Here is a 143,798-nt window from a genome sequence, read left to right as displayed (position 1 = left end):
CTGTAACAACTAACACCCAAAAAGACTCAATCAAAAAAAAATAAAAAATATAAAGAAAAAAAGGGCCAATTAAGGCCAAAGAAGTCAATAAATTAGAAAGATAGAAAAACCCAAAGGTAGAAAATTTGGAGATACCCAATTAAGAAAAGCAACAAACACCTTGTCAAAAAAGAAAAAAAAAAAAAGAAAAAATAATTCACTTAATCCCACTTAAACTTTCATTACTTTTACAATCTCCACCTAAAAAAAAGTTTCAAAACTCTCAATTTGATATATTGAACTTTCAATCTTTTGCAATCTCATTCCTCCTATTAGTGCGCTTGTTCGTTGCTTGTTTATTAGCACAACGGCTTTCGCGCTAGTACTTTGGCGTTAAATCAAACGGTCAAAGGGTAAAATGACTCTTATATTATTGTAAAATTCATAAAATTACCCTTGAATTGCAATTTTTTTTATTAAAAAAAAAAAAAAAAAGTATTTTGAGAATTTCTCACCTTTCCTTTAAGATTTAACGGAAAATCGTAATGGGGTGGTGAAATTGCAAATTTTTTAAAGTTCGATACATTATATCGAGAATTTTTGAACTTTTGAAGGAAATTACAAAAACAATGAAAGTTCAAGGGATTAAAATGAAGTCTTCCAAAAAAAACAAAAAAAAAAAAAAAATGCATAACAACATTATTAAAGCCATTGATTTAAATTTGGAAGCTACTAATGAGCAACTTATTGCAGGGAGGCTAAGTTCCAATACACAGCAGACTGGGGAGATCTTGGTAAACGGACGAAAGGAAACACTTGCTTTTGGAACTTCGGTATGAAAATATATATATATATATATATATATTGTATGTTCGGATAAATTAAATATATAATATGCTTGATCCATCGAAACATTAACAGATAATTGTTTCTCTTATTTTGCATGAACGTACTAGGCGTATGTGACTCAGGATGACAGCTTAATGACAACGCTAACAGTAAGGGAAGCTGTATACTACTCGGCACAGCTCCAACTGCCTGACTCAATGTCAAGATCCGAGAAGAAGGAAAGGGCAGAGATGACTATAAGGGAGATGGGTCTGCAAAACTCCATGGATACAAGAATAGGAGGCTTGAGCGTGAAAGGTTTGAGTGGTGGGCAAAAGAGGAGGGTGAGCATTTGCATTGAAATCTTGACGCGCCCGAAGCTCCTTTTCCTTGACGAGCCTACAAGTGGGCTGGACAGCGCAGCATCTTTCCATGTCATGAGCCGCATCACCAAGCTAGCTCATCAGGATGGAAGAACTGTTATCGCATCAATCCATCAACCGAGCAGTGAAGTTTTTGAGCTCTTTAGCAACCTCTGCCTCCTTTCCACTGGCATGACAGTCTATTTCGGTCCCGTTTCAATGGCAGAAGAGGTACGTACGTACTAGAATTTCTTTTACCATGCATGCATGTTAAAAAAAGGGAAATAATGTTTCTTCTGCAACTCTTATACAATTCTTATTAAGATCAACCATAGAAGGAAAAAGTTTGGTGCACAACCACTTACATGAGTGGGACTCATCTGAGTGGGTGGGTCCCCCATGTGAGTAGGTTGTGCACGTGTTGTGCACAACCTATTGTGCAAATATCAGCTCCCACCATTGAATATTTAGGGCTTAGGAAAACAAATTCAATGATTGATCATAAAAAAAAAAAGTAGTTAGAGTTGCGCAAAAGTCGTGTAAGAGTTGTACAACAAACATTACTCAAAACAGGCCTCAGTACTTTTGCAATGTAATTAATGTGTCAGGTTCTTGTTTTTATTTTTATCTTTTATTTTTCTAGGCTTCTCGTATATTAAAATTTTGTAATGTGACATTAGCGGAAAATTTTTCAAAATACCACTTTTAAAAAAATTAATTAATTAAGGGGATTTTTGTATTTTTATTATTTTTACCGGGGCATTAGGGATATTTCATCTTTTTACCGTTTGATTTAACCCTAAAAGTGCTAGCAGTAATTTTCTTAAATTTCATTCAATTTCTTAACGGTAGGAAAAACACTCTTAAAAAAAAAAAAAAACCATTCAATCAGATTCTCTTATTGCTATTTAAACCAAAAGTTGTACCCTAAATCTAGGGAAACAAAATTGGTTCCCTTAAAATTATTTTAATATAAAAAATAAAAATAAAATCTTTTCTCTTTTATTTTTCTAACATTTATTTGAAACAATATTTAAATCATTTCTCTTTTCTCTCTCTTTCTTATACCATTTAAATTAAAAGATATTTAAATAATATGGAAAAATGATTATAAGGCAAGCTATTGTGGAGTATATTTAAATAGTGAAGTAAAAAGTTATTTAATTTCCTAAATTGAGGAAAATTTTAAAAGAAACTATCGCTATTGTTCTAAACCCTAACAATAAGGGTGACATTCAACCTTACATATTTTTAATCTTTAAGAATATAATTACAAAAGTACCAAAACATCAAGAGTAGTTAAAGTTTCTCCATGTAAAAATCAGCGTCATCTCCCTTAATTTAACTTATCTTTCATTGGAAAAAAAATTAAATAATTTTGAATGGATTCATCAAAATGAAATCTAGTTAGCATCAAAGGAATTGTTTTGAATGGATTCATGAATTGTAAATATATTCGTACATTTTTTTTTTTAATTTTTTTTTTATGCAGTTTTTTGCTTCAAAAGGCTTCCCATGCCCAACTCTGAGAAACCCATCTGATCACTACCTTAGAACTATCAACAAGGACTTCGATGCAGTAAGTACATATGTATATATATACCTTTCTCGTTACCTTAATTAATTCCCCTATTCTTGAAAGAAATCACCATGCATGCATGGAAGAACTCACGTGATCAGCGATTGGTTAATTATCAACACTATAGGATATCGAAATAGGTTCTAATGGCATGACAAGCACTGAGGAAGTCATAAATATTCTCGTCAAGTCATACAAGTCATCTGGAACATTCCAACAAGTTCAGCAGGTGTTGTCTAAGATATGCCAACAGGTACACATATACAAGTTCACAGTGATTAATGATATATAGTACTTACTAAAAAATCAATCATTCTCTTAATTCTCAAAAAAAAAATAATAATAATAATAATAATAATTAATTAATTTAGTGTTTTTATTTTTATTTTTTTATTTTTAATTTCAACTATATGTTAGAATTTTCAGTTAAATCCTTAAGGAGATGTGTCAAAATTCTTAAAATACCACTCATTTTTTTTTTTTTAGGAAAAAAGAAAAGAAAAAAATTTGTAAGAATTTATGCATTGGTCAGGATTCAACGGAATTTGCAAAAATATCCATGCCTGAAACTTTGAAGTTTTTTTAACATATATATATATATATATATATATTAAAAATTTTGACGGGATTTAATGGAAAATGTTAACCGGATGAAATTGAAAAAAATAAAAATAAATTGAAAGATGGTTGGATATACTAAATTGACAATTTTTAAAGTTTAAGGGTATGACTGCAAAAGTAATGAAAGATCGTAGATATATAATAAGTGAAGTTTTCTGAAAAAAAGAAAAGCAGATTACTAAGGAATATATATTAATAATGAGGCAAGTTTCTTTGTTGTACGCATACAGAAACAAGGAAGTTTGGAGAATAAGGGAAGCCAAGCAAGCTTCATTACCCAGTGCCAAGTTCTGACAAGGAGATCGTTTGTGAACATGTATCGTGATCTAGGCTATTATTGGCTTCGCCTTGCAATCTATATTGCTCTGTGTTTATGTGTTGGGACTATTTACTATGACATTGGCTTCACTTTTGGCTCAATCCAGGTAATTAACTGATGATATGAAATTATATATATCCATTTCATGAAACAGAAAACCTCCAAGTTAATTAATTGATCATTTGTAACTTGTAAATTTGTAGGCTAGAGGTTCAATGTTGATGTTTGTTGCGGCCTTTCTCACTTTTATGGCAATCGGTGGATTCCCTTCTTTTGTTGAGGATATGAAGGTTAGTCATTTTGTTACTTAAATCTCGAATGATTGTATATTTCATTTCAGGAGAAAATCAGGCATAAGGTTTGAAGATTATGTTTTGAATAAGATCAACACAAGAATGGAAATAAAAATACAAAAATAACGTACCTTAAAATTGGAGACAACGCAAAATACTTGTACATAAAGTAAAATATACTGACGTCGAGTTGAAGATTGTTTTGACAGCGTATGATAATAGCATAAACTAAGAATTGAAAATTAAGAATTGAAAATTGAAAAGGGAATTCATGAAGTGAGAAAATAACAAATACGGAAGAGAAAGACCCTAGCTAGTTGCATGCCTCAAATAAACAAACAAATAAATAACTCTAAAATATTTGAAATTTAACTGATACTTCAAAACTTTATCCCAAAAAATACAAACTTACCTTTATATAGGCAAAGTGGAATACTTTCCAAGTATAATACTTAGAGAACAAGAAAGAAATAAAAAACACAAGAATAACCCTATATAAACTTGGAGACAAACAAAAAGTAAATTATATTATTCTAAAAATAATTTTCAAATATTTTGTATGATTTTTTTTCATTCTTGTGCTGATCTTATTCAAAAAATAATCTTTAAATCTTATGCCTAATTTTCTATGTTGTTTATAGCAATTGGATGTGTTTTTGACCCTTAATTCTTCAACTATATCAGATATTTGGGGGAGAAAGATTAAATGGGCACTACGGTGTTGGCGCGTATGTGATTGGAAACACATTATCTTCTATTCCTTACTTGCTCATCATCTCTTTAGCTCCTGGAGCATTAGCTTATTACCTTGTTGGCCTTCAAAAGAGCTTCCAACACTTTGCCTGCTTCGCATTGCTACTCTTTGCGTGCATGATGTTGGTCGAAAGCCTAATGATGATCGTCGCGAGTATAGTGCCAGATTTTCTCATGGGTATCATCACCGGTGCCGGAATACAAGGTGTGATGATGTTGAATGGAGGTTTCTTCCGGCTGCCGGACGATCTTCCTAAGCCTTTCTGGAGATACCCAATGTACTATATTGCGTTCCATAAGTATGCAAACCAAGGATTCTACAAGAATGAGTTTGAAGGATTAACGTTCCCTAATAACCAAGTAGGAGGGCCTCCCACCATCACTGGCAACTATATCTTGAGAAATACTTGGCAGGTGGAGATGGGCTACTCCAAGTGGATTGATCTTGCTGTTTTGCTGGGAATGGTGATAATATATAGGCTCATGTTTTGGGGAATTATAAAGACTGTCGAAAAGGTTAAGCCGATTTTTAAAGCTCTTGGAGCTAGGCCTCCAAATTATTCACAATAGAGCATCGACAACTCTTGATATAATAATGCTCTAGCTTGAAGTGTGTAAGAAGTGCTCTAGTCGTTTTGAGTGAATCAATAATTAATACTTTGTTCTTCTGATCCTTCTTCAATAAAGATGTTTGTACTCTGCTTGAATTGCAGTTCAAGTGCAATTACCCGTACATATATAGTAGTTGTTAAGGATAATATTGAGCAATATTCTCAGTGTTTATAGTCATCTGCAGTCTCATTATATATCCTAAATAGTATTATGTTACTTCTTCTTTTCTTTTTTTATTTTTTTGAGAAAAAATATGTTTTACCCTCAAAGTTTCACAACTTTTTCAATTTTATCTCTAATGTATAAAAGTTGGCAATGTACCACAACCAAGTTTTAAAAATTTTCAATGTCGCCCTTCCGTTATTTAAGTCCGTCTTCTTTGACTAAAATTAACCCACCTGCGATGCACGTGGGTTTTTAAGAACAAATCTCCCCAAAATATCCCTAAAAAAACAATTAAAAAAAAAAAGTTGGGGGTCACCAAAGCCACCCCATTTGGCCAAGGGAGTGCCCCTATCGAACTGGCCAAGAAATGGCTCAGCCACCCCAATGGCTAAATGGTAATGGTTTGGCCACCACTCCCATTTCAGCCATATGGGGTGGCTCGACCACCCTATTGGCCAACAAATAGCTTATGGGGTGGTTTCAGCCACCTCTAAGTCTTTTTCCTTTTTTTTTTAATATCTAAAAAATTGGTTTAATTGGTTTTTTATGGGTAATTTTAGGACTGGTAATTTTGACACAACCCAATAACCCGACATGAACACGACACGAAATTAGCAGGTTTGGGTCATAAACGGGTTGACCCATTTAACTCAGTCCTGGCGGGTCGAGTGGCTGGTCACCCGCTGCCAGACACAATTATCTTTTTTCTTTTTCTTTTTCTTTTTTTCTTTTTTTGAATTAAAAAAAAAAAAAAAAAAAAAGGTGGGGGTGGGTGGGGGGGAATTGGGAATAGCAGCAAATGGGCCATAGCCGAATACTATTTTCTAATATAGCCGAAAATTCGAAAACACAAACTCACAAAGTGACAAAACATTCAAAAATCAAAAGAATCAAAACTAAAAAGTAAAAACCCTAACTTTTTCCTTCAGCAGAATCAGCTCCGCCCGAGACCCCGAGTCCGCCGCCCTTCTCTTCTTCTTCCATTTTCTTCATCTTCAGCTCCGCGCCGCACCACACCGTCGCCACCCCTTCTTCTTCCTCCCTCAGTCCCGCTGGACGCCTGGAGGCTAGACCCGCTCCAGGCCGCTCGAGTCTACGCTCTCTCTCTCTCTCTCTCTCAGCCTCTCTAGTCTCTACTCTCCACTTGGCGCTTGCTGCCAACTGCCATCACTCTCCCCGTCTCTCTGCCGCTCTCTCTCTCTCTTCCATCGATGTCGGTATTGCCAGTATGTTAATAGTTGGATTTCCATTTTTATAGCATTTTGACATGAAATGATTTGATTATTTGATTTTATAGTAATTTTCTTTTCTAATTAAGTGATCTCATTTTTATTATTTTTTTTATGTATAGAACAGAAAAAAGAAAAGAAAAAGAAAAAGAAAAAAAAAAAAAGTGAATGCCATTTTAATCTATGAAATGGTTTGTATAAACTGTAAAGAGAGACTGTGAGAGAGAGAGAGAGTGATTTTCTCACCATTAAAAAAAGAAAAAGAAAAAAGAAGCACTTTTTGATCTAAACGGGTCGTGTTGACCCGATTCGACCCATTATGTTAAACGGGTTTCACGGGTTGTGTCGAGTGACCCGTGAAATTATCGAGTTCGTGTCGTGTCTGAAGCTCCGACCCGTTAACATAAACGGGTTGTGTTTGCGTCTAGCGTAAACGGGTCATGTCAGGTACCCGTTTTAAGCCCTAGGTAATTTGCAAACATTTATCCCTAAAAACTTATGCACATAGGTCTATTTCAGTTAGAAAAAACATACTTGAGTAACAGATTGGCAACATTAAAAATTTTCAAAACTTGATTGGGGATACATTGTTAGCTTTTGAACATTGAATGTAAAATTGAAAAAGTGATAAAACTTTGGGAAATAAAATTAAATCTTTTTCCCTGATAATAGGGAAAGGGAAGGCCAGGGGAAAACAAGATTAAAAGTAAGAGTTTAACCTAGAGTACAACTTCGAAGTACAAGGTATATAACCAAAAACGTTATGAGAGGTAGCTCATTTGGCTGCAAGATAGCCCTTCGATCGATTGACTTTGGAAGCATATAGTATCTTTGATGATAGATTCAATCATCCATTCTTTAATAAGATCTAGACAGATCGATCAATGGTTGCACTATAACGAGAGAGCTAGTCACCTTCTAAAAATAGAGGCTTAAAGTCGAGTAAGTATACTAGTCTGTAAGCTAGCGACGTAGCAAAGGCTTCTTCATTCACTTCAATGGTATTAAGCTTTGAAGTACAAACTGCTAGAACTTTGCCTTTCTCTTCAATAACTACAGTTGAATCCACAGAAAAATTAGATCTAACTGCTACATCAAAGTTAGCTTTTAAAGAGCCATCAGGAGGAGGAATCATAAATCACCTTTAAGAGATTTGCTTTCGCAAGTCTCTATGTGTAACACTCTCAAAACTACTTAACTGATAATTAATTAATTTGGTGTGTTTACCTGAACTTATTTACCTAAGAAATAAGTCAAAATGGTACTAAGACCCCCTGATCAGGATGCTAACAGCCACGGGTGGAGCCAGCCTCCCCAACTTGGGGGGAGGGGGGGTAAATTGAAAAAAAAAAAAAAAAAAAAAAAAAAAGGGTAAAATATAATTTTTTTTTTTCAAATTTTTTTTTTTTTGGGAGGAGGAGAACATTGGGGCTTGGGGGGCTCCTTAGTAGCTCTGCCACTACTAATAGCGGAAGACAAAGTCACTAACATCATAAAGATAACTATAACTAATTCTTAACACAGAGTAGCAATAGTAGAAACTAAAATATGATAATATAACTTAGTAAAGGAAAAACATCAAGTGTGGATCGAAGACCGGTCTGAAAGTCAAATATCAAAATATAACCCAAGTCTAAATTTCATAAAAACATTGAATATAAAAAAATAAAAAATAAATAAAATAAGTCCTTCAGCTCAATTTGGGTTAGAAAATAGTTGATAATAATGCCATAAAAACCCTAGGAACTTATTATGAAGAGGGTAACAATGATCATGCCACAAATCACCATTAAAAAGCAGATCTAACTCCTTAAAAGCTAGCGAGGTTGTCCAACGACCTCTTTCTGTTTCGATCCCCAACCTTCATAGTCCAAGCAAAAGTCCGTTGATGTTTTACTGATAGAAAAAATAAAACGTTCGATCGTTATTGAGAATGTTTGATCGTTCTTTGCAATGTTCAATTCTTGCTTGGGTCGTTCGATTGCTCTTTGGGCATAAACTCTAAAACTCCAAAAAGGTCTCACCTTTAATCTATCGAGCAAGTTCCAAGGCCCAAACATATTTCATAATTCCATTCTAAGCACAAACCATACCTCAAGACAGGAAGGTAACACCAAAGTTCAAATATTTTTCACTAAAAATCCAACATTTCTTCTAAAACACAAATGTTCTTTAAAAATAAACTCCAAAATACAAGGATTTACATGATAACACCTTCAAACAGTAAGAATAAGAGATACATAGTAAGGTAAACGAAATGGTACGAATCTCCTCAAAGACTCCAACTTTCTAAACGATATCGTAATTTGTCCCACTATAAATCAAGCTATGATACTTTTTCGTTTTCATTTTTTACACAACATATCAATCTCGGACATAAAACGTAATATTGCTAGAACATATATGAAATTTATGGGCTCATATCATGTTATAAAAACTCACTATTTTATGCATACTAAAATATCCATTTTAATTGCAAATTTTATCATGTAATAACGACATATTATTTCAAAGAATTCTAAAATATCAAATTTAATTTCAAATTTATCATGTAATATTATAATACATTAATATTTCATATAAATATTGAGATGTTATGTATCAATATCTATCAGACTATCACTTGTATCAACTCTCTTAGTATTTACCATATGTTAAGGTATTTAAAAGTGATATTGCTTTCTTTAAAAATAAATAAATAAATAAATAAAGTGATATTGCTTATATGACAAACATTTTACTATTTAATTTAAAACTTATAATTAAATTTGAGAAAAATTACAGTAAAAACACTTAAAGCGATAAAGAACTTGGTCTGGAATGGTAAGAGCATCCTCATATATATGGTTAACCAACTGTTATTTTGGCTAGAATGATGCTAAAATGTGAGGAAAATAATTGCACTCGACTCATCAATTTGGAGAAATATTTGCTAAAATGGGAGCAAAACCAAATATAAAAATAAAATATTTTTTAATTTATAATATTTTCTCTCCTCCCATAAAGAGAGATTAAAGAAATGATTAAGAATGAATATTTATATGGAATAATCAAAGTGAACAAAGAATAAAGAATATTTTCTCCCATCCCAATAAAGAATAAAGAAAGATTAAAGAAATTCTTAAGAATAAATATTTAAGGAAAAAAATATACATATACTCTTCAAACTACCATCATATTGTTAATGTTTCTCAAACTACCAATTGTGTAATTTGTGTCAATCTCCCCCCCCCCCCCCCTCCCCCCGAAACTACCAAAACAATGTTAATGTCTCCCAATGACCAAAATATCCTTCATGAAATTATAACGAAAAACTAAAACTAAAAAATATCAAATTTTTTTAAAAAAAAACCATGACAATTAATTTTTGTTTTTAAAATTTTTATCTTTTTTTAATTTTTTTTTTCTTTCTAAAACTGAAAATTATTATTATTTTTAAAAAAATAACAAAATAAAAAATAAAAACGAAATAAATAAAAAAACCAAGGGAATCATTTTGTTTTTATTTTTATTGTTTTTATTTTTTAAGATCATAATTTTTTTTTGTTATTATTTTTTTTAAAAAAAAATTAAGCCAATGTAAGATCTTTGAAATAATTAATAGTTCAAATAAAAAAAAAAATTGTGATTTCTTTTTGTTTTATTTGGGGTACTAAAACGTGGAGCAAATTTACTAAGCCGAAGCACGATAATTTATATTGAGTCTTCAAGGGGTAGCTCATTCGGCTGGGGACCACGCCTCATGAAGCGGAGGTCACTAGTTTGAATTCCTCTTCCTCTTTTCATGTGGACATGTCAAAAAAAATAATAATAATAATTTACATTGATTAAAATAAGAACGACGTCGTTTCCACCAATTTGTTCCCAAACCGAACGCCAAATCCTTTTGGAAGTAAAACCACGCCCCTATATACATATCCAGCAAGAAACAAGGTGCCGTTTTTTCTAGAAACCCGCGAGAGCGATATGGAGGAAGAGGAGCACGAGGTGTACGGAGGAGAAATCCCAGACGAGGTAGAGATGGAGGGAGATATGGACTCTCACCACGCCGACGTCGACATGTCCGCCGCTGACGACGTTGCCGTTAAGGTATTCCCCTTTCTTTTGTTTTCCGATCTTCTGTTGCCTGGTTCTGGATTTTATCGAAAACCCCTAGCGATTGGTTCGACTCTCGGTGCATCAAAGTCGTCAGAACGCTAAGTTATTCGATTATGCGATGTGTGTGTGTGATGTTGCAGGAGCTGGACGAGATGAAGAAGCGGTTGAAGGAGATGGAGGAGGAAGCCGCCGCTCTCCGCGAAATGCAGGCCAAGGTCGAGAAGGAAATGGGTGCGGTTCAAGGTTCGAATTTATTTCTTTGCAGTTTTCCTTTTGCCGAGATTCGGATCGAGTTTTCTGTTTTTTCTATGGTTGTTTGCTGAGAAACGGTAGGAAAATATGAGCTAGTAAGATATACACTTGAATTCCGATGATTTAAAATAGTGGCGTTGTATATTGGTAGCAGTGTTTGAGATTGAGCTATATCTTGAAATTTTTCTTTTTAAGCTGTTTAGGTTGAAGATTGATGAAATGTGGTAAGTGAGATTCTTTGGTAAAAACAAAAAAAATTGCGCGTGATTACTATGTAGGTGGTGATCTAGTGTTATCTAGGAGGAGTTAGAGTGACCACAGTCTAAATGTTTCAATTTTGAAGCTGATCTTATGTGGTACCATGTTCTATTGTTATTAAGATAAGATATTAGTGTGCATCTTGAAGCATGAACATATATTGGTGCTTAAGATAGATTTATATCGGTGGTTATGTTCTAATGTTGTTAAGATAAGAGATTTTTATTTCCTTTGAGGCGGCCTTTTTCGTGTGGTCGGCGGCTTTAGGCAAAATCCTTACTTTGGATGATCTTAGGAAACGACATGTTATTGTAATAGAGAGATGTTCCATGTGTAAGAGAGATGGAGAGTCCGTGGACCATCTTCTTCTTCATTGTGATGTGCCTTTTGCTTTGTGGAGTGTTCGCTTTAACCGTTTTGGGATGTCTTGGGTTATGCTTAGATGGGTTATTGACCTGTTTGCATGTTGGTGCTCCTTTGGAAGGCCAATGGGTGCTGCGGTGTAGAAAATGGTGCCAAGTTGCCTATTTTGGACTCTTTGGAGGGAGAGGAACAATAGGAGTTTTGAGGATTTGGAGAGGTCTTTGGAGGATATTCTATCATCTTTCTTTCATACTTTGTACCTTTGGACTGCGGCCTTCTAGGATTAGTTATGCATAGACGGGTTATTGACTTGATTGCATGTTGGTGGTCATTTGGAAGGCTGATGAGTGATGCGGTGTGGAAAATGGCGCCCACTTGCCCATTTTGGACTCTTTGGAGGGAGATGAATAATAGGAGTTTTAAGGATTTGAAGAGGTCTTTGGAGGATATTCTATCATCTTTCTTTCATACTTTGCCCTTTGGACTGCGGCCTTCTAGGATTAGTTATGCCTAGACGGGTTATTGACTTGACTGCATGTTAGTGGTCATTTGGAAGGCCGATGAGTGATGCGGTGTGGAAAATGGTGCCCACTTGCCTATTTTGGACTCTTTGGAGGAAGAAGAACTATAGGAGCTTTGAGGATTTTGAGAGGTCCTTGGAGGATATTCTATCATCTTTCTTCCATACTTTGTACCTTTGGACTGCGGCCTTCTATTGATTAGTTTTGATTTTCTTGTTCGTTTTTCTATTTCTAGTTAAGTTTTTACTTTTTGCATACTCCTGGTATACTTAATGACGCCTTACGTTTTTAATAAGATTGGTTTATTACTTGTTAAAAAAAAAAAAGATAGAAGATTTTTATTATGTGATGCTATTTGTATAATTTTCTTCCTTTTGTTTTCTCCTTTGATGTTTTGAACTTATGTAGTTATGTGTCTGATTTTGCGCAGACCCTGCTAGCGCAGCTGCTTCTCAAGCAGGCAGGGAGGAGACAGATGCACGATCGGTGTTTGTTGGCAATGTGAGAGACATTTTTCTTTCTATTTGACTCTTGGCTTCTTAAATCTTCTATTCATTTACATTGCCCAGTTAGATGTCGTATCCACAATGATCTTGTGGGGTTACATGATGTGACCTTGGTTTTTCTCCTCTGCAACTTCAAATACTTATTCTGGAATTGCCTTCAAGGAAACATCTATGTAGTCTTGTGATGGCTAAGTTTGATCTCATTTTAGTTATTGTTGTTGTTGTTATGATTGTTATTGCTGTCATTATTTTGTGAATTTTTTTCATAAAAATGCGCATTCACTTGCCCCCAAATGTTAATTTATGTGTCGATATGGCTTTAACCAATCCTAGAAATGTGTCACAATTGAGATTTGTGCATAAGTGGCCTATGATATATTGTAGAAATATGTTGTTGCTTTTATTGCTCTAAATTACTTATCCAAAAAAAAAAAAAGTTGCTCTAAATTGGTCACTTATTGGTTGGAGTTACTTTATACCAGCATAAACGGCTTATTTGCATGGTAAATATAGTATCATTACTTATCCAAAAAAAATGTAGTATCATTATATTCTTAGATGCAGCATGGTTTTCTGGGTTGTTTCTGGCTCTTATTTTTCTTCATAGCATCTGTCTATCACCCAGGAGAAGTACATCTTACTCATGATTTGGAGGAATCCTTTACTACTGTTGCTCCTATAAGATCGATTAGGATTTGCATTTAGCCAAAAAAAGGAAAAGGGATATGTATTAATTTGGATCGAATTTGTGTTTGGACGAGCATGTTTTGAGGATGGGATCATGTTCGAAGAGTTCGATCTGACTGCGTCACATATATTAGATTTATACTTTACCAACAGAATAACAAACATAACCTATATTGGATTCTCTGTTACTAAACAAATTATTAACATTAATGATCTACATTGGAGGAGCTATTTTGTGTTGCAATGGTGAAAGTCTTTGGCTATCAAGCTCAAGTGCCCACAACTTCATCACCATGAAATACCTAAGGATTGGACTGTAATCTGAACTTTCCCCCGTGAACTCTACTTTAGTGGGACCAACTTTTTGATAATGGTCTTTTAGCGATTGCTAGTGATTGCCAATGTGGAACCCCTTCCCATATGCTGTGTAGACAATTTTTATGAAGTAGGTCTCCCTTTTTTCTGCTTCTCATATTGTCTATAATATAGGATTTTAAGGAGTAAAGACATCTACTTTCAACAAGTTTGATGATTACTATATTCCACATGTTGTGGATATGGGTCTCAAGCTATAATAAATGGATTTATCGAGTCTTAGAAGACCTTGTTTATGATGAAAACTTCTATCTTTATCTCTATTAAGATATGAAAGTCAAAAGGATATCGTTCGTTAAAGTAGAAGTTTATAATTAAACCTTAGAACAAATTGCACTTCTCGGCCCTCAAAACCTTTATTTTATCTTTTGTTTCTGATACCTTGTTTATATTGGAAACCTCTAATTTTTATTTCGTTTTTGGTGTGGATGTGGATACTTCCCTAGTTCAGAGACATGGTTTGACTTATGTCTCGCTATGATCGCAGGATGGTTTCACCATATTTTAGCGCTGGATGGTTTCACTGTATTTTGTGGGTGGGCCAAAGTTATTCTGCTGTTATTTAGCTTGCATTAGAAGGGAGGCTGATTGTCTCATGAATGTTCAAAATATGTAAGAGAATAACCAAAAAAACAAAAGTTGAAAAATTCTCAGGAACTTCTGAAAAAGAAAAAAAGAAAAGAAAAAAGAAATCAAAGAACATGTTGAAAAAAAGAAAAAAGAAGAAAAAAAAGAAGAAAAAAGAAGCAACAAAAAAAGAAGGAAAAGAAAGAAAAGAAATGGTGAGGTATAAAAACAATACGAGTGAAGGTTCTATATGAACCAAATTCATGTAGAAAGGAAGAAGTGGAGTGGAAATATCTGATCTTGTCCATGGGAAGGCTGGAATGGGAGAAAGTATATGATGAATTAAAGATGCTTCAACTTCAAAACACAAGGGGACAGCTTTAAATTCTTTGGACTGCTGCTGGCATTGATGGTCTGCGGTGCCTCAAAAATGTGTCATTTGAAGATGGTGTGAGGGGTATAAGATTGCTGCTTCCCTGTGGCCTTATTTGCATAATTTTTTTCATCTGAATGAAAAATGACAGTTATAATTTTACTTTTTTCTTTTTCTTTTTTAATTTTTTATGTATATAGGATGTTTCTGCAAATTCTCTGAACATTTGCAAACTCTTTCATGGTTTACTAAGATTATATGAGACTAGAGCGTCTCTATTTTTCAAAGAGAGCTCCCCAACTTTCCTAGAGCTGGCTATTCAAATAGTTATCAAAGTGATATTTTAGTCAGTGTATCATATACGTTGGTAGCTTGATCATGCTGTCAATTATATTAACTGGGCCAAGTTTGATAGCTCCCCTACTTTCCTTGAGCTGGCTATTCAAATAGTTATCAAAGTGATATTTTAGTCAGTGTATCATATACGTTGGTAGCTTGATCATGCTGTCAATTATATTAACTGGGCCAAGTTTGATTTCAAAATGATATAATAGGTTGCTTCTAGTACTACATATACCAGTACAATAAGTAGGTTGAAGGTCTAATATAGAAATGATAAAATTTTAATGTTCTGTTTTAAAAATGAAATTTCTTCCTTGGTTCAGTCAAGTACATTGCTTTTTTTATTGGTAAAATGTAACTTATGCCATATGGCCTCTCTCTATTCCCTCCCCTACTCACTTCTCCACAAAGATAATATTTTCTACTTAGATCTGGTAGTTACTCTAATGAATTACTTGATCCAGCTATCTTAGTAGTTTTTAATGTTGATCTTAGTATTATGCTGCAAATTTCCCCGATTCTTATGCTTTTTATTTACAGAGTGGTTTGAGCATCTACATGGTGGATATTTAAGATTTTCACTTGATCTTGTTGTGTCTTTTCTTTAAGTTGCCTGCAAGGTCTTTTTCCTTTCTTCCTTTTTGATATGTAGGAGTTTGAAACAATGTTCGTTTGCTTAGTCATAAATTTGATTTACCTTCAAATTCTCTTTTAGGTCCTATTCGTATTGTTTCTTTTGGTCCCCTTTGGAAAAACTTCTCCTTGAAACTGCATTCAACTTTGTCATTTTGCAATAGTTTTGGATGCCTTCCATTTTGGAGAACTAAACATGTTTTCATGTTTGTACTGGGTTGAGACCAAGTATCAAGTCTAGGTGAATAGATGCCATTCATATGTTGTTGTTAATTAATCATATGAACAGGAGAATTTTGCATTATTGTCCATTGTGAAAGTGAAGGAAAACTAGTTTTCTTTGTGGATTCAAAATGTTGTATTAACATGAAGCATGTTTCTGAGACTATTGCTGTTTCCCTGAGGAGAAAAGCGGCAAGTAAGAAATCAGTAAAAGACTTCTCTTTTTAGATTGAAATAAGCCAAATCAGAAATTTAAGATTCAGGAGGATGGCTTGAGAATCAATGTGTGATGGGTGGTCTGAATCGGGTGGTTGGGTCATTTCTCTAGATCATATTGTGCTTGTGAGTATTCACGAGTTTTTTGGTGGTAGTGGTGGAAAGGGGAAGAGATGTTGTAGTACGACTAGATTTCTGATGCGGTAATCTGACTTGATTTTACGGGTTGAATTTTCAAACATGGATCTCAGCTGTGAATTCAACACTGTTTGGGAGAAATATTGTTTATTAACTTTGAAACAGTTTCAAAAGGGGCTTCATTTGGATTTTGAAATGTTTACTAGATGATATTCTTGGAAAATAAGGAGTAAAGGTTGAAATTGCTTTTGGTTTGTGTGTGTGTGTTTTTTGGGAGTTCACTGAAAGTTTCGAAACATCAATTAGATGATTTCTGTTGATAATTTTATATGTAACTTTGTGGCCTAAATGCTTTCTTTTGGATTTTCTAATTATTTAAATCAATTGATTGGCAATCAACTTCATTTTCGTGTATACTTATAAAAAAAACACTTCTTTTTTTGCATTATTTGGTAAAGGTTGTTAAAACAGAATTTAAAATTACTGTTGTCTAAAGAAATATAAATGTAATATAAACATAGGAAAGATTATGCAACAATTTATGTTGTGATCTTAATATAAATGAGAATCATTAATTTGGTGCATGCTGCACTGATCTCTCCCAGTATGGTGGGTGTTTCATTATGTTGTTCCATTGCAGAAAATTGAGTTTTGCATCTGTTTTCACTTTCTGACTCCTAAACTGGGTATGGTTTACGGTGTATTTGTCTCACTCAACCTTGGCTTGAAAATTCTTGGGTTGAATATTGTTTTGCAGGTCGATTATGCATGCACGCCTGAAGAAGTGCAGCAACACTTCCAATCATGTGGCACTGTAAACAGGGTGACTATTCTCACAGATAAATTTGGCCAGCCAAAAGGTTTTGCTTATGTGGAATTTCTTGAGACAGAAGGTGTTCAAGAGGCTCTTCTTCTGACTGAATCTGAATTACATGGTCGTCAACTGAAGGTAACTTTTGTTGGCTTTTGATGCGAGCCTAGATGCATAAGTAAACACCATTCTGAGAGCTCTTTCATTGGCATGATATCCATTTGCTTCTAATCTGTGGTTTTTGATTGTTTGATATATGTTTCAGGTTTTGCCTAAAAGGACCAATGTTCCTGGGATGAAACAGTATCGTCCGAGGCGTTACAATCCTTACATGGGGTTCCGGTTCAGGAGGCCATATGTTCCTCCTTATTTCTACTCTCCTTATGGATATGGGTATGTCACTCAACAGTCTCTCATTTATATTTATTTGCACGATCTCAAATGTGCTGATTGATCTTGCTTGCTTTCTTTCATTCCTACTTCAAATATACTGCAGGAAGGTTCCTAGGTTCAGAAGGTCGGCGCGATACATGCCATACTACTAGGAGAGCTCATTTGCATCTTACGACTATTATGTTGGACAGACGCAGACATATTTAGGCTCAGAAGGCCAATGCAATGCACCTTATCATTAGAAGGTCATTAGCATCTTTAGACTTCATGTTTGATATCTTCTTTTTTCTTTCTTCTTTCGCATGATATCTAGATAACATAAAGCGCAGATGTTGGAGAGTAATAACTGTGCATTATTTCTGATATTATTGTGTTATTAACTTTATGAGAAAGATGAAAGTTGAATTTTCGGTGACATTGGAGAGTAATCACTCGTCTGTAGTGTTCCATATCTAGTAGTTTCTAGCTGTTCAGTAGTTTGGGGTCAATTTCGTTGCTAGAAATTGTGAGAATTGTTTTAACGTAAGTGGTGCCAGCGTTGCCTATATTCTATTCTCTTCTTGTTTCTGTTCTGCCTTATGGCAACATACTGTCTATATGATGACTTATCGGATCCTAACAGTACGACCCGATTAATAATCGGGTAACCCGAACACGACCCGACAAACACGACTAATAATCGTGTCACCCGTTTACCTGACCCGACCCGGCTAATAATTGTGGGCTGTGGAGCGTTCCTTTGATTCTATTCAGTTATTTCAATATAGTTACTGTATTGAGTGTATTCTATTCAATCCATCTCTATTCTATAATCATTTCGATATACACTATCCATTTGAGCAGAAATTACAGGTAAAGAGAAAGTTCTTTACAAACACCTCACAGTGCTGACAATGACAAACATAACTAAAATTAATTTAATCTAACAAAAATTAGTTTTTCAAGGGCTAAAATTAGTTTAATCTAGAAAGTAAAACTGAAAACATACCGGTTGTGGCGTCGTCGGTCGTTCGGTGGTGTGGCCGGGATTCGGGAATATGGTGGTGGGTAAGAGAGGGGGGAGGAAAAAGTTTGGCGCAAAGAGAGGGGGAAAACTAGAAAAGGCTGGATGGTTGGCATGTGGGCTACTGGGCAGTGGGCTAGCCGGCTAGGGTTCACTGTTTGCAAAATCACAGTTTCAGAAAAATGGGCAATTGGGCATTTCGTGTTTCGCAGTTTCGGTTAGGGTTCTACTCTTTTCTCCCTTTTTTTTTAAAAAAAAAAAAAAAAAAAAAAATCAGGTCATAATCGGGTTGACCCAATTTCAACCCGAACCCGATTATATAAAACCCAAATCTTATTTTCTCGTGTCAAATTCGTGGGTCATGTCAAAAATTGCCAACCCTAACAGTAATATGCTAAAAAGAGAAAAAAGGTCGGAATCCTCCCACTTCCCTCCATTTCTCTTGTACCATCCAAACACTGTTGTGTACTTCTGAGAGTTGATTGGACCAATGTTTGGAACATGCAGAAATATCTGTCCCTTTTTGGAAAGAGAAATACTATTTGTATTCTTTTTTCATCCTTTTTTCTTACGTAAAAAAGCGAGACACATTACTTGTATTTTTTTTTCTCTTTCGTCTTATTTGCTGATGTGGTATTGTCAATTCATTTTAAATAATTTTTTTAATTTAAAAGAAAAAAAAAATGGTGAATTGATAGTGCAACAGGAAAAATGAGAGAATGATAAAAGAAAATGAAGTAATATTTTTCAAAAAAACAAAAAACAAAAATCAATAGTAGATCGACAATGTTATGTCAGCGGAGAAAGACAAGGAAATAAGAAATGAGAAATGTTGGGTTTCTCAAATTTCATCCCAAAATTTAAGTTCCCAAATGATGCTATTTCTAGCTAATGTTTTTCTTGTACCATGGATGCGGAGATGTCACGTGCTAATACTACAAGGACAAATTCTCTTAAAATTGGGTTGAATAAATTTCTTTCAAACCAGTTTATGAAAGTGTTATATATGTTTCTTTAATATGTAAAAAACAAAGGCTTTTTAACAGTTTATATAGACAATTTTTTTTTTTCAAATTTGGTTAGAGGAATTTTTTCCAACACAGTCTATAAAACTGTCGTGTGTTAAACACATGCTTTTTTGATAGTTTTATTAAAAAAAAAAAATACATGCTTCTCATATGGTAGTTTTATACAACTGAGATGATGTGACTGAAAAAATCAACCATTAGTTTTAATTATTTATTTACGAGTATCGATTCAATAACTAGTTTTCACTGTCCCATTTTATTTTACAAAAGAGATTCTCGTTCGTCCATCTACAGTTCCACCTAAGAAAATCAAATCCGGCATTGATTGTCCGATAGCCACGTGGTGAACCTAAGTTTCAACTTCCCCAATTATTGGCCTCTGTTTCATCTACCAACTGCACTGCGCATTTCTTCAACTACATCAATCATGAATTTAATTATTATTATTATTATTTTAAAAAAATTCATTTTTAATTTTTAATTTTTTATTATTTTTGAAAAAAAAAATCAATTTAAAATATTTATCTTTTAATTCATTTTTATTTTTTTCAATTTTAACCTTCCGTTAAAATTTTTTTTATAAAATTCATATGTAATTTAACATATATTTATGAAGATGCAGTTGATCGAATAGTTCACTCGTGCAACAGACACCTGCAAGGAGTAGGATTAGTTGGAGACTTGGCGAAGGTGCAGACGGAAAAGATTAATGGTAAAACTTGAATGGTACGTTGTGTCTACTTGAAATGATCGAGTATTAATTTTGCTTTTCTTATGGGTGGGGGTGGTGATTGATGGAACATGCCTCCGTCCCATCATGGTGTTGAATTAAGGCCCTGACAAGGGGTAGAGTCGAGCTACTACTTACTAGTAGGTCGTAGCTGTGACACGACGATGTGTTGTACTTCACACGCGTTGATGGTTAGGATAAGACTAGGGGTAGCTATTTCACGGGCTCATACAATCATTGAGTTGGCTCATATGAAGCATATGTTTTTTTACATGAAAAAAGCATTTTTGTCCAAGTTCCTATGCGAGGCGTACGTGAATTGAATTCAGTGCTAGCTAGTAATATATGTATATATATCTCACTCCTTTACTCCTTGCCGTTTTGACTCTATCGTTATCTCTCAGGGAACCATGCATCCCAAGCACGTGACATTTGAGAGCAACAATTTTATATTGTCGGTGTTCCATGTGGCCATTAATGACCATTTAAAATAATAATTAAAAAGAAAAGAAAAAAGAAGCAGTAATAAAACGTCACAACTAGATAAACTCTCACCCAGAAAAAAACAAAATTATGGCAGGTATAGCCCATCATGGAGGACTTTGAAGGCTTGAAGAGCCATATATATATATATATATATATATATATATTTGTAAGTTGAAGAACTGTCTGTACTTTCGTTGCAACTTCGTAGGTTTTGCCATGCACTTTCTCGCCTTTAAGCCATCAAAACAGAAACAAAAGTCAATCTTCTTTGCCATCAACCAGGACCGCGTTTGGCATTTGGAAATGGAATGTTGTATTTGAGCACTTTCTTTTGTGGACTCTTATTTTAGAGTAAGTGATTATATATGTTTCTTCAGTTGTTCTGGTTTTGGAGTATTAAGTAGGGTTGTTACAATGGACAATGAACATCCATGGCTGGCCCATGAATTTAAGTAGGCTGAGTTCCTGTTCTTGAATATAGACGGTCAGAACATTTTCAAGCATTAAATGGGGTTGAGCTAAAAATGGCCAGTTTTAATTTTGTACCATCCATATTCAATAATAAAAGGGATGCAACTCCATATCAATTTGAGCCGAGCCGCCTAACCGTAATAGGAATACATATATAGCGATCCAACTTGGAGATTTCATGAATTTTTGTATATCGAGTAATGTTTATTCTTCACACCCATTTTATATCGGCTAATGTGACGTGTTATAAGTGGCTGATATGAAAAATCACTTTAAAATACTCTACGTCAACCGATATGAAATGAGCGTAAAAAATAGCATTCTCTTGCACATTTACACCAACAGATTTCATGCATAATGATATTTGTCCTCTGCTTTATTTCTTTCTTTCAAGAATCTCAAATGATCACTTGGGGATAGATACTACATCCACACATAAATACTCAAACGCAAATACTAAAATAAATGAGAAAATTCTACAAGGCCGCTCCCCAACACCTTGGTTTTGCAGCTTCCAAACAAGAAATTAAATCCTTCACAACTAAAATGAGCTTGTGAATAATATCCTAGTTTTTTCAGCAGACTCCACAATTTCCAGGATTTTGGAAGTTGCTCTTAATTGTAGGAGACCATCAATTTGCTAGCATTGCAATAGGTGGCCCCTGCAACACAAGGTTAATTCGGTGGATGACACAAGCCACATTTATTCACTACCAGATACATCAAGATTGCCAATCGTAAAGAAATTGATGGGGTGCTTTAAAGCTTTCTAAAGGCTTAAAGAAGCCAGACGTTCGGTCCCGATCCTTCTCTTTCTAAGTCGCTCTGCAACGATGAAGGCTAGCTCAAGAGACTGAGAAGCGTTGAGCCTTGGGTCACAGTGTGTGTGATAACGTGAGCTCAGATCGTCGAAAGTCACTGTCCGAGACCCTCCAATGCACTCTGTCACATTCTGGCCTGTCATCTCCAGATGAACTCCACCAGGGTGGCTCCCTTCTTGCTCATGCACGTCGAAGAATGCTCGCACCTCAGCCTACCAAGAAATATGACATTATGGCCATGATTTGGAAGAGAAATACAAAAATAGAGAGAGAGAGGGCCTCTCATTTCCACCAACATGTTTACCTGGGATAATTTTCTACAAAAAGTAAGAGAAAACGTGTTGTTTGGACTATTTAAATTAAAATGGGAGCTAAATGATGGAGACAAAATTCGAATTCATGACTTTTACTCTGATACCATGTCAAATCACTTCTTATTAAAAAAACTTAAGCTGATATGAAGAGGTAAATTTAATCATTTAACTAATATTCTAACAACAACTACCACAAAGACTATTAGATGGCCACATATTGATTAAACCTTGTTCAGTGGAACCCTTTATAGATGGTTGGCTTTGATTTGGACTGTTCACCAACCAACTCCCATTGGTTGGTAGCATGAGAATTGAGATTAACCAATGGGCTAACCACTTTAGGATTGTGAAACATCCTCCATTCAGTTTTTGTCAAAGAATGATAATGACTTGGATTGTTCACCTAGCAACGATTAGTTATTACAAATATGACATTTAAGCTACGGATTAGCAACTAGAGGTTATATTGATATCCACAAATAGTACGGGTCTTTTTGGGAGGACAGATATTTGGCTGTATTACTTCTAACTATATCAAGGTTAACTAAAAAAGAAAGCTAATGACCGTATTCTACTCTTTTGACATTAAACCCACCTAGCAACTACAAAGACAGACAGGCATAATGCTATCATAAAAATCAAGAACTATGTTGACCAATTTGATGCCAAACCATAAGAATAAGCTGGGAAAGAAATAGTACCAAAATTGCATCAAAGGGACGTGTTTTAAGTCCACATGGTGCCTTTATGGTGTTTCCATGCATTGGATCACAAACCCAGGTCACAATTTGCCCGGCCCGGCGGACACCCCTGATCAAATGGGGAAGCTTAACTCGCATGTTCTCAGCACCCATTCTTGCAATTATTGTTATTCTTCCTGGCTTGTTGTGGGGATTCAGGATCTCAATGAGTTTAACTAGATCATTTGGATCCATTTTGTTGCTCACCTGCATAAAAAGGATTCACCTTTAGCCATCTAATTTTTCTGGCAGCAACAAAATTATAGGCAGTACCAGGTAACCAGGCATCACATAGACAAGAATATTTTCATTTATGGACAAGCGCAACAAAATATAGGCTCAACAACTTAAATGTAGGCTGTAACTGTAAGTCTAGGATTAGGATGACCATATTCAACAAAAATCGTTGACGTCATGGATGGCTATAAACATTTTGCTAATCAGCACATTGGTAGCTGATCTAACAAAAGTAACAGTAATGAAGTAGGTAGCAATCAAAAATACAATTACTCAATATTTTGCAATTATTGTTTTGCAGAAGACCAAGCTAGTCTGCACTGAAGTTAGCCCGAATTCTACCAAAAATGATGATAATAATTAATAAAGCTAGATAAGATTAAACAGAGCACATGCCACAAAAGCTTCATTCCCTTTTCCCAGGAGGATGTTTGAAGTTTAGAAACACACTTGGTCATTGTAGAAATTATCAAATAGATTTTAGAACTTTGCCAATAATCCAAGATATTCCTTAAAAAGAAATTTACATCTTGTAGTAGTATGGTATAGAACAAACAATTTATATTTATCCCATCTGATCTAAGAGATGACTAGTGGATGTGATAATATAGTAGGCAATAACAACTAGAACTATCAAAAGTTCAATAAAACATCCGTTACACATACCTTGATGCCAAGGGGATTGGCAATTCCTCTTAGGAACTCTACATGGCCACCATCCAGTTGCCGGGTACGCTCCCCAACCCAAACCATGTGAGCAGAGCAATCATAATACAGGCCGGAAGTTGAATCCTTCCTAGTGAGTGATTGCTCATAAGGCAAATGCAAACACTCATGGGAGGTCCAGAATTCAGTTGTTCTCATTACAGGGTGGTCAACTGTAAGTCCGGCGGCAGCCATGAATCCTAGGGCCTCGTCAACCCGGTTAGCGAGTTCCTGGTACCTGTTCAATTAACCATCCCAACAACAAACGTGTTAAAACTTGAATGGATCTTGAATCACCAAACCTCCAATCAATAGCTTAATTTGATTATTCTCAGGTGCATTTTCTAGCCTATGCTTCAAATTGTCACATAATCAAGCCTCATTGATTACAAACTAAATGCTAAACATTACAAGTGTGTTTTTTCAATGGATACATGAAACCAAGAGAGGTTTTAACATAGGATTACCTATCTCCCTGCTCGCTGTGCTCCGCGAAATCAAGATTCCACTCACTAATCCTCTGGATTGCAGCATATCCTCCGGTGGCAAAGGCCCTAAGAAGGTTGAGAGTCGCCGCGGATTGACAATAAGCCCTTATCAATCTCTCAGGGTCCGGAATCCTTGATTTCTCAGTAAACTCGTCACCATTTATGTTGTCCCCTTTGTAACTGGGCAGCTTCACTCCATCCTTCTCCTCTAATGAATCAGATCTTGGCTTCGCAAACTGACCCGCCATTCTCCCAACCTAAACCAAACCAAACCCGCAGTTCTCAATCAAAACCCAAATCTTAAAAATCATATATAATCAGAAAAAAAAAAGAAAAAAAAAAAAAAAGAGAGAAACTTTATAGATCCCACAAAAAACTATCAAACACCAACAATTCAAAACTTCAACATCCTACTACACAACCAACCAAAAACACACGCACAAGCACACCAAAATAGAAAGACTTAAAAGCCCGAGAACAGCAATACCGACCCTAATGACAGGCACTTGACCACCGAACATAAGAACAGCACCCATCTGAAGAAGCACTCTGAAGGTGTCCCTTATGTTGTTCGCATTGAACTCCTTGAAGCTCTCGGCGCAGTCCCCTCCTTGCAGGAGAAAGGCGTTGCCAATGGCGGCCTCTGCCAGCTTCTCCTCCAGGTGCCTGGCCTCGCCGGCGAACACCAGCGGCGGGAAGGCCTCGATGGTCTTCAGCACCGTCTCCAGCTCCTGCTGGTTCGGGTACTCCGGAAGCTGCAGTGTCGGCTTGGACTTCCAGCTCTCCACCGTCCATTTGGAAGGCGACGCCGCAGCGGACGGCTTGGTGGATGGCTCGGCTGCGTGGACGGCCGAGATGCGAGTGACAAGCTTGCCGCTGTTCGTTTTGGTGGTGGTGGTGGGGACGACAGAGAAAGTGGGTTGGTGGTGTGACAGAGTCTGGGTGTTGCTGTACAATGACTTTGACGAGAGGGTTGCTGTGTTTGAGAGAGCCATTGTTCACCAAAAAACTCTCTTTCTCTTTCTCTTTCTCTCTTTCTCTCTTTCTCTTTCTCTTTCTCTTTCTCTTTCCTTCCTTCTTTTCTGAGTGAGAGAGATCGAGAGAGAGATTTGTGTTTCTGTGCGTGTGTTGAGGATTTGTGAGGGGGTTTTATAGGGGGTTTTACAGAGGGAGAGACACGGTGGGTGGGAGGGGACGCTTGGCTTCAAGCCTTCGACGGTCAAAGGAAGCGGGTAGTTAGGAATTGGTGTGCAGGGGCATTATGGTAATTTCAAGAGGGGACGCTCAATACGCACATGGAGAGTGGTGTTTTGGTAAATAAGCAGAAATCTGAAGGAGAAATCATGTTCATAAGGGGTTCGTTGGTAAATTAGGTGGGATAGTTATAGTATATGGTAAGGATCATGTCATGTCGTGCACTTCAATAGCCACCCACCCCGTGGTACAACATTTTATTCTTTAATTTTTTATTTTTTATTTTTTACTGGGAAAATGCCGCCACATTTGATTCATTACCTACCAAACAATATTTCGGCACATGGGATTTCTAGGTGTCAATGTCAATGTCACACTATGTGCTCATCAATCATCATGGTTGTAGATATAAGATATTGTTGGTACGAGTATATACACCACACTAATATTTTATTAGTGTTAACGTGACTGTGTCAATCTATTGTTTAATTGTTTATATTTTAACTCGGACCGATCTAATGGTGGATTAATCCATTTAACATTAGCCGGCATAGGAAGCATTTAAAACACGTCCTATCAATTAATGCAAAACGAGTGTTAAAAATAGTATTACTCATATGAAAATAATCGAATATTTATGACTTTGCCACGGGACAAGCATCTAAGACCATATTCTAAAGTCTCTCTTTAAAAGATGCAACTCTCTTGAAAAATGAGGTATCACCATCACTCTCTACCAAAAATCTTTCTAGTAATTTTTTTCTCTCAATAATTTTACTGATTTAAACATCAGAGTGTTTCGGTTCCCTTAGAGATCGTCCGACGATTTTCCAATAACCATTTTCTTGGTTTTGCGGAATCCTGTTGTCCAAAAATCTACTTCAACAGATATATACAAGGTTTTTCGTTATTGGTGGAATTGAAAGAATTTATTTTGCGATTAAGATTTTGTTTTGACGCATCTGATGGTGTAAATGATGCTACGTAATTTAAAATTTTAAAGGACGTGGCAATATATTCACCATATGACAATAAAAGTACCATTAGATCTATAAAACTCAAACTATACTTTTTTGAAATTGGAAGTTGATCCATTTTATTGTATTTAATGGTGTCCATAAAAGACGCGGCTTCTCCGATTAAGCTAATTAATTAATTATGGCAATAATTTAATTAGTAAGTAAGAGTATGATGAGACTAGCAGAAGGACTTTGCATATTTGTTGAGGAATGTTCGTTGGAACCACAAGATTTTCAAGTTTTTATAATCAGCAAAATTGCTCCCATTAGGTAATAAATTAAGAGACAAGTGAGAATACCGTTGGAGAATCTTCTAATCGCATTAGTTTCTCGATTTCGCATCTCTTAATAAATGTTTAGCCTCCTTTTAAGAATAAATAAAATTTAAATATTTAATAGATTAAAATTCTCCCAAATTATTTGTTCGAATTTGAGAGAATCTTGACAATTGATTGTGAGATATTATTTATAAAACCCATTTGACCGGATAAGTGGTTTGGTAGCCCAATTTTTATTTGATCAAACAAATTTCATAAGTGATTTTTTATAATTATCTATTCAAATTCTCTTAAATTTAAATAAATAATTAGAGAATATCTTGGTCCACATTCCCCATCATATTGGCAGAAAACCCACAAATTGGAGAAAGCCATTACTAAATTGTGAAGAAATTAATTAATTAAGTTTTGAAGTTGAACCGTACCAACCAAAAAGAGAAAATTGGGCCATGGGAATCAATAACTATACTCATGGAATCAGTCAATCGGATATTCACTCAAAAGATGCTCAACTTTTAATCATGAGAGGCGACCCTTTATTCAGCCAGTAGTTGTACTACTACTCTACTCTTTTTCCAGAGGTTTCGAGAAGAGGGATTAAGACATGGGAGTGGTTGGTGGACTTACAGTGTATAACATGTGCCCTACACCAAAGACACACCGGAGTGAGGCTTTTGTTGAAAACGAATCTTTTTTATTTTAAGATTCGTTGTAAAATAAGGAGTACAATTATTAAAAAAATTAAAATGATAATTTTGTTCCTCGATTTATAAGGTCCTACTTCTCTCTATTTCAACTGAAATAGAGAGGATTTGTTTCCTAATTTGTTTGGGTAGGTCTTTAATTTTATTATTATTATTATTTTTTGGACAGTTTAATTTTATTATTATTATTTTTTGAACTGTTTGAGCATCTATTCAAACAAATGAGATACCATTCAGTTTTCACATAAATATGCACAAGATCTTTATTTCAAGAACCGTATTTTTCCAAAAAGATTCGACCTATATATTGGAAATTTTGGCTTTTTGTCTAGTACGTTACCAAGTCTATCGAGCTTAGGGGTTGAAAAGACTCGTTTTGTCGAAATATTCTTATAATACACATGTCACGTGTCATATTCAATTAATATATATATATATATATATTAAAAAAAATTAAAACAAAAAAAAAAAAAAACAAAAAATATGAAGGGGTGGCTCCCTTTAGGCCAAATTTTGGGCAATGGGGGTGGCCAACCACCCCCGTGGCCCTTGGGGTGGTTCGGCCACCCCACAAGGCTAAAGAGAGAGAGAGAGAAAAAAAAAAAAAAAAAGTTTAGGATTTGGCCTTTGGGGGGTTGATTTGGGAGTGGCCGAACCACCCCCATAGCCGATAAGCCGAAAAGGAGAGTAAAGGCATCGAATCTTCGATGGGTTGTCGCCTGCGAAACAGGGATCGAATTTCTAGTGGGTTGACAGAGGAGACGCGATTTTCGGTTAAGCAGAGCCGATTTTCCGATAAGGATTGCCAAACTACATGGTATGGTTCCACAATACTACAAGATTTGGTAGTTCTCCTCCAATGAATTTGTACTCTGATTGCTTTGTTTGGAGAACATGGATTTGGGTTTTTTTCTTTTTTCTTTTTTTCTGATTGTTCTCCCAGTTAGATTTTGTGGATTTTGTGTGTATGATTAAGGTGGTTATTTGTTTGTTTGGTAAGAAAGTGAAGGAAAATAGCAACAAGTTTCTCAGTCATTTGGCTGTGGTGTTGGAAAATCGTTTCCGGCAGACCCATCTTCCGAACGCAAGAAGGGGGAAGGAGAGAGGAGAGAGCCGTTTTTTTTTTTATTATTAAAATGATGGGTTGGGAAGCACTATTGCTTCCTAACAAAAAAATGTAAATTTAGGGTATCTGCTGGGGGTTAGTTTTTGGTGTTCTTATGGGAGTGCTCTTAGAACCAACATGATCAGTGCCTATAATTCCTCAAATCACTATTAAAACATGTGCTGGCCGGGTTTTGTTTACATCAAACTTCTTGAATCAATTTCTTAAAATATAATGTAGGACATTTATCTTGGGATGTCACAATGACATCCAATTATCGTCTCTGGCCGATGTTAAAATATAAGACATCTAATTTTGGTATACCATCCCATTCATTTGTCTATGATTAACTTAATTCTTATTCATTTCTATCATTTAATCAATATTTTAACATATCTCTAATTTTTTTGTTCTTTTTTCTAAGCATTACAAAGGGGAAGAATACTTCATTTTTTCTTTTTTCTTTTTTTGAAAGGGTTTCTTAAGGTGTATTTGGGATTACGATTTCGTAGACAAAAAGTGCAATTTTAAACCAAATCGCAAAGTCTCCAAGAGGTAACCTAATCGGCTGGGGACCATGCCTCATGAAGCGGAGGTCTCTAGTTCAAATCCCCCCTCTTGAAAACCAAATCGCAAAAAATGAACCGTTTGAAAATTACGTTTTTAAAAAATTACGATTTGAAAACGCAAAAAACTGCTTTTTCAAATCACAAGGAAGGTTTTTTTTTTTTAAGAAAAAAAAAATGCACATAATTTTAAAAGCTAACCTGCGGTTTTAAAGATCAAACTGTGATTTTGTCAAATATTTAACTACATTTTTAAAAATTATTTTTTTAAATTGTATATTTTTAAATTACACTTTTTAAAATTATAAACCCAAACGGACTTTAATCCTGATAAATGATAAATAAGCTAACAGAAGAGATGTATTGGTTGTTGACCAAAAGTTGGAGACCGATAGATCGATAAACAAAAGACATGATGGAAACGGGAAAGCATTCCAAACTCGCCAAACTATCTACAATCTTACCTAGGGATCGTCAAAATTGACTTTGCTCTAAAAACTGAGACTTGGCTGACTGACAGACCGACCGACCGGCCGACCGACCGACCGGGACGTAGGACGTTCGTTCGTTGTATGTCTAATGTCCATGTGTTCGATCGATCTGCATGCTCTTTCTTTAACAAATTTATCCACTTAAAAAGATCGATCGCCTACATTGCATGGGGGCTTCGTTACAACTTACTTGGAGGTGTCTTAATTAAAATCTTTAACTAAAATGGAGTAAGGAGACTCTTATACACAAGAGAAGCAATTGTAACATCACAGTCTTACAGTCCTCCATTAAGAAGCTAAGGTATATGGTATGGGGAATGGTTATTAAATCTATTAGAAAAAAGAATAATTTTTATTAAGAATCAAAAAATATGGAATGAAGTAGTTTTGTAGTAGTCATTATTATTGCTCATTAATGAGAATGGCTATTCTTTTTTATTATATACTCTAACAGCAAGCTAGGCTAGCTATTCAATTTCACCTTCTTCTATTCCTAATAAAAGCACGCTATTTATTTTTTTTAATAGAATAGTCATTCTGCGTACCAACTGTAACCGTTTCATATTAGTTATTTAGAGAGCTTCAATTGCAACGTACTTAACTAGTTTTTTTTGGAATTATAGTAAATGTAGATGTGATTAATGTTTTCTTTGAACCGTTTCAAAACCACTCAATAACGTACACCATGCGGTTTTCGCATGACGTGACTCTAACGAGGACATCCGATTGTAACTTGGCCAATTGGATCTGGTCTTTCATGTTGAGCAACCAAACAACATGCATGGAGGCCAGGCCTATTTCTGGTGGCATATACGGTTTTTTGTTTCAATTATTTAATCGATAAGCAGCTTCTCGATCTATTTGCAATTTTTTTCCTCCCAATAAATAACTCCAACTCCCTAATTAATTCCCACGTTTTGTCTCCAGCATCCAACTAAATTTCAACTGCAACTAATTGCCTTCATAGAATCTTTTTTGTTGCATATGTATATAGGAATCTGTTGTTCAATGATGATGCATGCAGGAGATCACCAGTTACAGTCTAGAATATTATTCCATGCATCACCAACTGGTTTGAAAATTTTATTTCTTTACATATATAATCCATGGGTTTCGATTATCTTAGCTAGGGATGATAAATGATACTAGTGAGATAGAGGCAACAAGGAGATTGCTACGGCTTAGGCCAATAAATAAGCTAGTAAAAAAAAAAAAAGAGAAAAATTAAATAATAATTTGTTTTTCTTTTATTGATCACTGTTAAAATATTTTAATACTATGATTAAATATATTCATGGCTTCTCATATTAGAAAACTAAATATGCTCATTATGGCCAACGCAGACATTATATATATTCTGATTCAGGGGGATGATGTTATTAAATATTGACTATTTAATAATTTGAAGGCTACTGTAGTTTTAATGAATTTTCCTATATATATATATTCAATGACCTTTTTTTTTCCCTGATGATAAACTGAGATTTGCTTCCCTTCTAATTGAGTTCTTTCGGTTGCTTAGAACCTTCTTTATTTCTTTCTTTCTTTATCGAACTCCGTATGCTTAATTAATTTGGATAATTAACTTGTCGATCATTAATTTATTTGTTGCAAGTGAATATGCCAAAAGTTGGCAATATTCTTAATCATGTATTAATATTTAATTTAATAAAGACAACCTAATAAATTAGCATAAAATAAGGAAATGATACAAGCTAGGTTGGAATGGTACATATCATGTGTACGTTCTTCGATCTTGACTTCCAACCAGATTTCTTTTTCTTCGTAACTTCCATGCCCGTGCAACAAGATGTCAACCTGTAAGAGTATTGATCGATCTCCCTTTCAACAATTTGATTGTCCGGCGCAGGGCCATTTATAGGAGTTTATAGTTTTTTTTTTTTTATTATTATGAGAAGTATATAATATTAAATATGAAATATTCTCATTCTTTATTATTATATATTCTCTGTTATTAATAATAATAATAATAATAATAAAATGGTCTCATCCAATAAATTACTCCAAAAATTGATCGTACATTAGCATCAAAAAATGTGCTGAAACCTAAGCTAAAAATTTCCACCTGCCTGGTCGTGTCCAACTTCGATTCATCGATTGCCTCAATACCATTAGTTAGACATAAGTTAATTAATTTTCGCATGTCATAATTCTTAATACGTAAAAAGAGAAGTATTTTTAATTAATTAGGTTAAAAAACTAATATCTATATTAAATTGAAATTGAAGTTGGCAAAACAAGAAAAAAGAAAAAAATGAAGGTAAATGACCGACACAGAAAGACAAATGCAAAATCAAAGGTATTAATTGTAGGTTACAGTCAAAATAAACAGCACAAAGCCACAAAGTACTAACTTGTAAGATGTACCCAACATTCCTAGAAAACCCTAGGTTTCCTATTAGTTGTCTATTAAATTGATATATATATATATATATATATATATATATATATATATATATATATATAGGTTTAAAATGTATCTTGCAGGACCAAAAAATTCAAGCAAGGCCTCATATGTGACCCAAACACACATCTTAGAAATTCCGGTGGATGGATATACTAATTATTCAAGGGAATGGAGGGACTCCTATATGACCCAAATATTACCTACTTAAGAAAGAGGACTCAGCCCACCAAAGAAGGCCTAGCCGACCTATGAGTCAACGGGCATAAGACCATTAAAGCAACTATAACGACCTAGGAAAAAGTATTAGCTACATTTGTGTTATCACCCTAAAATGATTAGTCAACTTGGAGCTTCCCTAAAATCCATTATAAAGTCCAATTTCACCTAATAACTAAGCAATGTAAAACTTAGCACTGATGACTATCTTTATCAATCACCTACCCTATGTGGGCTACTTATCTCTTTCCAATATGAGATCGAAGTACTATTACAAACTCATCCCTTAAACCACTGACATCCTCGTAAAGGCCACGTCATGCGGTGCTACAGTAACACATGGCCTGCGTTACTAAGTGGCTCCGATACTATTTGTAACGACATAAGGAAAAACGTTAGCCACATCTACGATATTATCCCTAAAATGACTAGTGAATTTTGAGCTTCTCTAAAATCTCTTATAAAGTCCAGTTTTGCCTATTAATTAAGCAATGTGAGATTTAACACTCATGACTATCTTTATAAACCACACATTCTATGTGAGCTACTTATCTCTTCCCAATATCAGACCGGTGCATTATAGCAACCTAGGTACATCCGCGCTATCATCCCTAAGTCTCCCATGGCCTGCGTTACTAAGTGGCTCCAATACCATTTGTAACGACATAGGAAAAAATGATAGTCACATCTGCGCTATTATCCCTAAAATGATTAGTCAATTTGGAACTTCTCTAAAATTCCTTATAAAGTCCAATTTTACCTATTAACTAAGCAATGTGAGACTTAACACTTATGACTATCTTTATAAACTACCAATTTTATGTGGGCTACTTATCTCTTCCCAATATGAGATCGGTGTGTTACAGCAACCTAGGTACAGGTATGAGCTAACAAGCAGAAGATTCCTCGCCCTGATGATAGCTCACGTAACAAAATCCTCCCCATGCTCTAATGGCTTTCATCAACAAGGTGGACACATCATGAAACAGCGTTAAGTGAGAACCTTCCCACCTAACCCCAAAAAACCCTAAAAATCTCCCATCTGTATAATTAAGGGCCAGAGGCGAGACCTCAGGTATCTTTTCCATTCTACATATTATATCAATAATACTCTCTCTTTACCAGAGAGCTCTCCCTCTCTCCTCCTACTGACTTAGGCGTCGAAATCCCTCTAGCCCTCTAGGGCTAGTGAGCTTCTGACTTCTTGTACATCTTTTGCAGATGGAGCTCCTCCCTGGAAGGCGGCATGAAGTCACTCTGGTGATTCGTACACCAACAGATCTAATTTTTGTATACATTTTAAACACATAACAATTTAGTAAACTAGGTGGGTTGAATGTGAGATAACTTTATCCAAAAGTTAAAACCTTCTTATGAAAATCCTTGTGGCATAATATGGTACCTATCAAGATTTACTTGTTAACCTAATGGGTTAACATTTTGGTTTTCTAAATGAAGATCATAAGATTGTGTTACAATCATAAATTTCTCACACGACTTTAGTTCATTAATCTTAACTATATGTATATGATGTCTTGGACACTCTCCCCTTATAATCGATTTTCAAGAATGAGTTAAATCTAAAGTTTATCATTCGCTATCATAGTCAAGCACCACATCATAGGTTTGAATCACGGAAGAGACAACCTATAAAGTGAATCACCATAGACATCAAATTGATTTAGAAGCTTACATGTGACAGTATTAAACCAAATAAACCTTTGCCATTTATTGTCCTTAGATGACCTTAAACCAGGAAGCAAGACCAAGAAGTTTAAGCATTTGATATTTAGATTATATGGGGCCATGCTCATAAATTACTTGAACAAAATATATATATATATATATATATATATATATATATATATATATATATATATATATATATATATATATATATATTGTATCATCATCATATGATCTTCAAACTGAGAACCTTGCGTTATTACTGCTTGTGATTTATAAACCTTTTGATAACCAATTGAGTGCACTGCATAAATAATGTTTAATTCATGTGCATTCTTACTCACTAAGTCGTCGATATACGCTTGTACCTTTCCACCTGTAAAGCATGCGTTGCTTTAAAGTTGAGCCTTTTGAGGATGAAGAAAATGGTAGTGGAGGAGCCATTTTTCTTGGTGGTTATGGACAATTTGGCCCAACTCATTTTTGGGGAGTTTGACCTCGAACTGTCAGAGATTATAATGGATGAGCATTTACGGGAAAGAGAAGTTGGCTTTTATCTCATTGTGTGTATGGAGTAAAGCTCCTCAAGTTGATTGTGAAGTTGTTGTTGGTCTTATTTGAGATTGCAATATGACTAATGAAAACCTTGATGAGCTTAACTTTTGGTCTACCTGAACTTGTTTAAGCTTTTGTGCTTTTAGATTTGATTTGTAACGCCTACACCAAAAAGGGCCTAGTCTGTTTGCCTTAAAGCCTCAGAGGCGTAAGGTTATTTATTAGGACGCCAGAGCACTTGTAAACTACTACCATACATGCCATGAAAAAAAATTATTTTTGCGGAAGCATAAGTTCTTAGCATAAAGAGTACATAATAACACAACTTAATAAGTTAAGTGATCCTTCTTCTTCTTCTTTTCATCTATGCCCGATGCACTTGCTAATATAAAACATAGTTTGACATAATATAAATGCAATAAAAGTAACATAGTGGATGATATGATGACCTCCAAAAGCCTACGCAATTCGGTCACCTACCAATCTGCCTCAAAACTTGAAAAATGGGAGAAAGTAAGGGGTGAGCGAAAGGCTCAGTAAGTAATACTTCCCAACCGAATTAAAACGATTGGTTGAGGGAAGACAAATAGCAACATAAGTGAAAAATAGTCGCCGTAAGAAAAATGTGTAACACTGAAATAAGGTGTAAATTTCTTAATAATTTAAATACCATAACCTTTGTAGTTTTTTTTCCCATCTGGCCTTGCTTACAATTACACTTCGCATGCATGGGGTTGTATGATCCAACTTTTGAGGATCATGCAACACCGTGGCCGCGGATATGCCTTGGCTAACTGATTAACTTATTGGTGCACTCAGCATGTCAACTTAATGATGGCCACACATTTACATAACCGTAACTTCAATGCGGTGCACTCCATCCTGGTTCGGTACCGTACTATTAACTTTTCCTTAGACCAAACGTCTTAAAACCTTCATTTACACAATGTGGTTCCATCTTACACATGCTTATTATTTGCTTCCTTAAACTTTCAATAATCATATAACTTAGCATGTGAAAAGGGTACAACTTCTTTACATAAAACTTTCCTTATTGGTATGGAAACTTTCCTTATTTAGAAACTTGTCTTCATTTGAGAAAAATTACTAAAATAGAAGCTTTTCTCATTTGAAATTATCATTTTGATACTGAGCATTTGTACCCACTTTTGAGTGACAACATAGTTATAAAATCCTTATGATATTATAAACTTTTAAATCATATATATGATTACATTTAAAAAGGGGACATCTTTCACCGACAAATTGTGAGAAATGTCATAACAAGTACATGTCATTAAAATATTTAAGGTAATAATGAAACATTACTTTGCAGGGTAATTAAACTTTGAAAGTAATCTATCATAATATGTATAATACGAAAGTGATAATTCTTAGAATTAAAATGCATTTGAAATGGGTAAGGAGTACCACTTACCACCTCGCTATTACGATAAAGGTAGGCGAGGATCTACTAAGACCTAAACAATAAGGTTCATCTAGGTTTGCCCAGAGCTAGATACTCAAAGACCGTAATCAAGAGTCTGTCCTCCCTTATACAACCTTTCTGACCTTTTTCCCATATTAAAAGAGATTTTCTTTTTCTTTTTCTTTCTTTGTTTCTTTTTTTTTTTTACTAGGTCCGAAATTAAGTTATTATTTACAAAAATATATTTCATTTTAATCTCACTTATTTTACTAGTATTTTTGTGTTCTTTGAATAATGGAACTCAAGTGGAGTTAGTTTTGGAATTTCACTTAAAAAATTTATAAATCTTTTTATTTCAAAAAAATCTCAAAATTGTTTTTATGAGGGCTTAGGTCAATAATGACCCATTTGGACATTCTCCCAACTAAGTTAAGCACTAAGGCCCATAACTCATTAAATGGATCTAAACTAGTACTTTTTACTTAACCTACTTGGCCCATTGGTCCAAAACACATCTAAAGCTATTGACTTAATAAGTTTTTGGATCAAACACCCACTCAAACATGCCATGGAAATAATTTTTCAAATTTAAATCAAAGCATTTCTTGATCCCCGTATATGAGAAATAACATACTTTCTTAAAATAGTTTTACCATCACTTTAAGTGTTAACGTTTAGAAATATTTTATCACTCAAAAGAAATATACTTAATACTTTTTGGTTATAAAAGATTATGACCTAATTTAAAACCTATACTCACTACTCATTCTTGAAATCACTTTTCACATCATTATACAACTAATGAACTTTTAGTATGAGATCTTAAGTCATTTCCATGAAGAACATTATTAAAGGGTCATTATGAAGTTTTCATTTTATTTTATTTTTATTTTTATTGGGAAAAGTATTTTCTACAAAAAGATAAAAATTTTGTAAACATAAAACTTAAGTAATTTTTAGGTTATAAAACTCTTATCTTACAAAATCACGTGTTTTGGTTACTAAATGGCTTCATAAATTCTTATTAAAAAAAAAATGGTGGGGTTTATGAACACTTTCTTTTGGGAACCTAACAAAATATATGGTCATTTAATAAAATCATCATAGTCATATTTTCATGGTTTAAACAAGGATTTATACTACTTAAACAAAATTTCTCATCTAGGTTTAAGCATGACATTACAAGGTTTTAAATACCAAAGTAAAATATGACAAATATGACATACAAATTAAAGTATAACATAAATTATAACTTGAAAAAGGAGATGATGGATTACTTACAAAGTTAAGGTAAATCACACTAGAACTCAAAGGGCTTCTCTAATGAAAAATGAGTAGGATGAGCTATTGGAAATGGATGAGAGTGTATGAAAATGAAAGAGTAGATAAGATGAAAATGGAAGGGGTGGGTCGTGTGAAATGGGGAATTGAAGGGTAAAGAACAAGCTTCTTTACTTTGAGGAAATCAAAAAGAAGTTATGCTCTTCAAAATATAGAAAAGTTTCTCCTATTAACTAATCCAACCCATGCAAAATTTACTTTTCTTTTTACCAAGATGGTCATATGTATGGAGTGATTTGTGATACCAAGGAAATGTAATTAACAACTATTATCTTTAATTAAACATAATTGAATGTTGTTAAATTTAATTAACAAGGGTTATGTTTTAATTATAGGTTAAATATTATTTATCCCCCTAAACTAACAACCATTTTTTATTAAGCACCACGAGCTGACAAGTGTCATGATTTGGCCCTTCAAACTGTCAATCCGTTATTATTTAGCTACATCCGTTAGTGTTGGTCGTTATGTTGGATGAAAAATCAAGTTTAACCAAGTTTCAAAAATATATTTATTTTGTCCATTGAAAAACCAAAATTACTCTTTGTATCTATTAATTAGTAGAAAAATACTACTTTTTTTTTTTTAAAAAAAAAAAAAGAAAAAAGAAAAAGAAAAATAGTCTTTAAATTTGTTACAAATAGAATAAGGACAGATTTTTAAGAAATTTCATACAACCCACATATAAAATTGACATGTGTCATTTAAGCATGCGAGAAACACATTTTTTTTATTAATGCTATTAAAAAAGCACGTAAGAAACACATGTTATTAAAACAACACGTGATTCTCACATGCCAAGGGACACATGTCAATCTTATATGTGGGTTCTATGAAATTTCTTACAAATTGATTTGTAAAAAATTTATGTCCATAGAATAATTAGTTTTTTTATTTTTTGGCCCCTGAAAAGTTTTTTCGTTTTTATACCATCTGACCCCTTAAAGTTGAATTTTTAGTTCCCTGACCCCTGCCAACATCTATTTATTCCCAACTGTTTCTGCTTTTTTGGCCTTTCGGGTAAGATGAAGATCGCTTTCAATCGTTAACTGAGCTGAGTAAAACTAACCTGCCCGGATAGGGCCCCGCGCGCAAAGCAGCAAGCCATCGAATCCATCGCCAGAGCTCCTCTCTCTGTGTAAACCTGACCATGTTCCTCTCGCCCTCCAACTCCACCGCAACACTAACCCTCTGAAACACCCGCTCAGCCACAGTCCCAGCAAAAATGTCACTCACACTCCAAAACCTCTTCACGAACTCATCCTCTCGTTTCACCCTCTACTTCCCTCCCAAAACCTCTTATCGCTCTCGCCGCCTCCCAACAACCCCCCTACATTCCCACAACTCAACCCACAAACCCCAACGCCTTTACACTCTCACTTCCTCCAAGACCCACCACCGAACTCGTCTCCGAGCTTACGAATCCGATGCTACCTTACGCAACAGAAACGACATCGTCGGGGTAGGTTTCGATTTCGATTCGTTTCTTTCGATCGCCGAATTGCTCTGTCTCGTTTCGTCGGCGGTGGCCGTTTCCGTCGGTGTCGCGGCGAGTCTGGGCTGGAAGAAGGCGGTTCTGGTGGAAATGGGGAACAGGGTTTCGGTGTGGGGGGTCGTACTGTTGGCCGGTGGGGTTGCAATCGGCGCGTGGATTCGGAAGCGGCAGTGGAGGCGCGTGTGCCGGGAGACGGTGAAGGGTGGGGTGGAGGTGAACATGCTGGAGAGGGTTGAAAAATTGGAGGAGGACCTGCGGAGCTCCGCGACGATCATTCGGGTCTTGTCGAGGCAGCTTGAGAAGCTGGGGATAAGGTTTCGGGTCACGCGCAAGACTCTCAAGGATCCCATTGCTGAGGTAATTGAAGCATTATGATTCATGAGGTGCTCTTAGTGTCGTTAAATTTTCTTTTTACTTGTTGAAAATTTGTTTCAATTTTCATCCAACAAGGCAATTGAAAAATTTCCGCTCGATGATGGGATCGAATGCTTCTTTGCTAGGAGGCGATTCAATGAAGAAAAGAAAAAAGAAGAATAAAAAAGGAAAAAAGAAAAAAGAATACCCAAGTACTTAATATAGTTGTGTATTTTAAGACCAGTCGAATTATATGATCGCATGGAAGTATGTCCAAGTTGGGAAGATGTTGAGAAAAATTTTAAAAATTAATCTTGGGGAGTAACAAATGTAAGCTAGAGATAATAAAAGAAACAATAGAAGAAAAATGAATCAATGATTGAGGACCTTCATTCACATCGAGTTTGACTAGTGGAGTATTATAGGAGAAGATATATATAAATCAGTTTGGAATTGCACTTTTCAAGATCAGGAACTATTGTGATGGATTTCTTGATAAGGGTGTTTTGTGTTATTGGTTTGTTTATTTATCGAGGTATTGTTTGTGCTGCTTTTGTTAGTAGAGTCTGGCTATGCCCAATTCAACTAAAAGCTGTTTAACACTCTATATATGTCTCAGTCATACAATGATTGCTTAATTGTATACATGACAACCTTGCTCCAGTATTAGGACGGAATGGCTTTCAAAACTCAGACCAAACACATTGATATTGGATCTAATTGCTTACATATGGAACCATAGACAGTTGTGAACGTTTTTACCCATTAATTCCAACAATTAGTATAATTAAATTTGTATCAAGCTGGCACGTACAAGTCAGTGGGTTCAAGTCTTGATTGTATAAACCCCTCCTAAACCCCTTGCTTTTGCAGGACCAGCACCAGGTAGTAATCTTTTTATGACTAACGTCAATGTCTTTAAATTGCACAGTTGTGCCTGATTGTTTGTAATCTTAAACCATTCTGTGGTCAAAATGGAAGCTTAATTCTTGAATTACATTCAGGGCGACCTTGCCTTGCTTCTGTGCATAGGCGAGAACACTTGATGCACATTATAATGCACTTCAACTCAAAAAAAAATGATTATTCTGCTCCTCAGTATCAGCATGTTACTTTTGTTAATGCATATGTGGATTTCAGTTATGGATCGATGCACTATCTATAATTTTGCCTACCCTTGTCCTAAGTTCTATGTCTTGACATGGTTTGTAGCTCAAAGTCTGTTTTGATCCTTTTCTATCTAATCCTTTTGAAGATTGTAGAGCTAAGTAGCGGGTGAAAATTGAGTCCAAGCATAGGAATATCTTAGCTCCAACATTATTTTTGGTACTGAAGAAGGCAATATATATATGCAGACTTGCAGAATTATATTTGCAAACATAGGGCATCTAATAAGTTATCTTAAGTGATTCATATTCAAGGTAAGCTGCTTTTGTGCATGCTAGGTTGTAGTATCTTGGTTTTTGGATGACGACGTAGAGGAGTAGATGTGTGATTGGATTGTGTATGGCTATGTTGGACTCTAGGAATTTCAAAATAAGTTAAAATAAGATGGATGCTTGGCATGTACTTTTAAGTAAAAGTTAGCGGGCTATGAATGCATAGGGAGATAATTAGAGGGGGAGAGTAGATATGTTGAATAGGACTATCACTCGTTGGCTTGTGTGGTTATATCCACTGGGGCCAATTTCATTGACATTGCTCTCCCGATCAGACTAGTGGCATAGTTTAATAAAATTACCAGTATGATCACATGTGCATTCTCAGTAAAGGTTTGACCACCAAGAAATGACAGATTCATGAAATTAGGGTCATAGGGAGAGGATATTAAGGTAATGAGTGTAGAAGGATGAAATAATAATATTAGATGAGTCTTGAAGTGGTGTTTGTTTGGGAGCTACCGCTTGTTTGGAACTTCGGGCACTAGAATGTATGTTTGCTGTCAACGGTGTTAAACAACAAATTGGCATGGCTTATTCTAATTTCACAAATCAAAAGTGCGATTTTAAACTAAATCACAGAAAATGTCTCGTTTGGGAGTACGTTTTAAAAAAATTGCCATTTGAAAACATAGAAAAATCTGCGTTTGAAATCGCAATTCCAAACGGACCCTTAGAAACACTAGTGGTAGCTCCAAATAGTGATCAAATACTAGATCATTAATTTGGATGGTTTTGGTGTATTTTGAAAGGCGACAGTACTGAGCCTAGGAGGATATGTGAATTTTTGTGAGTTGATGGTGAAGCATTCGTGGAGTTTAAGAAGACAGATAAGATCTTAGCCTTTTGTACAAGGCCTGGCTCTTTTCTATAGGTTGATTTGGTTAGTATCCCTTCTTCTAACCCGGATAATTGGTGTGAGGAATGGTGGATAATGATAAAAAGATTATATATCACCTTGTTTGTTGGTAACTAGTTTAACTAATTCAATTTTCCAGATTCTCAGTTGTTATAACTTCTAACTCGACTCAACTCAACTCCTATGCCTTAATCTCAACTCAACTCAACTCATCCTAACCGTTTGTTTAAAAATCTTATAGACTGCAGCTTTGGCTCGAAAGAATTCGGAGGCCACTCGAGCATTAGCAGTGCAAGAAGACATTCTGGAAAAGGAACTCGGTGAAATTCAAAAGATGCTGCTGTTAATGCAGGTACATTTAACAATATGCATACTAACTCTGAGGACTATGATATTTGTTTAATAGTTTAATGAGTTATGTGAAGTTGACTCTTAGATATCTGGGTTATTAAAAATAGTATAGACTGCTGATATTATTTTCTGCAAGATTTTTTTGTATATTTGAGCAGTAGCTTATGTTTCTTTTTGCTCATTTTGGCTAGATGCTCCATTTTGTATATTTTTTGTGTACCTAGGGGCGTCTTATGCTTTTAATGGTATGTGTTGATTACTTATCAATAAAAATATTATTTTCTGCAAGATTTGATCTCTAGATTGCAGGTTTGTCTCCGTAATTAATTTCATTTTCCCTTTTTTTTTTTTTTTTTTTTTTGTCTGCACGAGTACTTTTATCTCTGTTTGCAAGTGTATTCCTCTGATTTCTAGATGTATTTACTATGGTGCTTTGGGATTGCGTATCAATATCATTGGTGGTGAGAACTATGTATTGGTGCCATAACATGCATTATTTCTTGAACATAATTTTTAGGCGCTAAAATGCTTTCAATCTGACTCTAGTTTCTTGATTGGGTGTTATCTGTAGGAGCAGCAGCAAAAGCAACTTGAGCTGATTCTTGCCATTAGCAAGGGGAAGTTATGGGAAAGAAAACAGGAACAAAATCGAGAACAAGATACGACTGAAACACTCAATTCAGCTGAAGAGGGGTTAAAACAGAAGCAAACCCACCAAATTTAAGCTTTGGTACAAACAAGGAAGACAAACTTATCATTATAAAGCAACAAATTCTGAAGGAATTTTTCTAATGTTGTTCTTGCAACACGGGATCAAATTACAGGGCCTATTCTCGTCTGAGGCAGTTGGACTTGCTGGTTTCCCTCATAGCTATCTCATGGGGGGCATTGCATTTTCAGCCTGGGGAATTTTCCTGGTCTTTTTTAATCACCATTTTGGAGCTTGAAGGAAAAACCACAGAGGAAGAATAAAATGGAGATGTACTTACTTTTTGTTAACATATATAGCATTGTACCCAATGAGATCCAGGTCCTGCTCGCTCTTGAATCTGTTATTGCAGGTTGCAGGGTGATAGAATTCATTTTCATTTTGATGTTGCGGGCATTGTTTGATTTCCTTGTAATCATATTGTGAACGAACTCCATTTCTTTTAAGCTGACTTTGCTATGGAGTTCCTCCTATTGTTAGCTAATATTTATCAGTTATTTAGTTGGTCGGAATGCAAGAAATTTTTTTCATAGTGTCACTGACATCTAAGTCTTTGCATTTTGATTATCCGAGTCCCATTGTGTCAATGCCTTGGTTTTTTAAATAATTCAGGCCACCCACACATAGAGAGCTGTGAGGCTTACCTAGTTACCTGTCTCGAGCAGTTTGAGGTTCGGGCTGCGGCCCTCTTCTCTGCTATTCAAGCACCCCAATTGCAGGGTCGGAGATCCTGCTCCGAAACTTATAGTCCTTTGTCTTTCCAAGTAAGATTGGGCTATAATTTAATTTTAATCCTGCTGAAAATATAGTAGTACCAACTCGATCTTATCTCCTCTTTATCAAATCACGTGGATCCAAATTTAAACGAGTAACATTAAAAATATTATTTTACTTGAGTGGCGTAACAGTGTTAATCAGTTCTTAATTATTTTTTATTTAATTATTTTTTTTTTTTTCAGTCAAGAGCTGATCCAAAACTTAATGTATAGATAGAGAAAAATGTGATTTATATCTTAAGGCAATTTAACTACATGGCCACCACCACACACACACAAAAAATAAATAAATTTTGGTAATTTGTGAATTGTGACGGATAAAACGACGTCGTGGTTAGCTATGCCTGTTAAGAGTGTTTGCCATTTTTAGCACGTATGCACGCAGACATACGGAGAGAGAGAGAGAGAGAGAGAGAGAGTACCGGTGAGGAAAAATGGAAGAACTTAAAAAGCTAGAGCAAGTACAGAGGACGCTAGGGTTCATGGAGTCTCGTGGCATGGCGACCTCATCCGATCTCGAATCTAATCGCTTCCTCGCCAATCTCATCGTCCTCTTGGTAATCTCTGCCACACTCCTACCAACTTCTATGATCACCTACACTGGACATTTAGACATGGATTTGTCCCTAGTCAAGTTTTATCGACGCAATTTTTTCCTAAATTCGTTTCGGGGAAACAATTTTGAACCAATCATTAGTCAGATATTTCTTACTACTGATATGGTTTTATTCTTTGAAAAATAATACGCTCAAGATACAACCGTGTGGAGAGCTGGGCTTGGAGAAGAAGTGCAGTTTGGTCTCAGAACATATGCCAAAGGTGACTGATTTCCTACATCTCACCATCATTAGGGTGCAATGGCTAATGCTTATAATGTTAATTTCTTGTTTTGTAGATTTCAGCTGCGTTTCTTGAGGAAGCGTCGCTCTTGCTTAGTCGGGAAGGCATAAGCGAAGTGGAAGACAAGCATAATGGTTGTTGTATGCCAGCCATGATCAGTATACTTCTTCTTTTTGATTTGTCCGAGTATTAATTAAATAATTAAATTGATGCAGTCTAAGAATACCCCCCTATTTTCAATTAAAGTCTTTCACATGTTAACTCGTGTGGTCTCACACGTAAAAAGAATGTTAGAATATTAATGAAATGATTAAATTTATTATTTTCTATGAGTTTACACTTTTGGGATAAGCAGTAATTTAACATGTTTTTGTGATGTGGATATCCTTTGTTTGAATGCTTTATTACTTGCCATGTGCATATCCGATGCTCAATTCAAAAATCCTTGAGTGTTACAATGGAGGAAATAGAAAAAAACGTTATACTATGTGGGTTAGCTTTATCCCTTCTTTTGGTTCTTAGAAGAAAATGAAGGGAAAATTAATGCCATTTTCAATCACAAACATTCCACCAGAAATGTGAGATTTTTTGACCTTGGAATATTGGCTTAGATGTTTAAGATAATGATCAATTTCAATGTTTTATTTAAATCATTTTGCCTGTTTCTTGTTTCCCAAAAGATTGTATATCTTTGTGACAAAGGCTTCACAAAAATTCTGAGCAGTATTTTAATTAAGATTTGCAATGTCTTCACAGGCTGTTTTCGAAATTTTGTTGATAATTCTTTGCAACTTGATTGTGACAATAAGAAGGATGCTGGTTTGTTACAAACTAATTTTGAAGACATGGCTATGGTTGGGTTTGATGCAATGCAACGAGCAAATTCTACTCTTGAGGATTTTGTAAGTTCCTGTTTTTTACTTCGTATAGGGCTAAGGTTATCAAGGATTACTTTGTCATCCTTCATCTACTTCCCGGCCTTCTTGAAACATTTTTCAAATACAACAAGAGTTCAGTCTCTTCCCATGAATTAGTAAATTAGGCAGGATTTTTTTTTAACATATTAACAAACTATGTCATCCTTAGCCGGTTCGGTCTGTATTGGGTGATGCCTTCTCGGGTGATAGACTTATTTGCCTGTTGGTGGTCGGGGGGACGGTCTCGAAGTGCGGTCGTGTGGAAAATGGCTCCTTGTTGTCTTATGTGGTGCCTGTGGACGGAACGCAACGATAGACAGTTTGAGGACAAAGAAAGAACCATAGAGGAGCTCATTTCCTTTTTTCTTCATTCTTTGTACTCCTGGACGGCTGCGTATCTAGCACCTCTAGAGATTAGTTATAACGATTTCCTTGTATTGCTTTCTTCTTCTTCTTAATTGTCTTTCTTGTATACCCCCTGTATACTTGATTGCGCTTTGCATTTTTCTAATAAAATTCTCTACTTACTTATCAAAAAAAACATATTAACAAACAACGGGTCAATAATTTTCATATATTTCATCGTAAATGTGAAAGACTTAAATAGACAAATAAAAATGTCGGAGAAATAAAAAAGATGCAGGGTTGTTTGTCTTATTGGCTCGTCAAACATGGGCAAGTTCATAGCTCTTTGGGATTTGATTACCAAGGAATAGAGTCTTTACACATAAAGCCTGAGGATTGGCATTCCATGACTGTCATTTTATATGTATATATGGTTACAATTATCTACGTTCCCAATATGCCTATGATGTAGCACCAGGCTGATTGTTAGCTAGTGTGTATGTTTACCATTTAAGTTTCCTTGGTGATCAGTTGGGCAAATGAGAGATACTTGCATACTAATAATTAACTGCATAATGTGTTGGAGTATTGGAGAAAACATACTTGGTTTCTTCTTTATATCATTTTCTGTAGTCACACAACTTGTTTTTCCTTTTTTCTTTTTTGGTTTTTGTTGAATCAACTATCACAGGTGGAACCCTAGTCTTTGTTTGTTGGTTATTTGGACTTCATAGAAAATATTGTTCTTATAATTTTTATCGTCCCTATTTGTTTGTTGTTGTTAGTAATGTAGAATCAAATGCAAAATCTCATGGTTATAGATTCTCCGTGTCTTGCTTCTTTTATTTATAAGGTAATGCATTTTGATTTAGCAGTGCAGATCGTATTTTATGTTCCACGGAATGGACGTAAACAGGCCGCAATTGTTATTCAAATATTTGCCTGTGCTTTCATTCACAGAAAGTTTTATTTATCAGGTAACAATCTGGGAGAAATATTATGTTCACTTATCTTTTTTATTGACGAGGAGAACATTCATTAAATTTTGATTACCTCTGTTAAACTGGTAAATGGGGCATCTAAAACAATATCTTTCTATTGAAAATACTTGCGCTAGGAGACAATTAGATTGTTCTTTTTCCAAGGGAATGAATCTTGTCATCTTGTGTTTCTTTATCTACTTGCCAATAGAAAAAAAAAGGGAGCTTGTGGAGTAATGAAATTATCTTAGGACATTGTTCAAGTGTAGTTGAATTGCAGAGTGATTGCAGTATCGTTATAAGTTAATCTTTAAGTTTCAGCTACCATCTATTTGCTTTGTTTTGTCCTCAACATTCATTGTTTTGTTGATGCAGCTGGATAGTTTGAATGAGAAGATACTGCATCTACCAACCGGTGGAATCACTGTTTCAGAAAGAGGATGCAAGGTGATAATACAAATGTTATTTTGGGGCCTCACTACTAATGTCTTCTAACTTGCTAATCAACTTTCGCTTGGCCGATATAATTCCATTTGACATACAGGAAGGAAACCAGAGGTTGATTACCAAGTTCACAGATGCATTTAAAAGCAATCCGTTTGTACCACTTGAGGGTCTACTTGAATGCCGTGGTCTTCTGACTGAAAGGCACAAATTCTTGCTTCCTTTCTACATTATTTTATTGAAACAAATGAAGAACTTTATGTTTTGAGTTAAGCTCTCTTTTGCTTGATGGGTTTAGGATAAGAGAAGAATTTAGGCATGGAGAAGAGTATTGGGCTTTAGAAAGAAAGCTCTGTTGTGCACTGATGAGCAAAGAGAAGGTATGTGTTCATCACACAGTATGTTGCTTTTGTGTTATCCTAAAAATGTTTTTGGAAATTGACAGACATTTTAATGAGAATGAAATTTCTATGTTCTTTTAATAACTTGGGGTTAGTCATTTGCAAATAGAATGGACTGCTAGTTATTATTTGAGTTTATGAAGTCCATCAGTTCTGTAATTTAGCAATACTAGTAAATTTATTATTATTACTTTTTGATATCATACTTTTAGATAAAATAAGGTATATATTACAAAACTCAAGGGGCTCTAGAGTTACAATCAATTTTTTTAAGTCTCCTCTAGATGTGAGGAAGTTTTTGAGAACCCTGACCTACATAGGCTCCATCAGCCAATTTAGCCTCCTTTTGAATACATGTACCAATGAGGCTGTCTTGCATCAGCAGTGTTGAATCAATTTGCCTTTGTGTCTCTAAATTATTTATGACCAAACACCTCTCAATATGGCTTACATGCTTAATTCCTTTTTTTTTTTTCCCCTTTTGAAAATATATACAAAATAAAAAAGGAAAAGAAAAAGTTTTTGATTCTGTTATCTTCATTTTAGCATATTGGTGTGGGGGCATCACCTTATGCGTATGAAACTTGCATTATCTTTTACCAATCAATTCTATGCATGATGTGCATGCCTTAAATGAGGAGTTTGCAGGTTCAGTATAGGGAGAACAAGAAGCCATTTTTGATAAAGGAATCATTACACTTCTAATAAATAGTGATTAGCAATAAGATATAAAGTAAAGCTTCAAATAAGTGGGGGAACTAGCTGAAAGAAAGTCAGCATTGAAATGGAAAGGCCCAAAGGAGAAATCTTAGTTATTGACAAGTGACAACTAATAAGTCAATAAGTTGACAGCAACATAGAACGTGTAGAAATTCAACAAGCAGGCATGATTATATATATGTGTGTTTGCACGTGTGTATATAAGGGAATTAGTGAAATGTTTTCTTTTACTTTTGTGAGCTGATGGAAGGAGCCTTAGTTTGTAGGGAAGAATTTAAATTGCATACTATTTCTGAAGTTTCATTCAGTGTTCAATTTTAATTTCGTACTTTAACAGTAATTCAATTTATTGCTGAGCACCTACTGAACAAAAGAGATTTGTTTGGGACACATAAAAGTGAATAGCAGATTGCTATTCATATCAATTTTATGAAGTTGAACAAGATATGCCAGGTGTTCAAATCAATGTAGGAATGGTTTTAGAGAATGGAAAATTAAATTGGACAATATTTTGAGAACTTTGTGATTAGTGAATTGTGATCTTTCATGAAATAAAAGAAATATGGTTTCGAGTATGTCTTTGCATCAGTGACATTGAGATCTGGTGCATTTAATGCAAGGGGAAATTTTATTTGAGTAAAGAGTCCATGTATACTGTGAATGTACTACATTTTGTTTGTCTGGATTTATTATATTTTATCTTAGTTCCTGCATGAAAGGAAGCTGTCATGCCATTTCCCCCAATTTATATTGTCACTTTAGTGTAAGGCATGCAGAGTATAATACTTCTAAATTTTTTAACTTAGGAAATGCTTTCTTTGAATTCTTTCTATAATTTAAAATAATTACTTTTCAGTGGGGAATAGGTATGACCATATTATTCTTAGATTTTGATTGAACTTTTGCTACTCAGATCTCTGTTGAAGATGTGTTGAGGGCAATTCATCTAAAATCGTTTGATTATCGAGTTCTAAATCTTCTTCTATATCAGCTGAGAGGAGAAAAGGTAAATTCCTCTTGCTTGTTCATATACTTCTGCCTTTGTTAAAATTTATGAACTTAATTAGTATACTTTTACTGCTTCCTAAGATGTAAGTTGAGAGAGCACTTTGTTTATCCTTCCATACCTACATTGAATAAAGTAGCAACAATATTATGTCAAGATATAATTACCGCTTTTGTCCTTCCTTAGATGTAAGTTCAGAGCAGGGTTTCTCTTATTTTGTTTTTTCGGTTCTTTTTCAGCCTTATATGGAATACAGTGAGAATGGCATGATGTCAAGAACTAATAACCAAGTTTTCTCAGGTCTTGTGAAATCACAACCTGACTTGTTGTGTTCACAGTTACTCAATTACTGGAATATTTTCCAAAATGCTTAAAGCAATATGGTTACTCTTCACTGTGCACCAACATTCATACTAAAATTCTAAGCTTAACAGTATGATATTATCCTGTAATTGTTATAGTCCAATATGGCGATGCAGTTTATACTTTTGATGTAATATGTCTTTCCATTGTTCTTCAAGTCCTTGGGACAAGCATATTTAATTAGGTTAAATATATGTTTTCTTTGAAGCTGTTGTGAAGGTCAATAATTTGCATATGGAGTTTCTCTCTGTCTCAGAATTCCTAGTGGAGGTATCTGATGATCTGTAAGTACTTCTCTTTTTGTGTCTTTCCATGCTTTGTTTAATTCTACGTGAAAAGTTTTAGTGGTCAATGGTTTACTTTATATTTTTTATAAACTCTTCTCTATTTTAAATGATCTGCTTGAGATTTGGGAACCTTTGCTTGGATGCCTACATGTGGAGCTGCACATGTTCTCAATCTATGAAGGTTGCTCAAGTAGTGCAAAGTACTCAAAATGGTTGGCTGCTTTTGGGAAAATGCTAATTTATTATGTTGTTAGTGTGATGACTAATGCTATTATTTTTCCATGTTGAAATTATTGTGGCAAGTACGAAGCCAGTTTTACTCAATTCAGAGTTGACACAAAATGTGTAGGTTTGACTATGAGGTTAGTTCATTATCGTTTTCATGATTTCCAACTACTATCTGTACGTTTTCATCTATCCAACTCTTTCTCAATACACAATTGCTTTCCATGCAGGATGATGTAATAGAGAATAGTTTCAATGTTTTGCGCATGTTTGTCAGAATATATGGAGCTTCAAAAGCCCCAACTGCGCTGGTGAGTGTGCCATGCAGCTCATTTAGGTACTCTATTGCCACATAAAGCATCAATTGGTTGTCCATAATTCGTTTTGAATCTTTTTTTATTTATTTATCTTTTCCAATAACAACAAACCCAAAAAACCCAAAACACACAGGGTTACAACAAACATAAATCGCTTTGAATCTATTCCAAGCAATTGTGATGCTCAAACTATATAGGGATTATTTGTCAGTCATCAACTTTGATTTTTTATTTACAGTGTTTATTTTCGAAACAATACTAGGTTGTTTTGAGGTGATCAATTTATTTGGATTTTCTTGTTTTTGTTTTAGCAATAAAATACCCCCCCCCCCCTTTTTTCGGCTTCAAAAGTAATCAGATACAAAATAAAAAATAAAAAAGTCTGTTTCTTTTGTTTTCAGGCAAATCTAAATCTGCGTCTTAATTAATTTGTTGCGGTGGGTTTTAAAACAATTACCGGAATTCAGTGATGTGCTTCAAAACACACAGCATTATTTGCTGAAAAGGATGGCCCTAGTTACGATCTTCTTTTCTATCTATTATTTTTTTAATACAATTACAAGTGTCTACGCATAGCTTGGGTAGTATGCCGTACGCTGATTTTTTACTTTCTTTACTTTTTTTTTTTTTTTTTTTTTTTTTTTTTTTTTGTTCTTGTTCATTTCTATCCTCTAATTGGGGGCACATCTGTATACTTCCTGTGTACTAGGGTTGCGCCCTTCTGCGCTTTTTAATGAATTCTTACTTATCAAAAAAAAAAAAAAAAAATACAATTACAACTCAAGCATCCCTACAAGATTGAAGCCATGAACGATCATGGCAGTGGGTTGCTGCGCTAGCTCCCTTTAGGGGATTAGTCTCACCGAAGGTGGGGACACCCCTGTTATCAAAACAAAAAAAAAAAAAAGATTGAAGCCATGACCGAATCCTCCATTGTTTATGGGACAAGGAGATGCCATTTGGTCTAACTATCAAAAAATTATATCCATGACTCTTCGTAGGTGGCCCTAGCAGTGATACTAGATGCCTGGACCCATCAGTAGTTTTGCCCTTTACTTGTTGAAACCCTTTATTATCAGTCAATTAATTCAATGGAATGATTCTAGCTGGTTAATTCACAGGATCTTTATGGTAAACTTTCAATTTTTTTTCTCCCCCCAGGCAAAATACATTGCTGAGGCTGAACAGAAGTACGAGAGTTTACTGAAAACCTTGGATCCCCAGCTATCTTTGAATTACCAGAAAAGATGTGAAGAAGCCACCAAAGAAGGTAATTTGCTACTCTGAAGGGTTTGATATTATGATATCAAGCCTCTTCCTTCTGTCAACATTAATTCTCTGTTCTTGAAATTTTTTAGGAGGGAAGATATCTGGACATCGACTCGGAACATGGAGTATACCACCTGTGATTGGAGATGAGGATTTATATCGATCCAACTTCCCAGATTCTAAATGAACAGAGGCATCTGGATTAACATTTAGTTGATGAAGTGGGTTGAAATCTCTAGACTTTTACAATCTGATTCATGCAGCATGCTTTTAAAACCCTTCTGTGTCCACAAAAGTTTACTGATTTTATTTCTACTCTGATGTTACAGATGTCTTGAACGGGCGATCTGGGTATCATTGTAGAACCCAACTCCACATAAACGACAGAATGAGCAGCAAGACTAAAATGTTTTTGAAGAGACATAAAACAGTTTGTGCAAAACACATAGTCCTTGAGCTCCTTCCGTTTCAACTAATGGATGATTTTTAATTATTAAACGAGAGAAAACTGATATATAACTGTGTTCAGGGAAAAAAGAATGCCCACTTGGAAGAGCAAGAATTCTACATTAGTTAAAACTGATATATTGCAGAAGACTGTAGTGTTTGGAGCAACAGCTCAAACAAAAACACCGACAACCACTTACATTCTTTACCCTTTAAAACACATTTCAGCTTTGCATTGACTTTGCTCCCTGAATAGACTTCCCATCACCTACTGTGAATGTGATAAAATTCTTTATTGTTTATGTAATTTTAGAATCTTCCTCTAACTCTAGGTACAATTAAGAGGGATTTTATTCTGCCAATTAAATATTTTTTCCTTTTAAGAGATTCTCCATAGCCCAAGCAACAAAAAAAAAAAAAAAAAAAAACTAGTCTTTGTGAATAAATTCCAAATGTGTCTCATAATGGCTACCTTGTTCCACTCCTCTATCCTTTTGAGTTCCAAACCCCTTCTTTTTTAGGTACACATCGATTCCCAAGCCACTTTTGCTCTAGAATTTGTATTCTCATTCCTTGTCCACAGAAATTGATTCAATTTATGTTCAGTGATTCTAATAACCTTTTTTGGAAGAATGAAAATGCTAGACCAGCATACTTTTGGATGTTGTACAGGACAAAAGAAAGAAGTTGCAATCTTCCTGATCGAAAACGGCGATTTCTTTGATAACCAAGAATTGATCCTTGCTATAATCTTTTCCATTAATAATGAGCAATCATAAACTGTTAACTTCCTCGTAATCAAAGGTATCCCCAAATATCTAACATGAAGAGATCCTTCTTTCACTTGTTAGCAATCGAGAATTTGTTGTTTGAGGACGAGAGGGATTCCACTGCAGCAGACAGTACTCTTGCACGGAAGGGTGCATGTGCACCATTTGTTTGATGAAAGTTCCAAGAGTTAAGTATCTTGATTGGGTCTTGAAAAAATCAATTATGTTGATTTTCTTAGGGTTGAAGATGCGCGATTTTAACGGATGGAGGTGAGGTGAGGTTTGATGCGTTGAACCAGCTGCTCACCACTTGATTGTTAAACTTCAAATCTATCTATTAAATCTATCTCACGTGGAGGAGGAAGATGAATTTGTTGAGGGGGATTCTTCAGTAGATTGAGACTCTTCACCGATCTATGACATCTATCATTACAAAGAGGAATCTATTGAAGAAGGTAAGTTTTTCGATTGATACCATAAAAATTGTTGAAGAGAATAATGTACACCATGTGTTTGATCAAAGTTTAACGAGTGAAGTATCTGGATTGGGTCTAAAAAAATCAATTATGTTAATTTTGTTGGAGCTGAAAATTTTATGTTAGTTTTTTCTAATCAAAATTTTGATTTTGATTTTGGCATGTTGGGGAAAAAAAAAATTGAGCTAAAGAAAATAAGTAAAAGGCATGTGAAGATTAATTTATCTCGAGTTGGTGCGAAGAGTTTTAGATATATTATTGAGCGTTATATTGTGGTTGGTTGCAAGTTGTTTCTCTTATGGCATCAAGTTTTTTAGTTATTGTGGACATGACGGAAGGGATTGATTGGACATCCAAAATATCGAAGCAAAACAATTTGAATTCGAGGGCGAGTTCCCTCCAACCCAAGGAGGATGATGCATGCTAATTTACAAAATGACCGGTCATAGTAAAACGACCAAATCTTGTGATACTAATATCGGATGAAGACAATCACTGCGGCGTTACAAAGCTTATTCATATGGGTACAAAGTCATATTAAATGGAAAGTTTCTAATTTCAACATTTTCTACATCAAAATGGATTGTCAGCGTAAGTTTCAAATTCCAATGTTTGAGAAGTTCGATCGATAATTCGGTCAATCAAAGAGATAAGGACCATTCATATCTCAAGAGCTGTGGTCAATTAAAGTTGTTCATTGTTCTGTCTCATTCGATTGAGTTGTGATATGGTACTTTTGTAATTTATTTAAGCTTAGTAAGGATGAACCGTTTGGGTGTTGAATTAGAATATTATTCTAATTTACTGTGCGAATTACGAGGTTTAACTTTGTGAGATAAAATTTGAAAAAGTTGAATAAAATATGATTTATTTTTTTTAAAAAAAGTAGAATATTATTCTACATTTTATTCAAACCAAACACACTTACTTGCCCGACTTCAATATTTTTCTTAGTTTCTCGGTAAGATACACTCATGAATTTTATTTTATTTTATTTATTTTTTTTCAGTAATTCAATTTCCTTGGATTTGCAGAAGAGTTGTGAATTATTATGCTTGTAGATTCAGCGACCCACTATGTTACGGTCCATCAAAATTGCAGCCAAGATTTACAATTGTTTGAACATCTGCTTGGACAAATAAGATAAGCCCCATAAGATCCCTCAATCATTCAAGGGTTTAGCATGCAACAATTTAATCAACGAATTGAGCTAATCTCAATCAAGCAAACTACCAAGCTGCATGTGTGCTGCCATTTAAATTCAGAAACAGGAGGAGAGAAAAGAGAAAATTAGTGAAGGTCGCAGTGGGCAAGGGCAACTGTACGCAACACAATCAACGTATGGACAAAAAGGAATAATATATATATATATATATATATATATATATATATATATATATATATATCACATATAAATGGGAGTCAATAATTAATAAGTCAGGCATTATTTACAACCACAAGAATTTTTATTTTATTTTTTTTAAAAAAAAAATAGAGAAAAAAAGAAAAAGTCAGGCATTAGGGTGTCGTCCTATTACTGGCTGAGTCTCAAGCAGTCCTCCAGTGAAGTTATTTTTTATTTGTTGGTTTCGTCCACTTCAAGTCTTCTATCTGTACACAACTGGGGTTGGCTGTGCCTGTCATCACATCACCACCGTTGAAACCCTGGAATATTAGTTGTCAAGATTTGTACCATATGATTCTTAGACGTAACCTCTCCATCAACCTGAGAAAGTAGTACACTAAAAGTTACAACCATGCATGCAGTATTTAGAAGAAGAAGAAGAAGAACAAGAAGAAGAGAGAGAAAGGTTTTGGAAGCGGCGCAGAAGTCCCTCTCATCAGTACCAACCATTTTGCTCTCAGAATAGTAAGCGATAGAGTCACTGATAGTCATAGATGAAAACTTGTAAAGGGATCGAAAACCATCTTTTACTCTCTTTGATGATAATCACTTGTAAAAGAAAAAAAGAAAAAAAACCAAAAGCTAAACCTCAAACAGTGAAAAATAAAATGCCTTCTCTTTTTCCATTCTGGGTTCACTGGAAAAAAAAACCAGAAGAGAGAAGAAACAAGAAAAAAGGTCACGTTTGGGTTACTTTTTACTGTCACCAGTACACTCTGATCGAAATCTCATTTTCAATCTGTTGGCAGCTTTGACTAATTTGAGAGATGCGTAAAAATCTCTGCCACAAATCAGGAAATACGGAAATGGCAAGTAAAAACAAACAAAGGAATGCTGTGAATACCCGTAAAGCTTGATTAGGTATTCTGGCAGAGAGAGACCAGTTTTATTCATTAGGTTTTTTATTTTTATTCTGCTTGAATTGTGATTAATAATTTAGTTTAAATTTATTTATTTATTTGTTGTATTACATGAAAATAGTCGCTGCTCTTTCCCAATGGTTTGTCTCATTTGAGTGGCATCCCAGAAAAGGAAAGACGATTTCAATATTTATATTCCAATGACCTTCAATATTTTTATATATAATATTGTCGTATCTACGAGTGTTTATGATGATATATCATTTTAATTTTTTAGTTTAATGTTTAATGTGTTTTAAGACAGTGAGGTGTATTTATAAAATCGGATTAAACAAGTGACTTACAAGTTAGAACAATAATTTAATTAATAGACTATAAACATCCATGTGCTTTACTTGTTCGAGCATGTGCTCGGACAGTCTAAGCCCAACATATTCGAATTGTCAGAACAAGTTTATTGCACATATTCCGGTCCCAATATGTCAATCTATAGTAGTTGTAGATAAAAGATGATATTAAAGTTTTTGACAAAACATAAATATATGTACTTAGTCTCACTATATATCTATACGAATGTCATGTAATTGAAATGATGTAGTAGTGAAAATCAATCATTAATTTTTTTATTTTTTTTATGAAGTTCTTATAATCTAACTAATATTACTTTTAAAAAGGCTCTCGATCAAGCGTCGTCTCTCTCAAACCCTTCTCTGACCAGATCTTCAGCCAAAACACCATGTGAGGAGCGTTCCCTCCTCCCCCTCCATCCTTTTTTTCAAAATCTTCTCTTCCCCACCTCCTCTCTTCCCTGTCAACTTTCGCCGCTTTTGAGGCCCCTATCTTACTAGAGTTTACTCTAGCACTACTTGCCTCCATGGAGGTTATTATCTTTACGTTTTCTACCAACACTACAACCCTCGCCGACCTTCCCTCTCCTCCACCATGTCCACAACCGAGTTTGGATGGGAATTTGGGCATAGATTTTCAAACATACATATGCGATTCTCAGCCGAATTCAACATAACATGCGCCTCTCCTTCGTGCTCCATGCCATCTTCCGTCTTCGTCGACACTAGCCGCACTCCCTCCGGATCTCCCCTCAATGAAGCGTGGATAGCAAGCGCCAACGAGTGCATCTCACTCGTCAACACGTGGAGAACACGTTCCTCCACCCTTCCTTCCCTTACCACTGTTGTTGGTGGTTTCTAGCAGTCTATGGCATCCTCAGCAGGAGAGAGGTCTTCACGCGCTAGCGCCGGCGACTCCCAACTGGCCAGTGCTGTATTGTGTTGTGTTGTTGGTTTTACCACTTTTGTATTTTATGTATCCTCTTTGTTCTCTCTGTAATAGTTACACAACCGGTATTTGAGTGCTTTAGACTTTTTGTACACCTTTTACACATTAATTAGTGGGGAATCTTGCATTAGCATCCGTGCGAAGACTCATTAAGATCGTATTTTCGCAAACATTGCTTCTGCGTACTTTCATTCTTAGTATTTAATTACTTGGTTACCAAGCCCTAATTTGTTGTAATTTTTTTTTATGTATTTATAAAAAGAAAATAAAGAAAATTAATAATAATATTATTTTTTTTATTTGTTTTATTCTGACCTTTTTTCATACCTATACGGGATTGAAAGCCAACTTTTTATTTTATTTTATTTTATATTTTTATATTTTGTATTCATTTATAACCACTTTCTGGGGCACAATCATATGGTAGGTGTAGTAAATGTTGTCTACGTATTTTCTCTTTCTTATTTATTAAAACGAGTCGCAGTCAAACCGGAAATGTTCTGAATTCTGAACACTGAAAAAAAAGTGAGCCTGCCAATATTCAATGCTCATTTTAACTACTCCCCCCACTTTTTATTTGTTTTTACCCACAAATGTGATAAGCCACCCTTTCGCTTTCCTTCCAGCTACACTCACCGAAAAGACAGCCTTCAAATCAAAAGAAATAGTAGAGCTGTTGTTTTTTTTTACATCTTTTTATATTTACATGACATTCAGTTTTTAATAAAATAAAAAAAAAATAAAATTACAGTTTGGTTTATTTTTCTTGTTTTTACTACAAAAAGGAAAAATAAAAATAAAAATGATATGTCAGTATAAAAGGACCCAAAAAAATACTAGAAGGAGCTATAACATATCTTAATAATAATAAAGAAAAACATTAAAAAATAATGTTGAAATGAACTTTTGACCATCTCATCATAAAAATTAATTGGAGAGTTAAACTCTTTTATAACATTCGAAATCGCATTCAGAAAGACATATTTTTAGAGCCGTCCACGTGAGCAGATCTCTCCCGCGACTCAAACCCATGACCCCTTGCTTTGATATGATTTGTTGGATTGGACCTTTGATCATCTCGTATGAAAATCAATTGGTGTCTACTGAGAGAAGTCAAAGCCTTTTATAGCATTTGAAATCGCACGCTGTAATGCATGTTTTAAGAGTCGTTCGAGTGAGTAGAATGACGCCGTTTCGCGGTTGCACCCAAACAAATAATATTGAGATAAATAATTTGTATTGAAAAGTTGGTAAATAAAATAAAATAAAGGATTAAATACATACTTGCCCCTTGTGGTTTGAAAACTTTATTTTTTACTTCTTCAGTTTTACTTTTTATCATAGGTGGTACCTGTGCTATGAGAAAAGATGCAAATGGTACCTCCATCTATTTTTCCATCTAAAACTAGCAGAAATCCACGTTAGCGCCACGTGGTACCATTCAAAATACGACATGTGGCCATAATATATTTTATAATTTTTTTTTTAAAAAAATTTTAAGGCTTTTTTTTTTATTTAAAATAATAATAATTTTTGGGGTGGCCCTTTTGGGCCACATGGGGGTGGTTCGGCCACTCCTAGACCGGCCGATTTAGGGGTGGCTGAATCACCCTCGTGGCTGATGGGCGTGGTTCGGCCACCCTCAAAGGTAAAACGGGAAACAAAAAAATTTGAGGGTTTTGCCTTGGGGGTGGCCGAACCACCCCCATAGGCCACGGGGTGGTTCGGCCACTCTCAAACCGGCCGATCTGGTGTTGGCCAAACCACCCCCGTGGCCCATGGGGGTGGTTCGGCCACTTCTCAAGGGCAAAACGAGAAGCAAAAAAATTTGATGGTTTTACCTTGGGGTTGGCCGAACCACCCCAAGGCCAAATGGGTGACTGGCCACCCTCTTGTGGCCCAAAAGCCACCCTTACAATATTTTTTTTTTTTTTTTTTAAAAGCCTTAAAATTAAAAAAAAAAAAAAAAAACGTAGCCAAGTGTCGCATTTTGAATGATGCCACATGGCGTTGACGTGAATTTCTGTTAGTTTTGGATGAAAAAATAGACGAATGTACTATTTGTATATTTTCTCATAGCGCAGTACTATCAATAATAAAAAGTAAAACTCATAGGGACAAAAAATAAAGTTTACAAACCACGGGGACAATTTTGCATTTAACCCTAAAATAAAATAAGAAATTTTGTATCTTGAGCAGTTAAAAGCATCCTGGTGAAGATGCTCTTACAGAAATGTGACCAAGGAGTCCTCCAACCTCTGATGTGGACTGTCCCTATTTGTTTCTCTCTTCCGTATTGTTCCTTTCATTGTTCTGCTGCCATCTGCGCCTTGTGATCCCCAATTTATGCACCTCCTTCCTTCTCTCTATTCAAGACCATAAAAATATTTAACCAAAAACTCTGTTTCACTCTGTCTTGATCCGGTTGCTTCTGGTAGAAATTAGTTTTTTTTTTCTTTCTTCTTGTTTTTACTTCGTTTCTTTGACTTCATGGTGACATGATTTTCTTTGATGACCGTGATGAATTCAATTAATTCATATCTTCTTCGCACGGCTACATTAGTTATTGTGGTTCTATATCTTATCTCCCCAGCCTCTGGCTTTAACCAGCAACAGCAGCCTCCAAGTTCATCTCATCGGGTAAAAGCTATAAGCCTGTCTTGGTGCTCTGTCTCTGAATAATTTCATGGGTGTCTTTCTTTATTTCATTACAATGGAACTGGGTGTTTTGTAAATGTGCAGGGCTTGTTATTTGAGGAGAAAAGCAGGCTTGGGTCGACCCCCCCGAGCTGCCATAACAAGTGCAACGAGTGCCACCCATGCATGGCGGTCCAGGTGCCGACCATGCCAAGTCAGCCGGGTTTGAGTCGTTTGGCGCAAACCGCTCCGACGGAGTTCTTCGACCAATCGCCTCGAGGTAACAGGTACTCCAATTACAAGCCATTGGGTTGGAAATGCCGTTGCCAAGATCGCCTTTTCAACCCCTAGAAGAACAGAGTTCATGACAAAATGGTGTTGGGTCTGTAAACTGCCATCGATTTATCTGTAATTTTGTGGTTATTTTTAATTTTAGATTTTGTTGAAGAGGTCCCCGTAATTTCTTTTCTTAAGAAATAGGACGGACATGTCAATGGTGCCACCGGCCCACCATTATATGTATACTCTGAAATTCTATACAATGTACAGAAATCGCAACAGACCTTCCCCCTCCAACTTCATTGTTTCTCATTTTCTTTCTGTTTTTAATTAATCCCTGTTTTAGGACCTTTCATTTTAATTAATGGGATTTTTTATTTTTTATTTTTTGCTTAGATTTCTTGTCTTGCCTTATCTTCTTGGGATTTACATGGCCCATCACCGCTGTCACTGTCTCTGTCTCTCTCTCACTCTCATATCTTTGCAGTAGCAAGCAATCTCCATCAAATTGTCAAAAATACCTCAGCATATGAACTGCTGACGTCGAACAGTTCTTGGTTATTTTGGTGATATATATTATATATATATATATATATATATATAATAGAGTTCTTTTTCGATGGCTGGTTAATTAAATGCTTTCCTTAATAATATCCCAGCACTTGCATCGTACTACCAGTTTGAACTCTCTGGTTTTGTCTTGAAAGATTCCAACCTCTAAATTATTACGTCTGTGTTAGAATCCTGAGATTGTTTTAACAGTATATCCTGGAAAACGTGTTGCTTTTGTGTCTTTTGGGTTTCACTAATGGGTTCGTTGGTTCAAACTGAGTTGATCAGCTGACTTATTTAATAGATCGATCCGATACTCGTTACAAAGAAGTTGGCAGTCTGTTGGCACACAGAGGAGACGTGTAACATGTAAGAGTTCTGTGCTTTTTTTCTGAAGAAAAGAAGAAGAAGAAGAAGAAGACAACATTTGTAACTGTGGCAATCAATATTGGCCATGCCCAGACAGCCAAGAGTTGTGCAGTATGGTACACCTGTCTGTGGATGAGGCAAAAGTCGCTCCCGACAGTTTCCAAAATATCTTTATTGGGCTTGAACAATATTATCACCAAGGACAATTCCTTGGTTATAATATATGGAAACAACTCCTCACATGAAGGTGGACCCTACACACTGGGGCCCGCCTTCATATGAGGGGTTGTTGTGTGATTGTTGTGATGGTGTTGTGTATGAATCAAATCCCATAATATATATATTCATTCAAAATCTACGCCACTTAAAATAACATCTGAAAAATGTCACGTATATATATGGAATATGGTCAAAGTTTTTGAAAAGTGAATATGTGATTTTGTATTTTGTTTGGGAAATGATGACCGTCCCCAGCACCCCATTAATAATAAAAAAATATATTTTTTAAGAAAAAGAGGGTGACGGAGGACGGTCATCCGTCCCTGTTTAGTGGGGCTCATTTTATTTTGAGACGAGTTTTTAAATAAGTGAAAAGTGAAATTTGAAAAATATTTTCTATGGGTGGGATTTATACATAAAAATTCTTTAGTAAAACTTTTGAAAAGTGTGTTTTATATTTCTAAAAAAAAAAAAAAAAAAAAAAAAAATCATGGGTGATTGTGTAGTTGAAGGGTCACCCCTCTCCTCTGTTGAGGCAGTTTTATAACCATCTCTACTTTATTGGGATGACTAAACTACACTACCACTCTCTATTGGAGTTGTTTGTATGGCCATCCCTTCTCCTTCCTTGGAGGTGACTATACAACCATCCTTCTTCTATTTGGGTAGCCACCCAAAGCCACCCTTTTATTTTTTAACAAGTAAACAAGTTAGTCTTTATATTTGAAAAATAAGCATGTAATTTTTCAAAAGTGTTTTGTGTTTTATTTTTTGAAAAGTGTTTAGATTGATAATTTTTTTTTTTTTTTTTAAAAAAAGAAAAAGAAAAAGAAGTGTATTTGAAAAGAAGAAAAGACTTTTCAAACACATTCACTATACAACCTAGCCCTCAGGTTAGCTGGAGCCTTAGGTGGATTAAGCGGCCACCTAAGGCCCCCAATTAAAAAAAAAATCTTAAAAAAAAGGCCTTAATTACCATCAATACACTCTAATAAGGCCCCAAAATTATGGTAAAAATAAATTTAAGAAATGAATTAAAATTAAAAAATGCTAAAAAGATATGGAAAATCTCAAAAGTAATGAAAGCATTAATTACTAAAATTGAAGGCCTTAAGTTAAATCCAACGTTCAAAGACAAAATAAAATGAAAAAAAAATGCTAAAAAGATATTGAAAGTCTCAAATGTATGACTTTTGAGGCCTTAATTACAAAAATTGAAGGCTTTAAGTTAAGTCTAACGTTCAAAGACAAAATAGAATGAAAAAAAAAATAAAATGCTAAAAAGATATGGAAAGTCTCAAAAGTCTGACTTTTGAGGCCTTAATTACAAAAATTGAAGACCTTAAGTTAAGTCCAAGTTCAAAGACAAAATAGAATAAAAATAATAATAAATAAATGCTAAGAAGATATAAAAAATCTCAAAAGTTTGACTTTTGATGCTTTAATTACTAAAATTGGAAGCCTTAAGTTAAGTCCAACGTTCAAAGACAACATAGAATGAAATAAATAAATGCTAAGAATATATGAAAAGTCTCAAAAATCATGAATGCCTTAATTACCAAAATTGAATGCCTTAAGTTAAGTTCAACGCTAAAAAACAAATAGAATGAAAAAAATAAAAAAAAATAAATGCTAAGAAGATATGAAAAGTCTAAAAAGTCATGAAGGCCTTAAGTTAAGTCCAACGTTCAAAAACAAAATAGAATGAAAAAAAAAAAAAAATGCTAAAAAGATATGGAGAGTCTAAAAAGTCATGAAGACCTTAACTACCAAAATTGAAAGACTTAAGTTAAGTCTAACATTCAAAGACAAAATAGAAAGAAAAAATAAAATAAAATAAATGCTTAGAAGATATGGTAAGTCTCAGCCTTAATTACCAAAATTGAAGGTCTTAAGTTAAGTCCAACATTTAAAGACAAAATACAATGAAAAAAGAAAAAAGAAAAAAAAAGGCTAAAAAAATGGAAAGTCTCTCGGTTTCCATTTCAAATCATACTCTTTATAGGATCCTATAAAAAAAATCATACTCTTTATAAGTTTCCATTTTTTTATCTCAATTTTCCTATTCAAGTCTTATTTGAATTTGAATTTCTCTCTTCTTCTCCATTTTCATCATTTTTCAATAACTTACTATTCAATTCCTTAAAATTATTCCATAAATTTTTATTTTCAGAACTAAAAGTTTTAACAGAAATTTTACAAATAGAAGAGAAAGTGCTTCAATTGACACATTAAATTATATAAAAAAACTTGAGGTAAATATATATATATATATATATATATATATATATATATATATATATATATATATATATATATATATATATATATATATATATATATATATATAAAGACTTCATTCTTTTCCTAATGCAAGTATCGCTTATAGAATTTTATTAACAATTCCTATTACAGTTGCTTCTGCATAGAGAAGTTTTTTAAAAGTAAAATTAATAAAATCCTACCTAAGATCAATAATGCCACAAGAAAGATTAAATAGATTAGTCATATTATCAATTAAAAAGGAAATATTCCTATTAAAAAAAAAGAGTTAAAAATTAAAAAGAAAATGTTAAAAAAATTGAAATATTAAAACTTAATAAGTAATTTAGCATCCCAAAAAGCGAGAAGAATGAATTTTAAATAAAAATGTAATTTTAAATTAATTATTATTTAATTTTAAATAAAATGCTTCTATTAAACTTCTCGTCTAAGGCCCCAAAATACATCGAGCCGGCCATGCCTAGCCCAACAGACTTTCTCAAACACATTTTGGTGGATCCATTCCCATTTTCCACTCTACTTCTTCTTTGTAATTCAATAGACAACAGAAAAAGCCCACCTTTACCTAACAAACAACATTTTTGGATCCATAATTCCCATTTTCCACTCCTCTTCATCTGTGACTCAATAGAAAACAGAAAAGGCCCACCTTGACCCTGCAATTGTACTGCATAATTTCCCAACCCCAAAAAAGGAAAATGATGAAAATACAAAATAGTAAGCCTCATTGGAAAAAAAAAGTCCATGTCCATGCAACATGATATTTAAATAATTATATATTTTTATGCTTATTTTCAGTGACATCATCCTTTTGAATTAAAATTGACATATGTAACATCCCGCCGAACATGTAGCAATCGAAAATAAATTTAAAAAGTTTTATCAAATAGAAGAAGCGAGATTAGGGTAAGAAAATGTGTAGGGCTGATGTTTTAGGAAGGATTAGGTGCGATGTGATTGGAACGGAAGGGATCAGAATTTAAAATGCTTAGGAAAATTCAAATCATGTGCTATGTTCAAACAATTAGATCAGTATTTGCCATTTGGACGAGATAACCCATTTGAATTATAGGGTTATACCAGAAGTCCTACAAGATGCGCAAATCTCACCGTAAAAAAGATAGGGAGTCAACGTTAGACTTCGAACAAGAAGATCAAAAGGAGGTAGATGCGACTTCTTGAGCTGTTAGGACCATTCATGTTCATAACTTTTGAGGACCTAGTGTGATTTTATCATATTAATATTTCGGTGAGGTGTTTACAAAATTGTAATTTTGGAGGCATGTAATGTAATTAACTAAATGACAATTTGGATCTCGATCAGTATGTGTTGATGATTGGTTTATCAAGTATTGTTATGTTAATTAAGATAGTAATTCAATGGTATTTATTTAGAGGGTTTGGTTACTATGTATTTTATGTTATTAATTGACAAAAGAAAACTAGCCTAATCAGCCAAATAATATTTTACTTTATTATTTTTGTCGTGAAAATAAATTTGAGTGTTTTGTGATAAAAAAAAGAAAAGAAAAAGAAGCAAACCATATTTAAAGGTTCGTAACGGTCGGTCGTTAAATCCGTTAAAACAACAGGCAGTGCCCAAAGCCACACAGCCAATCGGCCATGGCGTGCACGATAAGGCTCTCTTCTGCCCCAAACTTTCTTGCTCCTCCTCCTAACCCTCTCCGCCACGTCACCAATTTTCGCTTCCGAACCGTCCGAAGAAGACCCTTCGCCTCCGAGAAACCGCTCTCGGTTTCGGTTTCGGTTTCGGCCTCGGCTTCTTCGAAAGGTCTGGAAGTTCTGGTATTCGACTGCGACGGCGTGATCCTGGAGTCCGAGCACTTGCACCGCCAGGCCTACAACGACGCCTTCGCTCACTTCAATGTCCGCTGCGCTTCGTCACCACAGCCTCTCAATTGGGGCTCAGACTTCTACGACGTGCTCCAGAATCGAATCGGAGGCGGCAAGCCCAAAATGCGATGGTTCTCCCAACTTGTTCTTTTTTGTTAAATATTCTTGTCGATTCCTTTTGTTGATTGGTTGGGGTTTGGGGATTGTGAAGGTACTTTGGGGAGCACGGGTGGCCGTCGTCGACGATATTCGAGAAGCCGCCGGAGGCCGATGAGGACCGAGCCAAGTTGATCGATACTCTTCAGGTTTTGTCTTTTTTACTTGGTTTTATTTTTTAAAATTGTTCTATTTCGTGTTTGGATGCTGAGAAAATGTGAGGCTACTATAGGCGTGTGATTTTGAGATGGCTAATGAGAGAAGGTATAACTGATTGGAAACAAATCCTTTTGGAAGATTTACTCTTAAACACACACACTGACACATATCTTAAGAAAAGTACAGAGAGAATGTGGGAGTTCTTTATTCGTTTACTTCATTTTCTCTGAGAAATTGAATGGAGAATAGCTGAATAAGCGTTATACTTCATTTTCCTGACTGCTGTATTTGTCACTGGAATTGGAGGCCTCAAATTCCAAATCTTTTCGCATGAGGTGTCAACCGATTCCAAAGCATACATTTTTCCATTGAATGGTATTCTTTATCTTGATAACTACAGAATATGGACATAGAAGCTCTAGATTTTGAAATAGTCCGTTGGTTCTGATCATTTACAAACACATGCTGTAAATAAGTTACCATTATTTCTTAATTATTAGGTTTTTTTTTTTTTTTTTTTTTTTTTTTTTTTTTTTTTTTTTTTTTTTTTTTTTTTTTTTTTCCATTGTATTGAATTTTATTTAAATCTAGACTCGTAATTGATCCTTTTGTGGTGTTGTAGGATTGGAAGACTGAAAGGTACAAAGAAATAATCAAATCTGGAACTGTAAGGAGAACTTGATATTTCTTATGCTCTAATTTTTCTGTTGCTTTTGTTTATATTATCAATTAAGTTGATGGGCAACTAGAAATACGGACTGATACTGTTTTCACCAGGTGGAACCTAGACCTGGGGTTTTGAGATTGATGGATGAGGCCAAGGCTGCTGTAAGATAAAATTTACTGTTAAAATACAATTATATTTTCATGGTATATCAAACTCACTTATTGCACATGCAATTTCTTGATTGATAATGGGTTCTTAGACCATCTGTTTGCATTTTATGCATATAGGTTTAATTGCTTAGTACCTTCTCTTCTAGATTTACTCTTTTGCATTTGCTTCTTCTTTAATATTGGCGGCATTTGTCTCTTAGGAATGTGTATATGTGCTAGCTGATGGTGATACCTTTTTCTGTTCATTGTTGTAGGGAAAAAAATTAGCTGTTTGCTCTGCAGCAACTAAAAGTTCGGTTATACTCTGTCTTGAAAACCTTATAGGAATTGTAAGTTATTTTTTTGGTCTATTTTTATTATAGCATATACTTTTCTGTTCTTCTGCAATAAATATTCATTTGTCTGTTTTTGTTTTCCTCGTCTTAGGAGCGCTTTCAAAGTCTTGATTGCTTCCTTGCCGGTATGTTGACCACTTTTGAAATGGGATATTCTGTGTGTTTCACCCATATTATGTCTGAGAGTCTTGTGGACTATCTGCATTTGCATGTGCCATATGTTTATAGGAACATCTACATATGCACTTGGGATCATTCACTGTTTTGTTGTTTCTCTTTGTTATATTAAAGTTATTCTGCACGCCGGAAAAACTCTATCACTCCATTCTGTTTGTTCAAGCATAGTTGCAAACCACGTCATTTTCCCGCCATTTCGATTTGGTCATAGTTCTAAACCATTTACATAGTTTCAGTAATATAACGTTGTTGATGTTGGCACCCATTCCAAATTGTTCATTTTTCTTTTCAAATTATACAGTACTCATGTGTGTGTGTGTGTGTGTGTGTATGTTGGTATGGATGTATGTGCTATATTTTGCAACTCTGACAATCAAATCTTTTACTATTCTGTCTTTTTGGCTTGCAGGTGATGATGTGAAGGAAAAGAAGCCTGATCCATCAATTTATCTGACAGCTTCCAAGGTAATTTGAACCATTCACGCTTCCTGTTACTTGAAATATATCATGATTAAAACTGTAAAATTATATGCCTTGCAGAGGCTAGGCGTGTCACCAAGAGATTGTTTGGTAGTGGAGGACAGTGTTATTGGACTACAGGTAGATCTTGTGATTTGTAATTATCAGTTACTTTACATGCTGAAAAATGAGGAACACTGAGTGTTGAAGCTTCTAACTCAAATGTTTAAGCTATACGTAGAGAGGGTCGTTGAGTATATATACCCATAACCAAACACACACCTAATAGATATTAGATTCCTTTTAGCACCTTCTCTTATGTCCAAGTTATATCTCATTTTCCAACCTAGATGCTTAAAGCTAGTAGGTAGAGAGGCTCAACAAGTGCATGTACCCTCCTTAACATTGAAAGCATTGTCAAAACCTTAGATAACAGTGAATTATATTATATAAAATAGTTTGGATTCTTATGTTAATGAGGGTTACTTTTTCTATCAGTTCCACTGCTCTATCACAAATTTTTAGTTGCTGTTCCACATTTTATCTCTAACCATGATAAACCGTGATGCAAACTAAATTTGTAGGCAGCAACAAAAGCTGGGATGTCATGTGTGATTACCTATACATCTTCAACAGCTGAACAGGTTAAGCTTTTCCCTATTTAGTTCTTAAGCAAAGAAAATTACTGACATGATACATGGCGTATGCTGGCAATTGATAGCCAGGTAGTTGCTCAATGAGATCACTGATTTTGTTTATATTTATTTGATGTAGGATTTTAAAGATGCAATAGCCATCTATCCTGATTTGAGTAATGTAAGGTATGGTAGTCATTTCCTTTATATATGATTGAAACTGTCTGTTGTTGTTTCGTCTGACAGCTCACATAGGTTGCCCACCATCTATGTAGATTGAAAGACTTGGAGTTATTACTTCAAAAGGTTGTCCCTGCCAGTTAGAAAACACATCAATTTTTTCTACACTGCCAGATGAGCTTGTGGATTTTATTTTTTTAGTAGAATTTGGGCTGTGATTGAAATTACCCAATTATCTGCGGAATTTGTCTTCATGTTAAAAAATCACCCTTTTGATTTACCAGCCCCTTGGAAAAAAAAATGGTCCTTCCATTGAATTACCACAAATGTAAAGGTTGTGACATGACATGATTCTAAGGCATTATAAAGCTCATACTCTGTCTCTCTCACCTACTTTTATTCTTTTGTTTTATGAATAATAGTGTTAAAGAAACATCATACAAAAGGATCAAATCGTAAAGAGTTTTGATTGAATTGTTTCCCATGTGTTTTGGGATTCTTTGTATTGATATTTATAGAACGTATTACATACAGTAAGTAGTCTTTTGTTTCAACCATACAATCGGTATTCAATCTCTAATCTACTCTGGATTGTTCTTATCATTATCTCCTTCGATCTTCATCTGCTACGGGTATGTAGTCCACTATCACAAGACACCTTTTCCTTGCTGAGTTCCTTTTCTTTACTGACATGAGTTTTATCCTGATCAACAAATTCCGTCTCAATAAATTGCAATGACGCATATCGTAAGTTTTCTGAATGGATGGTGGATATTATATATATGGTGTTTTGGCCTGTTAAGTGTTACAGAAGAGGTAGAACTGTTTTAAAAAGCCCTGCATTCATCGCTAACTTGATTCTTAACAATCGGGTATATCTTCCATGTGAATTTCAGAAATGTTTGTTTTCCAATGGTGATTTTCTTAGTAATTCTCATTGTTAACTTAAACACAGAAAAGTGTGTTCCTTTGAAGAGAGCTTAATATATTGAGCTACTAGGAAATTACTCCTATTGTTTTTTTAGTTGATTGTTTTTTTTTTTTTTTTTTTTTGGTGTTATTCGCATCAGTGGGGCTCATATGAAGGACCCACCTGGACCCCACAGATATGGTGAGTGTATGTCGTTCGTGTGTGTATAAGGAAAGGGAACTACCTAGCTAATACATAAAGAGTCAGCTAATGCAGTAAAAACTGTTTAAAGCAAGACATCCTATATGTAAAATTGAAGGCAAACTAATGTTTGCCTTTAATTCATGCTTAATTAACCTTGTTTTAGGAAAGAAATTAAACCCTCTTTGAATATCAAACTCCTAATCCCTATTACCTACCTTTAAACTCTCCAACTCTTTAGCTTGTTCGCTCGACATACCTGCTGGACCTCCACAACTTCCTACTTAATTTTCACACTCAATCATAACCTATCTCAATCACTCCATAATCAACAGAGCTCGAGACATCGTCTTCCTAACCTCTTAAGGTATCCTAGGTGCACATGAAGATCCTAAGAAACAAATTTTGATCCTACCATGTTACGGGTCTATATCCTACGGCAGAAGGAGTCTTAAGTACTCTTAATTCAAAATAAGAAATGTATAATTTCATTAGAACTTAAAGATTATAATAACTTAAAGATATAAGTTATCTTTATTGATAACATTGAGATTAGGATTAGGATTAGGCTTATCATCATTTAAATGTTAGAGATGATATGTTATATTATTTAACATTAGAAGTATTTTATTCTAGTTAGTCTTTTATTTTTACTATGCATTGTAAGTGTCTATTTAAAGACACTATAAGTTCATTAATAAAATTAAGCTAAGATTAATATTAGTCTCTTGAGTTAATTTGGAAGGTGTGCATGTTAAGATTCATCGAACTACTCTTATTTATCCGTAACATGCAATCCCATTATCTCGCGATGACACTTTCGATATCATTTGCTACATACAAATAGACCCAGAAATAGAATATTATTTAGTTGTTCACTTTTTGTAAAAAGTGGTGGTGAAAGATATTTATGCAACCTGATCATAGTGCCCATCTAACGGCTAATATTGAAGCATTTTTTTTTTCTCCACAAAATAGTACAAAGCTAAGGGAATCTCTCACAAGTCCTTAAAATTTGGCTTATGCAAAATATTTGTGCAATCCTATGAGCTAATATTGCAGCACATTTTGTATGAGTGGTGCAATCCTATGGTATAGTCAGAACCATGAGTAACATGCATGCTAGTACCTTTTTCACGAAAAATGTGACTACAATTGAAATAAGAGTAATTTTACATGTACATTAAGTATTTATTAAGTGTCCATAAAAAAATGAGGTGACTTTTAAAATCATCATTTCGATAAAATCATCATTTGATCAATCACATGTTTAATGGTGATTTTAAAAGCCACCTCATTTTTTATGCACACTTGATGGACACTTAATATACATGTAGAATTACTCTTGAAGTAGACATGAGTTTAAGGGAATGAATTCAAGTAATTCTATACGTACATTAAGTATCCATTAAAAAATGAAATGGCTTTTAAAATTATTATTGGGCATGTGATTGATCAAATGATGATTTTGATCAAATAGTGATTTTAAAAGCCACCTCAATTTTTAATAGACACTTGAATTCGAGTAATTCTACATGTACATTAAGTGTCCATTAAATATTCATAAAAAAATGAGGTGGCATTTAAAATTATCATTGGGCGTGTGTTAATCAAATAATAATTTTGATCAAATGTTGATTTTAAAAGCCACCTCATTTATTAATGGACACTTGATAGACACTTAATGTACTCCTAAAATTATTTGTTGAATGTTTCCAATAGGTAGCTCAATCGGTTGGGGACCACGCGTACTTTATAATGAAAAAATTGGGTGGTGTATATTGAGTTATCTATATAATATTCACGTCATATCAAAATTACAAGGTAACGTGACGCAACGGGATTCTCTCTAGTTGATCGAGTTTCAACTGAAAAGGAGCCGGTCAATTATTATTAAGGATATTTTTATAATTTTACATAGTGTAAAATTACGAAAAATACTCCTGATAAAAACTAACCGGCTCCTCTCCAGTTCCTCTCAATTAGAGAGGATCTTGATCCATTGATCTAACGCTATGTTATAAATTGAAGGTCCGCAAAGGTAGATTTTTGTGGGCTTCCTCAAGCATATCTATGTGTCCAACGCAGTGCCGCCGCTGCCGGAGCACTGCCCCCTTCCTCCGCCAAGAAATCAAAAGCATTTAATTATAATCATGCAAAATTACATATATATACCCAAACAAAGAATCAAAACCAGAGCCATAGTGGTAACTTTTATTCACTCTCCCTAGTCCCTAACCACTTGAAGCTTCTGCTCCAGCACGCCACCAAGACATAAGTGAAGGACGACCACAAATACTGTTTTTGGCTGCAAGTGTTTTGATGTTACACTCTGACGTGATCGATAAGCTATTATTGGAGAATGGAGATCACAAAAAAACCTAATTCATAATAGGTCCTTATAAAAGTCAAACTCAAATAATCGATAATTCTGGCTACTATTCAAAGATCAAAGTGGTGATGAAATATTACATTTATCTCTTTTTATCGGCTAACAGCCTGATCATTACGGTGCCCATCTAACGTACGGCTAATATTGAAGCATTGTTTCTATATATTAGTACAAAGCTAAAGGAAGCTATCACAACTCCTTGAAATTTGAATCCATCTTTATAAAGATGGGTTCAGTTGAAGCCAGTAAACCCCATGCAGTTTGCGTCCCATTCCCAGCACAAGGGCATGTCACCCCCATGATGCGATTAGCCAAGCTCCTACACTGGAGGGGCTTCCACATAACCTTTGTCAACACCGAGTTCAACCACATGCGACTAGTCCGGTCCAAAGGACCCGACCACATGAAGGGCTTACCGGATTTTCGGTTTGAAACTATACCCGATGGGTTGCCACCGTCTGACCAGGATGCAACCCAGGATGTCCCAGCCCTATGTGATTCCACAAGAAAGAATTGTTTGGCCCCATTTAAAGAGCTTGTGCTTAAGCTTAACTCCTCGTCTAAAGTGCCTCCAATCACTTGCATAATTTCTGATGGGATTACGGGTTTTGGTCGTAAAGCTGGAAAAGAGTTAGGCATCCCAGAGGTTCAATTTTGGACTGCTTCAGCTTGTGGGTTAATGGGATATCTGAACTTCAATGAACTCATCAAAAGAGGCATTATTCCCTTCAAAGGTTTGTACTTCCGATCCTTATGTTAATTTGTGCACTGAATTGGGATATCTGAAGTTTGATTGGAAACCACATGATGCCTCTTCGTTCTTTATTTAATTTGTTTTGATTCGTTTTGGAATTATATTATAAAGTCAACTTCGAATTCGACACTTTTATTTAATAAATTTAATTATTTACAATTAATATTTTAACATTAATAAATAAAAATAAATAATTATTTTTGTATGAACATTTCTCGTACTTATTTATTGCATCAAATTTATGCGACCATCTCCCAAAAAATATACAATAATAGTCATTTTATCTTTCCCTGCCAGAGAGAGGAAAGTAGTGTCAAGATAATATTGCTTTTACTATAGAGAAATGCTTTTTAGTACACTTTACATGACTATCATATAATTGAGATAATGTAACAATTCAAATACTAATTTTTACTATTATCTAAGTTGTATGATAATAGTACAACAATCTACAAAATAGTATTGCTTTTTACTAAATCATAAGTAAAAGCATGTTTTGATGACTAAACAATATTAGCAGTTCTCTTTACTATATATACATGTGCATGGCACGTGTCTTCCATTCTTTATCGAGACATAGCAAAGAAATATAGTAATTGCAGCTATTTTTATTTTTTATTTTTTAAAAAAGAAAAGTGTCGAAGAACCTGATCAGGAATAAAACTCAGTTGTGAAAATGGTTGTTTGACAGTGTTACTGCAGATTAAAAAAATAAGCAATTCTAGATATTATATTTTTATCTTCTAATTGTCTAACAATATTGACATGACACTCCAAATCAATTATTTGATCTTTTTTTATTATTATTTAATAAAGAGTAATCCAATAATTAGTTGTGAGTGTCACGCCATCCTTATTGTATATATGAATATTGGATAGAATTATAGTATCTAATATTTTTCTTTAAAAAAAAAAATAAAAAATTAGAAGTATGAGAATATACACGCGCGGTTGTTTATGTTGCGATCATAATTATATATGAATTTTCACCTAGAGTGGACATGCATGCAATTTTGTCATATATCAACATTATTTCAGTTTCTAAAAATTGCAATATTTAGCATGAGTTTGACAACATTCCCCAAACATAATTTTATCTTTCCCGTGTTATAGACGAAAGCTTCAAAGATGACGGCACACTTGACACACCAATCAGTTGGATTCCTTGCATGAAAAACATTCGGCTCAAGGACTTCCCTAGTTTCATTAGAATCACTGATACTAATGAAATCATGTTCGAGTTTCAGGGATCAGAAGCACGAAATTGCTTGGATTCTTCTGCAATCATCTTCAACACATTTGATGAGTTTGAATATGAAGTACTAGAAGCAATTTCAGCCATGTTCCCTCGCATTTACAATATAGGTCCACTTCCCTTGCTAGGCCGGCATGTGCCAGATAACCAACTCAAGTCCTTAAGTTCAAGCTTATGGAAAGAAGACTCAGAATGTCTCCAATGGCTTGATAAAAGGGAACCTAAATCTATTGTGTACGTAAACTATGGTAGCATTACCGTGATGACTGAACATCATTTGAAAGAGTTTGCATGGGGACTTGCAAATAGCAAGCACCCATTTTTGTGGATAGTTAGGCCGGACATGGTAATAGGAGATTCAACAAATTTGCCTGAAGATTTTTTAGAGGAAACTAGGGATAGAGGATTGCTAGTAAGTTGGTGCCCCCAAGAGCAAGTGCTGTCACACCCATCAATAGGGGTTTTCCTAACACATTGTGGATGGAACTCTACATTAGAAAGCATATGCAGTGGTGTGCCTATTATTTGTTGGCCATTTTTCGCTGAGCAACAAACTAATTGTCGGTACGCTTGTACCACCTGGGGAATTGGCATGGAAATCAACCATGATGTAAAACGTGATGAGATTGAAGCACTTGTTAAAGAAGTGATGGAAGGGGATAATGGGAAGGTGATGAGGCAAAAGACATTAGAATGGAAGCAGAAAGCAGTGGAAACTACTGATATTGGAGGTTCATCTTACCAAAGTTTTGAAAGGTTAATTAAGGAGGCTCTCTAATGCTGACTACAGGAGTACAGAGTTCTTAATTATCTATATCCATATTATTTTTCCTATCTTTTATTTTTAAAGTGAATGTCGTATAAGCTTAAAGTCTAAGGTGCATGAAATTGAAATGATGATTCTTATTAAGAGTTGTAAACATATCATATCTCTTTTCGTAGTTATACTAATTCTAGACTTGTATTAATTTATCTTATCCATTATGTTATCCTGTAGGTAGTAGTTAATTTTCTTTTATCCTAATTCCACTAGAATAATAGATAGCAGCCTACATAAAGCTTTGTACCTACCAAACAAAATCAATGAATAAATTTAATGAAGTATTTATTTTTATTGAAGATCTAAGCTACGCTATTGATTGAGATCGATGTGATTTCTCTTTTTTGAAGTATGATTCATTTTCCTTTTGGTAGTAAAATTCTACCAAACTCTATTATTGAACATGAAATATAAGTGAGACCCTGTTCAACATAAGATATATCTTTATTTTATATATGTTGCCTTCCCTTTATCTCGGGTCACTCTCCATGGTCCATATAATAGGCAGTTATATTTTTTGAGATTTAATTTTGTTCTGTAATATTTCTTAGATCTTCATCTACCTACTCATATTAATCTTTCAACTAATTATTCGAGTGGTTTCAAGTAATGAAGCACTTATCAATGCATTTCTTTCAAGAGGTTGCCCCAGGTGCTTGTGCTTTATCATCCTTTTGCCGCAATTAATCACTACGATACATATGGAGACTAATGTTATGCATTATTCACATGCAGAATGTTCATCCGAATGAAACTTAAGAGCGATTTTAAGGTGCGCGAATGCGTTTATTAACTGCATTAACATATTTTTTGTATATAATATATATTTTATATTTAATATATTCATTAAAATGACGTCGTTTTGGATTAGACATAGAAATGTTATGTTTATATTGATTTGGTTGGCGGTGTTGCTTTCTCGTGTAACACTTGGACAAAAAGACAAAAGTAATTTGAAATCAATATATTTTTAAAAGATTAAGGCTTTAAAAAAAATTAAAACAAGCTCAAAATACTAAAAATCGGCCTAAATTATTTTTAAAATTGCTTAATATATATATAATAGAGACCCAAAAGATTTAAACAAGCTTACTACCTAATATGCGGATAGCGAATAATAACGACAATAATTATGTGAATGCTTTTAAAAAAAACATAATGCGCATATAAATATTTAAAAGTAAGATTTATATTTTACAGATACAGCAATAAACCTTACAGATGATCACCATTCAACTTTTCCAAAATATATCCTTTCTCGTTACTTGGTTAACGTTAGCAACCAAAATTTCAACCCCTCAATTTGGTCATGTCTATTTCAATTGTACTCGTATTTTCTCGTGAATAGGTACTAGGTAACATGCATGCTTCTGACAGAGCTGTAATAATGTTAATTACCAAGTAAAACAAAGGAGCCAAAAAGTTTCCGTACTTCGTACTGACAAAATTGTGTGGTGCATATCAAAATTCTAAATTCTAAAGCAGATCTGTGTTATAGAGTGAAGGAACACAACAGTAGATTTTTTTGGGCTTGTTCAAGTAGATCTGCATGTTCCAACGTGCACCGGAGGCCCACAAAAATTTGAATGTTTGTTCGTATGAATTTGGTGTGATAAAAAATTTGAATGTTTGTTCATAAAAAATTTGGATGTTTGACGCAGTGCCCATCCAACGTCCGGCTAATATTGAACCATCTTACCCTATAAAATGGTACAAAGCTAAAGGAAGCTATCACAAGGCCTTGAAATTTGCTAAAGATGGGTTCAGCACTTGAAGCCAGAAAACCCCACGCAGTATGTGACCACATGCGTAAGTAATATATCTTGATCTTGACCTTGCCTTTAATTCATGCTTAATTAACCTTATCTTAGGAAAGAAATTAAACCCTCTTTGAATATCAAACTCCTACTCCCTACTACCTTTAAACTCTCCAACTCTTTAGCTCGTTCGCTCGACATACCTGCTAGACCTCCACAACTTTCTACTTAATTATCACAGTACTAGATCATAACCTATCTCAATCACTCCATAATCAACATAGCTCGAGAAATGGTCTTCCTAACCTCTAAAGGTATCCTAGGTGCACATGAAGATCCTAAGAAACAAATTTTGATCCTACCATGTTACGGGTCTATATCCTACAGCAGAAGGAGTTTTAAATACTCTTAATTTGAAATAAAAAATGTATAATTTCATTAAGAATTTAAGATTATAATAACTTAAAAATATAAGTTATCTTTATTGATAACAGTGAGATTAGGATTAGGATTATCATCATTTAAATGTTAGAGATGATATGTTATATTATTCATAACATTAGAAGTATTTTATTCTAGTTAGTCTTTTACTTTTACTATATATTGTAAGTGTCTATTTAAAGACACTATAAATTCATTAATAAAATTAAGCTAAGATTAATATTAATCTTTTGAGTTGATTTGGAAAATGTTAAGGTTCCTTGAACTGCTCTTATTTATTCGTTACATGTTTAAGAAAATTAAATGCAATCCCATTATCTCACAATGACACTTTAGATATCATTCGCTACATACAAATAGACCCAGAAATAGAATATTATTTAGTTGTTCACTTTTTGTAAAAAGCGGTGGTGAAAGATATTTATGCAACCTGATCATAGTGCCCATCTAACGGCTAATATTGAAGCATTTTTTTTTTCTCTATAAAATAGTACAAAGCTAAAGGAATCTCTCACAAGTCCTTAAAATTTGGCTTATGCAAGATATTTGTGCAAGCAGATGAGCTAATGTTGCAGCACATTTTGTATGAGTCGTGCAATCCTATGTATAGTCACAACCATTGAGTAACAAGTACCTTTTCACGAGAAATGTGACTAAAATTGAAATAGGAGTAATTTTAAATATACATGAAGTGTCTATCAAGTATCTATAAAAAAATGAAGTAATTTTTAAAATCATCATTTAATCAATCACATATTTAATGGTGATTTTAAAAGCCACATCTTTTTTATGTACATTTGATGGACAGTACTTAGTGTACATGTAGAATTACTCTTGAAGTAGACATGACCTTAAGGGATTGAATTTGAGTAATTTTATATGTTCATTAAGTATTCATCAAATGTCCTTCAAAAAAGGAGATGACTTTTAAAACCACCATTAAGCATGTGATTGATCAAATAGTAATTTTAAAAGCCACTTTATTTTTTAATAGACATATGATGGACACTTAATGTACATATAAAATTACTCGTTGAATTCACTTGCTAATGTTAACCCCCCAAAAAAAAGGCTAAGTTTTTATGTGGAAGAAAAATAAAAGCCTGCCGTGGTAACTTTTCTTAGTCAATAATGAAAAAATTGTGTGGTGTATACTGAGTTATCTATAATATTCACGTCATATCAAAATTACAAGGTAACGTGATGCTGCAAGATTTTCTCTAATCGAATTTCAACCGAAGAGGATCCTGGTCTATCTAATGCAAAGCTGTGTAATAAATCGAAGGTTCGCAACAGTAGATTTTTGTGGGCTTCCTCAAGCAGATCTATGTGATCCAACGCAGCGCCACTGCCGGAGCACCGAACCCTTCCTCCCCCAAGAAATCAAAAGCATTTATAGTCATGCCAAATTACATATATACCCAAACAAAGAATAAAAACCAGAGCCATAGTGGTAACTTTTATTCATTCTCCCTAAACACTTGAAGCTACTGCTCCGGCACCCCACCAAGACTTGTGAAGGACCACGACAAATACTGTTTTTGGCTGCAAGTGTTTTGATGTTACACTCTGACGTGATAAGCTATTATTGGAGATCACAAAATAGCGTAATTTATAAAGGTCCGTAGAAAAGTCAAGCTCAAATAATTGATCATCAATTCTGTCTACTATTCATAGATCAAAGTGGTGATGAATTGAAGACATTTTTCATTGCATTTATATATCTCTTTTTATCGTCTAACAGCTGCCTGAAGCTATATAAGAGTACAAAGCTAAAGGAAGCTATCACAACTCCTTGAAACTTGAATCCATTTAAGAGCTTTATTTGGTAAAGATGGGTTCAGTTGAAGCCAGTAAACCCCATGCAGTTTGCGTCCCATTCCCAGCACAAGGGCATGTCACCCCCATGATGCGATTAGCCAAGCTCCTACACTGGAGGGGTTTCCACATAACCTTTGTCAACACCAAGTTTAACCACATGCGACTAGTCCGGTCCAAAGGACCCGACTACATAAAGCGCTTACCGGATTTCCGGTTTGAAGCTATACCCGATGGGTTGCCACCGTCCGACCGAGATGCAACCCAAGATGTCCCATCTCTATTTTATTCCACAAGAAAAAATTGTTTGGCCCCGTTTAAAGAGCTTGTGCTTAAGCTTAACTCCTCGTCTGAAGTGCCTCCAATCACTTGCATAATTTCCGATGGCATTACAGGTTTTGGTCGTGAAGCTGGAAAAGAGTTAGGCATTCCGGAGGTTCAATTTTGGACTGCTTCAGCTTGTGGCTTCATGGGATATCTGAACTTCAGTGAACTCGTCAAAAGAGGCATTATTCCCTTCACAGGTTTGTACTTATGTGAATCCATGATACTATGTACTTCTGATCCTCATGTTTGTGCACTCAATTGGGATATCTGAAGTTTGATTGCAAACCACATGATGTCTCTTGGTTCTTTATTTTGTTTAATTTGTTCGTTTTGGAATTATATTATAAACTCAACTTCGAATTCGGCACTTTTATTTAATAAATTTAATTATTTACAATTAGTATTTTAACATAAATAAATAAAAATAAATAATTATTTTTGTATGAACATTTCTCGTACTTATTTATTGCATCAAATTTATGTGATCAAGTCCCCAAAAATAGACAATAATAGTCGTTTTATCTTTCCCTGCTAGAGAGAGGAAAGTGGTGTCAAGATAATGCTTTTACTATAGAGAAATGATATTTAATACACTCTACACGATTGCCATATAATTGAAATAATGTGACAGTATAAATTAACTCTTAATTTTTCTTTTTTACAAACTATTATTGTTTCAAATACTAAGCTTTACTACTATGTCATTTAAGTTGTATGATAATAATATAACAATTTACAAAATAGCATTACTTTTTACTAAATCATAAGTAAAAGCGTGTTTTGATGACTAAACAATAGTCATGTGGCAAGTGTATTCCATTCTCTATTTCTCTCTGCTGCTGATAAGCATTGAAAAAAAAAATGTTTTGGTCTTAGAGAGAAACCAAATAACATCGAGACATAGCAAAGAAATATAGTAATTGCAGCTATTTGTTTTTTCTTAAAAAAGAAAAGGGTCGAAGAACCTGATCAGGAATAAAACTCAGTTGTGAAAATGGTTGTCTGACAGTATTGTTACTGCATGCAGATTAAAAAAAAAAAGTAATTCTAAATATTATATTTTTATCTTACAAGTGTCTAACAATATTGACATGTATACTCCAAATCAATTATTTGATCTTTTATTATTATTATTATTTAATAAAGATTAATTCAAGGATTAGCTGTGTGTGTAAGTCACACCATCTTTATTGTATAAATGTTGGATAGAATTATAGTATATAACATTTCTCTTTAAAAAGAAAAAGAAATAAGAAATTAGAAGTATGAGAATATACATGGTTGTCTATTTTGTGATCATAACTATATATGACTTTTCACCTAGAGTGGACATGCATGCAATTTTGTCATATATCAACTTGATTTTAGTTTCTAAAAATTGCAATATTTAGCATGAGTTCGACAACATTTCCTAAATTAATTTTATCTTTCCCGTGTTATAGACGAAAGCTTCAGAGATGACGGCACACTTGACACACCAATTAGCTGGATTCCTTGCATGAAAAACATCCGGCTCAAGGACTTCCCTAGCTTCATGAGAATCACTGATATTAATGAAATCATGTTCGACTTTTTGGGATCAGAAGCACGAAATTGCTTGGATTCTTCTACGATCATCTTCAACACATTTGATGAATTTAAATATGAAGTACTAGAAGCAATTTCAGCCATGTTCTCCCGCATTTACATTATAGGTCCGCTTCCCTTATTAGGCCGGCATGTGCCAGATAACCAACTCATGTCCTTAAGTTCAAGCTTATGGAAAGAAGACTTAGAATGTCTCCAATGGCTTGATAAAAGGGAACCTAAATCTATTGTGTACGTAAACTACGGTAGCATTACCGTGATGACCGAACACCATTTGAAAGAGTTTGCATGGGGGCTTGCAAATAGCAAGCACCCATTTTTGTGGATAGTTAGGCCAGACGTGGTAATGGGAGACTCTGCAATTTTACCTGAAGAATTTTTTAAGGAGATTAAAGATAGGGGATTGCTAGTAAGTTGGTGCCCCCAAGAGCAAGTGCTTTCACACCCATCAATAGGGGTTTTCCTAACACATTGTGGATGGAACTCTACATTAGAAAGCATATGCAGTGGTGTGCCTGTTATTTGTTGGCCATTTTTTGCTGAGCAACAAACTAATTGTCGGTATGCTTGTACCACCTGGGGAATTGGCATGGAGGTCAACCATGATGTAAAACGTGATGAGATTGAAGCACTTGTTAAAGAAATGATGGAAGGGGATAAGGGGAAGGCGATGAGGCAAAAGACACTAGAATGGAAGCAGAAAGCACTGGAAACTACTGATATTGGAGGTTCATCTTACCAAAGTTTTGAAAGGTTAATTAAGGAGGCTCTCCATCACATCAAAGTTATGTGACCATGTCCTCTAAAAACATATTACAATATAGTCTTTTTCTCTTTCCCTGCCATAAGAGAGGAGGGTGTGTTTGGTAAATGTTTTTGAGATCTTTTTTTTTTTTTTTTTTGTTTTTGTTTTTTTCAGTAATAAGAAGTTATTGATGTGAAATAATTAAAGTATAAAGATTTTTTGAATTTTTTGTATGGAAAAGTGATTTTTTTTAATAGTGGTTTTTTTTATTTGAATAATAATAAAAAAATTATAGATGTAATATAAAGAAATGAAAAAAGTTAGAATGATTTGAAGTTGGTATTTTAAGAAAAAATTGGGGGTGAGGGAAGGGGTTTGCCAAACAACCTCTTTGGCACTGTTTGGCAAACAACTCATTTTGTGTGTGTGTGTTATTTATTTTTTATTTTTTTAAAGTCAACTTATAAACATTCATATTTTTTAGATCACATTAATAATTTCTTATTATTATTCAAACAAAAAAACCCAATAAAAAACATAATTTTTTTTTGTTTTTTCTTACAAATAATTTAAAACTTCTTTCTACTATATACCACATCAATAACTTCTTATTACTATTGAAACAAAAATTCCACCACAAAACACTTTATCAAACATAACATATTTGATGACTAAACACTTTATCAAAAATTGTTTGAATTCTTCTGCGATCATCTTCAACACGTTTGATGAGTTTGAATATGAAGTACTAAACGCAATTGCAGCCATATTCCCTCGCATTTACAATATAGGCCCACTTCGCTTACTTGGCCGGCATGTGCCTAATAGCCAATACAAATCCTTAAGTTTAAGCTTATGGAAGGAAGACTCCAAATGTCTCCAATGGCTTGATAAATGGAAACCCAATTCTATTATGTATGTAAATTATGGCAGCCTAACCGTGATGACCGAACAACATTTGAAAGAGTTTGCATAGGGGCTTGCAAACAGCAATCACCCATTTTTGTGGATAGTTAGGCCAGATGTGGTATTGGGAGGTTCGACAAATTTGCCTAAACAATTTTTTGAGGAGACTAAGGATAGGGGATTGCTAGTAAGTTGGTGCTCCCAAGAGCAAGTTCTAGCACACCCATCAATAGGGCTTTTCCTAACACATTGCGGATGGAACTCTATATGTTGTGGTGTGCCTATTATTTGCTGGCCATTTTTCGCAGAGCAACAAACGAATTGTCGGTATGCTTGTACCAACTGGGGGATTGGCATAAAGGTCAACCCCAATGTAAATCGTGATGAGATTGAAGCACTTGTTAATGAAGTGATGAAAGGGGATAAGGGAAAGGAAATGAGGCAAAAGGCACTGAATGGAAAAAGAAAGCAGTTGAAGTTACTGATGTTGAAGGTTCATCTTACAAGAATTTTGAAAGGTTAATTGAGGAGGCTCTCCATGCTCCATATTGCAACTGAATAGTATAACTATCGTAAGCATATCTATGGCATCATGTTCTATATATCATATCTTTCACGCATAATTAGTAGTTAGTATTTTTGAGATGTAATTATGTTGTGTAATCCTTAGATGATGACCGAATTATATTTCTTTCAAGTAATTATTCAAGTGTTTTCAAGTAATTAATTACTTACCCATGCATTTCTTTCTAGAGGTTGCCACGTGCTTGGGCAGTTGGGCTTTATCATATTTTTGCATGTCACTAGTCATCGATATGGAGACTATTATGCATTATTGACAAAATGTTGCAAAAATAATTCATGGTTTAGGTCTGTTTGGCAAAAGAATTTTGGAAACATAATATGATTCTGATTCTACTTTTTTCAAAAATAAATTATAATTTATTGAACTTTTTCAAATACAGATCATATTTTATTCAACTTATTCATCATAGAATTTAACTGTGAAACCGTTTAAATTAAATATTACTCTTTCTTTCTATCAAGTCTTGAATCTACAATTTTGTTAGAGTATTAGCAACAAATTTTCTAAATTTTATTCCCTTTTTTGATTGTAAACAAAACTCTTAAAAAATTCATTGTATCATATTCCCTTATTGTCATTTGAACTTTAATTTGAAGTAGAGCTCTAGTGCTAATGCTCTTATATCCAAGAGATCAAGAAAGTGTCATTTGAAGTAGAGCTCATTAATAATAAAAAGATCTCATCATCAAATTGAATTTTCTTAACCTTGAACGTAAGTGCCAAAAATGAAAAACAAAAAGAAGAAAATTAAAAACTTAAAATATTATTATTATTTTTTAGGAAGAAAAAATGGAGTTTGGGGTGGCTCACATGCCACCCCCCTCCCCAAACAGTGTGGCTGCCACTACTCCTCTTTTTTTTCTTTTTTAAAAAGTAATATTTAAGTTTTTAACTTTTAATATATTAATATATATATTTTTTTTATTAAGAGTGACACTTGTTACGTTTTTATAGTGCATGATGTGGCAACCTAACGGTTTCTGACAAGTTAGCAGACGGAAATTAACTTTATGAAGTAATTTATCAATTTTGCCTATCACAAAAACATCTCAGTTAATTTTTATACTACAATTAGTGATTTATACATTAAGTTAAACACTTGAAAAAAAAGGTTCCATCAATATAAGTAGTCGTGTACAACTTGTACACAATCTTATTGTGCATAAATCAGTCCCCAACAACTCGAGGCTTCTGCAGTTCTGCTCCAGCACGCCACCAAGACATAAGTGAAGGACCACCACAAACTGTTTTTGGCTGCAAGTGTTTTGATGTTACACTCTGACGTGATCGATAAGCTGTTATTGGAGACGACCAAAAAGTCAAATAACCAACAAACAAAGATATTTTTCATCACATTTATCTCTTTTTATGGGTCCCGTATAAAAGTCAAACTCAAATCATAGATCAAAGTGGTGATGAAAGATATTTTTCATTACATTTATCTCTTTTTATCGGCTAACAGCCTGATCATTACAGTGCCCATCTAACGTACGGCTAATATTGAAGCATTGTTTCTATATATTAGTACAAAGCTAAAGGAAGCTATCACAACTCCCTTGAAATTTGAATCCATCTAAGAGCTTTATTTGGTAAAAATGGGTTCAGTTGATCAAGCCAGTAAACCCCATGCAGTTTGCATCCCATTCCCAGCACAAGGGCATGTGACCCCCATGATGCAATTAGCCAAGCTCCTACACTCGAGGGGCTTTCACATAACCTTTGTCAACACCGAGTTCAACCACATGCGACTAGTCCGGTCCAAAGGACCCGACCACATGAAGGGCTTACCGGATTTTCGGTTTGAAACTATACCCGATGGGTTGCCACCGTCCGACCAGGATGCAACCCAGGATGTACCAGCCCTATGTGATTCCACAAGAAAGAATTGTTTGGCCCCATTTAAAGAGCTTGTGCTTAAGCTTAACTCCTCGTCTGAAGTGCCTCCAATCACTTGCATAATTTCCGATGGGATTACGGGTTTTGGTCGTAAAGCTGGAAAAGAGTTAGGCATCCCGGAGGTTCAATTTTGGACTGCTTCAGCTTGTGGGTTAATGGGATATCTGAACTTCAGCGAACTCATCAAAAGAGGCATTATTCCCTTCAAAGGTTTGTACTTATGCCGTAATACTATGTACTTCTGATCCTCATATATGTTTGTGCACTCAGTTGGGATATCGATCCGAAGTTTGATCGCAAACCACATGATGTCTCTTGGTTCTTTATTTTGTTTTGGAATTATATTATAAAGTCAACTTTGAATTCAGCACTTTTATTTAAAAAATTTAATTATTTACAATTAATATTTTAACATTAATAAATAAAAATAAATAATCCTTTTTTTATGCGACCATGTCCCAAAAACTAGACAATAATAGTCGTTTTATCTTAATTATCAGGCACAGAGAGAGGAAAGTGATGTACGTCAAGATAATGCTTTTACTATAGAGAAATGCTATTAATTATATTAGTACACTCTACACGATTGTTATATAATTGGAATAATGTGTCAGTACAAATTAACTTTTGATTTTTCTTTTTTACAAATTATTGTTGTTCAAATGCTAATTTTTACTACTATATTATCTAAGTTGTATGATAATAGTATAACAGTCTACAAAATATCATTATTTTTTACTGAATCATAAGTAAAAGCATGTTTTGATGACTAAACAATAGCAGTTCTCTTTACTATGCATGTGGCAAGTGTCTTCCATTCTCTATTTCTCCCTGCTGCTGATAAGCATTGAAAAAAAAAAGTTTTGGTCTTAGAGAGAAACCAAATAACATCGAGACATAGCAAAGAAATATAGTAATTGTATCTTCTTCTTTTTTTTTTTCTTTTTTTTTTTCTTTTTTTCTTAAAAAAGAAAAGGGTCGAAGAACCTAATCAGGAATAAAACTCAATTGTGAAAATGGTTGTCTGACAGTGTTACTGCATATTAAAAAATTAAGTAATTCTAGATATTATATTTTTATCTTACAAGTGTTTAACAAAATTAAGGTGACACTCCAAATCAATTATTTGATCTTTTTCTTATTATTATTATTTAATAAAGATTAATTCAAGAATTAGTTGTAAGTGTTATGCCATCTTTATTGTATAAATGCTGGATAAAATTATAATATATAGCATTTCTCTTAAAAAAAAAAATTAGATGTATCAGAATATACACGGTTGTTTATGTTGTGATCATAATTATATATGACTTTTCACCTAGAGTGGACATGCATGCAATTTTGTCATATATCAACATGATTTCAGTTTCTAAAAATTGCAATATTTAGCACGAGTTCAACAACATTCCCTAAACATAATTTTATCTTTCCTGTGTTATAGACGAAAGCTTCAAAGATGACGGCACACTTGACACACCAATCAACTGGATTCCTTGCATGAAAAACATCCGGCTCAAGGACTTCCCTAGCTTCATTAGAATCACTGATACTAATGAAATCATGTTCGATTTTCTAAGATCAGAAGCACGAAATTGCTTGGATTCTTCTGCGATCATCTTCAACACATTTGATGACTTTGAACATGAAGTACTAGAAGCAATTTCAGCCATGTTCCCTCGAATTTACAATATAGGTCCACTTCCCTTACTAGGCCGGCATGTGCTAGATAACCAACTCAAATCCTTAAGTTCAAGCTTATGGAAAGAAGACTCCGAATGTCTCCAATGGCTTGATAAAAGGGAACCTAAATCTATTGTGTACGTAAATTATGGTAGCGTTACAGTGATGACCGAACACCATTTGAAAGAGTTTGCATGGGGACTTGCAAATAGCAAGCACCCATTTTTGTGGATAGTTAGGCCGGACGTGATAATAGGAGATTCAGCAATTTTGCCTGAAGATTTTTTGGAGGAAACTAGGGATAGAGGATTGCTAGTAAGTTGGTGCCCCCAAGAGCAAGTGTTGTCACACCCATCAATAGGGGTTTTCCTAACACATTGTGGATGGAACTCTACATTAGAAAGCATATGCGGTGGTGTGCCTGTTATTTGTTGGCCATTTTTCGCTGAGCAACAAACTAATTGTCGGTACGCTTGTACCACCTGGGGAATTGGCATGGAGGTCGACCATGATGTAAAACATGATGAGATTGAAGCACTTGTTAAAGAAGTGATGGAAGGGGATAAGGGGAAGGCGATGAGGCAAAAGACACTAGAATGGAAGCTGAAAGCAGTGAAATCTACTGATATTGGAGGTTCATCTTACCAAAGTTTTGAAAGGTTAATTAAGGAGGCTCTCTAATGCAGAATACCTATTGGAGTACAGAGCTCTTAATTATCTACAGCCATATTATCTTTCCTATCTTTTATTTTTCAAGTGAGGGTCGTACAAGCCTAGAGTCCGAGGTGCATGAAATTAAAATGAGGCTTCTTGTCAGCCTCAAACAAATTAAAAGTTAAAAGTTGTAAATGTATCATATCTTTTTTCATAGTCATACTAATTCTAGACTTGTATTGATTTATCTTATCCATTAATTATGTTATCCTGTAGGTACTAGTTAATTTTCTTTTATCCTAATTCCACTAGAATAATAGATAGCAGCATATATAAAGCTTTGTACCCACTTAACAAAATCAATGAATAAATGATGAAGTACTTATTTTTTTATTTTTTTTATTTTCTATTTTTTATTGAAGATCTAAGCTAAGCTATTGATTGAGATATGATTTCTTTTTTTGAAGCGTAATTCATTTTTCCTACGGTAGTAAAATTCTATACCAAACTCTATTGTTGAACATGAATATAAGTGAGATCACCCTGTTCAACATGAAATATATCTTTATTTTATGTTGTCTTCCGGCCCATTATCTCGGGTCACTCTCCAAGGTCCATAATAACTATAAGTAGTTATATTTTTTGAGATTTAATTTGATTCGAACTGTAATATTTCTTAGATCTTCATCTACTAATTATATTAATCTTTCAACTAATTATTTGAGTGGTTTCAAGTAATGAAGCACTTACCAATGCATTTCTTTCAAGAGGTTGCCCCAGGTGCTTGGGCTTTGTCATCCTTTTGTCTCAATTCACTACGATATATATATATATATATATATATATATATATATATATATATATATATATATATATATATATATATATATATATATTTATATGGAGACTAATGTTATGCATTATTCACATGCAGAATGTTCATCCGAATGAAGCTGTACAGGTGGCAGTACCAGATCGATCTTTCCAATTCGTTGAATGTTGTTGCAAGAATAATTCATGTGGTCTATATATATATACTTTGGTGAGGTCGTAGAATTAATTAAATATTTGCTCCTCGATCTATCTTCCTATCTAGTCTGGAATATTCCCACAATTTTATTATACGTACAACTTTTTTTAAAAAAATATATCAACAAGAAATTGAATTTTCTTTAGAGCTCATTAACAATCGTCACTGGCCTATATATTAAAGCTAGTTATATATATATATATATATATATATATATATATATATATATATTCTTTTTCTTTTTCTTTTGAGTTCCTCTTCAAGCAAATTAAATGTAATTCGAGCAGTGTATTAGGGCCGCGCGCCTTGTATATATATGGTGCATGTGACAAGGTATTGTTTGATATAAAGCTTTGGTTATTACTAAGGGTGTATATGCTGGAGGATAGTAATAACCTACATTCGCTATTCCCAACTATCGGCACATACGGATGCAGTTAACAAAAACCACGATCCACACATATGTAGATGCAGATAGCGATTTTATGGTACGCGAATGCGTTTATTAACCGCATCAGCATACCCTTTGTATATAATATATATTTAATATTTAATATAATTACCAAAATGACATCGTTTTGAATTAGGTATAGGTTGTGTTTACATTGATTTGGTTGACTGTACGTGTTGCTGTCTCGTGTAACACTTAAAAAAAAAAAGATAAAAGTTATATGAAATATATCAATATATTTTCAAAAGATTAAGGCTTTAAAAAAAATTAAAACAATCTCAAAATACTAAAAAGCAGTCTAAATTATTTTTAAAATCGTTTAAAATAGGTTATAATAGAAACCTAAAAGACTAAAATAGGCTTATTACATAATACGCGGATAACAGATAATAACTGCAATAACAACTTTGATGTTATTAGTAAAAACATAATACAGATACGAATATCTAAAAATAATATTTACATTTTTATGACTACAACTACAGGTATTACAAATGACCGCAAATACAACCGCATTGCATGTACACTCATAATTGTTACTAATTATTTGAAGCCTTCTTCGGGTTGCACCAAATGAAGGTAATTTCTCCATTCAACCGTTCCAAAAGATATATACTTATTTCTCGTTACTTGGTTAACGTTAGCAAGCAAAATTCAACCCCTTAAGGTCATGTCTATTTCAATTGTACTCGAATTTCTCGTGAATAGGTACCAGTAACATGCACACTTCTGACAGAGTAATAATGTTATAAAGAGAAATGCTAGTACTCCTTATGTACCACATTTTCGCTTCCATCTTACTCAGTTTTAGTGGCATTTTATCTCTTTAAAAAAAAAAATCTCAAACGTGCATGTTGGGAGGGAAAATGAAAAATTCTCCTCCCAACGCGTTTGGCCTCTCTCGAATCCACAGCAAATCCTTAAGAATTGCAAACTTTTAACAATCTAGGCTGTAAAGTATATCTCACTGCTTAGAAGATGCCACCTACGTATGATACCGAGATTGTCTTCTTTCCTTCTTCAAAAAAAAAAAAAAATAGAGGCTTTGAGAGGCTTCTGCAATTGATTCAGACTGCAACGATAAAAAGCTCTTTTCCTTCTAAAACGTTTTCTTCTTCATTCTCTTCAATCCACATTGATGGGCTCTCTCTCTCTCTCTCTCTCTCTCTCTCTCTCTCTCTCTCTCTCTCTCTCTCTCTCTCTCTCTCTTTTCTTTTTTGACACTAGTTTCCTTTTGATCTGAATTTTAGTTTATGGATTTTTACCATTTTTTTAACATTCTCTCTCATTCCCGAAATTCTAAAGGCAGAGATTCCGTCGACAGATAGATTATCCGACAAGAAGAACAAAGAGAAGAGAGAAAGAAGTGGTTGAGGGAGAGGAAACACGTATTCCCTCCCAACGCATTTGGGATCCAAAAGAAAGAAAGAAAGAAATAAAATAAAATAAAATAAAATAAAATAAAATAAAATAAAATGTCACATAGGACCGAATGAGATGGCAAAGGTATTGTGGTAATGTGGTGATTGAGGTAGCATTTCTCTAATGTAATTACCAAGTAAAACAAAAGGAAAAAAAAAAAAAAACTAGAAAGTTTTTATGTGGAAGAAAAATAAAAGAAAAAAATTATATTTAAGCCCTACAAACTACCAATCATTTTGAAAGTAGCCTCTAAACTACCAACCATTAAACTCTGTCCCCCAAACTACCAAAAAGTTTTAAAAAGACCAATTTTATCAAAATATGCCGATAATACTCCTACCACGTGTCATTTTTCAATTATATATATATATATATATTGGTTGCCGGCCACCCCCATTTTGGCCGAGGGGTGACTGAGCCACCCCCAAGAGCCTTGGGGTTGGCTCGGCCACCCCTGTTTTGCTTGAGGGTGGGTTCGGCTATCTCCGAAGGCCAAAAAAAAAGGGGGGTTAGGGTTTGGCTTTGGGGGTGGTTGAATCCACCCCCTGGCCAAACAAGAATGGTTTGGCCACTCCCAATGACCAAAAAGGAAAATAATAATAATTTTATGGTTTGCACTTAAGGATAGCCGAACCCACCCCTAGGCCAAACGGGACTCTTGGGAGTGGTTTTGGCCACCTCCATTTTGCTCATTGGGCGTGGCCGAACCACCCCCAAGAGCTAAGGAGATGGTTTGACCACTCTTAAACCCGGCCTTGAGCCACTCCTTTGGCCAAAATGAGGGTGGCCGACTACCTCCATTATTATTATTATTATTATTATTATTATTATTATTATTTTAGTTTTTTTAATATATATAAATTCAAATTTTATTTTATTTTTTTTATTTTTTTAATTAAAAATTAACACGTGACAAAGATATTGTAGGCATATTTCAATCAAATGGGACTTTTTGAAACTTTTTGAAAGTTTGAGAGGATCAGAATCCAAAAATTGATAGTTTGAAGATTAGTTTCAAAGCAACTTTTAGTTTAAAATTTCAAAATAAAATCCTGTCGTGGTAAGTTTCCGTATTTCATAATGACAATATTGTGTGGAGCATGTGCATCCGTGCATATTGACTTATCTATTAACACAAGTCTATGATAACTTATAATAATTGCGGTGTGCTCCGAGGAGGGATGTAAATAAATCAGTCTGTTCGACAACTTGCTTGATACCTACTCAGTTTAGCCTGATCCAAACTCGAGCTCGATACTGTAGAAACTCGATCGTTACTGTAGAAACCCGCTCGATTAGTAAATGATACATACCCGACTCTCTCGACAAAACTCGATAAGGGCTTACGACCTCAGCTCGTTTAAAGCTCAACCGGGTTGCACGCCCGGCTCGTTAGTCCGACTCGTTAGCTCATTCATATCTTACATATATATTAGTAAATATAGTATAATATATATAGTATTACATGTTAATTATAATACTTTGATAACATATTTAGTATGTTAAATTAACATATTAAGTTATATATATATTACATCACACATGGTTAACAATAGTTTTATATTATACTTATATTATAGTTACTTAGTTTTATAGAATATATTAGACTTACTATTTGTTCACATTATATATATACAATAGTTTATACTCTCTAGTTATATATAATAACATATTGTTAATTTGTTACTTATGAACTATAGTTATGTACTATATTTTATAATATGTCTTATATAGTTACATATTATATATTTATGTTATTAATAAATGTATAGAGGTTGTTCATAAACTTGAGCTTGAATTCTACTTTGATCACTTATTGAAAAATTTAATAGTCTACATCGAGCTTTAGTTGAGCCAAGCTTAGCTTGTCGAGTAACCCGACTCGGCTCGGCTCGAATGTCATTCTCAACGAACTAGAGCTTGAGCTTGAGCTCGCCCGAATTTTAAACGAGCCGAGCTTGAACATGCAATTTATAACTCGGTTCGAGTTCGAACTCGACTATTTAGGCTCGACTCATAAATGAGTCAGTATTAAAATTTTTAAACTCGACTCAGCTTGACTCGATTACATCCCTAGCTCTGAGATTGGGAATATTAATTTATTGTTGGTTTTTTACATAACGAGACAATAGTGTTCCCATATGACGGTAAATCTTAATTTTATATTTAATTAGGAATCCAATTGACTTCTATTTGAACGAGGAATTCAATCCAAATAGGAAGAGGGAGGACGTGGAATAGCTGGACTAGGATGTCGTGACAAATGGAAAAATTTGGACATGGCATGTGATAAACTAAAATATGATTTTAATTATATGATTTTAATAGTTTCTGATCAGAAAAACGAAAAAGAAAAAGAAAAAGAATATATATATATATATAGTTGATCATGTTGGTGTTTTTCGTGATTTCCTTGATGGCCATTGGATTGAAAAGGGAGGCGTGATCTAAACTCTAAAGCAGATCTGTGTTTATAAAGTGAAGGACCACAACAGTAGATTTTTGTGGGCTTCTTCAAGCAGATGTGCAAGAAAAATTTGAATGTTTGTTCGTATGAGTTTGGTGTGATAAAATTTTTTTAATGTTTGTTCATATGATCATCAGTTCGGTGTGATAAATTTCTTTTGGCTTAAAAGTATTTTGGTCTTCCAATTTGACGTGACAATAGATTAGATCCTCTTAATTTATTTGTCCGAATTTGAAAAAATTTGATTAGGTAATTATGATAAATCACTTTTGAAATTTATGTGATAAAATAAAAATTGGGCTACTTAACTACGTGATAAATCATAATTACGTGTTCGAATTCTTTTAAATTCGGACAAATAATTTGATAAAATCTTAACCCGTTATACTAGGATAGACTAGTCTAGCTAGGAGCATAGGCTAGACATAATCATTAATTATGTGTCCAGGCTCTGTAATACCCTTATACTAGGATAGACCAGTCTATATCGGCGGCAACATGACATGTATTAACACTACAAAAAATTTTTGTTTTTAGCCACTTGCAATTAGCCACGTGTATGGGGTCATACACATGGCTAATTGCTAGCCACGTGCATTTAGCAACGGCCAATTACACACAGTGAATCAAGTTGTGACTAAATGCAATTTTAGCCACGTGTCCCTTTATATATGCGGCTATTTAGCCATGTAGCATTTAGCCACGTGCCACTCCAAGTGGCTAACTGAAATTTCATTTTTCTGGCAATTCTAGCAGCATGTAATGAAAGACACGTGACAAACATTTTTGTTTATTTTAAAAAAGAAAAAAAGAAAAAACAGAACATAAATTTTCTTCTCCCAATCCGGCGTACATCCGGCCAGGCCGGTCTTTTTTCTTCTCCCAATCCGGCGTAAATCCAGGCCGGGACCGGCAATTACCTAATCGCCGGATTCGAACCCATCAAACTAAAAATACCAAAATTCAAAAATGGGAAAAAAAAATTCAATACACCAAAACAACAGCAAGTCGCCGGAAATAAAACCAGAAAAAAAAAAAAAAAAAAACCAATTTGCCGGCCATTAAACCCAATCGCCCACTCAACCACTCGCCGGAAATCATCAAACCAAAACAAGAGAATCAGTCGATCTGGATCTGGATCTCTACCTCTCCAGCCATGATCCTCCGGACTCCAGCTCCGTCGTCGACCACGAATCTATCTCCGATCGGTCTCCCTCTTCCATCTCCCTCTATGTGAAGAAAAGAACAAAAAAAAAAAAAGGAGAAGAAGGAACGGAGAGCGTGGAAAAAGGGAAAAGAAAAACCGAATGGAAATCAAACCAAAAACTGGCCGACGAGGGTGAGTCGGCCGGATCTCCTCCATCTCTGAGAGTTGGTCGACCACAAGCACAACCTCTCGGGCCGTAACCCTCCGGACTCCAGCTCCGTCGTCATTCGCCGGATCTATCTCAGAATCTCTCTCTCCAACTCTCTCGGTCTCCCTCTTCCATTTCCCTCTCAGTGACTGTGTGAAGAAAGGGGAAGAAATAAGGGAAAGAAGGAAGAAAAAAGAAATGAAAAGAAAAGTCAAAGGGGCGTGGGGAAATGAAAAAGAGAGAGAGAAAGGCGGAAATGAAAAGATCCTGGGCGGGGAAATGCAAAAGAAAAAAAAGTGGGGGAAATTAGAATCAGTAAAATATACACGCGACTAATTGGACGCGTGTAAAAAATACACGTGGCCAATTGGACGCGTGTAAAAAATACACGTGGCTACTTGTTTTTCATATACAACCTGTCATGTTGTCATCAAGACACGTGGCTAGTTGGCTGCGTAGCTACAGTAACCGCTACTGTAGACACGTGGCTAATTGCAGCATTTTTTGTAGTGTAAGCAGTAAATATGAGAAATCACCTTAAACACACAACGTCAGCTAATGTGCATTACTCTAAGCAAAATTTTTATTAGTTTAATTAGGTTCTAGCTACAAAGTTTTAGCAGTACTCAATGATTGAATAATATTGTGCCATGTATATATACGCTAGCATCTTCATATCCAATCTATGTTTTTGGCTCTACTTAGGTTACCCTACTTACATTAATATATATTCCCTTTATAAGTTCATCAAAAAAAAAAAGAAAAAAGAGTAATTAATAATGGGTTTTGAAGGGCATGCATGGGGCAACATTTGATGTTGCTTGTTGCTTTGTTTAGCTGTACCCAACTATATATAGGATCGACCAGTTGTAGGGTCATATGTAACAGATTAGGAATGGGTCATGTCTAATATATGTCATACTATAGTAACCCTACCCACCATGTTTTAGATATGTGTTCCAAGTTTGAGCGATCTCTATTTAATCGAAAACCACAACGAATAATATTACATCAAGGTGCATGTGGTAGCTAGCTCAAAAAGCTAGTTAGGTTCCTTTCTTTTTTTTCTTTTAATTGTTTCGTGTTAAAATATTAATTAAATAATTAAATTTTTTATTTTTTATTAATTTAAACTTTTTGAATAATTGATGATTTAACATGGTATTAAAATAAAGTTCTGAATTTGAATCTTAGTTGTCTTCGAAATTTACCATAATCTCACTTATTAAAAAGAAGTCTTGCACACTTGAGATAGAGTACTAAAAATATTAATGAAGTGACTAAATTCATTAATCAGTTTAATCTTTGAAAATAATTAGTAATTTAATAGTTTTGATGTACAAGAAGGTATGCGTAATGTGAATTGGAATAGAACAGTGACAAATTAATCAACTAGGAAGTTAGGAATATATGAAGTTAGGAGTACTCAAATAGCTAGAGCTGAATCCTTTGTCCATAGACTATATGATTCTAAACCAACCAAAATCAAAAAGGAAAAAAAAAATAAATTAAAAAAAAGAAGAAGAAGAAGAAGAAGAAGAAAGAAAGTGTTAGTATTTTGGCCTCATTCTGTGTTTGGACAAAATCACTTATATGTAAGGATGCTGCAAACAGGGATTCCACTGTTTAGAGTGAAGTCAGAAGAATTTTAAAGTTCCCCGTCAGCCGTCCGGACGATGTGTCATCTCGTCCGGACGCCAGACTCTCCAGCATCATCCGTCTGGACGACGTGCTTCTTCCGTCCGGACACCTCACTGTATCGAGAAGCTTTTGTGCCAGCTTACTCCGTCCGGACGTTTCAGCAGCACATCCAGACGCCTATCAGTTCTCGAACGGTTCACTGATTCTTTCCAAGTTCTAAGAAAGGGAAGATCAATCAATCGTTCGAACGATGTGGTATACCGTCCAGACGCGTATCTCCGTAAGGCAAGAATCGCAATTCAAAATGAACCGTCCGGACATCTGATAGCTGTGGTCCGGACGCTGGTGCATCGTATATGGTAACTGACGATTCGACTTCAACTGTCCGGACGTCTCCCCCTTATGGTCCGGACGCACACGCATCAGATATGGAAATTGCGTGCTGAAGTTTAGCCGTTCGGACGCTCCTGCCCCTTGGTCCGGACGCACGAAGCCTGTTATGGAAATTACTTGCAGCGGACGTGCGTCCGTCCGGACGATCGAGCCATCTCATCCAGACGATGTTCTTATACATGAAAGATTTATCCGCGAAAATTTCGAAAAATCCTATCGCACAGTTGTCCGTCCGGACGGTCATGGTCCACTGTCCGGACGGCTCACAGGCTTTTTTTGCCTGACGCTCATTCTGACCCCCAGACTATAAATAGGGGTCCTTGGGCACTTAGAGCTGCAAGAATTCGGTGTGAATTCCATTAGAGCTTAGAGACGTGTTATTTCCTCCAGAGCCGTTTTTCAAGTGTGCTGCGCTATAAATCGAAGTCTATCTTAGAAGTCGGCTCTAAGGTAAGGAGTTCCATTGAAGACCCCTTCAAGTAGGTGAACCTGGTTGGGAAGCGTTCGTGTTGGGTTACACGTCAGAGATCAAGGTACGACCACTGCATCGGTACATGTGAGTGTTACTATCTTGTATCTAGCTTTGTCTTCTGAATAGTGGAATTCCTGGGTTTGGCTGTCTCGGAGTGGTTTTTCTCTTAACTGAGTTTCCACTTCATCAACAAAAATCTGTGTCATTTACTTTCCGCTGTGCTTTAATTTTTGTTGACACTTGTTGCACACACTTTACTTTTAGAAGTCATTTCAATTTTTCAGAAAGATTGATTGGAAGCCATCAAAAAGCTGCTCTCTGTTATAAGGTACGTTCCATGACAAAGTCACCCAAAAGCTGCTCTCTAATTAGGTGTCCAACGTGGATAGTACCCTTTGGAGTCGTGCAACGTTACAGTGCGGAATCGTGCATCCAGGTCCCAGGTATGCCAACCTGCTTCTTATTCAAACAGTCGGTCACTCTTTGTTTCAGCTTGATGAGAAAACTAAGTCACGTTATCCCTATTTTGCCCCTCCTTGCTAAAAGGCCCACATGCTGAAGCTCCTTCTGACTTGAATTTGGCTTATTCTTCTAGCTGGCCAACACCCATTATAAAATAATGGTAAAACAACAACGGTTATAAAAAATAAATATTAAATTAAATTAAACAGAAGACGTTGACAATTCCACGCCCAAAAAACCCTTTTCAATTCCTCTCTTTCTCTGTGGACAAATTCGAAACCAGCCACATTACAGCTCTAAGAATGGAAGAGATCCAGAAGACACACTTAGACTTAGACGCAAGAAATGGAAGCGGCGAGGAGGAAGATGGTCGTCAAGCATTGGAGGCGTTGCTGGTTCCACCCTCGCTAGATCCCTCCATTTCCATGCCGATTGCACTCTCATTAACGCGTACCCTTTCTCTCTTGAATTTAAAGAAATTTCTCCTCTTTTCTAAAATTATCTGTTGAATTCTAATAAATCCCAATAATCTTAAGAGGAAAGCTTGAGTATGTAAGAGGAATGTTTGAAAAATGAATGGAAAAGAGAAGGAGAGTTTTGTTCGTGGGTGAAGGGAAAATGTCGAAAAGAGAAGATTGTGGCCTGTGGGCCTTGTTGCAAGGAGGGGAAATGGGGAGGCTTAGTTTTCTCATCAGGCTAAAGCAAAGAGTGACCGACTGTTTGAATAAGAAGCAGCTTGGCAAACGTAGGACCCGGATGCACGATTCCGTACTGTAACGTTGCGTACCAAACAAGCCAATAATGCAATAGCTAGCATCAATTTCATTTCAAGATATGCCTAGAGCTGCAAATTGCTATGACATAAAATTATAACCATCGATCTTTGTTCCCTTTTTGGTTGATCATGAATGATCATCTTTTACTTTATGGGTAGCGCTTTTGGCTGAATGATCAATACGGGCACTTTGATTATTACAGAGAATAGCGATCCACCCGGATGAGATTGGGTGCAATAAACTGTTTGTATTGCATGCAATATATAATATGAGTAGCTCATTACACTCAATCCAAATATTTAATCCGACCCCGCATCAAAATTTAATATCTTTAGCGAAAATTTTGGACTCGTTACCTTATATAATCTCTTATTTCAAAATTATCTTAACGACAATACCTTCTCCTAAAAGTACATAGATGGCAAATTGGCAAACAATGTTACTTTTGGACTACACTTGAGAGGGCAGCAAAGGAGGGGATCCATGCAATTGTACTCCTTGAAATTAGGCCATGAAGGTGAAGCCTCAAAGTGGGAGCCTACTTTTATAGAATGGATAATTGCATCATTGGTCTCTGTGGTATGCCATAGTTATTTTTCACTCCTTATGGTTTAAAAAGTTCATAGGAGGTCCTTGTGGTTAGCAATAATTATAAATCGATTCCTGGAGTCAAATTCTGTTAAAAATTTTAACATATTCTGTCAAATGTCATGTCAGCACCACGTGTCGCCAATAAGATGGCGACACGTGTCCATCTTAATAAAAAAATAAAAAAATAAACTTATTTTTTTTTAAAAAAAAAAAAGAAAAAAGGGAAGGCAAGGGGTGGCCGTGCGCCACCCTCAGTGGCCGTCGGGGGTGGCCGCAGCCTTCCCAGTGGCCGGGGGTGGCCCGAAGGCCACCCCCAAGCCATTGGGCCACCCTCGGCCACTGGAGGTGGCCGTACACTCCCCAGAGGCTGGGGGTGGCCATCGAGCCACCCCTAGTTGGTCCGGCCACCCCCGGCGGCCACTGGAGGTGGCGCGCGACCACCCCCATAGGTTTGGGGGTGGCCTAGCCACCCCTTGCTTTTTTGTTTTGAATTTGATTTTTTTTTTTAAAAAAATAAGTATATTTATTTTTTTAATTTTTTTTATTAAGATGGACACGTGTTGCATTTTTATTAGTTTGACATGGCGCTGATGTGGCATTTAATAGAATCTGTCAAAAAATTTAACGGAATTTGACGTCAGTGATCGATTTGTAATTATTGCTTACCATAAAGACTTCCCATGAACTTTTTAAATTATAGAAAATAAAAAATAATTATGACATAGCACATAAATTAATAATGGTATAGTTACCTCTTTATAAAAATGTGTGAACACCATGTTAAGATTGTATGGCACAAGGATTATCTACCCAAATGAGTCTTTTGAAAAGTAATAGCATAGGTATATAGGTGCCTGTCATTTTCTCATAATTGCACGTAAGGAACACATAGCACCAATTTAGGCACAATCATTATTGACATATATGATGAGTCGGACGTACAATTGAGTAGATACACTTGGAGATGATTGGTTCACTACTATTAGATCGTCCCCCCTCCCCCCTTATTAAAATAATAAATTTTAATGCAAAAATATCCTTTGATGTACACTTATTTAATGAAAAGAAGAGGCAAGGGGACGGCAAACCGTCTCCTGCATATCAAGGCCCTACAAATTAATAATGAAGACATGGTCTTCCTCCCTTTTCTCTTGGATCCAGATCTCTTCGTGTTATGGTCAAAATTTTATTTTGTTATATTTAATTGTGTACATGATGTCACATAGTGGATATATTTAAATTTTTAAATGACGTGACATCAATTTCATTATTAGATAAAACAAAATAAATTCATAACCACAAAATAACTCATCTGTATTTCAAATGAAATGAAAAAGATCATTGTCACTCCTGCATAGTGCTTCTAGGGGTATTACAACTTTTATTATATGTCTCTTACAAGCAAACGTGACAAATCATGTGACACTTACCATGCCAGCTACTAAACAATTAAATTTTACTTATTAAATTTGTTGATTAACTTTTTCACCCATGTTGTACCACACAACAATCATATGGATTGTCATGTAATTAAATTTGTAAGGAGTAATAGTAAAAGTTGTATTTCACGCATTAAAAGAAAATTACTACATATTTACTGAATAAAAGTCTAAAAAGGATAATTTAGACTGAGGATGATACAGCCTGAAACCAAACAAGATAGGTTTCATGCTTTCATGCATGCTTATAGTTCAGATGACCTCATTATTAAACTTCCAGTCAATTCTAACAAACTGGAACAGGGTCCATTTGATACCAATTGTACCAAAAAAGATGGCAACCTAAAATTTGATTCAGATTCTCAAATTTATTAGTCAATGGGATATAAGGGAAGTCTCAAAAGGCCCGGGCAAAATAATTGAAGATTTCAATTTGAAAGATTTTAATGCTCAGTTTGTTTCGGCGTAAAATAATTTTCGTTGTAAACATTATAGAACTTTTTACTTTACACAGCTTTTCAAGTACTAACAGTACTTTTTAAGCTCATTAATGCAATACTAAACGGACTCTTAGCCGACCTACCCTTAAGCCTATAAAAGGCATGCACCTATAAATTAACACTTTATAGATTAAGATTTATCTAGCAATTAATGACACTTTCAACGTATATCACTTTCTGAGGATATTCATGACCTCGACTTGGTGGTCCAAGTTTAATTGGTTGATGATACTTATAAATTGGCATTCAACCAATTTTCCGTTGTAGTTGGATGTCATCTCCAAGCCACAATTGTGCCTCGATCTTACGAACAACAAAAAATTATGATTCTAATTAACCAAGAAAATTAGGTTTAGACTCGATCAAATATCACCTGCCCTTCAAAATTAATATAAAAAACTCTTTTATTGGATGAACTAGCTACTTAGGTCGTTTTGGAAGCAGTGGTTTTTAATATCATTTTCTAAATAATGTGTCAAAAGAACTCCTCGTACATGTTGCTCTTAGATCAAGGTTCAGATAATATATATTGATAGTGAAGAGACGTGGCCGTACATAAATGTAGTATACAAAATTCATTCTAGCTATAATATTGATCTCATATGCGTTTGTTCTATGATGATGCATTAACCACACGCCAGGCACTCAAGGAAGATTTTAAATAGAACAAATAGTAAGAGAGGTTCACCGAAGGTTCAATAGAACCATTTCGATCTGATGATTAAGAAATAGTTGCATACCTATATAGGTTGGTCATTCCCGCTTTCCTGTACTAGGTTTTAGGGCCCCCTAATTACTAAATTCTTACTTACTCTTAACACGAGAGTACTTTATTTAAATACTAGCTACTTGCCCTCTCAAATTGAGGGATCATTTATGTTACTACGTACAGCTTCTATTACTATCCTGATAAGGTTTAATAACCCCATGATTTATGTATGTACCTTGTGTTAGACATTGCATTGGCTTATATGGATTAGAATATTTTATAATTTTTTAAAAAAATTATATTCTCAAATTACGTGAATTTAAGCATTTTTTACATCGAATGGCATAAAAAATACTACATATTAAAAATTTGGCATGTTATTGGGGTAACAAAAAAAAAAAAAATCTAAAAAGCTTTTTCTTTATTTTTAAAGAGACGTTTTTTTTTTACTAAACAAAAGACAATTTTTTTCTCAAAGCTTTTATACGACATAAAGTGTAAAAACTTAATAAAAATATATTCAATTCTCATTATTAACTTGTCACATTTATAATATGTAGTATTTTTCACAACTTAAATTCATATTATCTTTTCCTTTGATTTTTGTTTTATTCGAGACTTACACGCTCAATAAAGATGGTTGGTTTGGGAATCGTGAGAGATATAGTTTATATATATATATATATATATATATATATATATATATATATATATTACTTCACCAAGACGAGAACTAGCTGCAGGGTGTCATGTGGCAAGGTCGGATTCATAACTTTGGCATCGTCGACTATATCGTATTTCCAATAAAATTTTGTCATTTCTTTCCAATAAAGTACCTTTAATTTTTGCAACCTGATCGTAGTGCCCATCTAACAGCTAATATTGAAGCATAGTTTCTATAAAATAGTACAAAGCTAAAGGAAGCCATCACAAGGCCTTGAAATTTGCTAAAGATGGGTTCAGTTGAAGCCAGAAAACCCCATGCAGTATGTGTCCCATTCCCAGCGCAAGGGCATGTGACCCCCATGCATGATGCGATTAGCCAAGCTACTACACTCGAGGGGTTTCCACATTACCTTTGTCAACACCGAGTTCAACCACATTCGGCTAGTCCGGTCCAAAGGACCCGACCACATGAAGGGCTTACCGGATTTTCAGTTTGAAACTATACCCGATGGGTTGCCACCGTCCGATCGGGATGCAACCCAGGATGTCCCAGCCCTATGTGATTTCACAAGAAAGAATTGTCTGGCCCCATTTAAAGAGCTTGTGCTTAAGCTTAACTCAACATCTGAAGTGCCTCCGGTCACTTAGCTTACATAGTTTCGGATGAGATTATGAGTTTCGGTCGTAAAGTTGCAACAGATTTAGGTATCCCAGAGGTTCAATTTTGGACTTCCTCAGCTTGTAGTCTCATGGGATGTCTGAACTTTAGCAAACTCGTCAAAAGAGGCATTGTTCCATTTAAAGGTATGTACTTGGTGGTTTGTGTTCAATCCAGTTTACACCCTGCTCGGAAGACGTAATCCTTAGTGATAAACTACGTAAATCTATGTATTTTTTATTGCTTTGTTTCATCTTTCTTATTTTGGCTTCTCACTGGTTCTGGAAAATAGATCAATCTCCTAACAGTTGGGCTATTTTTTTGGTGCACTAAAGCTTGCGTGGTACTTTATCTGCATGCATGAAGATTTTCTTCTCTTTTCTTTTTGTGTAATCTTCTATGTACTTCCTTCACGAATTTCTCGTTTTCATTCTTTGTCGAGCGTAAAGTAGCCTCGTCTGAAGTTTGATTGCAAGCAAACCACATGATGTACGTCTCTTGGTTCTTTATTTTGTTTTGTTCGTTGCATATGGTTGTGTTAATATATAGTTAAATCATGATCAGTTGGTCCAAACGAGTAATTTTTATTATTGTTATTTATATGGAATTATATTATAAAGTGAACTTCGAATTCTGCAGTTTTATTCTAATATCATGTTATTTAATAAATTTAATTATTTATAATTAGAGTAATGCTATCTATATATATATATATATATATGCAAGACTCGTATCTCTATTTTATCCCCCAAATGTGACATTGATTTTAAAATTACCTTTTTCTTTGAAATGGATCACAATTAGATTTTGATCCAGTACTAGTGATTTTAAAAGCCATGTCATATTTGAAGGGTAAAAACAGAATAGGAATCTAGCATATGTATCAATACTCTTTTTTTTTATTATTATTAATTTTTATATGAACATTTCTCGTACTTATTACATCAAATTTATGTGACCATGTCCCCAAAAGTAGATGATAATAGTCGTTTTTCCTTTATTTCATGTCATAAGAGAGGAAAATCATGTCAAGACATGCATGCTTTTGCTGAATAGAAATTTTATTTATTACACTGCTACACGATTGACATATAATTGGGACGATGAGGTAGTACAAATTAATCCTTGATTAACTTACTCTGGGTCAAAGAAGCTGAGGAATAAAAATAAGCTATCAAAATGGTTGTCTAACAACGTGTTACTGCGAATGTGGAAAAAAAAAAAAAAAAAAAAAAAAAAAAAAAAAAAAAAAAAAGAAAGAAAGAAAGAAAAAGAGTAATGTTAAATATTATATTTTTATCCTAAAAATTGTTTAACAATGTTGGCGTGGCACTCAAAATCAACTATTTAATCTTTTTTTTTTTTTTTTTTTTTTTATTTATATATATATATTATTACTATTAACAAGAATTAGTCCAGAATTATAGTATCTAGAATTTTTTTTTTTTTTTAAAAAAGTAGGCGTGTGATAATATGCACCGTTGTTTTATTATATGTTGTGATCATAATTATGCCTTTTTCACCTAGAGTGGACATGCGTACAATTTGCCACATATCAACATGATTTTAGTTTGTAAAAACTGCAATATTTAGAATGAGTTCGACAACATTCCCTAAATGTAAGTTTATTTACCACGTGTTACAGACGAAAGCTTCAAAGATGACGGTACACTTGACACACCAATCAATTGGATTCCAGGCATGAAAAACATTCGGCTCAAGGACCTCCCTACCTTCATTAGAACCACTGATACTAACGAAACCATGTTCGACATTATTGGATCAGAAGCACGAAATTGCTTGAATTCTTCTGCGATCATCTTCAACACATTTGATGAGTTTGAATATGAAGTACTGGAAGCAATTTCAGCCATATTCCCTCGGATTTACAATATAGGTCCGCTTCCCTTACTAGGTCGGCATGTGCCTGATAGCCCACTCAAGTCATTAAGTTCAAGCTTATGGAAGGAAGACTCCAAATGTCTCCAATGGCTTGATAACTGGGAACCCAAATCTACTGTGTACGTAAACTATGGCAACGTGACAGTGATGACCGAACAACATTTGAAAGAGTTTGCATGGGGGCTTGCAAATAGCAAGCACCCTTTTTTGTGGATTGTTAGGCCAAACGTGGTAATGGGAGATTCAGCAATTCTGCCTGAAGAATTTTTTGAGAAGACTAAGGATAGGGGATTGCTAGTGAGTTGGTGCCCCCAAGACCAAGTGTTGGCACACCCATCAATAGGTGTTTTCCTAACACACTGTGGATGGAACTCTACAATAGAAAGCATTTGTGATGGTGTGCCTGTTATTTGCTGGCCATTTTTCGCTGACCAACAAACAAATTGCCGGTACGCTTGTACCACATGGGGGATTGGCATGGAAGTCAACTTTGATGTAAAATGTGGTGAGATTGAAGAGCTTGTTAATGAAGTGATGGAAGGGGATAAAGGAAAGGCGACGAGGCAAAAGGCACAAGAATGGAAGAAGAAAGCAGTGGAAGTTACTAATATTGGAGGTTCATCTTACCAAAGTTTTGAAAGGTTAATTAAAGAGGTTCTCCATGGTCCACAGAGCAACTGAATAGCATTACTATTTTAAACCTATCTAGCATGGTCACATCTATATCTATTTCAAGTTCTCTCTTCCATAAATAGTAGTTATATATTTTTTAGATTTAATTCTGTTGTGTAATTCTTAGATGATCATAAACTTATATTTATTTCAAGTAATTATTATTTGAATGTTTTCCAGTAATATATATTAGATTACTTAATTGAATGACCCAAAACAAAATGGATACCGAACATATTTAACCATCACGTACTACTGAAAAAACGTACTTTAGTGTCGTTTGATATTTTTAGAGCAAAAAAGTTAAAAAAGAGTTTTTTGAGTGTTTTTTAACCAAACATATATATTTTTACTTTACACTGCTTTTTAGGTACTAGCAATGCTTTTTAAGCTCATTAATGCAATACTAAACAGACTCTTAGCCGACTTACTCTTATGCCTATAAGATCGAGGCACGGCCGCATGTATAAATTAACACCTTATAGATTAAGATTTATCTAGCAATGACACTTTCAATGTATGTCACTTTCTGGGGACATTCATGACCTCAACTTGGTGGTCCAAGTTTAATTGGTTGATGATACTATATTGACATTCAACAACCAATTTTTCGTTGTAGTTGGATGTCATCTCCAAGCCACAATTGTGCCTCGATCTTACGAAAATTAACCAAGAAAATTAGGTTTAGACCTGATCAAATATCACCTGCCCTTCAAAATTAATATAAAAAACTCTTTTATTGGATGAACTAGCTACTTAGGTCGTTTTAGAAGCAGTGGTTTTTAATATCATTTTCTAAATAATGTGTCAAAAGAACTCCTCATACATGTTGCTCTTAGATCAAGGTTCAGATAATGATAGTAATCAAGAGACGTGGCCGTACAAAAATGTAGTATACAAAATTCATTCTATAATATTGATTTCATATACGTTTGGCCGGTGTTGATACATTAACCACACGCCAGGCACTCGAGGAAGATTTTAAATAGAGCAAAAAGTAAGAGAGGTTCACCGAAGGTCCGATAGAACCATTTATGATGATTAAGAAATAGTTGCATACCTAAAGAGGAATATTTCTAACAACCCTAAATAGGTTGGTTGTTCCTGCTTTCCCGTACTAGGGTTTCAGGGTCTCCTGATTGAATTCAGTTAAGAGAATCAAAGGTTGTTAATGTCATGCAATTGATGATGTGAATATTCCCTTCCATGAATATTGAAGGAGGTTTCTAGCATGGGAAGACCATTATCTAACATAGCGAGATATCATGGTTCATCGGTTGCGGTGCGTTCCTTCATAATATATGTACATCTTAATCTTTGAGCTAGGATTGACCTTGTGCCTGACCGAGAGGTCACTTGTTGACCTATTTGATCCTGGTTCTCTCTGACAGGCCGTCAAACCCTCTAATAAGTGGGCCTTAGCTTCTGCACATAAGTCCCCTCACTCTTTAGTCATTGAAGAATTTGGATCCTCTCCATTTCAAGTGAAAATGGAGAGTATCCATTTAGTTATAAACTAGAGGTATAGTTGTTTTTCACATTCCATAAAAATGTAAAAAGACAACTATGCCCTTGAATTATAACTAAATGGAGAGGATCCTGTTCCGTCATTGAAAGGCTTTGACTGTACATTGAACTGTGTTTCAATCTAAGAGCACTAGGATAAACAAGCCTAATGAGCCCAGTGAAGCAGAGTATACCACTAGCCTCCTTAATTTTTTAAGTTAACAAAGTCATAGGTTAGCCTATGAAAATTGCAGTTGGTAGGTGACTTGTTGATACATGAGCCTTAAGGGCCATTTGAGCTTAGGTATGGCACATCGGGGTTGGGTACACCATTAGGTATGGTTTTAATATTCAATATGAGTATGCAGCAGTTCGATAGGCGGTTAAATTAGCTAAGTCGTTTCGGTTAACCGACTTGGTCGGTTAATTCATCGACATTTAACCGACAAGGAATATTTTTGAAGTTTTCGGTTAGCTTGGTTAAGGAGGTTGGTTAATCGGTCAATAGGCGGTCGGTTAAGGCGTCGATTAACAATCAGTTAAGGCGGTCGGTTAATCAATTTAGGTCAACATTAAGCCTAAAAATGGGCCTTCTGGTCCTTCTTAATTTGGGCCTCATTTTTTAATGGGTCAAAATAATTTCAAGGCCTTTGTTTTTCAGTATTTGTCAGCAACCCATGCTGCCCAACAGGCCCTGCACCACCACACCACTAGTCCATGGTCCATCACAAGTCAATGCCAATGGCCCATTCAAAATTTCAAATGAAAATTAAAATTATTGAATATTTTTATACCTTGTCAACCTGGAGTCATTTTTACATAATTAAAAAAATTAAATAAAATAATAATACATAAAGACAGAAAAAACTGAAAAAGTGGAAAACATAACATAATTACATAAAAATCCAATTAAGTTAATTCACGGTGAGTGCAAATGAGCAATTGTGCTTTGTACAAAACTGCAAATTGCAAAATGAGTCAAATGCACTCAAACACTCAGTGCTGAGTGCAAACCACATTACCACAGTGCACAAATCCACAATCATACATTCATAATAAATTACAAAATTACTTCACTTTTCTTCAATAATACATTAATACTTGAATAAAAATAAAAATAACTTAATGTTCAGCTACTAGCTACTTAGCTAGCTGCAGCCTGCAGGGAAAAAAATAAAAATAAAAATAAAAAAGAGAGTAGGAAAACATATGTTCTAAAGACTAAAAGCAGGGGAAAAAAAGTAGCAGGAAAAAATAGTAATATCTTCATCATCCTAAAACATGCAAGAAAAAAATTAAAAATGCATGAAACATTGAAACTGATGAAAGACAGTCTAAAAGAATTTGCTTAGAAATCCTTTGCATATTCTAGTAAATTAGAATATCAAATTCATGATTCATTATAGCACACATCAAACAAAAAGAATATCTTCCATCTCTATCTCAATACCAACTCACAATAATAAGTATAAACTTATCAAGTTTCCACCAAGGCACCAACAGGCAACAACTCCAGAATTCCAAACATTACTAGTTTTAAAAGCTCCAGAATTTCAAACAAAAGTTAAAAAACCATAATTTAATAGTAACAAGCTAAAAATTACAGTGCTTGCATGTATCCGAGCGGGAGAGGACAGTAGTCGGCAAATGGGGAGATGGCACTAGGGCAGGTCACAGGTGGGGTCGGCCGTCATGGGGAGGCGCCGCGGCAGCTTCAGTGAAAAATAAAATGGAATGGAGAGGGGATAGGTCACGAGAAAGCGATGAATATATAGTCCTTATAAAACGGTGTCGTTTCATGTGTAACGAAACGACGCTGTTTTTTTTTTATATTATTATTATTATTATTATTATTATTATTTTTTTTTTTTTTTTTTTTTTTTTTTTAAAAAAAAAAAAAAAAAAAAAAAAAAAAAAAAAGAGAGAATTGAAACAGCGTTGTTTCATTATCACTAAAACGGCGTCATTTCGGTTAGGCAGTTCGGTTAACTGGTCCGCTAATTGTCGGTTCGGTAATTCGGTTAACTGCTTAACCGACCGCCTACCGAACCAACCAGTTTTCGGTTAAAAGATTCTCTTCTGACTACCAAAACGAATTTTGTCGGTTAAGTCGGTAGGCAGTTGATGCCGGTTCGGTTGCGGTTTGGTAGGCGGTCAGTAAGCGGTAATCAGTTAATCTACACACCCCTAATATTCAAAATCAAATTTACAATGATATTTATGAATATTTTGTGATCATTTAAGGTGACGACAGTAAATTGATCACCAACAAACAATTTTGGGAAATATTTAGATTTTTTTTCCCCTTAACCCACTTTGAAACACTAGGAAAAAGCTCGATGCAGTTGTATATACTTAACAAATTACAAAACTACAATCCTTGGAGAGGAACAAAAGAAACAAGGGTTTGGACGTACACTGAAGAAAAAAAAAAAAAGAAAAAAAAGAAGAAGAAAAGTCTATGTAGGAATTTTGGATTAATTACGATCAAAAAGTTGCCATGGTTACTATGTGGTATATATATCTAACCTTGACTCAGATTGAGACCATGCTCTCGATCACCCGCATGAAGGCACTAATTAAAAGAAGTGATAAACTGAGGGAAATTTTATTCAATTATTTTCAAGTAACCGATTATATCAATATATACTACTATGTATAGAAACACTGAAACAGAGAAAGGAAAACTATAATTCTAATTTACAGTAAAATCAGAATTGATACATGTAATTAATTATAATGAAATTATATCATCCAGCTTTCTTTCCTTGTGAGTGCAACGGCTATATTTCTGTATACTTTGAAGAGTGAGTAATAATTCATCACCATCTAAAGATACAATTTTTTACTATCTTGTTTATGTGGTAAGGTGGTCCCTCACTACTTTTTTAGTTTTTTTTTTTTTAAAAAAAATAAATTAATAAATTAAGGTGAATGATCACCTTGCCACATAGGTAAAATGGTGAAAAATTGTATCTTTAGGTGGTATTGAAGAGCACTGCAAGCAGTGTGTCAAATGTATCCATGGCGAGTTTTTCTTGATTTGTCATTATGATCTAATTGCATTAATATTATGCACTAATTATGCTAAGGGTTGTGCATGAATCACTTTCCTCCTTTTTTTTGATTGCACATATCTTGGTGCCCTTTCTTCCCTTTTGTGGTGTGTGTCGCAGCATGATTTGCTGCAGCATTGGCAGCTGTGATGTCTGCAGTATCGACAGTTGGCTAATTGTCTCCATGCAAGTCTTGAGACTTTCCTTTGCTGGCAGGGTTTGATATTGCAGCATTGATGGCTGCAATATCAGTAGATGCGGCTTGAGACTTTCCTTTGCTGGCAGTGGCCTTTGGTGCCATGTGTGCTGCCTTAGTGGCAGTGGCTTGAGCTGCTTCTGTGACAGCTGCATCTATAGGTTTAACACTAATTAATGTTGTCCCCATTTTCTTGGACTAGGATCTCCACAAATTTTTAAATTCTCAAATTACGAATTTTAAAATGTCTTTATCCAACAAAACGCTTAAAAAAGTCATATATTTAAAAGTTGTCATGTAATTAAGATAACTAAAAAGAATTTTTCTCCCAAAAAACTTCTTCACTTTTACAGATATGCCTCTTATTCAAAAAAATTAAGAGATAATTTTTTACTCAAAGCCTTTTTACAACATAGAGAACAAGAACTTAATGAAAATATACTCAATTCTCAACTGTAACATGCTATTTTTTTAATATGAAGCATTTTTCAAGAGTTTGTGTTAGACTAGAATACGATTTATTTGTAATTAGATTTTTATCTAAGAGTTTGAGTTAGACTAGAATACGATTTATTTGTAATTAGATTTCTATCTAAGAGTTTGAGTTAGATTAGAATACTATAAGCTAAGGCTTATCATGTAAACAATACTACTTTTATGTTCTATATATAATCTTATACAAGCTCACTAGATGAGCAAGCTTGAAAACTAATATACTCTGAAATTCTACATGGACCGACCGTATATATATCCTGTGGTTGAGACATTACATTAACAATTTTCTTATGATTTTCAACATTTTTTTTTAATTTAATCTCTCTCTCTCTTTGTGAGAGATATGGACAACTTCAAGCACCTAACCAAAAATCTATTGACTTTATATTTATATCGTAACTGCTGTCAATTACATGAAATGAAAAATTATGACTTTTCATATGTGCCCCTTCAACATTTATAAATATAATCTTTCTCTACCGATTTTATCATTCAGTTTTTCATTATCAATTTTAGAAATTCACAAGTGAAATTGTAGGAATTCTTCAAAATTGCTATATGTAGAATTTATAGCTTTGTTGTATTTTGAAGACGATTTGTTAGCAACCTATTAGTAAACTCATTCAGAATGGAGGCAAATTATGACGTCCCACATCGCCTGGGAATGAGGATGTGCTTATATGTATAAATGCACCCTATATGACACAACGCGTTTTAAAGCCGTGATGGCAATGAACCTATCAGAATTCCGCAGTTAAGCGAGCCTCTGCGAGAGCAATCCCAGGATGGGTGACCTCCTGGGAAGTCTGGTATGGGGAGCCAAAAGCGGACAGTATTGTGTCATTGGGGGTGGATCGTTACTCTGGTATCAGAGCTATTGCCCAGCCTGAGATGGTGGGAGCGTGCACAAGCCCAAGAGGGTTGCCGGCGGGCACTCGCTGGGGTGCCAAGAATGGGGTGATCCCATGAGGGTCGCCAGCGAGGACGCTAGGTCCCAAGGGGGGGTGATTGTGACGTCCCACATCGCCTGGGAATGAGGATGTGCTTATATGTATAAATGCACCCTATATGACACAACGCGTTTTAAAGCCGTGATGGCAATGAACCTATCAGAACTCCGCAGTTAAGCGAACCTCTGCGAAAGCAATCCCAGGATGGGTGACCTTCTGGGAAGTCTGGTATGGAGAGCCAAAAGCGGACAGTATTGTGTCATTGGGGGTGGATCGTTACACAAATATCATCTTAAAGATAACGATTCATCGTGCCTTAAACTATCTTTTTATTTCAGATCTTTGTTCTTTCTCACATAATATTTTTCTAACAATCTCAATGTTTTTGTTTTCATTCTTCTTCTTATAACCTTATATTTCTAACATGAAGGCAACAAGAAAAGAAAAAGATATAAGAAAAGAGGGGAAAAAATGGATAAGCTAATTAAATTTAATTAATGAGTGATAGTGAAAACATTGATAGATAATTCTACCGTTCTAAGCATATATAGGGAATTAATGCTGCACATGAACTCAACCCGCATGCTAGTAGTATTTGAAGCCCTCAAAATTGTACATAAAAATAATAGTAGTTTTAGTAGTTTTGAAACATTTTAGTTTGAGGGACTAAAAATGTAATGTTCTCAAAATAAAATCTTGTCGTGGTAACTTTCTGTACTTCATGATTACAAAATTGTGTGGTGCATGTGCGTCCGTGCATATTGAGTTATCTATTAACACAAGTTTATATACATACATATCTATGATAACTTATAATAATTGCGATGTGCTCCGAGATTGGGAATCTTAATTTATTGTTGGTTTTTTACATAACGAGACAATAGTGTTCCCATATGTTGGTTTTTGGAATCTTTTACTCTTTTATAGAAAGCGGTGGTGAAATATATATTTACTCAACCTCATCACAGTGACACAGTGCCCATCGAACGTCTGGCTAATATTGAAGCATCTTTCCCGATAAAATGGTACAAAGCTAAAGGAAGCTATCACAAGGCCTTGAAATTTGCTAAGGATGGGTTCAGTACTTGAATTGAAGCCAGAAAACCTCATGCAGTTTGCGTCCCATTCCCAACACAAGGGCATGTGACCCCCATGATGCGATTAGCCAAGCTCCTGCACTCAAGGGGCTTCCGCATAACTTTTGTCAACACAGAGTTCAGTCACATACGACTAATCCGGTCTAAGGGTCCCGATTACATAAAGGGCTTACCGGATTTCCGGTTTGAAACTATATCGGATGGGTTGCCGCCGGACTATGATGTAACCCAAGATATCCCAGCCTTAGGCGATTCTACAAGAAAGAATTGTTTAGCCCCGTTTAAAGAGCTTGTACTTGAGCTTAACTCCACGTCTGAAGTGCCTCCAATCACTTGCATAGTTTCAGATGGGCTTACGGGTTTTGGTCGTGAAGTTGCAAAAGAGTTGGGTATACCGGTGGTTCAATTTTGGACTGCTTCAGCTTGTGGCTTCATGGCATATCTGAACTTCAATGAACTCGTCAAAAGAGACATTATTCCATTCAAAGGTATGTACTGAATTGGGGTATTTTTGTGCAATAAAGCTTGCATGATACTATGTTGTACTTCCTCTTGTTTGTGCACTTGATTGGGCTATTTAGACCTCATCCGAAACACCAATGTTTTGTTTTGTTGATTTTGGTTGTTTGTTAATTGTTAAATCGTGATCAGTTGGTCTAAACATGAAATTTTTTTTATCTAAATGGAATTATAGTAAAAAGTCATGTTGGAATTGGACATTTTTACTCTAATATCATGTTATTTTTTAAAAAAAAAAATAAAAAATTTGAAAAAAGTTAAAATGATTTGAAGTTGATATTTTAAGAGAAAATTGGGGTTGAGGGAAGGGGTTTGCCAAACAACCTCACGGTTTGGCAAACAACTCATTTTTTGTGTTTTTTTTTTAAAAAACAAAAAGTCAACTCGTAAACATTCATATTTTTTATATCACATTAATAACTTCTTATTATTATTCAAACAAAAAACCCTATAAAAACCATAATTTTTTTTTTCATTTTTTCTTACAAATAATATAAAACTTCTTTTTACTGTATACTACATCAATAACTTCTTATTAGTATTCAAACAAAAATTCCACTACAAAACCTTTATCAAACATAACATATTTGATGACTAAACGACAGTAGTCTTTGTAACATTTTCACTGCAAAAGTCTGATGGAGCAGTGGCAAAGGACAGGGAATCTCTAGCCCTGCCCAGGGCACATCAATTGGTGGGTTAGCTCACACCCATATAATGAGACATGCAATTTTGTCATATATACACGATTTTTGTTTGTAAAAATTGCAATATTTAGCATGAGCTTAACAACATATTCCCTAAACATAATTTTATTTACCACGTGCTACAGACGAAAACTTCAAAGAAGACGGCACACTTGACACACCAATCGACTGGATCTCAGGCATGAAAAACATTCGGCTCAAAGACCTTCCTAGCTTCATTAGAACTACTGATATTAATGAAACCATGTTCGATATGCATGGATCAGAAGCACAAAATTGTTTAAATTCTTCTTCGATCATCTTCAACACATTTGATGAGTTTGAATATGAAGTACTAGATGCAATTTCAACCATATTCCCTCGCATTTACAATATAGGCCCACTTCCCTTACTAGGCCGGCATGTGCCTAATAGCCAATACAAATCCTTAAGTTTAAGCTTATGGAAGGAAGACTCCAAATGTCTCCAATGGCTTGATAAATGGGAACCCAATTCTATTGTGTATGTAAACTATGGCAGCATAACCGTGATGACTGAACAATATTTGAAAGAGTTTGCATGGGGGCTTGCAAATAGCAAGCACCCATTTTTGTGGATAGTTAGGCCAGATGTGGCATTGGGAGGTTCGACAAATTTGCCTGAACAGTTTTTTGAGGAAACCAAGGATAGGGGATTGCTAGTAAGTTGGTGCCCCCAAGAGCAAGTTCTAGCACACCCATCGATCAATAGGACTTTTCCTAACACATTGCGGATGGAACTCTACATTGGAAAGCATATGTTATGGTGTGCCTATTATTTGTTGGCCATTTTTCTCAGAGCAACATACGAATTGTCGGTATGCTTGTACCTCCTGGGGGATTGGTATGGAGGTCAACCCCGATGTAAAACGTGTTGAGATTGAAGCGCTTGTTAAAGAAGTGATGAAAGGGGATAAGGGGAAGGAAATGAGGCAAAAGGCACTAGAATGGAAAAAGAAAGCAGTTGAAGCTACTGATATTGGAGGTTCTTCTTACAAGAATTTTGAAAGGTTAATTGAGGAGGCTCTCCATGCTCCATATGGCAACTAAATAGTGTAACTATTGTAAGCATATATATCTACCATGCATGGTCACAGCTATATCTATGGCATCATATATGTTCTATCTTTCATGCATGCATAATTAGTAGTTATTATTTTTGAGATGTAATTATGTTGTGTAATCCTTAGATGATGACCGAATTATATTTCTTTCAAGTAATTATTCAAGTGTTTTCAAGTAACTAATTACTTACCGATGCATTTATTTCTAGAGGTTTAATTGCCCCAGGTGCTTGGGCAGTTGGGCTTTCTCATCTTTTTGCATTATTGACAAAATGTTGCAAGAATAATTCATGGTTTATACTTTGGTGAGGCCGTCCTAAAAACTTTATATCATCATAGAGTTTGTGAAATCCTTTAAATTAAATATTACTCTAGCTTCCTTGCTATCAAGTCTTGAATTCACAGTTTTGTTAGAGTATTAGCAGAAGATTCTCTAAATTCTATTTCTTATTTCTTAATTGTAAAGAAATCTTTCAAAAATTCATTGCTTCAGATTTCCTTATTGTCATTTGAAGTAGAGCTCTAGTGCTAGTGAGCTTATATTCAAGAGAGAAAATGTCATTTGAAGTAGAGCTCATTAATAATAAAAAGATATCATCATAAATTGAATTTTCTCAACGTTGAAAACATAAGTGCCAAAAAAAAAAAAATACATAATTGAATTTTCCATTAGATACTAATTTTTTTTTTTTCAATCACAAATTTTACTAAGAGCTTAACTGTATTTTTAAAAATTGTGTTTTGAAATTTATTTTTTTTCAAATTTCAATTCACTAAACCAAACTAACACTAAATTAGTGACCCATGAAAAACAAATAGAAAATAAAAAACCAATGACATGCAACTTATCATCTAGGAGTATAGGCTAGACATAAGCATTAATTATGTGTCTTGGCTCGGTAATACTGTTATACCAGGATAGACCAGTCTATTTCGGTGGCTAACATAACGTGTAAGCAGTTAATAAGAGAAATCACTATAAACACACAACTTCAGCTAATGTGCATTAGTCTTAAGCAAAATTTCTTTTAGTTTAATTAGCTAGGTTCTAACTACAAAGTTTTAGCAGTACTCAATGATTGAATAATATTGTGCCATGTATATATACGCTAGCATCTTCATATCAAATCTATGTTTTTGGCTCTACTTAGGTTACCCTACTTGCATTAATATATATTCCCTTTATAAGTTCAAAAAATAATAATAATAATAATAATAATAATAATGACTTTTGAAGGGCATGCATGGGGCAACATTTGATGTAGCTTGTTACTTTGCTTAGCTGTACCCAACTATGTATAGAATCGACCAGTTGTAGGGTCATATGTAACAGACTAGGAATGGGTCATGTCTAATATATGTCAGACTATAGTAACCTTACCCTCCATGTTTTAGATATGTGTTCCAAGTTTGAGCCATCTCTATTTAATAGAAAACCACAATGATGTAAACCACAATGAATAATATTGCATCAAGTTGCATGTGGTAGCTAGGAAGTTGGAATAATTCAGACGTACAAGATGGCATGCATGCTTAATGTGACTTGGAATAGAACAGTGACAAATCAACTAGGAAGTTGGGACATAGGAAGTTAGGAGTACGCAACTAGCTAGAGCTAAATCCTTTGTCCATATATACCAAAGACAGAAAAACCATGTCAGAGCAAGAAAGAAACTAATTAAAATTAAAAATAAATAAATAAATAAATTTTTTTCTTAAAAAAAAAAAAAAAAAAAAAAGAAGAAAAAGAAAGAAAGATTGATCGGAAGCCATCAAAAAGCTGCTCTCTGTTATAAGGTACGTTCCATGACAAGTCACCCAAAAGCTGCGCTCTAATTAGAGGTGTCCATCGTGGTACCCTTTTGAACAATAGCTAGCATCAATTTCATTTCAAGATATGCATAGAGCTGTAAATTTCTATGACATAAATTGCTTGTTTGGTAAGGGAAGGTGGTAAGAGAAGGTGAATTCTCACTCCCCTCTTTACTTATACTAAAATCAATTAATTTTAAAATATTTAAACTTTATATTACATTAATAATTTTTTATTATTATTTAAATAAAAAAAAATTACTACAATACAAAATTTTTTCACTTTTCTATACAAATTCTTTTTTATTTATATCACATCTATCAATTTCAACTCTCATTACCAATTCCCCTTCCCTTACCAAACAAGACCAAAATTATAACAATCGATCTTTGTTCCCTTTTTCGCTGATCATGAATGATCATCTGTTACTTGATGGGTAGCTCTTTTGGCTGAATATTGATTAATACGGGCACTTGGATTATTATAGGGAATAGTGATCTCCTGATGAGATTGGATGCAATAAGTTGTTCATATTGCATGCAATATGTAACATGGACGACTCATTATACTCGGTCTAAATTTTTAATCTGACCCGCATCAAAATTTGAGATCTTTAGCAAAAATCCTGGACTCATTACCGTATATAATCTGATCTTATTTCAAAGTTATCTAAGGACAATACCTTCTCCTAAAAGTACATAGATGGCAATTTGGCAAACAATGTAACTTTTGGACTACACTTAAGAGGGCAGCAAAGCTCAGGAAAAAAAAAATTAAATAAAATAAAATAAAAAAATCCCCTAGAATGTTAATCAACACCAACCTTGTGGAACCCCTCAAGGTTTCAAATAAGTCTTATATGAGAGATCCACACATACATAGATAACACAAATTAATTTATATAATTTCTCAAATATGTTGTTGGGGATGATCATATTATGTTCAAATCATATATATAGTTAGTTTGAAATAAATACCAATTAAGTTGCATATTTGGGATGCATCCCAAATATTTGGAGCCTACACATGGTTTATACTCAATTTTCTATGCTAAATATATGGGACCTCGGTGCTACCTTTTGATTGAGGATCCTGCTTGCTTTATGACAATGCACCTAAATTTTGGGCCACCATTCAAACAATTATAGTCAAATCTCATATTTTTTTTTTTTTTTTTAGAGATATAGTTGGAAATTCAGTATTTTATTGATAATTACAAGTATGCAAACAATGAAAGGAACAAATTAGAGAGAGAGAGAGAGAGAGAGAGAGAGAGAGAGAATCAATGTGCCTCACATAGAAACATGTGAGGCACATCATTTTAGGAATAACCCATAAATAATAATAATTAAAAAAATAAAAAATAAAAATAAAAAGGTGAGGGGTAATACATGCAATTGTACTCCTTGAAATTAGCTTAAAGTGGGGAACTTGCTTTTATAGAAGAGTTCTTCTACACATGCACCCCTCATCCCTCTTTGTCGCTCCTTTATAATATAAAATTCAATTTTTTTAAGGAAAAAGGAGTGACAAGGAGGATGAAAGACTCATCTTTAGCATTTCCTTTTATAGAACGGTGTGAACACCATGTAAAGATTGTAGGGACACCATGTATCTACCCAAATCAATCTTTTGAAAAGTAATAGCATAGGTACAGGCACGGAGCCAGACATTTTAATGAGGGGGCCAAATAATTTTTTTTTTAAGTACGGGTTAAAGTATATATATATAAAGACAAATTTTAAGTAAATTAAACATAACCCAGTTTTGATATTTTTATTATTCCATTCAAATTAAAAATCAATAAGCAAAAATGAAAAGAGTTTTTGGAAAAAAAAAAAAAGTAAAGAAAACAGCTGTCCAAAGATTCAGAAAATAAAAAATAAAAAAGGTCTCAATTATTTTTTCCACACATTCTTAGGAAATCGAGCTTGGTCAAGCTTGTGACTCCTCAAATCTACACCTGTCTTTTTCTAATGTACTACTTATTAAACCCTTTTCGTTTACTTTGAACAAAGCCTCTACAACTTTGTAAAGATCCTTCCATTGTTACATTTTCAGGCATGTCTATTACTGCCCTTGAAATATTAAAAGAAAATATTTTGACAATAAAGCTATCGTTCCAAATGAGATGAAACCAGTTGAAGAGATGATAAAAGAGAAAGGGCCAAGGGGCAAAAAAACAAAAATTCTTGCTAGAAGCCAATAGGCAAAAAAAACCCTTAATTTGATTCATCTAAAAAAAATACCTTAATTTAATTTAATTTTTTTTTACCTTAATTTTTTTTTTTCTTAAGAGTGGGGGCCCAAGGCCCCCACCGGCCCCCTCTCTCTCGGTCATTGCATAGGTATAAAGGTGCCTGTCATTTTTTCATAATTGCACGTAAGGAACACATAGCACCAATTTAGGCACAATTATTATTGACATATATGGTGAGTCGGACAATTGAGTAGATACACTAGGAGATGATTAGTTCACTACTATTAGATCGTCACTTGTGTTACAAATTAATAATGAAGACATGGAATTGCATGCAAGATTTGCGGTGCCTTACCCTCCTTTTTGGAGAATAATATAGAGAGAGAGTCTCGACAATTTTTAGAGGGAGAGAGAGAGCGTTTTTGAGGGTTTTTTTTTTTTTGGGGGGGGGGGTGGGGGTTCCACGCCTTCCCCCTCCTGGTGGTGGTTCTTCTTTTGCTTTTTTTTTTAGCAAGGGAGTTTTTTTGGTTTTGTTCTTATGTAGTTTAGGTGTCTTAGCTTCCAGCCTTTAGGGCTGTGGGTTTTGTCCCCCCGGTTTCCAGCGGTGGTTGTAGTCCCTTTACAGAAGATCTCAAGAGAGTTTTGGTGTTGGTTAGTGGCTTCTTGGCGTGTCTCCGACGGAGTTACTGACCGTACTTCCATGTTGTTTCCTTTGGAGTCAGATCTATTCACTTTGGCCGAGTTTCTCAAGACACACACCTCTCCACGGTGGTCGCCGGCCTCTTTCGGTTCAGCAGCCTCCAGCCTTGGCCGTGACGCGTGTTGCTGATTGGCGCGTGGCCCGCACGCGCCAAGGAGGTCACTCCCAGTACCAGCGCGTGAGGGCTACGATATGATTTCCAAGGTGCGGCTAATGGTGTTTCGGTGGTTCGGGTGTCTTCGGCGGTCGTTTGTTGAAGAGGGTGGTCCCTGGTGGAGCGCGTGTGCCCCACACGCCACCGCCGGTGACGGCGTTTTCCGACGCCGGTTTTCTGTGATGATCTTTTGTTGTTGGGTTGTTTTGTGTTTTTCTGACAGTTTGCTCTGTGCTTATATTAATCTAGTCATTGGTTGTGGCCCAGAATGCGTGACCAATTCCTTGTTCATGTAAAGGTTTATATCAACGTATAAGCACCATTCTTTTAACTAGATTTGTTTAGTAGCAACTGTCTGTAGTTACATGAAATTGTCTCATGTTGGTTGTACACCCTTAGGTGGTTGTTGATGTACGCCTTTATGGTATGTTGTGATGTACTGTTATTGTTATTGTCAGCAATAAAAGTTTAAACTTTCCCTCAAAAAAAAAAAAAAAAAAAAAGTAATGAAGACATGGTATTCCTCCTTTTCCTCTTGGATCAGGGTCTCTCTATTTTACTTGAAGGAACTATTTTATGGTAAAAATTTTTATTTTGTTACATTTAATGGTGTACATGATGTCACGTAGTGGATATGTTTAAATTTTTATATAACGTGACATCAATTACACCGTTAGATACAACAACAAAAAATCATAACCATTAAATAACTCATCTCTATTTCAAATGAAATAAAAAAGATCATTGTCACTCCTGCATAGTGCTTCTAGGAGTATTACAACTTTTACTACAAGTCCCTTACAAGCTAACGTGACAAACCACATGACACTTACCATGCCAAATACTAAACAATTAAATTTTACCAATTAAATTTTGTTGATTAATTTTTTTCACCCATGTTATATCATACAACAATCATATGGATTGTCGTGTAATTAAATTTGTAAGGAATTATAGTAAAAGTTGTAGTATTGCACTTATTTTCCCCAAACTCATTCATTAAAAGAAAGTTACTACATATTTACTGAATAAAAGTCTAAAAAGGACAATTTGGCCTGAGGATGATACAGCATGAATCCAAACTAGATAGGTTTCGTGCTTTCATACATGCTTATAGTTCAGATGACCTCATTATTAAACTTCCAGTTAATTCTAACAAACTGGAATAGGGTCCATTTGATACCTATTGTACCAAAAATGATGGCAACCTAAAATTTGATTCAGATTCTCAAATTTATTAGTCAATGGAATATAATTAAGGGAAGCCTCAAAAGGCCTGGGCAAAAGAATTGAAGATTTCAATTTGAAAGATTCTAATGTTCAGTTTGTTTCGACATAAAATGGTTTCCGTTGTAAACATTACACAGCTTTTCAGGTACTAATAGTATTTTTTAAGCTTATTAACGCAATACTAAACAGACTCTTAGCCGACTTACTTTTATGCCTATAAAAGGCATGCACGTATAAATTAACACTTTATAGATTAAGATTTATCTAGCAATTAATGACACTTTCAATGTATATCACTTTCTGGGGACATTCATGACCTCGACTTGGTGGTCCAAGTTTAATTGGTTGATGATACTTATAAATTGCATTCAACAACCAATTTTCCGTTGTAGTTGGATGTCATCTCCAAGCCACAATTGTGCCTCGATCTTACCAACCAATTTTCCGTTGTAGTTGGATGTCATCTCCAAGCCACAATTGTGCCTCGATCTTACCAACCAATTTTCCATTGTAGTTGGATGTCATCTCCAAGCCACAATTGTGCCTCGATCTTACCAACCAATTTTCCGTTGTAGTTGGATGTCATCTCCAAGCCACAATTGTGCCTCGATCTTACCAACCAATTTTCCATTGTAGTTGGATGTCATCTCCAAGCCACAATTGTGCCTCGATCTTACGAACAACAAAAAATTATGATTCTAATTAACCAAGAAATTAGGTTTAGACCCGATCAAATATCACCTGGCCTCCAAAATATAAAAAACACTTTTATTGGATGAACTAGCTAGCTGCTTAGGTCGTTTTAGAAGCAGTGGTTTTTAAAATCATTTTCTAAATAATATGTTAAAAGAACTCCTCATACATGTTACTCTTAGATCAAGGTTCACATAATATTGATAGTGAAGAGACGTGGCCATACATAAATGTAGTATACAAAATTCATTCTAGCTATAATATTGATTTCATATACGTTTGTTCTATGTTGATACATTAACCACATGGCAGGCACTCGGGGAAGATTTTAAATAGAACAAGTAGTAAGAGAGGTTCACCGAAGGTCTGATAGAACCATTTTTTATGATTAAGAAATAGTTGCATACCTAAAGAGGAATCTCACCTTCCCTATATAGGTTGGTCGTTCCCGCTTTCCTTTACTAGGTTTCAAGGAATCCTAATTACTAAATTCTTACTTACTCCCAACACGAGAGTACTTTATTTAAATACTAGCTACTTGTCCTCTCAAATTGAGGGATCATTTATGTTACTACTGTTACTATTTTTATTATCATCCTGATAAGGTTTAATAACCCCATGATTTATGTATATACCTTGTGTTAGACATTGCATAGGCTTACATAGATTAGAATCTTATACAATTTTAAAGAAATTTTATATTCTTAAATTATGTGAATTCAAGCATTTTTTACATCGAACGACATAAAAAATGTTATATATTAAAAATATGATATGTTATTGGGGTAAAAAATTAAAAAATTAAAAAATAAAAAATCTAGAAAGCTTTTTCTTTATTTTTTAAAAGACGTTTTTTCTTTACTAAACACGAGATAGTGTTTTTCTCAAAACTTTTATACAACATAAAATATAAGAACCTAATAAAAATATTTTCAATTCTCATTATTAACTTATCACATTTTAAATATGTATTACTTTTCATGCCGTTTGATATAACAAACAACTTAAATTCATATTCTCTTTTCCTTTGATTTTTGTTTTATTCGAGACTTTCACGCTCAATAAAGATGGTTGGTTTGGGAATCGTGAGAGATACAGTTTATATATATATATATATATATATATATATATATATATATATTACTTCACCAAGATGAGAACTGTAGGGTGTCATGTGGCAAGGTCGGATATAAATGTACAATACCCCTTCACATGGGGTGGGCCCCACACTGTGGGGCCCACCCCATGTGAAGGAGTGTTGTACATTTGTTGTAGGGGTGATATACAACTATTATTATTCATATATATTACTTCACCAAGACGAGAACTGCAAGGTGTCATGTGGCAAGGTATATATATATATATATATATTACTTCACCAAGACGAGAACTGCAGGGTGTCATGTGGCAAGGTCATCTAACGGCTAATATTGAAGCATAGTTTCTATAAAATAGTACAAAGCTAAAGGAAGCTAGCAATCACAAGGCCTTGAAATTTGCTAAAGATGGGTTCAGTTGAAGCCAGAAAACCCCATGCAGTATGTGTCCCATTCCCAGCGCAAGGGCATGTGACCCCCATGATGCGATTAGCCAAGCTACTACACTCGAGGGGTTTCCACATTACCTTTGTCAACAGCGAGTTCAACCACATGCGGCTAGTCCGGTCCAAAGGACCCGACCACATGAAGGGCTTACCGGATTTCCAGTTTGAAACTATACCCGATGGGTTGCCACCGTCCGATCGGGATGCAACCCAGGATGTCCCAGCCTTATGTGATTCCGTAAGAAAGAATTGTCTGGCCCCATTTAAAGAGCTTGTGCTTAAGCTTAACTCAACATTTGAAGTGCCTCCAGTCACTTGCATAGTTTCGGATGGGGTTATGAGTTTCGGCCGTAAAGCTGCAAAAGATTTGGGTCTCCTAGAGGTTCAATTTTGGACTTCTTCAGCTTGTGGTCTCATGGGATGTCTGAACTTTGGCGAACTCGTCAAAAGAGGCATTGTTCCATTCAAAGGTATGTGCTTGGTGGTTTGTGTTCGAGCTGGGTGTAATCCGGTTTACACCCAGCTCGGTCGACATAACTCTTAGTGATAAACTATGTAAATCTATTTATTTTGGCTTCTCACTAGTTCTGGAAAATAGATGATCAATCTCCTAACAGTTGGGCTATTTTTTCGGTGCACTAAAGCTTTCGTGGTACTTTATCTGCATGCATGAAGATTTTCTTCTCTTTTCTTTTTGTGTAATATTCTATGTACTTCCTTCACGAATTTCTCGTTTTCATCCTTTGTCGAGCGTAAAGTAGCCTCGTCTGAAGTTTGATTAATATTGCAAACCACATGATGTACGTCTCTTGGTTCTTTATTTTGTTTTGTTCGTGACATATGGTTGTGTTAATATATAGTTAATTTTTATTATTATTATTATTATTTAAATGGAATTATATAATAAAGTCAACTTCGAATTCTGCAATTTTATTCTAATATCATGTTATTAATTAATAAATTTAATTATTTATAATTAGAGTAATGCTATATATATATATATATATATATATATATATATATATATATATGTGCAAGACTCATATCCCTATTTTATCCCCCAAATGTGACCGGGATTTTAAAATTACGATTTTGTTTGATATTGATCACTATTAGATTTTGATCCGGCCAGTACTAATGATTTTAAAAGTCATGTGGAAAAAAATACTATAATGAAATAAATAAATTAAAAATAATAAAAAAATAATATAGAGTTAAGAATAGATAATCGGATGTATAGTGCATTTAAAATTTATTAGCTAAACTAGATAAAATAGATTTTGATTAGCTATTCTAGATTGAAAAATACATAAGCCATTGGAAATGCTCTAAGAGAGGAAAATCATGTCAAGACATGCTTTTACTGAATAGAAATGTTATTTATTACACTGCTATACAACTAACATATAATTGGGACGATGAGCTAGTACAAATTAATCCTTGATTAACTTACTCTGGGTCAAAGAAGAAGCTGAAGAATAAAACTAAGCTATGAAAATGGTTGTCTGATCGCGTGTTACTGCGAATGAAAAAAAATTCTATATTTTTATCCAAAAAATTGTCTAACTATGTTGGTGTGGCACTCCAAATCAACTATTTGATTTTTTTTTTTTTAATTATTATTATTAACAAGAATTAGTCCAGAACTATAGTATCTAGCAATTCTTTGAAAAAAAAAAGGGGGGGGCTATGAGAATATGTACGGTTGTTTAATAATATATTCAAATCATAATTATGCCTTTTTGACCTAGAGTGGACGTGCGTACAATTTGTCACATATCAACATGATTTTAGTTTGTAAAAACTGCAATATTTAGAATGAGTTCGACAATATTCCCTAAATGTAAGTTTATTTACCACATGTTACAGATGAAAGCTTCAAAGATGACGGGACACTTGACATACCAATCAATTGGATTCCAGGCATGAAAAACATTCGGCTCAAGGACCTCCCTACCTTCATTAGAACCACTGATACTAATGAAATAATGTTCGATGTTATTGGATCAGAAGCACGAAATTGCTTGAATTCTTCTGCAATCATCTTCAACACATTTGATGAGTTTGAATATGAAGTACTGGAAGCAATTTCAGCCATGTTCCCTCGGATTTACAGTATAGGTCCGCTTCCCTTATTAGGCCGGCATGTGCCTGATAGCCAACTCAAGTCCTTAAGTTCAAGCTTATGGAAAGAAGATTCAAAATGTCTCCAATGGCTTGATGAAAGGGAATCCAAATCTGTTGTGTATGTAAACTATGGTAGTATTACCGTGATGACCGAGCAACATTTGAAAGAGTTTGCATGGGGGCTTGCAAATAGCAAGTACCCTTTTTTGTGGATTGTTAGGCCAGACGTAGTAATGGGAGATTCAGCAATTCTGCCTGAAGAATTTTTTGATGAGACTAAAGATAGGGGATTGCTAGTGACTTGGTGCCCCCAAGACCAAGTGTTGGCACACCCATCAATAGGTGTTTTCCTAACACATTGTGGATGGAACTCTACAATAGAAAGCATTTGTGGTGGTGTGCCTGTTATTTGCTGGCCATTTTTCGCTGACCAACAAATAAATTGTCGGTACGCTTGTACCACCTGGGGAATTGGCATGGAGGTCAACCATGATGTAAAACGTGGTGAGATTGAAGAACTTGTTAATGAAGTGATGGAAGGGGATAAAGGAAAGGCGATGAGGCAAAAGGCACAAGAATGGAAGAAGAAAGCAGTGGAAGTTACTAATATTGGAGGTTCATCTTACCAAAGTTTTGAAAGGTTAATTAAAGAGGTTCTCCTTGGTCCATAGAGCAACTGAATAGCATTACTATTTTAAACCTATCGAGCATGGTCACATCTATATCTATTTCAAGTTCTATCTTCCATAAATAGTAGTTATATATTTTTTAGATTTAATTCTGTTGTGTAATTTTTAGATGATCAAAAACTTATATTTCTTTCGAGTAATTAATTATTATTTGAATGTTTTCCAGTAATATATATTAGATTACTCAATTGAATGACCCAAAACAAAAGGGATACCGAACATATTTAACCATCACGTTCTACGTACTAAAAAAAAACATACTTTAGTATCGTTTGACATTTTTAGAGCAAAAAAATTTAGAAAAGTCTTGTTGAGTATTTTATCAAACAGAAATATGTTTACTTTACGTAGTTTTTTGGGTACTAACAATACTTTTTAAGCTCATTAACGTCATACTAAACAGACCCTTAGCCGATCGACTTACTCTTATCCCAATAAGAGGGACGTATAAATTAACACTTCATAGATCGACTAAGATTTATCTAGCAATGACACTTTCAATGTATATCACTTTCTGGGGACATTCATGACCTCGACTTGGTGGTCCAAGTTTAATTGGTTGATGATACTATAAATTGACATTCAACAACCAATTTTCCGTTGTAGTTGGATGTCATCTCTCAGTCACGATCGATTCGTCACGAGGAAAATTCAAGCCACAATTGTGCCTCTTACGAACAACAAAAAATTATGATTCTAATTAACCAAGAAAATTAGGTTTAGACCTGATCAAATATCACCCTCCAAAATATAAAAAAAGTCTTTTATTGGATGAATTGAACTAGCTAGCTATTTAGGTCGTTTTAGAAGCAGTGGTTTTTAATATCATTTTCTAAATAATGTGTCAAAAGAACTCCTCATATGTACATGTTGCTCTTAGATCAAGGTTCAGATAATGATAGTGATCGAAGAGGCGTGGCCGTACATAAATGTAGTATACAAAATTCATTCTATAATATTGATTTCATATCCTTTTGTCCATTGTTGATACATTAACCACACGCCAGGCGCTCAAGGAAGATTTTAAATAGAACAAATAGTAAGAGTGGTTTATTGAAGGTCGGACAGAACCATTTTTTATGATTAAGAAACAGTTGCATACCTAAAGCGGAATTTCACACTCCTTTATAGGGTTGGTCGTTCCCGCTTTCCCGTACTAGGGTTTCAGGGCATCCTGATTGAATTCAGTTAAGAGAATTAAAGGTTGTTAATGTCATGCAGTTGATGGTGTGAATATTCACTTCCAAGAATATACACTAGACTGTGTTTCAACCTAAGAGCACTGGGATACGAGAGCCTAATTGTGAGCCCAGTGAAGCAAGGTATACTATACCTATAGCCTCCTCAATTTTTTAGGTCAACTTCGTTATAGGTTGGCCTATAAAAATTGTAGTTGGTGGGTGACTAGCTTCTCGATACATGAGCCATAAGGGCCATAAGGGCTTAGGTATGGCACATACGCGGGCTGGGTAGACCATCATGTATGTTTTTAATATTCAAAATCAAATGTACAATAATATTTATGAATATATTGTGATCATTTAAGGTAAAGACAGTAAATTGATCACCAACAAACAATTTTGGGAAATATTTAGATTTTTTTTTTTTTAAACGTATGTGGTATATCTAACCTTGACTCAGATTGAGACCAGCTCTCGATCACCCGCATGAAGGCACTATTGCTGTTCCCATTTTCTTGGATTAAGATCTCTACAAAAAATTGTAAATTTTAAAATTATGAAATCTAGACCACTTTTACATATCAAAACACTTGATGAATATTATATATTAAAAATATGGCATGTAATTAAGACAATTAGAAAGAATTTTCCACCCAAAAGATGACTTCTTCACTTTTATGGAGACGCCTCTTATTCAAAAAAATTAAAAAAAAATTTTGCTCAAAACTTTTTTACGACATAGAGAACAAGAATTTGATGAAAAAAATACTCAATTCTTAATTGTAACATGCTATCTATTTAATATGTAATATTTTTCAAGCATTTTAATGCTTAGATATGGCCTAAATTTCATAATTTGAGAATCTACAATTTTTTTAAAATTATAAATGATTTGAGTAGGTGATTGTGAGAGACTACTTGTGAGACTCAGCTAACCAAATAAAAAATAAATTTTTTTTAATTATTTATTCAATCAAATAAATTTGATATGTATTTTTTTATAATTATTTGTCCAAATTTTTTAAAACTCAGACAAATAATTATAGGGGATTCGATTCTTATCCTTTACTTTTTAGTTTTTGTTTGGTGCAGCTGGCACGCATGTCAAAGAGGAATCAATACGTATGATTGGAATGAATTTCAAACTTGGTGGCTTGGGTAATCCAGTGCAGACAAAAGCATATAGAGATAAGAGTTAAATGATAGAGGTGGAGAATTCAATGCATTCGATCTTATCCTTTTGCACCAAAAATTGCGTGTTGCTCTGTGATTTGTTCCTCAACTTAGCAAATGATTTAGAGAAATGCTAAACATTTAATACTTTTTTTTTTTAAGATTTAGTTTTAACCTATATATTTACAATTCTATAAGATTATAATACACTTCTTCAAATAATACATCTTATAAGATTATGACAAATTAAATTAAAATCAAACTTTTTTTTAAAAAAAAAAAAAAAAAAGTTTAGATGTCTAGCATTCTTCAACGATTTAAGTCCATCATTTTACGGTGAAGTACTGTACATATCATTGCCCAGGAAAAATATATATATATAATAAAATCTACCTAGCATCAAGCATTACCTCTCGTGTTGTATGTTATTTTATTTTTTTCATTTTTATTTACTATGGTGTTTTTTAAACATTGATTCTCCAAAACTATGGCCACAACTGTTCAAAAATTTGCTTTGCGTCGATTTTATTGCCAGCAACCCAATAGCTCATTAGCGACAACTTTTAGATGTTACTGCTAATAATCGATTATCATCAACAACATTTCCGTCGCCAATAATAATTGACGCTAATTTAAAAAATATATAATATTAGCATCATCCTTTTCAGTGATTAACCTACAATATGGGACAATAAGAAACAAAAGGGAACCACCAAATAATACAACCTCTACCGTTCTTCATCGATTTAACTCAATATTAAATATAAAATTGTAAGCTATGGTGCTTTTTTTCTTTTTTTAAAGAATAAAAATTTATTGAGAAGAACAAACAATATGAAGGAGCTAGAGACCAAAACTAGGGCGTACGTAGAAGAAACAGTTACTCAAAATAAAACGAGGCAACCTATCAAATAATAACTGCTCGCGTTGGTTGTCTGCATATGTGGATCCAATTAACAAAAATCCCTATCTATATATGTGGATAGTGGTTTTAGAGATTGTAGATAAAATTAATAACAGCATCCTTAATTATTCCCTTTATATATAATACAGATATATAATTAAATTCATTAAAACGACGTTGTTTTGTGTTAATTATGACTTGGAGGATGATAAAACTGATATGGAAGAATTCAATTCATTGTTTTCCCGACACTATGTAGAAGAGAATGATTTGGAGTGTAAGTCGGAGGTAGAAAGGTATTTGTTAGATTGGTGTGAAACAGAAATAAAAGAGTTTGATGTTTTAGCTTGGTGGAATTAGATTTATGAGCCTAAATATCTCATCTTTGCAGAGATAGTCCGTGATGTATTGACCATCATCATTTCTATTATCGCCTCTGAATCCGTCTTTAGTACCAAGGGGCATATGTTGGATCCTTTTAGAAGTTCATTGTCTCCACTTATTATTAAGGCCTTCTTTTACACACAAAATTGGATAAGGAACAACTCAATTGACATTAGGGAGTTGAAAGAATTTGTGGATAGCTACGATGAGCAAAGTAAAAGTTTAATAGTTTAGAAATCAGTTGAAAATTTTATTCATTTAACTCAAGATCTTTTATTGCTTAGTTTGATCATTTAACTCAAGTATCTTCTATTGTAGATGGCCTCAAACTCAAGCTTCAAATTCAAAGACGGAACTGTCTCTTTCTCTTGCTTAGAAGTTTGTTATAGTAATGAAGGTTTTTTTTTTCTTTTTTCTTTTTTCATTTTTTACTTGCAATATATGCAATTGTCTTATATTTTACATTTAATTGATTTCATGATTTGTACTTTTAGGAGTGCTGATTTGGATTCATAGTGTGCAGTAGATCAATTGCCATAAATATCTACTTATGAATGAATGTGTTACATTTAAACTTAATTTATGTTTTTTATGCTTTGAATTTCGGATTTTTTTTTTTAATGTTTACCGGATTTGTAATTCATGTTTGTCGAATTTGTAATTTATGTTTTTTATATTTGCTAGACTTGTAATGTTGTTGGATTTTACTGCTAGAAAACTCTTCTCATTTATTCTGATTTAGGTGCCTTATATATATATATATGTTTTTATTATTATTATTTTTTTCCCTTTACCAACTATAAATAGATGATACAGGAAGCTAAATAATGTATGGGATAAAACTTTCATGACAAGACGATTAGCAAGTTTGACATGAATAATAGTGTTCAAATATAAATAGTGCCTTTTTGTATTTACTAGGAGTAAGAATTACAACTTTAATGCTTAAAATGTCAATTACCTCATATGTAGATAGTTCGTAATAATCACAATAACCGCGTGAATGCGGATGCAAATGCGAATACCTAAAAGTGATAAGCGCATTATGCAGATGCGGATGATACCCAAACTTTAAATTAAAGGGAGAATTTCACTTATAATCCCTAATCTTTCATCATTTTTACAAAAAAAAAAAAAAAAAAAAAAAAAAAAAAAAAAAAAAAAAACACACACAAACTTAAAAAATGTCAATTCAGGCTATCTATCTTCAATTTTTTCCAATTTCAACCATTCATTAGAATTTTTCGTTAAATCCTGTCAAAATTTTCAAAATACCCATTTTTTTTAGGAAAAAAGAAAAAATTGTTAGGAATTTAGTGTTGGTCATAATTTAACGAGATTTACAAAAATACACATGCCTGAATCTTTGAACATTTTTATAATTTTTTGTAAAAAAAATAAACACATGAGTATTTTGAGAATTTTGATAGGATTTAACGAAAAATTATAACAGGTGGTTGAAATTAAAAAAACTTGATAGAAGTATACCACAAATTGACACTTTTTAAAATTTAAGTACCTTTTTACAAAAATAATGAAAGATCAAGAATTATAAGTGAAGTTCTCCACACCATTAACGTTAATTACAACAGGTTTTAACAAAGCGCAAATACTGTCTAGTTATATTTTTTTTTTTTTTTACTGAATATTATTTTAACGAAGCGCAAATATTATTTTCTTCCATTTATATTTTAACCCTACATTCCGTGAACTAAATTCCTGTCTTCACCACTGCAGGCCACGCACGAACACGACGGTACTGGAAGGTCTTTCCGAGATTGCATAAAGAAAATTGATTACAATTCAATCAGTGAATTGCAACCAAACTCCTATTCGAACCGACAAAATATCCATTCTGCATATATATTTCCTATATATTCTGGAGAACGCTAAAAAACAAATAAATAATAACAACAATAATAATGCTGAAAAATTGACAGTACTTGGTGAGATTAATTAGAAAGTTAACGTGGCCTAAAGATGAGAGGGACACAATGACCGTCTTGCCAAATGCCAAATGCCAAATGCCAACTCGATCAAGATTCTGCTCACTCTTTATATAAAGGAGGGGTGGTGGAAGATATTTATACAACCTCATCATAGTGCGGTGCCCATCTAACGGCTGATAGTGAAGCATTTTTTTTCTATAAATAGTGCAAAGCTAAAGGAAGCAATCACAAGCCCTTGAAATTTGCTAAAGATGGGTTCAGTTGACGCCAGTAAACCCCATGCAATATGTGTTCCATATCCTTCACAAGGGCATGTGACCCCCATGATGCGATTAGCCAAGCTCCTACACTCGAGGGGCTTCCATATAACCTTTGTCAACACCGAGTTCAACCACATGCGACTAATCCGGTCCAAAGGACCCGACTACATACAAGGTCTACCTGATTTTCGGTTCGAAACTATACCGGATGGGTTGCCACCGTCCGACCGTGATGCAACCCAGGATGTCCCAGCCTTATGTGATTCCACAAGAAAGAATTGTTTGGTTCCGTTTAAAGAGCTTGTGCTTAAGCTTAACTCATCGTCTGAAGTGCCGCCGGTCACTTGCATAGTTTCGGATGGGGTTATGGGTTTTGGTCGTAACGCTGCAAAAGAGTTGGGTATTCCGGATGTTCAATTTTGGACTGCTTCAGCTTGTGGCTTCATGGGATATTTGAACTTCAGCGAACTCGTCAAAAGAGGCATCATTCCCTTCAAAGGTATGTACTACATACGGCTATATATATTTGTTCACCATACTTCCTCATGTTCATGAATTTCTCATTTTCTCTCTTAGTCAAGCGCAAAGTACGTACGTAGATGTCTCTTGGTTCTTTGTTATGTATGCTTTGTTAGTTTTGGTTGTGTTAATTAAATGGTAATTGTTAAATCATGATCAGTTGGTCCAAACGTAAAATTCTTTACTTCAATGAAATTTATAGTATAAATTAAAGATACGTTCCAATTCGAGATTTTTGCTATTTATTAGTTATTTCAAAATTTTAATTTAGTGGAAAAAATGATAAATTTAGTTATTTATAATTAATATTTTAACTTTAATAAATAGAAAAAAAAAATATATATTTTTATATGAATATTTCTAGTACTTATTACTTCTAATTAAGTTATGTGACCGAAAAATGATTGGTGGGGCACGTCTTATCCGGCTTTTTGAATAAAAGTACAATTTTTTTTTAAAAAAGTGACTTATGATGAAATAATGAGTGGAGGACGTCTTAGCGTCTCCCAACCAACTTTTTAATAAAAAAAAATTATTTTTTAATTAAAAAAAGAGGGCAGGAGACGATAAAATATCACGTCCTGTCCCGTCTTCTGCCAAACGTACACTACTCTATGTGACCATCATGTCCCGAAAAAAGACAATAATAATAGTCGGGTTTTTTTGTCCCTGCCAGCAAAGAGGACAGTCGTGTCAAAATATGCTTTTACTAAAAGCATTAGTAAAAGTGAATGCTTTTACTCATAGAACTGACAGCAGATTGATTTTGATGGCTAAGGATTCCTTCGTGGGCGAGAAATAAAAAATAAAAAATCTATGTTATGGTCTGAGAGAGAAACCTATTAAACAGTATATATATATATATATATATATATATATAGTAATTGCAGCTAAGTAAAAAGAAAAGAAATGAACTTAGCTGAGCAATAAAAGTCCTAATTTAACACTCCAAGTATTTATTAAGATGACTAAGAATATTTTGATATAAATATTAACACTATATTAGGTCAAGTATATTTGAAAAATATTCTCTATGTCTAATTTTATGTTTTTGGTTTAGTCTGAAAAGTAGACAGTTTGAACAAGGTTAAAAAAAAATTGGATCTTTGAGAGTTTTTAATTAGAATTGCAATATATAATATAATATTATATTTTAAGAGTTGTCACTAGCATTCATGTGGATTCTAAAGCATTTAAACATATTTTTGCTTTTAATTATGGGTGTTGACCGAACTAGTGTTTGGTTTTATTTTGTTTTTAAAAACAGATATCTAATGGGTTTCAAAAACATTCCAAAAAAAAAAGATGATGTTTTGTTAGGGTGGGGTCCGAATGAATGGGTTGAAAAGTCAATTCTAGAGGTTTTATTTCACTACCTATTTTTGTGTACAACTAAGCGTGAGCTCTAGAAATTCCTCAAGAACTGAAGCTGAACCCAAAGAATTCTGGAGGATATTCAGGCTTACTTTGGAACAGTAATACAACTTATACTCGACACTTGTAGACTCTAGAGAGAAGAGAAAATGCTCGCGGTTTGATATCTTTTGCAGAATTTCAGATTTATCCTAGAATTTCTGCCTATAAAAGGTCGGAACATTGTAGTAATAAGCTTTGGAGCTACTTGAAACGAAAGTGTTAGGTATAATTCTTTTATCCATAATTTATGTCAATTCTAGTTATTAAAATTTAAATTATGTCGATATAATGTCTAAATTGCTTGGAAAAGTGTGATCGAATATCTCAAGGAATGATATTATATTCAATCATTCTTTTAAATATTACAAATGCGTCGTTATACTGCTTAAATATTATTATGTATTTTAAAATAGCGCCGTTGTAATGCCTAAATAATGTTAGAAATTTTAGATAAATATTATATTAGTGCCGAAGTAATGTCCGTGTGAAAATACGTAATAAAGTTATATACTGTCGCGCGTGGAAGCAATAAATTGCAATGAGTTATTAAAGATAAGAAGAGCTTTTAGATAGTCTGCGAAGTGGTATATATAACTACTTACTGAAAAATGATATTGTTCTTATGAGTATTTTACTTACTAAATTATTTGATAAAGTTTTTGAGCTATGATTATTAAAATTACATGAGCCTGAGTATTTTATGAATAATATGATTATATGTTTTCAATTATTTTACATGTGTTGAAATGATTTGCGAAATGAAAGGAGATGATTATAAGAACAAAAGAATGATTGTAAGATTGACATGTTATTGCATACTGTTGATTAATGAGAATAAGAGACAATAAAATTGGGAAGCCAGAAGGTCTTCATAAGTTAAATATGAAGCCAGAAGTTTGTCCTATGTTAACTATGGAAGCCGAAAGCACCTTCCAAGTTAAATAAGAAACTAGAAGATCATCCTAAAGCTGAATGTGAAGCTAAAAGGTTTTTCTATGTTAACTATGGAAGCCAAAGGTGCCTTCCAGATTAAATAAGAAGCTAGAATGTCTTAATGTAAAGCTAGATGGTGTTCTTCTATTAATTGTGAAAGCCGAATGTGCCTAGCTTCCAGATTAAATAAAAAACCGAAAAGTTTTTCAGAAATAATATTTAAATGAGGAGCCGAATTTGTCTCCTATAGACTTTAACCAATGAGCCGAATGTGCCTCCTAGAAGCCGTAAATGAAAGGTTCAAGTCCTTTAAAAAGCCGGAAGAGCCAAAAGAGTCTTATAAAGGAAAATGAGAGAGGATTACATTGCATCTAATGAATAATGTGATTTATATGTTTTGGTGATTTGTGATCTATATACATATACATTTCATGAGATCCAAATAATATGTATATTTATATATGTATAAAGCTATACGTATTAAAGATATGTCAAGGAAAAGATAAGTAAATTTTATTATGTATTATTATATAACTCTATAGTGTTTATCTTATCAGCTATGAATTATATAAAATGACTCTTTTTTAGTAAATCTAAAATAGTTGTTATTATAATCACCATGTTAGAGATATTTTCTAAAAAGATGGCTCATATTTGGAAATGCTCAGTAATTCTTATATTTATTGAGACCATGGACTCATTAATCCACCTATTTAAATATGGCAACACCACAATTACATAGAAGTTGATCCAGGTATAGAAGAGAGTGAAAATGATCCATATGTCTGTCTAGGGTATTGTAGATAAGAAAACGTCTTAGTTTATTGTAAATATCCTGAAAGTGTCTATCTTATGGAATGTACCTATAGTTAGACATGTTCCAAGTACTTTTAGCATACAGCTAATTATGTGCTATTTGTGGCACTTTAGTCTAGTGTTGTTTATATCATAAAGTACAATGTAAGAATCTATATAATATAGAAGTCATAATTTCAACTCTAATGTGTTCTGTGAGAGTTATCTTTAAGAGAATGGATAAATATATTTTAGCCCCCCAAACTACCACATTTTTCTGGATGGCCCCCTAAACTACCAATGCTTAGATTCTAACCCCTCAAACTACCACTTTCTGATTTTTTTGGCCACATCCGTCTATTTATGCCGTCAATTCTAACAGAAATTGGCTAAAAACCCGAAAATACCCCTCCCTTAACCGTGGGAATTTCAAAGTGTAGGAGGAGTATTTTTGGATTTCTGTTTAGAATTGACGGCATAAATAGACTGATAGGGCCAAAAAATCAGAAAGTGGTAGTTTGAGGGGCCAGAATCTTAGCATTGGTAGTTTAGGAGGTCATCCGAAGAAATAGTGATAGTTTGGGGGGCTAAAATATATTTATCCCTTAAAAGAAATATATATATATATATATATATATATATATATATTATATATGAACTCTGATGAGGTTAAGATAGTAGCGCTTAGTGAGTTAGTGTAAATTGAAGATTTCCAATTTCGCTTTTCATTAAGTAAAGGCCAGGCAGGGTGCTACACCTAACCTCGAATTAAAAAGTAGACATATGAGGATGATCACTGTTATTTATGTTGTGATTGATCATCATTTTGCCTTTTCTCCTAGAGCCAAGAATAATTAATGACCTAATTAAGTCCCAAGCTTTCAATATTCACAAATAATTTTTTTTTTTGTTAAAAATAGATATGAAAAAGTGTACAATATTCTAAGACATTGGAACATGCATGCCATTTTGTCATATATCAACATGATTTTAATTTGTAAAAATTGCAATATTTAGAATGAGTTCGATAACATTCTCTAAACATAAGTTTAATTACCACGTGTTACAGATGAAAGTTTCAAAGATGACGGCACACTTGACACACCAATCAATTGGATTCCGGGCATGAAAAACATCCGGTTCAAGGACCTCCCTAGCTACATTAGAACCACCGATACTAATGAAACCATGTTCGACTTTATGGGATCAGAAGCACGAAATTGCTTGAATTCTTCTACGATCATCTTCAACACATTTGATGAGTTTGAATATGAAGTACTAGAAGCAATTTCAGCCATATTCCCTCAGATTTACAATATAGGTCCGCTTCCCTTATTAGGTCGGCATGTGCCTGATAGCCAACTCAAGTCCTTAAGTTCAAGCTTATGGAAAGAAGACTCCAAATGTCTCCAATGGCTTGATAAATGGGAACCCAAATCTATTGTGTACGTAAACTATGGCAGTGTGACAATGATGACCCAGCAACATTTGAAAGAGCTTGCATGGGGGCTTGCAAATAGCAAGCACCCTTTTTTGTGGATTGTTAGGCCAGACGTGGTAATGGGAGATTCAGCAATTCTGCCTGAAGAATTTTTTGAGGAAACTAAGGATAGGGGATTGCTAGTGAGTTGGTGCCCCCAAGACCAAGTGCTAGAGCACCCATCAATAGGGGTTTTCCTAACGCATTGTGGATGGAACTCTACATTGGAAAGCATATGTGTTGGTGTGCCTATTATTTGCTGGCCATTTTTCGCTGACCAACAAACAAATTGTTGGTACGCTTGTACCACATGGGGAATTGGCATGGAGGTCAACCATGATGTAAAATCTGATGAGATTGAAGAGCTTGTAAAAGAAGTAATGGAAGGGGATAAAGGGAAAGTGATGATGCAAAAGGCACTAGAATGGAAGAAAAAAGCAGTCGAAGCTACTGATATTGGAGGTTCATCTTACAAGAGCTTTGAAAGGTTAATTAAAGAGGCTCTCCATGGTCCATATGGCAAGTGAATAGTATAATTACATTATGCGTTAGTAGCTACCATTGTCACAGTACTTATATCTATACCATGTTCTTTCTTCCATAATTTGTAGTTATTATTTTTTGATATTTAATTTTGTTGTGTAATTCTTAAATAATCATCAAATTATATTTCTTGAATTTTCTTGGGTGTTTGATACGGCCGGCTACCAATCCATCATTGTTCCCAATTTTTTTCGAAATTTAAACTACCACAACCACCATAATTTCGATTCTAGCAACTTGAACTTGTTTGAGAGTTTCGCAAGTACCGTGATTTAAACTTGATGGCAAATTGCAAGTATGCTGTGTTTTAAATATATAATATTGTAACTAATTAATTAGGTATTCAAGTCGGTGCCACATATTAAACACGTACACAGGCCCTTTTTACTCTCCATTTGGATGGTCGATAAATCTTATATTGATTTCGAATTTTATCCTATGACGTCAGTTGGCCCTAACCTTAGAGGATAGTTTTCTTTCTTAAAATTAAAAAATAATAATAATAATAATAATAATTAGGGGCTGGAACAAGCAAGTGGTACTGGGCAAGCCACCTCTAAGGCAGGCCACCCCGGGCCACCTCCTTGGCTCGACCACCTCCCTATTTCAGCCCTTACTTTTTAGAAAGAAAAAAAAAAACAAATTAAGTTCAATCTTAATTTTAATTTAGCATAGATCAGTAATTTATTACGTATGCATACCACCAATGGATCGGATCTCTCATGACATTTTGATACCACATTGATGTAATTGTAAATTAGGTAAACCATAATGACAAATTTTACATTTTTCTTTTTCTTTTTTATTAATTGCATTTTGAAAAATTCTCTATTTTTTCAAACCACACATTTTGAAATCACAAAATCAAACAAACACTAAATTAGTCACAAATTTTTTTTAAAAAAAAAATGTAAAATACAAAATATAAAAGTTGGAGATCTAGACAGACATATAATTTATCATCTGCCTAGGAGCATAGGCTAGACCGAAACATTATGTGTCCAGATCGACTTGGTAGTAGTAGGGCATGTCCATACTGGAGTCGGATCCTCGATCTCCGATCTGTTAATACCTTCTGCATGTCCATCCGGCTGTCGAACAAATCATCTTGTGACATCCCACATCGCCTGGGTATGAGAATGTATATGTGCTTCTATGTACATTCGCATCCTTCTTGACACAATGCTTTTTAAAGCCGTGACGGTCATGAACTTATCAAAACTCCGCAGTTAAGTATACTTCTGTGAGAGTAGTACCAGGATGGGCAACCTTCTAAGAAGTCTAGTTCGAAGAGTTAAAAACGGACAATATTATGTCATTGGGGTGGATCGTTATAATGCTTTAATTTTGCCACAAAAGAGAACACAAAGATCTATATATATATATATATATATATATATATATATATATATATATAGAGAGAGAGAGAGAGAGAGAGAGAGAGAGAGAGAGAGAGAGAGAGAGAGAGAGATTATGATGCCAAGCAAAGCTTGACTAGTACTTGTTGTGCTTGCATGAAGTGGTTTCCTAGCAAACTCATGAGGATGTCTCCATGCAACAAAAGTGGTTTCATGATCTGAGAGATTATGATGCCAAGCAAAGCTTGACTAGTACTTGTTGTGCTTGCATGAAGTGGAGATTATGATGCCAAGCAAAGCTTGACTAGTACTTGTTGTGCTTGCATGAAGTGGTTTCCTAGCAAACTCATGAGGATGTCTCCATGCAACAAAAGTGGTTTCATGATCTTCACCCCAAGACACAATATGTCTTAATCAGAAATGGTGCTAGCTAAGTAATAAAAACAATAGCAGGCTTCTCTCTAGAAACTCCTCAACCTAACTTTTCACCATTTGTCCCCACTTTGTTCTTTGTTTCATCTCCCATAACTTTCCCACCATCACTATCTTAGTACGAACTCGGCAGGCCCACCATCTTTACCTTTTCACTCACTATGGCTTTGGCATCAGCAAATTTACAAGCACTCATCAAGGCTACTGTAGCACTCAACTGTGATGATCCGTTTCCCCTTGAGTCGGTCCCTCTCACTCTCCCTCAAACGACTGCTTGGTCGTATCATCTCGCCAAACCCACCCTCGATTGTTACAGTACGTGATTTTCTTATTCAAGCATGGAAATTTGCAAGTCCCTTCACGGTTGATATTATCCCAGGTGTTCATTTTCTGTTTACTGTTTCTTCTAAGGATTTGGTTGTTAAGATTATGGATAATGGACTGTGGAATGTAAAAGGGGCTTTGATGGTCGTTAAACCATGGCCCCCATAACTCACTATAGATGAAGTTGACCTAACCTCTTGTGCCTTTTAGGTGCAAGTTCATGGCCTTCCTTTGCAAAATCTGAAAGCTGTAAATGCAATCAAGATAGGGAAATTTATTGGTATTGAAGTTCTCAATGTTGAAAATTGTGATTTAGAGGGTATTATTGCACACCATCATCTTAGAATCAGAATCTTGATTAATGTTTTACAGCCTCTTAATCCGGGTTTCTATCTTTCTCGTCTGGACCTTCCCTCTATTTGGATCAGATTCCAGTATGAGCGTTTGGTTGATTATTGTGTTTATTGTGGTTTGATTGGTCATCAAAAGTTCTTTTGCCTTGGTCCTATTCCACCAAATCAGCAAGAGTTGTTTGTTCATACTCTTAGAGGATATGTTTATCCAAGTTCCAGAATTGCACCATCTCGCCCAGCTCATTTCCCAGCGATGTCTTCTACTACATCTCTGCTCTGCACAGAGGATCTTGGAACCTTATTTCAAACTCATCTGAAATCCTCTCACAGTGGTTAGCATTCTCGTTCACTCCTCATTGAACCTCCTCTGGCAACGCATGGTGTTACTCCTCTGGCAAATCAGGGCGTTGCTCCACCACATGCTGCCAATGGGTTCATTTGGACACGTCTCACCAACCAAAACAGGACAAGTGTCCCAAAGGCAAGGAAAAAATATCATCTCACTCGGGTCATGCTGATCCTGGTCTGGATTCCCGGTCCATGTGCAACCCTGGCCCTTATTATCCGCCTGGTTTTGGACCTTCAACTTTTGGTCTTCCAAATTTTTCAATGGGGCCATCTATCACGGGCCCAATTCTACAAAGACCAATTACTCAACACAGCCATACGGGCCATTTACAGCTGGCTCAGCAAGTTACTGGAGTGATGGGGCACTCTTCTTCAGGCTTGACCCTTTTTGGCCCATCTGCCCTACATTTCTACCAAGGGCCTTCATCTGCTGGCCTATCTCTTTTGACTCCTAAACCTTCGAATCCCAACTCTCACATTTCTCGCAATATCCATGTAAGTCAAACCATTCCTTCATCTTCTCATTTGCCTAATATGATGTCTGCTACTAGTTCAATGGAGTCCCCCATGCATGCTCCTAACCCAGTTTCCCATACTAACCTTATAAAGGCTTCGCCACAAATATATACCAACCCTATTTATCTCCCTACCACCTTCACCAGTTCAAATTTACACCACAAACCCTACAAATCTAGTCTACCCCACTACACCCCTAACCCACAAATTATCATCTCATTCCTCTAAGTCAACCACTCGTCATCACCCATATCAAAAGAAAGGACATGCTGCAACTTCTAAAGGAAAATCTCAACTTGAGGATACCTATCCATCTCCTCTTTCTGAATTGAGCAAAACCTCTGGACAAAAAAGGATGGCAGTTTCGGAAGTGTCTAATCTTTTTCCTATTCCTTCAAAAAAAACTAGCCACTTCTAGTAGCTACTAGGATAGGATGATGTTGGCTGCTCACTCACTTTCGGCTTTGAAGAACTCTCCACCGACACCAAACACACCAATTTTTCCTACGACTTCTTTGGTAAAGGATTTTGTTCCTTTTCGGTGACTCATTCTTCCTATACAAAGTCATCTCCTACGGCCAGAGTTGATTCTATGGGCTTCCCAACAGTTCCTATGTCTCCTACTTTGGGAAGGAAAGTTCACAAGGCAACTAAAAAATCAAGAAGTGTCACTCAACTGATTTTGATGGATGCAGGTTCCCATGCAGTGGCTACTACTTCTACACAAATTGAGGCGGCTGGTTTGGCCATGCCCCCTCCAGACATATCATCACTTTGTCTTGGAATTGTGGGGTTTGGCCCAAGCCTCTACAATTCGCAGTCTTAGGGTTCTAATCAAGAAACATAATCCTGATATTTTGTTTTTGTCTGAAACAAAAGCTTTACCTTCTGTTTCAACCCCTATTTTGCGTCAACTGGGATTTTCTTTAATGGTTCATGCACATCCCTCTAGTTCTAGGGGAGGTCTTTTGCTTGCTTGGAAAACTGATATTAATATTGTCAGTTTTTATGTTTCTTGTAATATAATCTGTGTTTGGTACTATTCGGATGATCCTTGCATTAAATGCTTGCTTACTTTTGTGTATGGCCATCCTTACAAGAATTTATGTGCTGATTTTTGGAATGCTATGAAAAATTTTGGGGCTTTTTATAATGATCCTTGGGTTTGTATTGGGGATTTTAATGTCATTATCTCGCCTGATGACAAATTAGGTGGTCAGCCTTTTGACTCTCATTCTTCAAATCCATTTACTGATTTTATGGATGGTTATGGAATGATTGATTTGGGGTTCTGTGGAAACCCTTATACTTGGTCCAATCACAAACAGGGCTCCAGTTTGATTAAGGAGCGTCTTGACAGGGTATTGCTAATTGCAATTAGATTAATTTTTTCCCATCTTACTCGGTTGTTCATCTTCCAGCACACACTTCTGACCACAGCCCTCTGCTTCTTAATTCCAACCTTCCAGTCCAATCTCTTCCTTGACCTTTTCGTTTTGAGGCTTTTTGGACTCAAGATCCTACATGTGGTATTGTTATTGAAGAAGCTTGGTCAGCCCTTATTGCAGGTTCTCCTTCTTTCTGTTTGACTAAGAAGTTAAAGATTACTAAAGCGGCTATCAAATATTGGAATATACATTATTTTGGTAATATCAAAAGTAAACTGGATAGCACCCTCTCTCTACTTGACAAGGTACAACAAGCTTCACCTTTGGATTCCAATTTGGCTATGGAGCTCCATCTTCAAGAATTATTAGATGAATATCTAAAACAGGAAGAATCTCTTTGGAAAACAAAGTCAAGAGAGTTATGGCTCACGGCTTCTTATCTTAATACTAGATTATTTCATACTAGTACTTTGATTCATCGACGTCGCAACTTTATTTCTCTTCTTCGAAACCCTAAATGGTGGGTGGCTTTCAGACCGTACAGATATTGGAAATTGTTTGTGACTAACTTCAAACATCTGTTTACATCTACAAATCCCATGTTCCGTCCTAAATTATTGGATCTCTTTAATCCTGTTATCTCAGATTTGGATAACACTATTTTATGTTCCATACTTGAAGAGCCTGAAATTTTTGAAGCTTTGCTTAGTTTGGGTCGTGAAAAAGCTTATGGTCCTGATGGGTTTACAGCTTTATTTTATGTTAAATATTGGAATTGCATAAAATCCAATGTTCTTCTGGCTATTGGGAATTTTTTCACTTCTAATCAACTACTCTGAGAACAAAATCACACCTTTGTTGCCTTAATCCCCAAGAGGTTAAGACCTTCGGCGAATCACCATTTCCGACCTATTAATCTTTGCAACATCATTTACAAGATTATATCAAAGCTATTGGCTAATAGACTTAAGCCGCTCTTGTCTAAATTGATTTCTCCCTTTCAAACCACTTTTGTTCCAGGTCATTATATCCAAGATAATTCTATCCTCTCTCATGAAATGCTCCACTCTCTTAAATCAAAACGAGGACGTGGTGGACTTATGGCAGTCAATATTGATATGGAGAAAGAGTTTGACAAAATGGAATGGGATTTTCTGCTAATTATCATGGAAAAACTGGGCTTTCATCCTAAGTGGATCAACTGGATTCGAATTTGCATTACTACTTCTTCTTTCTCAATTCTGTTAAATGGTACCCCTTTTGGTATTTTCCAGCCTTCTCAGGGTTTGCATCAAGGTGACCCTTTATCGCCTTTTCTCTTTATTTTGGGTTCAGAAGTTATTTCAAGACTCCTACATCAGAACTTACAGGGTTATAAAATCTCTAAGGGATGTCTTCGACTTAACCATCTACTGTTTGCGGATGAACTGATTATCTTTACTCATGCTAATTCTCTCTAGGCAGGTATCATAAAAGATTGTCTAGCTAAATATAATCTTTGGTCTGGCCAGTCGATGAATGTGGGTAAGTCAAACATTCTGTTCAGTCCAAATACTTCCTTTTCCACAAAGAAAGCATTTTGGATATTCTTCCCTATGCTGAAACTCCACCTTTGGCGAAGCATTTGGGTCTTCCTATGTCTTTTGGAGGATCTAAACAATCTTCTTTTATGGATATTCTGGATAAAGTGCACAACAAAATAGAAGGTTGGAGATCTAAAACTCTTTCGCAAGCTGGAAAGCCTATTTTACTAAAAGTGGTGGCATCTTCTATTCCTTCATATGCAATGAGCTCATTTATTTTCCCAGATATTCTTTGTCATCGTCTGGACACAACTTTCAAGAACTTTTGGTGGGGTTTTTCCAAAGGAAAAAAATCATAATCTTACCCTCAAATCCTGGAATTCCTTATGTCTGCCTAAGGATCAGGGCGGTATGGGTTTTCGTTTAATGAAAGACATCAACATTTCCCTTATTATCAAACTTGGTTGGAAAATTCTTTCAAATCATGATTGTCTTTGGGTCTCTCTTTTCTAGGAAAAATATGTCAAGTATGGTTCTCTTATTTCTAGTCCTTTGGGTTCAGGCTCCTATGTTTGGAATGGAATTAAATCTATTGTTCCCCTGTTGAAATCAAGCTCCTGCTATGTTCCATATGTCTCGAGTTCTCTGGCCATCTGGTTTTCTCCATGGATTCCCACAGTGCCTAATTTTCAACCTATTCCACAGGTCCCAGGATTGGTTGCTCAACATCCTTTAGCAATTTCAGATCTTATCAACCTTGATTCTCTGACCTGGAATTTGTCCCTTATAACGTTTACGGTTGATTCTTCTTCTGTGACAGAGATTTTACATATTAAAATAAGAGCACTTTCTGATGCTCTTCTTTGGACAGCTTCTTCCTCGGAGTGTTTTACTACAAAATCAGCTCATCATCTTT

At 34.7% G+C, this 143,798-nt stretch overlaps 12 protein-coding genes, 1 long non-coding RNA gene and 3 pseudogenes across 19 annotated transcripts in view; 15 read left to right on the top strand and 1 right to left on the bottom strand.

Moving 5' to 3' along the window:
- The window catches only part of LOC133857766 (ABC transporter G family member 1-like), a 7,547-nt gene extending 2,106 nt beyond the window's left edge, over positions 1-5,441 (top strand). The window contains exons 2-8 of the mRNA XM_062293106.1: positions 733-812; positions 936-1,400; positions 2,662-2,748; positions 2,876-3,001; positions 3,600-3,794; positions 3,892-3,978; positions 4,666-5,441. Coding sequence (XP_062149090.1) covers positions 733-812; positions 936-1,400; positions 2,662-2,748; positions 2,876-3,001; positions 3,600-3,794; positions 3,892-3,978; positions 4,666-5,304 — 1,679 coding nt within the window. The 3' untranslated portion in view covers positions 5,305-5,441. The remainder of the gene's footprint in view (positions 1-732; positions 813-935; positions 1,401-2,661; positions 2,749-2,875; positions 3,002-3,599; positions 3,795-3,891; positions 3,979-4,665) is intronic.
- Positions 5,442-10,664: 5,223 nt separating this feature from the next.
- Positions 10,665-17,912, top strand: LOC133857997 (polyadenylate-binding protein 2). The gene is made up of 6 exons (XM_062293399.1): positions 10,665-10,829; positions 10,979-11,081; positions 12,663-12,733; positions 17,049-17,240; positions 17,368-17,495; positions 17,599-17,912. Exons 1-6 carry the CDS (start codon positions 10,707-10,709, stop codon positions 17,645-17,647), a joined length of 666 nt encoding a protein of 221 aa, XP_062149383.1. The 5' UTR covers positions 10,665-10,706; the 3' UTR covers positions 17,648-17,912.
- A 3,647-nt stretch (positions 17,913-21,559) lies between these two features.
- On the bottom strand, positions 21,560-25,668 carry LOC133856902 (phospho-2-dehydro-3-deoxyheptonate aldolase 2, chloroplastic). Its single transcript, XM_062291949.1, has 5 exons — positions 25,010-25,668; positions 24,498-24,775; positions 23,992-24,268; positions 23,050-23,295; positions 21,560-22,246 (listed from the first exon to the last, which is right to left on the bottom strand). Exons 1-5 carry the CDS (start codon positions 25,511-25,513, stop codon positions 21,983-21,985), a joined length of 1,569 nt encoding a protein of 522 aa, XP_062147933.1. The 5' UTR covers positions 25,514-25,668; the 3' UTR covers positions 21,560-21,982.
- Positions 25,669-38,532: 12,864 nt separating this feature from the next.
- LOC133857822 (uncharacterized) lies at positions 38,533-43,267 on the top strand. The gene is made up of 4 exons (XM_062293171.1): positions 38,533-39,382; positions 41,919-42,029; positions 42,600-42,758; positions 42,853-43,267. The coding sequence occupies exons 1-3, from the start codon at positions 38,756-38,758 to the stop codon at positions 42,750-42,752; spliced, it is 891 nt and encodes a 296-aa protein (XP_062149155.1). The 5' UTR covers positions 38,533-38,755; the 3' UTR covers positions 42,753-42,758; positions 42,853-43,267.
- Positions 43,268-43,862: 595 nt separating this feature from the next.
- On the top strand, positions 43,863-52,294 carry LOC133858003 (uncharacterized). Of its 7 annotated transcripts, none has more exons than XM_062293412.1 (15): positions 43,868-44,070; positions 44,267-44,332; positions 44,409-44,493; positions 45,110-45,255; positions 46,488-46,592; positions 46,971-47,042; positions 47,140-47,243; positions 47,338-47,419; positions 49,074-49,166; positions 49,749-49,813; positions 50,166-50,178; positions 50,272-50,352; positions 51,520-51,628; positions 51,717-51,848; positions 51,957-52,294. In XM_062293412.1, exons 1-14 carry the CDS (start codon positions 43,948-43,950, stop codon positions 51,812-51,814), a joined length of 1,242 nt encoding a protein of 413 aa, XP_062149396.1. In that variant the 5' UTR covers positions 43,868-43,947; the 3' UTR covers positions 51,815-51,848; positions 51,957-52,294. The 7 variants fall into 7 exon arrangements, 5 of the variants coding, with proteins under 5 accessions (XP_062149398.1, XP_062149396.1, XP_062149397.1 ...); XM_062293413.1 differs by having other exon boundaries at positions 43,869-44,070; positions 44,409-44,487; XM_062293410.1 differs by having other exon boundaries at positions 43,869-44,070; positions 44,409-44,511.
- Positions 52,295-59,121: 6,827 nt separating this feature from the next.
- Positions 59,122-60,192, top strand: LOC133857973 (EPIDERMAL PATTERNING FACTOR-like protein 1). Its single transcript, XM_062293368.1, has 2 exons — positions 59,122-59,521; positions 59,624-60,192. Exons 1-2 carry the CDS (start codon positions 59,393-59,395, stop codon positions 59,867-59,869), a joined length of 375 nt encoding a protein of 124 aa, XP_062149352.1. The 5' UTR covers positions 59,122-59,392; the 3' UTR covers positions 59,870-60,192.
- Positions 60,193-64,789: 4,597 nt separating this feature from the next.
- On the top strand, positions 64,790-68,401 carry LOC133856506 (haloacid dehalogenase-like hydrolase domain-containing protein At4g39970). Its single transcript, XM_062291552.1, has 11 exons — positions 64,790-65,205; positions 65,286-65,379; positions 66,012-66,056; positions 66,167-66,217; positions 66,481-66,555; positions 66,653-66,686; positions 67,148-67,203; positions 67,279-67,338; positions 67,782-67,841; positions 67,972-68,018; positions 68,108-68,401. Exons 1-11 carry the CDS (start codon positions 64,844-64,846, stop codon positions 68,154-68,156), a joined length of 933 nt encoding a protein of 310 aa, XP_062147536.1. The 5' UTR covers positions 64,790-64,843; the 3' UTR covers positions 68,157-68,401.
- A 3,151-nt stretch (positions 68,402-71,552) lies between these two features.
- Positions 71,553-74,615, top strand: LOC133856482 (linamarin synthase 2-like). Its single transcript, XM_062291517.1, has 2 exons — positions 71,553-72,249; positions 73,383-74,615. Exons 1-2 carry the CDS (start codon positions 71,742-71,744, stop codon positions 74,300-74,302), a joined length of 1,428 nt encoding a protein of 475 aa, XP_062147501.1. The 5' UTR covers positions 71,553-71,741; the 3' UTR covers positions 74,303-74,615.
- A 332-nt stretch (positions 74,616-74,947) lies between these two features.
- Positions 74,948-76,127, top strand: LOC133857083 (uncharacterized). The gene is made up of 3 exons (XR_009898295.1): positions 74,948-74,996; positions 75,080-75,116; positions 76,006-76,127. It is a non-coding gene; the product is annotated as an uncharacterized LOC133857083 (long non-coding RNA).
- A 2,222-nt stretch (positions 76,128-78,349) lies between these two features.
- On the top strand, positions 78,350-81,253 carry LOC133856481 (linamarin synthase 2-like). Its single transcript, XM_062291516.1, has 2 exons — positions 78,350-78,884; positions 80,130-81,253. The coding sequence occupies exons 1-2, from the start codon at positions 78,377-78,379 to the stop codon at positions 81,065-81,067; spliced, it is 1,446 nt and encodes a 481-aa protein (XP_062147500.1). The 5' UTR covers positions 78,350-78,376; the 3' UTR covers positions 81,068-81,253.
- Positions 81,254-81,686: 433 nt separating this feature from the next.
- Positions 81,687-82,659, top strand: LOC133856808 (7-deoxyloganetin glucosyltransferase-like; annotated as a pseudogene).
- Positions 82,660-83,965: 1,306 nt separating this feature from the next.
- Positions 83,966-87,134, top strand: LOC133857660 (linamarin synthase 2-like). Its single transcript, XM_062292952.1, has 2 exons — positions 83,966-84,617; positions 85,849-87,134. The coding sequence occupies exons 1-2, from the start codon at positions 84,107-84,109 to the stop codon at positions 86,766-86,768; spliced, it is 1,431 nt and encodes a 476-aa protein (XP_062148936.1). The 5' UTR covers positions 83,966-84,106; the 3' UTR covers positions 86,769-87,134.
- Positions 87,135-101,209: 14,075 nt separating this feature from the next.
- LOC133856807 (linamarin synthase 1-like) lies at positions 101,210-104,497 on the top strand (annotated as a pseudogene).
- Positions 104,498-111,475: 6,978 nt separating this feature from the next.
- Positions 111,476-114,114, top strand: LOC133857663 (linamarin synthase 2-like; annotated as a pseudogene).
- An 8,052-nt stretch (positions 114,115-122,166) lies between these two features.
- LOC133857656 (linamarin synthase 1-like) lies at positions 122,167-125,192 on the top strand. Its single transcript, XM_062292948.1, has 2 exons — positions 122,167-122,757; positions 124,157-125,192. The coding sequence occupies exons 1-2, from the start codon at positions 122,250-122,252 to the stop codon at positions 125,083-125,085; spliced, it is 1,437 nt and encodes a 478-aa protein (XP_062148932.1). The 5' UTR covers positions 122,167-122,249; the 3' UTR covers positions 125,086-125,192.
- A 5,676-nt stretch (positions 125,193-130,868) lies between these two features.
- Positions 130,869-136,775, top strand: LOC133857964 (linamarin synthase 2-like). Its single transcript, XM_062293356.1, has 2 exons — positions 130,869-131,453; positions 135,687-136,775. The coding sequence occupies exons 1-2, from the start codon at positions 130,946-130,948 to the stop codon at positions 136,622-136,624; spliced, it is 1,446 nt and encodes a 481-aa protein (XP_062149340.1). The 5' UTR covers positions 130,869-130,945; the 3' UTR covers positions 136,625-136,775.
- Positions 136,776-143,798: the final 7,023 nt, after the last annotated feature.

Source organism: Alnus glutinosa, chromosome 14, assembly GCF_958979055.1.
Source record: "Alnus glutinosa chromosome 14, dhAlnGlut1.1, whole genome shotgun sequence".
NCBI classification, from domain to species: Eukaryota; Viridiplantae; Streptophyta; class Magnoliopsida; order Fagales; family Betulaceae; genus Alnus; species Alnus glutinosa.
The sequence above is the reverse complement of the archived record's forward strand: the minus strand, read 5'-3'. Positions and strand labels throughout refer to the sequence as shown.

Bases quoted from the DNA above. Each gene is read 5' to 3' on its own strand.
- LOC133857997 (XM_062293399.1), top strand. From the start codon at position 10,707: ATGGAGGAAGAGGAGCACGAGGTGTACGGAGGAGAAATCCCAGACGAG. The intron at 10,830-10,978 runs GTATTCCCCTTT...GTGATGTTGCAG, and splicing joins CTGACGACGTTGCCGTTAAG to GAGCTGGACGAGATGAAGAA. The intron at 11,082-12,662 runs GTTCGAATTTAT...GATTTTGCGCAG, and splicing joins GGAAATGGGTGCGGTTCAAG to ACCCTGCTAGCGCAGCTGCT.
- LOC133857964 (XM_062293356.1), top strand. From the start codon at position 130,946: ATGGGTTCAGTTGACGCCAGTAAACCCCATGCAATATGTGTTCCATAT. The intron at 131,454-135,686 runs GTATGTACTACA...CACGTGTTACAG, and splicing joins AGGCATCATTCCCTTCAAAG to ATGAAAGTTTCAAAGATGAC.
- LOC133857660 (XM_062292952.1), top strand. From the start codon at position 84,107: ATGGGTTCAGTTGATCAAGCCAGTAAACCCCATGCAGTTTGCATCCCA. The intron at 84,618-85,848 runs GTTTGTACTTAT...CCTGTGTTATAG, and splicing joins AGGCATTATTCCCTTCAAAG to ACGAAAGCTTCAAAGATGAC.
- LOC133857822 (XM_062293171.1), top strand. From the start codon at position 38,756: ATGTCACTCACACTCCAAAACCTCTTCACGAACTCATCCTCTCGTTTC. The intron at 39,383-41,918 runs GTAATTGAAGCA...AAAATCTTATAG, and splicing joins TCAAGGATCCCATTGCTGAG to ACTGCAGCTTTGGCTCGAAA. The intron at 42,030-42,599 runs GTACATTTAACA...TGTTATCTGTAG, and splicing joins AGATGCTGCTGTTAATGCAG to GAGCAGCAGCAAAAGCAACT.
- LOC133856902 (XM_062291949.1), bottom strand. From the start codon at position 25,513: ATGGCTCTCTCAAACACAGCAACCCTCTCGTCAAAGTCATTGTACAGC. The intron at 23,296-23,991 runs GTATGTGTAACG...CTTTTTATGCAG, and splicing joins CCAATCCCCTTGGCATCAAG to GTGAGCAACAAAATGGATCC. The intron at 22,247-23,049 runs GTACTATTTCTT...ATTTCTTGGTAG, and splicing joins GTCCCTTTGATGCAATTTTG to GCTGAGGTGCGAGCATTCTT.
- LOC133856482 (XM_062291517.1), top strand. From the start codon at position 71,742: ATGGGTTCAGTTGAAGCCAGTAAACCCCATGCAGTTTGCGTCCCATTC. The intron at 72,250-73,382 runs GTTTGTACTTCC...CCCGTGTTATAG, and splicing joins AGGCATTATTCCCTTCAAAG to ACGAAAGCTTCAAAGATGAC.
- LOC133856506 (XM_062291552.1), top strand. From the start codon at position 64,844: ATGGCGTGCACGATAAGGCTCTCTTCTGCCCCAAACTTTCTTGCTCCT. The intron at 66,556-66,652 runs GTAAGTTATTTT...TCCTCGTCTTAG, and splicing joins TTGAAAACCTTATAGGAATT to GAGCGCTTTCAAAGTCTTGA. The intron at 67,339-67,781 runs GTAGATCTTGTG...CTAAATTTGTAG, and splicing joins ACAGTGTTATTGGACTACAG to GCAGCAACAAAAGCTGGGAT.
- LOC133857973 (XM_062293368.1), top strand. From the start codon at position 59,393: ATGACCGTGATGAATTCAATTAATTCATATCTTCTTCGCACGGCTACA. The intron at 59,522-59,623 runs GTAAAAGCTATA...GTAAATGTGCAG, and splicing joins CTCCAAGTTCATCTCATCGG to GGCTTGTTATTTGAGGAGAA.
- LOC133858003 (XM_062293410.1), top strand. From the start codon at position 43,948: ATGGAAGAACTTAAAAAGCTAGAGCAAGTACAGAGGACGCTAGGGTTC. The intron at 44,512-45,109 runs GTATACTTCTTC...ATGTCTTCACAG, and splicing joins TTGTATGCCAGCCATGATCA to GCTGTTTTCGAAATTTTGTT. The intron at 46,593-46,970 runs GTAACAATCTGG...TTGTTGATGCAG, and splicing joins CAGAAAGTTTTATTTATCAG to CTGGATAGTTTGAATGAGAA.
- LOC133857656 (XM_062292948.1), top strand. From the start codon at position 122,250: ATGGGTTCAGTTGAAGCCAGAAAACCCCATGCAGTATGTGTCCCATTC. The intron at 122,758-124,156 runs GTATGTGCTTGG...CACATGTTACAG, and splicing joins AGGCATTGTTCCATTCAAAG to ATGAAAGCTTCAAAGATGAC.
- LOC133856481 (XM_062291516.1), top strand. From the start codon at position 78,377: ATGGGTTCAGTTGAAGCCAGTAAACCCCATGCAGTTTGCGTCCCATTC. The intron at 78,885-80,129 runs GTTTGTACTTAT...CCCGTGTTATAG, and splicing joins AGGCATTATTCCCTTCACAG to ACGAAAGCTTCAGAGATGAC.